Source organism: Corvus moneduloides, chromosome 28 (assembly GCF_009650955.1).
Source record: "Corvus moneduloides isolate bCorMon1 chromosome 28, bCorMon1.pri, whole genome shotgun sequence".
Classification (NCBI taxonomy): Eukaryota; Metazoa; Chordata; class Aves; order Passeriformes; family Corvidae; genus Corvus; species Corvus moneduloides.
In genome coordinates this window covers 5,516,315-5,630,940 of record NC_045503.1, presented here as the reverse complement: position 1 = coordinate 5,630,940, position 114,626 = coordinate 5,516,315, and the positions used below count along the sequence as shown (strand labels likewise).

Sequence of the window (114,626 nt, the reverse complement as noted above, 5' to 3'; positions counted from 1 at the left end):
GGTCTTTGTTAGTGCAGAGGTTCAGTGCTACAGTGTGGGATGGGAGCTATTATGTGCCCAATTGCTTTCATTCTAACAATGGCTAAAAAGGCAATAGCCTCAAAACAAGCTGAATTTATGTTTGTTTTTTTTTTTAATAAAATCTAAAATTCAGGCCATTTCCCCACCAATGTGCCCTAACCCCTGTGCCTGCTCTTGCTGAGTGGTGCCCCTAATACCCCTGAGACGGGCTCAGCCCAGCTTCATGCAGTATTGTGGGGCTGGGACAGCATCCCTGGCACTGACAGGTGCTGGTTTACACAGAAAATGAAAAGCAGCTGTTTCTTTCTTTTCAAGAGTATCAGAAAAACAAGAAGACGGTTCCCTCCCTACGTGGGCCAAAGGCTCCTTCAGCCCTTTCACTTTCAGCCACACTGGTAGCAATAGTTCTGTGCCTTTCTCTGAGGAGCTTTTCCAATGTATTTCACTGTTGCTCTTTCAGGCCCGTGGGAATTAGCTACAACTCTCCTTCCCCTGTTACAGACCAAGATAAAAGCAGTGGCGGAGCCACCCAAAAAACCCAGAGAGGCAAAGAATTGCAGCCCTAGACACCTCAGCACCCTGAGGGTGCTACACACGCTGTGCTTTGCAGCCTCTCGAAGCCCTGCAGAAGGCTTGGTTTGCTCACTCTGGGGAGGATGCCTCACCCTCCTCAAGAGCCAAGTGCAGCTGTACTCACGCCTCCTTCACCACCAGCTCTGACACCTCACTGGTACCTCCAGTTACCAGCAGCCTCTTTTGCCAGGCTCCACAAAGGCATGAATCTTTGCTTGGCAGAGCTCAGTTGTGGCCCATTCCCCAAGCTCCAGCAGGTTTATCCCAAGTCCTTTAAGCTCTGCTTTATAGGACATGGGCTCAGGACAGTGTCCTGCTGTCCAAATACCCTTCTTGAGTACATGGACACTGCCAGGAATAGGATCTTAGAGGAGATTCATTCTGACTGACATTTGTGATTCATCATGACTGACCTGCTAATTCCTTCTGTGCCCTGAGATGGTCCTGAACCCACAATGTGGTATTGAAACCTTTCCTCTGCTGATGGAGCTGTTTAACGGCTCTGAACCAAGGGTTACTGATGATGGGGTCTGGCATGGGGCACCATTAAATGCTGGGCCACAAAACAGTGGGCTGAGAGCCTCCCTTCAGAACTGTGCTATGCATGCAGGGAGAAGCACCTGTAACATTTATTTTCTCTCTCACTCTGTGGGTATGGGGAGAGGAGATGGTCAGAAGCCAGGAGATATAGGGCCAACATCCCCCACACAAGCACCAAGCCAGCAGCTTCTAACCCATATGGCAAAGGACAGGAGAACCAATGGCCTGGAGGGGAAAGGGAAAAAATACCTGGTGCTCAGTCCAAAAAATGAGGCAGCATTTGCAGCTGTGGATGTGGATGGAGGGCAAGGAGCAGAACACTTTTGGTACCAACTGCCCAACAAGGCAGGATGGGAAACACCATGTGCCACTGCACCTTCCCACACCACTGGCTTTCCCCATGCCCTCACACAGCCAGCACTCTCACCCAGGATTCATGCAGGAAACGTGGGTGAGAGGTTCTCCGAGAGCAGAAATAATCCTGCACCCGGCCCAGCCTCCCTCTGTGCTGTGCCTTGACTCAGCGTGTGGGGAGTTGCAGCTGGGGACGTCCCACGGCACCTGCAGGAAACTTGAAGTGAGTGTGGAGGTGGTGTTACTGTGAGGGCAAGAGCTTTGATGAGCTCAGCAGGGGGAAAAGCCTCTAGGAAGGCTGATGTTGAAGGCATCAGCATCATTATGCTGATGTTTTGGAGGTGAGGGACTTCTACAGTCCTTGAGAGCATCACCTGCAGAGCCCACGCCAGCATCTCTGAGGCTACAATTTTTGGAAGAGGTGCATTTTTTGGTGGAGGTTCCCTCCCATCTTCACACAGGACACTGAGCTCTCCCCTGCATCAATTCTATCAGCAAACACATGCTGTGCTGGAAGCAAACTCTTCTTTTCTAACTTGACTTTGCTTCAACTTCCAGGCATTGCAGCTGCTGTTCCTTTTCTATGCTGAATTCACATTCTCACCTCAATAAAAAAGTAATCTTCTGTTTGCTACAAAAAAAATTCACTTCATTAATCTGAACGCCTCTGGCTTTACTGTCACAAAATACTGCTTGGAAAAGAGAAAGCTGCTTCAGTGCTGCTGCCTCAGACAGCTTGGTCACTCCAACACTTCAGTGAGGAAGACCAAAATGTTCCCTCTTTCCCAGCATGTTGCAAGAGTGAGCAAGAGGGAGGAAAAGAGCTCTCAGTGCCCCATCTGTGACTGTGTCACCCCTCCAGAATAACCTGTCATCATCAGTCCCTGATATTTTGGATGTTTGACACAATACAAGGGAGATAAGTTTGGGGACATAATTTTGCACAACAATCCTGAGCCATTCAAGCGCTGCAGCTCCTGGCTGTGGTCTTGCTTGGAGGTATAAGGATGTTTTGAGACAGGGATCAGTGAGGACCAAATGAAGCTTCTGTGACCAACTAAGTGCTCAAATGAGCCTGCAAACTTCTAGTTTGGTGGGGTTTTTTGGTTTTTTTTTTTAGTGTGTACTATATAAAATAAAATTGAAAGAAAACCCCTGACTTTTCTCAGTGTAGAAGCTAGTTTTATTGGTAACAAAATCATCCTTTTGTCCATATTTACCAAAAGAATTGCTATATAAAAAATATCCTTGATCTCTGATGTCAAGACACATTTGAGAAAAATTGTAATAAGAGTGGAAGTTAGAAAATCTGGCTGTGTGAGCTCTCCAAGAGCTCACACAATAGTGCAGTAAGGGTTGTGTAGCACTGATTATTCTGAAGGATCAAAATGACCCTTGAGCTATTAGAATTTTTCATTATGCACTTTTTAGGAAAAATTTGGGCAATCCTCACGCTGGGGGTTTGGATGTAAACAGTGATGACAGCTGTGGAAAAATCCACTCCAGCTTTATCAAATGGGCCGAGTGAGGCTTGCTATAATCAGCGAGTGGTGTAATCCTATACAGAATATTAATTGTAATATTGGCCCCCTTCCAACAGAGCTCTTTACAGATCCATTGAAACACTATTTGCTCTGGTCTAACACTAGTTATAGATGTTCCTGCACTTTTTTTGCCATTGACTGTGTGAGGCAGAAGGGCTGTTCCATTCAACGCATGGATCGTGCAGAATGCTGCTCATTTCAGAGCCCAAATATAACATTTTATCATCGAGTGAATCTGAAATTTGCTTGGATAGAGCTCAATCTTGCACCATAGAAGTCTATGGGTATTTAATGAAATCTAAACATGGCCTGTTCCATATGATTCATGGATTTGTTGTTTATATGTTAAAGGCTTCTTTGCAAGGCTTATATCACCATGTTAATTCCTTTAAGCATGTCCATCTGCACTCAAATAATAAAAACACACATATGGACTGTAATGAAATACCATCCTGAACCATGCAGGGCAAGAAAATTCGTGCTGCAACTATAGCAACTACTAAAATAGCAAAGCACACTGATTTCTGACATGAACCTGTTCCTAATGTCCAAGAGACACTGTGTGCTGCAAGCTTTATATACCAGTTCCCAAAATATCCGAGTCCTGATAGGATGAGAAAATACCGTCATGTTCTTGCACCAGGCCAATTACAAAGCTGTAGTTCCTGTGCTGGTAAAGATGTTTCCTGTTGATAACACAACAGGACAACATAGCACTTAGCTGCTAATGTTATCTGGGACCCTTGTGACCTCTCGGAAACTTTAACAATTGTAGAGTCCACAACACGTAGAAGCCTCTCTTCTTGTGCTTTTGTTCGAATAAATAAGCAAGAAAGAAAATAAACACTCGTTCTGCAGCCATGTGCTCATTATTGCTTGGGGAGTAATTAGAGGTGGCTGAAACATAGAGGAGAGCTCAGCTCAAGAAGCAACAGGTTCCTACCTCTGATGCAGGGCAGTGCTTGACTGATAAGTCCTTTTCTAAACAAATACAGTGCAAAGGTGGAATTCTACACTGGAATATTTTTTGTCCATTTTAAACATACTCCTTTTCAACTTTATAGACTGCCTTTTTGTGTTTGAAGATGAAAAAGCAGATCTCATTTGTTTATAATGTCAGCATTTCTGAACAGTCCTCATTCATTATCCTTTCCCCCAAGCTTTTCCCTCAATTTTTATACAGAAATTTCTTCAAACCCTTCCTGTCTGTGCAGTTTTGTCCCTTTTCCTTGGCCAGACAGCAGCAGTGACAGGTATAGCTTGGAGCAGCATTCCAGGAGTTGTAAGAAAGGACTTCTTGGAAATATAAAACTGCAGCTGAATTTGGGTGTTATATTACCTCTCAATAACTGGCTGTTTCTAACACACCTTTGAGATCTCCCACACCCACCACCCAATGGATATCTGCCAGCTCACAAAGCCCTTATGTAAAACCCCCCTACTACAGGAAACCCAGCGCCGCTGCTCACTCCTGGACCTTGTGGGATACTTGAATTCTTCATTCTCTGCTGGGGAGGAACCAGCAGCTTCTATGACCTCTTTAACTACTTAAAGCGGAAAAACCCAGAGCAAGATTTGCCCTCTTTCATATTTGGAGTAACAGCAGTGCAATCCAGAGTCTGTCCATAAAGAATCACTCTGCAAAGCTTTCCCTGAAATCCAACAGGTACATCAGTGACCTGTAACCCAGCGGCTTGAAGATCCATAAATAACACAGGGATGGATTTACCCTATGTGCCTGATTTCCCTCAATATTCTTCTATCCCTCAAAATCTGTGGTGCAACCACCATGCTGCCTCAGATGGTCTAAGAAATTCTCAGATGAGGTATAGGACATTCCTTGAGAAGGACAGAAAAGTGCTTTTCCTAACTTACTGGGAAAAAAAAAAATAAAGCCTTATAATTGAATGTTTGGGCTTCAGTTCAGTGCTAAGAGTGAGTCCTTTCAATGGTCTTTTGAACACCCCATCGCTCTTCACCTACACCTGCCCAACTGGAATAGCAGAGGTAAACCTAGTCAGCATTCTTCCTTGCTCCATTGTTATTCCTGCTGGAAAGAGGCACAACTTCTTGCACTGGTTGCCTTTGAGTGGTGCTTATTCACAGCAAGTCACAGTGGGAGTGGGTGGGAGGCAGAGTTCATTCATTTTTGTAGCATAACATAGAACAGATTGTGTTTGGATTTCACTAGATATTTGTTGTTCTATGTTTCTTTGCTTTATATTGGACAAGGGCCTGCAACAAAACTTTGATCCAAGGTACAAATCCACGGCCAAGATTTGAACTAAGCCTACAAAACTTTCTCCAGAACAGGCTGTAGCCCAGCATGCTGACTCTGAGAGCCTCCTGTTCTTCACGTTGCTGGTCATTTGATTCAGGCCTGCTTCTGCTTATTTATTTGACCATTAGCCTGCAAATGAACTTGGAGGCTCCACGATCTAGTCCACAACTTTTTGAGAATAACCCAGAGTAATTCCACCTACAGCAAAATGAAGTTTCATTGATGCAATGCTGCAACTGCCAGGGCGGGACATAAGATCAGATGGAGATGAGAAGAGAGGTTATAAACTGGGCATAATTTCTGATGTTAAACTCCAAATTACCCAAATCCTCTGGTTCAATGAGTTTGTCAACAACCACAGAGCAGCAGAACAGCTGAAGTGGGAAAAGTGGCTTTAATCGTCCAGTGTAATGCCATGAATTTTGGAGGGCTATGGAAGGTCTCAGTTTCAGGTGGCTGTTTGCACCTAGTTCTTGGGAACTTAGCCCAGAACAGATCCTGATAAAACAAGTATCCTTCATTTTCAGGAGAAAAAATACAGATCTGAGTTCAGCTATAACTCCTATCTCTTAAAAAAAAAAAAAAATTACATTTTCCTCTTTAAGACCTGGTGTGAAGGAACAGGACCAGATGTGCTGCTGCCCAGAGCAGCGACGACTGTGAAGAGCCCACACCATGATCCCCATGCCACCCCTGCACTGACAAAGCCCAGGAGGTCACAGTTACAACCCAGGACATGTACAAGGACCTACTAGACCAGGTTGCTCCAAGCCCCATCAAACCTGGTCTTGAATATTCCCAGGGATGGGGCAGCCACAGATTCTCTGGGTAACCTGTGCCCAGGGCCTCACCACCCTCAAAGCCAAATTTTTTTTCCTAATATCCAATCTAAACCTTCTCTCTGTCAGTGTGATGCCATTCCTTCCTGTCCTCTCACTCCAGTCTCTTTAACATCTTTCTTGAGTGCTCTCCTCAGGTACTGGAAGGTCACAGTTAGGTCACCCCGAAGATTTTCTTTCCCAGCCTGAACAATCCCAATTCTCTCAGCCTTCCCTCATAGAAAAGCTGCTCCAGCCCTCTGCTCATCTTCATGGCCTCCTCTGGCCTTGCCTGAACAGGTCCATGTCCTTCCTGTGCTGCAGCCCCCAAAGACCCAACGTTTTTCACCAATTCCCTGATGTACAACAGCGCCAAAAGAGAACCTCCTGCATCTGCCTGCAGCGAGCTGTGAGTAACTGTGCTTTCAGAAACGCTGAGTCAAGACAACGTGCTGGAACTACAGGAGAAACAAGTTTTATCTGTGCGTGGGGAGGGCATGACTTAGAGAACACTTTGAATTGCACAAAATTCCACGGAAAAAAGGTTTACAAGTGTTTGTTTACATTTTGACTTCTCCTGTAGCATAAATAGCATTGTTGCATAGTTACCATGGCAAATAAGATTATTCATATTGTCCCTTAACTTTGCTCTCTCATGCTGTTTTCTGCAAGGCCGTCAACCCTCGCCATGCCAGGGCTGCTGAAATTACAAACAGCAGTGGGTGTCAACCACAGAGTGGAAAAAAAAAAATACTGAGCATATTGCAACACTGGAATTGGCACAAGATAAGGACAAAGGTGCCAAGGTTTAGCCTTTTTATTTTCACAGAATAAAGTCAGAAATGAACAGGTGCAATCTCCTAACCAGAGGCAAATCCACTCCAGATAAAGTCTCATAATCTCTCTTTATGTGTAAGGATGTTTTATAGACAAAACCAGCTCAGACTAGAATTTGGAAGCAAATAGAAGCAGTCCAAACAGTATTCAAGCACAAAAAGATGCCAATAAAGAAGAAAGAGTAGGAAAACCCTAAAAGACACACAATGAAAGACTCTCTTCAGCTGGAAGACCAAGGTGGAATGAAGCTTTTCTAAGGTACCCATTTTACTTGATTGGGAAGTAGGTTCTGGCTTGATTTAGCGAGACAAAACCAATTTTCTCTAGAGGTAATCAAGTGTGTGTGAGTGAAAAGGTCCTCCTTCTTCTACATTAGATCACACAGGAGCTTTCCGACCACCAGCTGATGTTTAATTTGTGACCTGGCAATGGTCCAGCACCAATGTCCAACCCCGAGCAGCTGCTCCTGTGGTGATGCAGCTTCCCTTGGCGCTGATCCCTCCACTGCACTTTGCAGGAGTAGCAGTATCAGCCACATGAGAGAAAAACAAAGAAATAATAACGTTAAAACTATCAAGCTAAATTAAGAAGTGGTTCAAGTCCAAAAATCACACTGCATAAGGCTAAAAAAAATTTTTAATTACATGTTTTGGGTGGTTTTTAATGCACTCGGACTCAGTAAAATAGCTGTGCCTTCCAAATCAAGGCACGTCGGGTACACACCGTTCGCGCGACTCTTACTGGTCCCTGCTGGGGAGCCGCGTGCTCCCAGTGCCATCTGCTGGCAGAGCCGCCCAGGGACGGCCGGGCCACACACGCGGCGCTTTGTGGCTCTCGCTCGTTCTAAGCCGAGAGCAGTTACGCACAGGACTACTCCCGGAAGTAAAACTACTCGGACGGGAGCGCCGCTGACGCACCTGGAGAGACAGTTATCAATCAGGGAGCAATTAAGTCGTGCGTAACGAAGTGCCAGGTCTGCGTGCCTGGGGAGGGAGAGGGAATGTTTCCTGCTGCGAGGATCTCAAGCCAGGAGTCTGCCAACACAACTATGAAACCACAGCTAGGTGAAAGCACAGATTAGACACTTGACTTGAAACATGCAAATTGTCTCTTAAAAGTCTTTTGTATTAGGCACTTACCTATAACATGGTGGCAAACCAAGACATTTACATTTTACCACATTAAGCAGAGAATGAAGTTCAATGAGATGAAGATTTAGCAGTTGGTCTAAGAACAAAACTTGTGGGAAAAAAATTACTCATAGGATCACAGACTAGTTTGTGTTGGAAGAGATATGACAGCCCATCTCATTCTAAACAAGAGACCTTCCACTGTCCCAGACTGCTTCAAGCCCTGTCTGACCTGGCCTTGGACCCTTCCAGGGATGGGGCAGCCACAGCTCCTCAGGGCAGCCTGTGCCAGGGCCTCAGCACTCTCACAGGGAAGAGTTTCTTCTCAGCATCCCACCCAAACGTGCCCTCCTTGTATAAGATCAAGTGCTGGAATAACATCCCTTGTTTCTGCCTTTCTGCCCGTGCAGGTGCACAGGCACCCACACTGTAACAATGAATGGATGAAAATGAGGGGGGTCACTTTGCCTTCTGAGCACCAATTTTATGGTGTCTGGGTGGCTTTTGCAGAGAATAGAAAAGCAAAAATTTTTTCAGAATTTGGTAAACAAATCAGGCATATCAATACTTCCAGCATTTATAAAGTTCTGTTCCATTTATCCAGGCCTCACATTAGAAGAGCTGAGCACACTCTGAGATTAGAGGCTACTACCTGGTGTAGATCAAACTGAAAAAGGAGCAGGCAAAGTACAACTGATTCAAAGAGGACTTTCTACCCTTTATTACCTTCTGGACAAGCACGGTGGATGCCCCATCATCCAAACAGTCAAACGGCAATAAAATATGAGAAAACATGGTTCTGGTTCGCAAGATCCAAACTTCAAGAGGAAAACAAAGCTATGGAGAGTCACATTTTACAGGCATAATTAAAGCAAACACTTGGAAAAATAAAGTCAGCGGAAAGTGATTCATCAACCAGTTACAGTTTTAATATAAAAAGTTTTAGTCCAGTCATAAGCTTAATTGTTCAAATGAAAATGAGTAGTGGCACTGAAATCTTGAACAAGATGATTTTGTTTCAACATCAAGCTTGTTGGGTGACAAATACAGTCAGAATACACCTGTCCACACCTGTGGTTGCCTAAAACTGGGTGCCTGGTTGTTTCAAACACCACCAGACATTAGACTTCCTGAGGCATACCTTCTGCGATGCCACAGCAGCTGCAGCCTGGGGGAGTTCAGCTGATTTTTGGCTAATTGTACACACAGGTGTATCTACATACAGTCTACAAGGATTCAGTGAGGACAGTGACTGAAATACCTTCTCACTCTTTGTGGACACTCCTGGACTCTCCCACCAGTGGAGAATCTTGCACTCAGTGTATTATCACATCACATCTGCGGACACAGATATTTAGATTTTGATGGTTTAAGTTTAGCGCCTGTCAGGAGTACGAAATTCAAACCAAAACATCCTAAAAGTTGTATAAAGAAAATACTGATAACCGTCACAATTTTCCTGAAAAAAAACATCACCAAACCCCAAAATACCTATATACACCCATGCCAATCATAGCTTCTCAGAAAAAAAAGGAAATGGCATGTAAGAAAAATAATACCTTTAAGAATAACATTGTGAACTGTTATTCATTCTACCAGGAAGGTACAGTAATAGCTGTTTACAAACAGAAAACACTGAGAAAGAAAACATCTCTCCTTAGGGCAAATGAAGTTAAACAATTCTAGCACACTACAGCAGAAAGGGGAAGTATTTGCCCTAAATTAACACAAAAGGCAAGCTGGAAGAAAGATGGCAACTGTATTTTTGTCGGCCTCTTCCTATACAGTAACTTCCAGGAAGAGGCTGCAGTATATTACTGTTATCTGGAAAAATATTAATAAACTCCCAGTCTTCCTACCAAATTACATCACCTCTAGAAGTGTTTTGGTCTTTTAATACTTAATCTAAGGCTTTATGCCTACATATTACAGTTGGGAACTTGTTTGATGAACATAAATTTAAAAAAGCAAATACTGGTCAGTTGGCAGAGGGTTTCCAGGCCCTGGGGTGTCACAAGGTTGAAACTCTTCCATCTGTATTTTGACTGACTGGAGCCAGCAATCCTTCTTCCAGAGACCCTCCCACAGACATTTACTCCTATCATCTCTCGTTCTCAGTTAACTTAGTATTTAACAAACCCCTATTTTTGTTTCCAAACCTTTCACTTGAAGCTGTTCTCTCAGATTAATTCCTCTAAAACCATGCAAAAAAAGCTAACAGTATTTTCTGACTTCAGATAATTTCAACTCATATTCTGCAATTTTTTATAAGTTAACAGAGCTATGAATGAGTTAAGGCACCCAAATGCCCATCAAAAAAAAAAATAAATACCTTGGGCTAAATACAATGAAGTGTTCAGCAGTCATTTAATTGCACAATCATCTCCCTAATTTGTAGAACAATGCTGCCAATGTCTCTAGGGATCCTAAAATACAAATATTAGAAACTCTGCAACTGTGACGGACAAGGCATCAACAAGACATTCCCAAGGTTCATTCTGGATTCCTGGCTCCTCAATCTAACTGCTACTCCTAATGTAATTAGCATTTAGCAGCAAGATCAGCATGTTCTAGGAACGAAATAAATATTCACACAATCAATACTAATGGTTTAAAAGCTCAAACACATTATTGAAATCAATACGTTTCCAATCTTTCTCCTGTCAATACAAGATTGCAGAAACGAGACCCTTGGCAACAACATTCACAGCTCTCAGGACCACAGAAGCTTCTGCAAATGAATTCTAGGCCTGAAGTTTTGTTGTCTGTGGTGCCTGTGAGGTGTTTTACTGTGTTCGGAGCTGGTAGTCTGTAAAGGGGAAAAAAACAACAAAAACCCAATTTCAGTAATTTGTCTCATTAAAAGGAGTAAAGCAGAGCAGCAAGTTGGGATAAAGTGATAAAATGCATTCTTATATTAATATATATTAATACAAGAATATGCAAATATCAATAAAACACTGAGAGGGGGAATAGCCTTAAACTGAAGGAAGGAAGGGTTAGACTAGATATTAGGAAGAGATTCTTTCCTGTGTGGGTGGTGAAGCCCTGGCACAGTTGCCCAGGGAAGCTGTGGCTGCCCCATCCCTGGAAGTGTCCCAGGCCAGGCTGGATGGGGCTGGGAGCAGCCTGGGACAGTGGAACATGTCACTGCCCACAGCAGGGGGTGGAACTGGATGAGCTTTAAGGTCCCTTCCCACCCAAACCAATCTGGGATTCAACAATTCTATAAAATAAACTCCTATATTTGCTTAGAGTGGCCATGAGAATGAGCTCTAAAGAGATAAAGGCAATTGTGGGCAGTCATGCTTAAATGCCAGAAAAAAAACTAATTAGAAAAACATAAACAAAAAAAAAGTGAAAAACTAACTAAACAAAAAACCCCAAATGACAACAACAATACCACCACCACAACAAAAACACCCAACAAAATCAAACACCCCATTTTTGCTTGCTAAAATCTAGTATCTTTTACTAGAAAGTGTCTTACACATTTTAAAGCTGGCAGAACAATATGTGTGAGCATACTGTTAATGATGTTAATTCCAGATCAATTAGGAAATACTTAAACAGCATTAGCACTCTACCCCACTGGGTCTTTAATTAAGAGACCAAAAAAAGGGGACTAGAAAACAAGCAGCATAGCTTAATCTACTGTGTATCTAAACCAGATAGTTCCATCTCAAAAACAGGAGTTTCAATTTGTAGGTGTATTCTGGAGAAACAAAATATTCCCCTCCTCTCACCTCCATTCTGGGTGATGTACCGGACCCAGGGCAAAGCCTGGTAGCCACTCTTCTCAATTATCTTTAAGTAACGAACCTGGAAAGAAAGGTCTGTAAAATATAAAGTCTCCCACGTTGGCTAAGCAGCATTTAGCAAAAAAGGAAAGCAAAAAACCCAACCCTTTTATGTGTAAAAATCTGTTTTATGGATAAAACTAAACAGGAATCATCGAGATGAGAAACACCTCGTGTGTTAGAGCCCAGCATGTGAATTTATCAGTATTTCTGTTTTCAGTAACTAACCTGGATTCCTGAAGTGGTGAAATATGGAATCTCAAACTTTACACTAATGGGAGGTTTTCCTTCCTTGTCTTCAGCTTCAACACTTGGAAGTCCGAAGTGAGCTCTCATCAGGTATTCTTTTCCACCCTACCCAAAAGGGACAATTTTTTTTTTCTTGAAACAAAAAAATTATAAAAAACTTGCAATGATACAAGTAGTTTTCTTAATGTCAGACTGCTGAAATCCACTATTTATTCCAGCTCTTCTCCAGGGCTTCAAAGTGACGTGTGTTTTTATTTTAAAAATACTTTTTTTTTTAAAAGATGCAGGTTCAGTCTGAGGCATAATTCATTTTCTTCCAGCCTCATACTCAAAAATTCAGATAAAACAGTGACACACAGCTACACTACCACACTATTAGCAGTGGACAGAGCTCATACTCATGGAACCACCCAAGAAGTAGAGCCTGAAAAAACTTAAATGGCTGCTGCTAAAGCCAGGCCAAGGATTACACCATCCAGAGCCATCACTTAAAAATCTGCTCTCTTCCTGCGTTCTGAAAAAATATTCGAATGAAACAAATATAAACAACATCTTATTAGCAAGTTCCAATCTTTCATCCATGGAAAAAGAGGAAACGTCCACTACTACCTGTCTGATACTGAGAGAGTTTGCTTTAGGCAGAGCCTAAATGTCACTGAAATGTTAGTGTTAACTAATTATTACACTCTTGGGTAGTAAGAGTAAAAAATAACACTTACTGGAAAAGATTTAATGGACCAGACAATTTCACTGTTCTCTGGAACCCATTTGACACTTCCAACAGTGGTTTTAAACTTTGGCGAGTCTGCATCGTTTGGAACTGGGATGTGAATCTCCACATTGTTGGCAGTTGATCTACGCTTAAATTGACTCTTCGCCTAAAGAAGAAAAAAAACAGAGCAGAAAAGCAGGGTCTAAGTATTTCCACGATGCTGGCGAGCTCAGAGAGCTGTGAGACACAGCTCCCATCCACCCCAACTTGTATCCTGAGAACCAGAACTGACACTGAGATCATAACTTACAAATGAAGTCTTCAAAGGTATCTAAATCCCACAGAAATACTGAATACTTGTACAAAAATGCATATACTGCTCATCAAGCTTTGAAAACAAACGAAAGAAGACTAAAAATAGCCATGATTGTTTAAGGATGTCTGACCTTGATCATGTACTCGATGCGGCTGTGGGAATGTTTCTCAATCACAGACTCGATCCAGATCAGGGGTTTTACCTGGTGGTGAAAAACCACATCACAGTTCTGGGTTTTACTCTGACAGAGTCACCAAAATGTTGCTTTCCCATAAAACTACACTCAGTATGTGAACCACACAGAAAATGCAGCCTGTGGTGTTCAAAATGACAGAATTGTGGTTTTAGAAGAAATAATTATACAAATGAGCAAGCACTGATATACCAATGAGCAAATGTTACAAGAATTATAGGCTTAAAAACGTACATCTCAGATTAATCCCTAATAACAAACACTTGCACCGGAAAATACTTGATGTTTTAACATACTAGGGACTGAACTATGTCCTCCTTCCTATAGACCTTCTCCAGATTTATTTTTTTTACTTTTCTGAAACGAAGGCCATCTTTATCACCATACTCCAATAAAACTAAGTGACATAAATACTGTTGCTAATAAGCACAATGAATTGTTACATTGACATTATGCAGTTAAAAACATAGCCACAGTATTTCAAAAACATTTTCAATAGTAGTTGAAAATACAGAGACTTATTGCCAAGTTACGTCTAAACTTTATTCTTTCTGCAAAAGGAGCAAGCACCAAGTTTTGCTATTAACAGTTGACTTAAAAACCCATGTGCTGCCTATGTTTTAAGAAAAAAAAAATGAAGGGAAAGCCATTGTGGCTACAATCTAAACCATTCCTATTTAAAAAAGGCAGACATCCAGACTCACGTGGGTATTAAGGCGATATGACATGAGCTCAAACTCTCCGTCAGGTGGAATGAAGGAGATTGTCCTGTCGTTTTCAAAGCGAGAGAGACGAACACACTGGTGAAACTTCACATCTTCCAGTTCTACTGATTTACTTTTCCCACCTAGCAGAAAACACACAGGTCATACAAACTGTGGCCCAAGTCTCACCACAGCACAGCTGCTGCCTGCTAACATTCCTTCCTTTTAGCCGACTTTCTAGGATCAGGACAGCGACCGTCCCCCTGTGCTGGGCACTGCTGAGGTGCCTCAAATCCTGGGATCAGTTTTCGGCCTCTCACAACAAGGGAAACACTGAGGGGCTGGAGTGTGCCCAGAAAAGGAAATGGAGCTGGGGAAGGGACTGGAGCACCAGGAGCAGCTGAGGGAGCTGGGGGGACACACCTGGGGAAAAGGAGGTTCAGGGGGAGCCTTCTTGCTCGCCACAACTCCCTGACAGGAGGGTGAAGCAAGATGTGGGTCAGGCTTTGCTCCCAGGGAACAAGGGAAAGGACAAGAGGAAACAACCAAAAGATGTGCCAGTGGAGATTTAGGTTAGATTTTGGCAAAATTTTTTCACTGAAAGGATGGTCAAGCATTGGCACAGGCTGCCCAGGGCACTGGTGGGGTCACCACCCCTGGGAGTGTTCAAAAGGCCTGTGGATGTGGCACCTGGGGACACGGCTTAGTGGGGAACACAGCAGTGTTGGTTTGGACTTGATCGTTTTAGAGGGCTTTTCCAACCTTAATGATTCTGTCATTACAGTGCTACCCAAGCACCCCAAAATTCAAGATTCTAGATAGCACCTGTCATGATTATTGTGCTACTGCAACACTCACGGCCTGTATTATCAAAGAGAACTTTGTCATTCAATCCAAGGCGCAGCTCTGGCATTCCCGAGAGGAAGACTCTCATTTTAATGGATCCAACTATCTCACTCCGTAACACGTTTCCGTTGGCACTGACCTGAACAAAGATGAAGGGAAAGGTCTGATGTGGTATGTTGTGACATCAAGCAACACTCCCACCCTGTGCCCATGCCCTGGGTTTTCTTGGATGTGTTTCTTATGAGAAATTAATCCAGTAGAGTGAATTACATCAGGGACATGAAGGGGCACAGACAGAGGAGCAAAGGACATATCCAAAAATCAGCAACACACACAATTAAAGCATTACTTGTACTGGATTTCCTTGGGGGTACTTAATGATTTGCATTGCTTTGGGAGTCACAGCACACTATCCACAGTCAGACTTTTTATTGCAGGTTTTCATATAAAAACTTAGAGTACAAGGTACCCACCAGAAGGTTAACAGACTCTATGACATCCAGGAAAACCTCATTTTTCCTGTATTTTATCCCCTCTGATCTCCATGAAACAGCATTTGTAACAGTGGCAGGTGGGCGTGGGGCTCCAGTTTCAAGTTTGTGACCTTCCTGAGTGATGTACCTTCACAACCACAGAATTGGCATTAAAAAAAAAAAAGAAAATTAATATTTTTGATAATTGGAACACACCAAAACATTTCTCTGCCTATGGAAAAAGGCTCAAGACATTCCAAGGGCTTTGTCGCTGTTAAGTGATGCAGAGTGATACTTACTCTTGTAAAATTTTACTATCAGTTGTTTGTGGATAACCAAAATCCATAAGCTCATCTAACAACTCATAAATAATAACAAAATTATCTCTAATGCTCTCTTCTTCCAACTCCTTGAAATATTCAGAAAAAACCTGAAATGACAGGAGGGAGGGGGAGAAGAAGGACATTAACTGAGGAAGCACAGCACATGCAGAAGGTATGCCTGCATCTAAAATAATAATCTTCTAAAGTTCCAACCCAAACCCCATACTTCACAAACAGCATTCTGCTCGGATCAGCCCCAGGAAACCCACCACAATTAAAACAGACACAGAGAATCCTAGAAGAAACTATTATGAAAAATATTTATTCTGGAGAAAATATTTTTCACACCAGGTACAGAAGAACCAAACACAGGATCTGTGTGAGGTGCCACGACACATGCACCAATTCACAGTTCTCCTCCAGGTGCTCAGGTCTTGTGTAACTCCTTACAGCACTGTGCCTCATCCTCTGCCTACTCAGCTACAAAATACCAGTGCCCTTATTAGTGGTTTAAGAAGATAGTTCTACAAAATAACCAAATATAAAGTAAAAATGCTACTATCAAAGTTCTTAGAAAATATGAAAGATCTACGCACTTCTATTTAAACTGAAAAGGACGCAAAGGTTCTGAAATGTACTCACCTGAACTACTTTATATAAAAATGAAAACACCAGTGATACACAAGCATTTTTCTTAGAAGTTGCAACAACTGATAAAGGATGTTCAGGAATGTGCATTTTAAAAAGTTTACTAAGTGCATTTAAAAAAACTTTTAGGCAATTAAGAGTTGGCTAGAAAAATTAAGCATTAACGACTTAACAGCACCTCTGATCTAAGGAAATATGAAGATAAGCATTGATTAAATCATCCATTAGAGCAAAATCAATAAAAACACTTTTCTGAACCTTATGCTGCTGGTGCATATTACACTACATAAAGCATAAAAAAAGCTTATTTAATATAACCAGCTTTACTGAATACAGCCTCCTTACATCACTTCCCCCATTCTCCAACTTGCATTTTGACATTAAAAAAAAAATAACAGCAGCCCTTGGCACGTCAACACGTGTGTAGTACAAAGGATACGATACAGGTTGTTATGTTTAATCCACATGAAACGAACTCCTCCATGTGCTAGGATAGGAGAAAGCGTCCCCTCTTCTTCCTTTTCCATAAGGATCGGCATAAAATGTTCCACCTCTGACATGTCCACATCTCCACGGTAATTCCGACAGATCAGAACCTATAGAGAAAGCAACCAAATCCTTGTTTTTTCTCTTTCATAAGGACGTTATCGTGCAAGACACACAAATGCTTGAAAGGCCCTTTTAAAATCACCCAGCTTCCCTCAAGCCTCTCTGCATTTATAAGTGCAAATCACAATGCCAAAACACTTTGCCGATTAGAACACAAATACCAAGATTTAATTGCAAAGTCACGTATTAGTATTTTCCAGACCTATCCTTCCCCTATTACTGCTCACGGCCTAACAATGATTTTAGGATAGGAAAACACGCAACTCCTCTGAGGCAAAGCAGCTGCAATAACGGCAGAGATTATTCCCCGGGGGATGCCGCGGGCCCTGCCGCCTCATTCAACACCTCCGCCTGCGAGGGGATCCGGGCCACAACTGCCCTGTCCCCGTTCGGCTGATCCCGGGCTGGCAGCGAGGCGGTGCCGGCAAAGGAAACGCGGCCCCCGCAGCCCTAAGAGCGGCGGGGGAAGCCCCAGCTCGGCGCCGGCCCCGCTGAGCCGCCGCGGTCGGGCCTCACCTTCCCCTTCAGGTCCAGCACATAGACGGCGCTGGCCGACATCGCCCCGGCCGCGGCCCGCGCGCCTTCCGCTTCCGCGGGAAGTGACGCCACGAGCCGGAACCGGCGGCTGCGCGCAGCGACGCGCGCGGTGCAGCGGAAGGACACAGCGACCAGGCACCGAGATGTTAAATAGTCCCCGTAGCGCTGGCACAGCCCCCGGGGCGGGGCGAGGCGAGAGTCCCAAGCCCGCCCTGCTTGAGGTGGGAGCCCCGGACACATACCGAGCACCCAGGACTCAACCGAGGCCCGCAGCGGGACCTAATTCGGGTTAAGAACAAGATTGCGATTTAAGCGGCGCGTTAGGGTTTCGAACATCAAGATACACGTCGTCCCTCAGAGGGGGTAAGAATCGTAAAGGCAGGTTCGGCGCTACCAAAACTCCACACACAGACTTTGCTCAGCGCACTGCCCCGATTTTATACGTAAAGCAGCACCAAAAAAGGGATCAAAGAAGCGTTTTAATAAGTTACATCGAAGTTACGAGTTGCAGGAGACCCCTCATCTCTGAAAGAGCTCAGGATAGAAATGATACTCTTTTCCACAAAAATCGGATTCAGTAACCGATGTGCAGCAAGCCAGTAATTACACACTCGAGAGACACACTGATTATTTATTTCAGAGTTGCACAAGCCTGGGTGCTCGGTGGGATGCCAGAAATCCAGCACACCAGCTATCAAAACTTGGACATCACTTAGAGCTTGTTGGCTGCTCTCTATTTCATGCATTAAGCCTCCCTTCTTGCTGATTAGGCTTGAAAGTAATACAAAGATCAAATATCAAAGAACATCCTTTCTTAAGACAACTTTACATATTTCACATTTTGCAACGTGGCCTCTGACAGATCTTGATAGAAAGCAATCATACAATTCACATAACTTAGAAGAGAAACTTGAATGTGAGACTGTCAGACTCTTCACTTCAAAAAGGGAGAACTGTTAGAACCAAACAAATAAAGAAGTATTTTCCATCTGGAAAGCAGAAAATTAGTTTTGGCCTTAATCTCACTATAAACACTAAAAAAACCAGCCCTCTCCATCGACATAAACCAGAGCTCCTCAGCCCAGAGGAGTCACTGTTGGATGTTTGGTTTTAAAAAACAAGACTATAAAATAAAACAGTATAAAGTCATAAAAACTTAGAAGATCTATTAGACAATATGGAGAAAAGACAGATTTACACGGCAACCCTGCTTGATACAAACAAAACACAACTCCAGCTCCAGAGCCGTGAGAAGCAGCCCGGTCATTTGGTCCAGCTGACTTTGGGAATGTCGTAATGCTCAGTCAGAGTATCCAAGTGCCTGTTGAAGTCCTGGGGGAGGGAAAGAGAAAGAAAACGGCTGCTGACATGACCAAGTTGAACCACAAGACCCCTCGCGTCCCTGCTTGTGTTTCACAAGGTGAAACAGGTTCCTTCAACCCAACAATAATAAACACGCTGGCCTGAGGAACTCAGGATGGTTTTGCTCACCTCCACTCGCTGCTTGTGGGTTTTCGACGCTTTCTTTAGGATCCGCTCCATTTGCTGCAGGAGACACACAAGGGCCGCTTACTGCCGGCCCTCGCAGCCCCCTCAGCGGCCGCACCCGAGGGCTGCCGGGGGTTTTTAAAGCCTTACCCGCTTCTCCTGCATCTTCTCGTAGGCCACCTGCGCCGGGGTCCGCTTGTCCAGCCCGCGCTTCTTCTCCTCCTCCTGCTTCTTGCTGCTCACGATCTGATCCAGGATCTGGGCCTTGTCTTTCGCCTTCTTCTTCTTCCTGCGGGGAGGGCCCGGTCAGCGCCCAGCCCCGGGCTGTGTGTCTCCTCCTCGCTCACCGTTCTCCCGGTCCCTCCTCACCATCCCCCCTTCTCCCCCGCTGCCCCTCGCCCCCCGCCCCACCTCTTGCCGGCCCCCAGGGCCCCCCCGCTGCCCTTCAGCCGCAGGGCACCGCGCTGCACCGCCTCGTACTCCGCCATGGCGGAACGGCCGCGCCGCGCCCCCTGCCGGCAGCGCTGCAACGGCGCGGCCGCGCCGCCCCCGGGCTGGGAGCCGCGCTCGAGCCCCGTCCGCCCGCGCCGTGAGGGGAACCGAGCTGAGAATGGGCCCCGTCTGCCCGCGCCGTCAGGGGAACCGAGCTGAGAATGAGCGGCCTTGCACCGCCGTGAAGGGAACCGAGCTGAGAATGGGCCCCGTCTGCCCGCTCCGTGAGGGGAACCGAGCTGAGAATGAGCCCCGTCCGCCCGCGCCGTCAGGGGAACCGAGCTGAGAATGAGCCCCGTCCGCCCGCGCCGTGAGGGGAACCGAGCTGAGAATGAGCCCCGTCCGCCCGCGCCGTCAGGGGAACCGAGCTGAGAATGGGCCCCGTCCGCCCGCGCCGTGAGGGGAACCGAGCTGAGAATGGGCCCCGTCTGCCCGCGCCGTCAGGGGAACCGAGCTGAGAATGGGCCCCGTCCGCCCGCGCCGTGAGGGGAACCGAGCTGAGAATGAGCCCCGTCCGCCCGCGCCGTGAGGGGAACTGAGCTGAGAATGAGCCCCGTCCGCCCGCGCCGTGAGGGGAACCGAGCTGAGAATGAGCGGCCTTGCACCGCCGTGAAGGGAACCGAGCTGAGAATGAGCGGCCTTGCACCTCCGTGAGGGGAACCGAGCTGAGAATGAGCGGCCTTGCACCGCCGTGAAGGGAACCGAGCTGAGAATGAGCCGCCTTGCACCGCCGTGAGGGGAACCGAGCTGAGAATGAGCCGCCTTGCACCTCCGTGAGGGGAACCGAGCTGAGAATGAGCGGCCTTGCACCGCCATGAAGGGAACCGAGCTGAGAATGAGCGGCCTTGCACCTCCGTGAGGGGAACCGAGCTGAGAATGAGCGGCCTTGCACCTCCGTGAAGGGAACCGAGCTGAGAATGAGCGGCCTTGCACCTCCGTGAGGGGAACCGAGCTGAGAATGAGCGGCCTTGCACCGCCGTGAGCAGGACCGGGAACGAGCCCCGTCTGCCCGCTCCGTGAGGGGAAGCGACACTGAGCCCAGTCCGGGGCTATCTCCGTGAGGGGAACCGAAGTGGGACTTGCAAAATGTGGACTACGTCAAGATCATCTTAAATGAGAATGTTTTTTGATGTAAACGCTTTGTACACTTTCAAACCTAGTCAGCAAGAAAGGAGACCTAATGAGTGGGAAGACAGCAGCTAGCAGCCCTTAGTCAAAGACATATGGTAACTAACAAGATTTAGGGGTGCAGTAAATAAAAATGTGTATGTATACATTGATAATTTGGCAAAAGATTCAAGATCTTTATATCCAACAGCTGAACTATCTTCATTATAATACTTAAAATCATGTCTATGGGTCAAAAAGACCCTGACCAGATGCAGACCCTTCCCTGAGCATGTGGAGAAGTTAGCTAGGCATTGGCTAACTTGTATGGAAATTACTAAATAATCGAGGGGCTGACCTTGGAAAAAGACTAACTCTGAACTTCTGTAAATAATGGCATGGAAAGTCCATTGGGGTGTGTTGGATTTGTGCAAACCCACCAAGCATCCAGACTTGTGCAAATAATCAGTGTCTCTCTCAAGGGTGTAATTATTGGTGTGTTGCACCAATAAATCTGATTTTGTGGACAACAGGACAGAGTCACCCTGGGGAGAACACCTGGAGATCCAGGCTACACCCAGAGAAACCAGCCCTATCCTTCCCCACACTTCTTGTTCCACCCCGAACAGAACCATTCCAGATAGTTTTTTCTGTGTGAAGGTGCCCTGATGAGCAAGCCTGCCCTGGGAACAGATCTTCCACCAGCCAGAGGGAACCAGTGACCCAGAAACAGAGACTTTATAGATCCATGAAAAAGCAGCCTGCCACATGCTGTGCAGCCAGTTCTTCCTTTTTTTGCCTGTTATTTCGTCTTTCATACAGCCTGTAGCATCACATTTCTGTTTACATGTATGAACTATACACTCATCTTTTCAGTGTAAAGACCATATCTGTATCAGTATGGATGGATGGCACGCTAACAACCATTAATTAGAAGTAACATACATCAGCAGATGATGCAGAAGAAAAGGAGTGAGCGGACTTTATGGGTACTACCTCCAGTACAAACTACCATTAGCATTAGTGTATTACAACAATGTGCATTAAGGGAAAATACTGGCACAGGCTGCCCAGGACAGTGGTGGTCACCATCCCTGTGAGTGTTCAAAAAATGTGTGGATGTGGCACTTGGGGACATGGTATAATGGTGACCTCGGTAGTGCTGCATTAATGGTTGTACTCCATGATCTAAAAGTGCTCTTCCAACCTTTACAATTCTATGACTCTATAAAAAGTGAGAAGGAGGAGGGGTTACCAAATTTCCATCATTTGCTGTTAAATTTTAAAGATGGAAAATGCTACTAACACTTTTCAGTTAATTCACTGTATCTGAAGGCATGAAAAACCAGGATCCACTGAATCTACCTGCAGCTGAAGGGCACTAATGAGCAGCTATTACTTATTTGGCTAAATCTTGTAACCTGAGTCTTCGTGGTGCACACAGGAGACGGGTGAATGCTGCTGGATAAGAGCCTCAAGCAGCCAGACTAAAGATTTGATGAAATGCTCCTATTATGATACTTTGCAGCCTGTAGCAATTGGTTACCTGATCCTCTGCTGTACCTGAACCTCATTGTTGCAGCTTTTAATAACTGAATATCCAGACGACCTATAAAGGTGCCTTTGAGGAAAGAACTGACAGGAGTCAGTATTCCCAGCTCAACATGGGCAACAAGCAAACCATTTTCACTCAAGAGCAACTGGATGCATATCAGGTATAAAGCAAACTAAAGGGCTGTTTGGACATAACATTGAATAATGGCAAAGGTGTTGTTGGGTTTTTTAAAACAACATCTTTTAAAAATTAATAAGTAGAAGTACTGAATTGCAGCAAAGATTTTAGTAACATAGCTTGATTTCTACATCAAGAGGAAGGGTTATAAAATACTCCTAATTGTATGCCAAAAAGAAATCTTTAATACTTACAGATACACTACAATATAACTCCATTTAAGTCACTGCATGGGAAAAGTTTGGGCCAATGCGTGCTAAAAACTGTCATTACATGTTATACCTTTTCTTACTTCATAGGACTGCACATTCTTCACAAGGAAAGAAATTTTGAGGTGAGTCTTCTGTATGCATGTTGTGAGTAAAGGGCAGAGATCACTGTAAAGTCAGATTACATACGGGGTAAGGTATTTAAAAAATAATTTTCAAATGGATTTACTCAAATTTAGAGTGATACCTTGGGGCAATCTGAGCATTTTTGTTGGCTTTTTTCATTCCCAAACCCTGTCCTAAACTGAGTCAGAATTCTAAATTTTGTATTAATGTACTAGTCCTCTTTATTTATTAGAAATAAATGTAACAAATTACATCTTAGTGGCAGCAACATCCACGTTTCTCTCACATTGTTTTCAGACAGATGCTTCAAAGTATATTGGAGTATATATTTGAATATATATATATTCAAAGTATATATATTCTCTGGAACACTTCACTGGTTTATGAAAACATTAATGATTTTGTCACGTTTTCTTCATGTGTTTTTGTGAATGATTACACTGCTGCTCCAAGATGCATTTTTCCTGAAGCTTTCATACGCCTCATTGAACTCCCTGTTTAATCTCTGGCCAGAGGGTCTGATAAAGGCAGGATCAGATTCTGCTCAGGTGGGACTGAGAGTCCTCACTGAAAACATGAACTTGTTCTCCTCTCATAAGGGCTTGGCTGCATGTCCCGTGTAAGCCTTTTCACCTGACAGTTCTATAGTGAAACTTTGTATTTTTCACCAGTTACAGTTATGTTGCTTGTTTTAATAATGGTTCTTCCAACAAAAACATACTAACTGTTACTTAGTGACTGATCTCCATCTAGTAATGGATGCAAAGTGTGAAAAATGAGATGGAAAAGCAAAAAACACATTGTTCTCAGAAGTCTAGAGAGCTCGTTCAGCCAACAAGCCTTTCTTTCTGTCTCAGGCTGTTTTACAGGTACCGAGATCTGGCCCCGCAGCTCGTTCCCCTTGACTACACTGACAAACCAGCCGTGACACTTCCCTACGAGCTCATTGGCAGCATGCCAGAGCTCAAGGTACTGAGCACACGACTCCAGTGACACATTTCAGTTTCATCTACCCTTTTTAAATAATTCATCCAGGACTAATTGCTGGGAGGCTGACATAGAAATAAATTTGGGCTATCGAAGTCAAAACTCTTTCTGGAAGCTTCTAGTAATTCCCAGAAAACACCCTGAAACAGCACAAAGGCTAAACAGGGTGTGGTTGGGTCTGCCTCTGACACAGCATTAGACAAGAACTTAAAAGGCAGAAAGGGGAGAATTTGCCAAAAAGGTGATTCAACAAAAATAATCTTCCTCCACTTGCCTTACCTGCACTGAAATCAGTGCTAGTAAGGATGACCTTCCCTTGCTCCTGTGCTCTGTTTCCCAGGACAACCCATTTCGCCAGCGGATAGCAGAAGTGTTCTCAGAGCACGGAGATGGCAACATGACTTTAGATGACTTTTTGGACATGTTTTCTGTGCTAAGTGAAATGGCTCCCAGAGACTTGAAAGCTTATTATGCTTTTAAAATTTATGGTGAGTGAGACATGCGTAAGAAGTAAATGGGGAAATCCTGCAGCTTCATGTAGAGCTGCAAAATCCTCGCTGTCACCATAATGATATCTAGTTACCATTTATTTTAATTGCATTTGAATGTTTGTTCTCCCTCTTCTAAAAACTTCTGGTTTTCTTTATCCTTTTGTCTCTGATTTATTTGGGATTAAGATTTACTACAAAATTTACAACTTGAAATTATCGGCAGTTTTCAAGAGCTGATAACATTTAAGAAGTATTTCTGTCTGAGGGGCTGCTTGGAAAAGTACAGCACAGGGGATTTGGCTGCCCATGAATCTGTAGGGTGGATTTGGGAGGGGGGAGGGAGGGAAGCACACTGCAGGCTTTTTTCTCCAAGGACAAATGTAAAGATTTTTTTTTTAAGTACCATTTACAGTTACTTTCTTTATGATCAGCTAAAGAAAAACAATATATCAAACCAACATAATATTGCTGGAATGATTTAATGATGGCTAGGCTATGTTTAGCCATTAAACTACTTACAATTGTTACCCTTCTGTATGGAAAGGAGAAATTAAGATATTTTTATTTTGGAACTGATTTCTTTTACAAGTAGATAGAAGTAACTTCATGTCCGATTTGAGAGTTCTACTGATAAAAATCCATCACAGCCTTGGAACCAAACCCTTCTATTGGGTCTTGGCAAACAACCATGTAAAATGCTGACCTTTGTCACTTTAAATTGTCACCTTTGTCAGATTTCAACAATGATGATTACATATGCAAATCAGATCTAGAGAAAACTGTTAACAAATTAACCCGAAATGAATTGACCCCGGAAGAAGTCAGCCTTGTGTGTGAAAAGGTGATTTACGAGGCCGATGTGGATAATGATGGCAAACTGTCCTTGGAAGACTTTCAGCATATGATCGTACGAGCTCCAGATTTCCTCAGGTAATATTTGCTTTTAATTTCTAACACAAAATTCTCTTAGTTTCTTTGTCAGAAGCCTCTGAAATCTGTGTTTACATCTCTTCAGCCTTTGCAGATCACCACTCTTCCCTGGCAGCTTCTAGTAGTTGCCCACTGCAAACACTGCAAAAATTGTTGCTTGAAAAAGCCTGGAGGCCTCTTGACTTGCTTTTGAACCTCCAAAGTACTTTTTAGATGACAGAAGGTCCTTGTAACTTAAAGAGTTAGTATTAGCACTTAGGCTGCGTTGATAAGTGCATGAGATTTGCTCACTCAATGCTTAACATAGTGTCAAGGTGGTTTCTGATGCACATCTGACACAAAACTGCATTTGAATCTTGCATTTACTTAATGTACCCAGTCTTTGCAAATGCTTTGAAAAATAAAGTTTCCAATTTATAATAGTCCTAGAATTAACTGTAGTAAACCCTTTGAAGAGAATGATACATAAGTGATCATGACCTTTTTTTAACAGCACCTTTCATATTCGAATCTGAATCTAGTCAAACATGGGGACGGGAGCACTTCTGGGACTTTCAACAACTATTACTTCACCTGACATTACCAACCAAGAGAGCACAAGATGAGAGGGGCAAAGAGGACAGCTTCTGGTAACTGAACCAGTCAGAGAACTGTCTTTCGTTTCTCTCTTTAAAAGGAACAATTCATTAAACTCTTCATCAGGATTGTAATTTAGAAAAATGTCTACTCCCCACCCTCAGCTAGAGCAAACCTGGCCTGGACAGTCAAAAGAGAAGTATTTTGTTTTAAAGTTCAGATACCACCAGGTAGTGAAGGAACTTGTACCAAGCTACAACCTCTAAAAATTCACCCCAAAAATGCCTGAACAAGTAAAAAAATCCCTTTAGTTTCAAAACCGTAAGTAACTCCTCTGATTATTTATGGTCTTAATAAATGGTCCAGTGAATCAATTCCTGAAGTGTTCTCCCACAATGCAGATTTACAATTAAAAAGTCAGCATAGTTTAGAGACAAAAGAGTCCAGCCCAGGTCCTGTCCCTCTCCTCCATTTTTGGAAATCCCTTATTTTCCACACCCACCAGGCTCCCTATACACAAATGATGAATAGGACTGACAAACTTTTAAGTTTGTAAAATTCTCTTTTCAAAAGAAGTTTATTTATGCAGTGCTCAGGGTCCTGTACAAGAGAGTAAAAACAGACACTGTAATAAACAACAGTTTTGTTTTAATACAAACAAGAAAATCAATGAGAAGTGTTTAAGAAAGCAGTCGTAATGTGGGAAGGGTGGCAGCCAAAAGTGACCATTCAAAAAATACAATTTACAGTTATTTTTACAAATTTTGGGATGCATTAAATTCCCTTCAAAACGAAGTTGTAAGTCCCAACTCACACTGTGTAGAGCAGACGATTCCTGCAGAAAGGCTGGAGAGACTAGTTAACCAGCCAGTTACCTTTATTAACCACAGAAACTCCTGGGATCAGTGAAGGATGGGTCAGGGAATAAGGCAGCCTTGAACACTCAGACTGCAGTTACCAATCACATTCCTTTGAACAGATCTTTAGTTAAGCTAGATACGAAGACACAAGTCAACCATCATTCTTCCCCAAGCCCTACAACTTCTACAAGTACAAAGGAGTCCATCCTCACACAGCTGTTTGTGCATGCTCCCAGCAAGTCCAAGAGAACAAGAAATCATGGCAGTTTTGAGCATAATCGTCGGCTAAACACACCACCACAATAACCCCTTAGCAACCATCAGGGAGATGATCAGCATCTCACATGAAAGGAGAGACCAAATAATTTTCAGCAGCAGTAAAGAGACTTACAATAATCCATAGGATTTATAAATCTGAGTCTGGAAGTCTGATGTTGGCATAAGGTTCTGATGTCAGGAAACATGAGCTGTGCCTGTCAGCACAGGACACAGACAACACGAGTGTTAAGCAAGTGTTAGAACAGCAGTTCCACCATTTACTGACAGATTGACAGATCTCCACCCCAAGGGGTGACGACTATGCAAAGTACTGCAACCAGCCTCAAAAATAAGGTCAACCACAGAATTCCATGATACTCACTAAAATAAGGAAATTTGAGGACACGCTCAAAAATGGGTTTGTTTCTCTACAAAACAAATGGTAATCAATTACCTGACATTTTAGTGGTATTTAGACACTGAGAATATGTAGTAGGCACAGTCAGTTTTGCAGACCTACTTAAATTCCTCAGTTTTACAGATTTTGGACCCAATTTCAGATTTTTTCCTCCTTAGTTAAAGGAAGCTCAGACACAAGTAGATTGCTGTATGTATTTACGCAGTACCTCTCTGATAATTGCATTTTCCGCTACATTCATACTTAATAAACACAATAATTGAATGATGTGATGGAAACATACTGTACTTCTCCTAGATTTGGTGCCTGTGTTTAGTGACACATAGCTAAAGCCCATGTGCAATGCAGGGTCTTTAACCTTTTCCTCTCTTACACTTGCATTTTAGGTTTCATGTTGCTTACACAGATTTAATGTCTGTGTAGAGCCTTCACACCCAGAAGTACAGTGATGACTGTAGTCACAGTAACTGTACGAGACTTCCTGAAATCAAGCAATAATGTTGTTCGTAACCCCAACCATTTCAAAGGAAATAATGTTATAATTAGGTACATAAACATATGAAACAACCAGCGTAAGTTTAAACAGAAGGTATTCACATACAAAGAATTCTGAATGCAAGAGGAACTTCAGATTTAGAAAATGAGTGAAAAATCACAATACCATCCTTCAAGTTTTACCCACTTGTAAATGAATATTGTTTGCTTTCCTGTCTTGAGATGAGTTATTGATACAGTCCACAGGCAAGAACCAGCATCATGGCAGACCCATGGTTATCATGTTAGATAAACCACCAATTTTTCCAGTCACTCTGAAAAATAAATCTGGCTCAACATCTGGCTGTATAAAGCACAAGACAGATGCAAGACAATCCACAGTTATTACTAAGCCAGAAGCAAACTGTTACACAGATTAGTTATGTAAGAAATTCAGTCTGTCTTACCACCTCCGCAGCTGTGCCTCAATAATTTCTTGAAGCACACACAAACTCTTTAAAAACATCCTTAGCTCAAGACAGAGGTGCTGCTTGTCCAATCTATAGGTCTGTGTTAACTATACTCTGAAGCACATGCTGTCTAGAAGCCTCCTCAGTAACTTAACATGGTTTTATCCTACAAATACATCTGTGTGTAAATCCACTACAGTGCATGTTCATCAAGTCCTCATGCTAAAAAGCCACAAGTAAACAAAAAAACAAACCATCATAAGGTTCTGTTTACAGGAAAGCTTTAATCAGGACACAGATCATCTGAATGCATCTAAAATGCATTTTTATAAACCAGTAACTTACACAGTGAAATCTTTTTCCATTTTAGAACAGGCAGTATTCCTGTTGGGCCCAACTGTGTGCTGCAGATTTACGAAGCTTAATTGTGAATCCAACAGATCTCTTAACTACAGCAACACTTATTAGCACAACTCTGAGGCCCAGAGTTCAATACCACAAACTTGAAGAAAACAAACCAGTGAGTAAATTCAACAACTTCAAAATCAACTTTAATTTTACCCTTAAGTGCAGTTGTCAATGTAAACAAAGCATGTTTCAGTTCCAGCAAGCTGCAGGACACAGCTGGTGTCTTCACTGGAGTCAGATACAGCATCACTGCAATCCCCTGACAGCAGCCTCGGAAGATGATGCTCTTAGTGGCTCCTTTTGTCAGTCTAATCCAGACTCAAGCTTGCAGCCCCTGACCTGTGAGCAACCACCCACTGAGGAGCTGTACTTGGCTCTTGCATTTCACACATCGGAATGTACTGGACTGGGTTTGTGGGAATGAGTAACACAGACTGTTCTCGTGAGGACTGGATGTGCACTGGCACATGCTGTGAACAGGCTGTTGCTGCCTGACAGCTGTGGGGATCAATATCCAGCAGCAAGGCCAGTCTCAGTCTAAAAGAGTCTCTTTTCAGAAAGTGTTCTGATGTGCAATATTTATTTGCATATGTGAGCAAGTGTGCTTGGGAACACACGACCGGGAGCAGTGCAATACATTTCCTTGTCACGATTTAAAACAACATACCATGTCTTGATAGATCTGGAGTCATTCCCAGCTGGAGAGTCGTAAAGCCACCCATTGCAAGGCGACAGATTTTGTGTAAGTGTCCCTGCCTGACCCTGGTTCTCCAAGAACAGATGACAGATCATCTGTACAAGACTCACTGTAGCCATCAGCTCTTGTTAAACACATCTAAATGTCTGGAGTACTTAATTAAGCACAGTCAAGTCTAACATGGATAAATTCCCAATGGTAAGGACCCATTCTATTTACAGCACACATTATTAAAAAAAAAAAAATAGAGATTCCTTTGAGGAGATTTTTTTTAAAACTTCAATTGTACTTGTGGATTGTCTAGAGTAACACAACTGAGTAAAAGGCAGATAAAGGAGTTTCTCTGTAGTAGCAAAGAGGTGGAGCTGCAGAAAGCTCCCTCGTACCTCCCGGGAAGGCATCAGCCTGCACTGCTCACCTCGGTGCATTTCTGGGATGGTCTCATGCCACTGTTCTGTGTGCAGCTACACACTGGGTATGCACGTGTACCATGGATGCACACCTGTACTTCATTAAGAGTGGCATTTAAGTTTCTTATTTTGATCATAACTTCATCTTTCTAAACTGGATACGTGACAGATACGAATGAAGACTGAAGTCTGTCAGCAAAGGTGCTGCATCCCAGGTCACATGTGATCTGTTCTCCCTCTGCTAGACAATACACATGCCCAGTGGCAATCTGACAAAAATAAACTTGTTTCATCTCCAAAATTGAAGAGTCAGACAACTACCAAAATAAACCATTTCTTATTCAGATGGTCACAAAGTGACAAGGTATGTCGGGAGCACTAAGTCCACAGACAGAGGAAACCTCACTTAGCACAGGCACAATCCAGCTCAGATTAAGGCCATGTCCCTCACAGAAGAACACATCGGAAAAAGCTGCTTTTCTTTTGCTGGTCTTGTGTGATTTTGACTCCCTGGTTGCTGCCTTGTGGGCTATTGCCTTCCTGAAGATGTAAAGAATATCCAGTTACTTGCTTATACTTAACAGATTCTTCCACCCATACTTCATCTGGTCATTCTGTTGAACCAAGCCTGACATACACAAAACCCTTTCTTAAAATCAGCAAGAAGCTTCACTCATTTACCCGAGTCTTACATCAGCCACAACAAAAGAGTGGAGAAGTGCATCTGCAGCTTCTGGCTTCAACCAGCTTACACTGTGCCTATGCCTCAGCTTCCAGCAACTCAAAGACAGCCGAGATTAAAAAATAATAAATTACAGGGCACGTCTGGCTCTTGCTGAAAGGCCTAAGAATTGTCAGCAAGACCCAAAATATTCCACTGTATCAGCTCGTGTCTGGTCACATGAAAGTGGAAAGATCAGGAAAAGTAGAAGGAACCTTCATTAGCTTCATTTCACATTCCTTAAGGAACAATCCAACATCACTATGCATTTATTTGTTGTAAGAAGACAACCCAATTGTTGCTCAGGATATTCATGCAAAGGTTATCCAAAACCATTAATTCTTTACCTATTCTTAAACAGTTTGAAGTTTCTACCCTGAAGTATGATGTGTGCCTCCTCTCTAATGTATATGATTTTCAGACTGCAAGAGTGAGAAGTATCATTAAACTGCTCTACCCCCCACCTGACTTTTGGTAAAACAAATAATAGGTAATTTGATTTAGAAAACTTCAACCATTGCAGCTAATTCCTGAAATGCAGAGACAGCCAACGTCAGAGCACAGCTTGATGAACTAAAAATACATTTCTAGAACTTTCAGTGATCCTTCATGCAAGAGACCACGATATATTTTTTATATACTGTGAAACACTTCTTGCAATGTGGCTTTTGGTTTGCTTTTTTCTTTTTCTTTCTCCTATTTAAATTCAGCATGGATGAAATCAAAGTTACTCACCAACTTCTTGTCCATTTTTGCTTTGATATCTCTTGCAAGAGTGAAAAATGCCTGTGACAAGTCAAACAGTTCAGTGTTACAGGGTAAATAAGATGTTTTCTAGCAGTTTTGTTTAGCAATAAGCTGCCTTCCTAAGTTTCTACATACTATACAAGAACATTAAGCTTTCAGTATTTTTTCCTCTGCTCCAGGTTTTAATGCTCCTTCTCTAGCTCCACAACCTTCTTTCTGAGCTCAAAGCCACAACGGCACCCCCAGCCAGGGTCTGTGCAGCAGGAAAGTGCTTAACAACCCATCTGTGGTACCTAACAACAGAATTCTGCATCCCACCAGAACGGGCAACTGTCCACACTGCTGGTTTGCACAAATAGGACAATAAATACAAGAGAAAAGCATCCGTACTTACATTCTCTATGTTTATATTTGCTTTCGCACTGGTCTCCATGAATTTAATCCCAAAACTTGCAGCAAGCTGAACAAAAGCAGACTGCGCATTAGTTGAACAATTGCGGGAACAGCTCCAAACACACCCCTGGGCACAGCCTCGGTCCCTCCTGCCACCAGTCACTGGAGTTGGGGATTTGTTCAGGCAGAACAATTTGCAAAAATTAGGAACTAAATCTCTCTGCAACTGGCATCTCACTGGCTTTGCTCTGCTCTTTTACACTCTGCACACATTTTAACTAGCTCTTTTTTTTTTCCTTTGTTTCTTGCATAGATACCTCATCAGTCTTGTAACAACCACAGTGCAGAAAAAACCTCTGCCTTGACTAAGTAACATCTGACACCAGAAAAGATAATCCCATCCATCTTGTGTCAGTGGCTTTCAGCCAAAAGAGACATCTTCTCCGTGTCCAACTCTAGCATCCTTTCAGAAAAATCCCGCTTGTTGCCTTGCATCTGTTAGATGATTGACAGGAATCCTTAACATGGGTTCAGCTTTTGATCCCGGTGGGGAAGAGCATTGCCATGACAGCTTGGGGAATGTTCAGTCATTCCACTCAGGAACACCACTGGAGTACCATGGCAGCGTGCAGACAATGATCAGGGCAGTTTTTAGACTCTGAAAAGCCTAAGTCAAAATACATCAAAGCCACGACACTTACCTTCTCCCCTTGCTCTCTAGAGACTTGTCTTTTGTCATTTGCATCACATTTGTTCCCCAGGATCATTTTTTCAACATCTGGAGAGGCATGCTGAGACACAGACCAGAGACTCAGGCTTGGCTTTCGTGGATAAACATTATCAGACAGATGAGGCACCCACCCAGTACCCAACACAGAGATGCCAGCCCCGAGAATCTTCACAGATTTCCAGGGTCCCCCAACCCCTCATCCCAGCATGCGACCTGCACCATGGCAGCTCTTGGATCAGTTGTTGGGGAAGGAAACTGTCACATTAGGTACTCTCAAAAGTACAGGGGCTACAGCCCTCACAACAAATCATTATCAGACCAGAAGCTATTACTGATTTCCATCCCACTTATCTTCCAAGTACCCTGCAGCACGTGACAAAATGTAATGCTTCTCAAGCAATTAAGCTTCAATTGCTTTTAGAGGAAGAAAGGGCACCTTTAACAGTCAGCAATAAGTAAAGAGAGAAATTACCTCTTCAATATTCCTCACCCAGTTCCGAATATTTTCAAAAGACTTTTCATTGGTGATGTCATACACTAACATAATGCCCTAAAAGTAAAGAAAGATTGTTTCAGCAGGAGTTAAAGGTTTATCCTTAGCAGAGAGGAGCAACTCAACGGTGGCTATTTTTAACAACTGGTTCACAGTTAATGGCAGTGAGATAAGGTGTGCAGGACATGTATTTATAGAGCAAAACACGGAGGAAGGTGCCTTTCCAAAGCCCCGTATCACCGCAGCACAGCTCCAGCACCCCCTGGAGCAGGAGCACAGCTGTGAGTGCCCAGCCCGGCAGAGCACCACACTGGGAGAGGGCCAGTTGTGAGTGTCCCACGTCAGACCCAGCTGACCTGACCCATCCAGTTGGGTTTATCACAACCCATATCACAGAATCACCCATTTGCTCCTACCATGGCTCCCCTGTAGTAGGCGGTTGTGATGGTCCGGAATCGCTCCTGCCCAGCCGTGTCCCTGGAACAGACAGAACACGGGGCTCACGCAAACCACCACCACCATTAGCTCAAGTTAGTACTACCAAAAGCTTTAAATAAATTTGAACCAGTCTTCAGAGCACTAGAACTACCTTTCAGGTTCTAAGATACCATAAACTACTGAACAGCACAACTGCATAGAAACTTAACGCATCCCCACGCACACCACACAGCCCCAGTATCAAACACCCGCTTCAGCAGAGAAGCCTTACCAGATCTGCAGTTTGATTCTCTTGCCATCGAGCTCTATCGTTCTAATTTTAAAGTCAATACCTGAAAGAAGAAGCAATTACTTTACTCAGAGGGCCGGCCGAGAGGCCAAATCTAACGGCATTCTCTTCCATTACGGTGCTCACTTTCACGTCCTCAGTGCTTCTTCGCCGCTGCTCCCCAGCGCAGGCTGGTCCCCAGGGGCTGAGGAGCCGGACGGAGCAGCCCCTCACGGCCCCCGGACGGAGCCCCCCGCGATGCCAGCGAACCCGCCCCGCCGGTCCCGCGGCCCGAGCCCGGAGCCGCGGCGGCCGCAGCCAAACCCTCAAACGGGACGAGCCGCGGCCGCCGCCCCGGCGGGACCCCCGGGCGGGCCGGTGCGCAGCGCAGCGAGGCGCGGCCCCGGCAGATGCTCACCGATGGTGGAAATGAACGTGGCGTTGAAGGCGTCCTCGGAGAAGCGGAACAGGGCGCAGGTCTTGCCTACGCCCGAGTCGCCGATCAGCAGCAGCTTGAACAGGTAGTCGTAGGTCTTCGCCATGTTTGTGGGCAGCGGCCCCGCCCGCCGCACGCCCATTGGCGAGCCCGGCGGAAGGCGCAGGGAGCCCGCACGCCATTGGCGGGCGGCCGGGACTCGGGTGTACGCGGCGCTGCGATTGGCTGCTGGCCGGTACCGTCACTTCCTGCCGCGGACAGACGGGGCCGGGCGGCGGCATAGTGACGTCACTCCTGTAACCGCCCGCGCCGTGACGTCACGCCCCCCGAGCAGGAGCCGAACAAAAAGCCGCGAGGAGGCCTCAGTACTGTGAGAAAGTGTTTAATATGAAACGGCAGGGACAAGGGCCCGCGGGGGTGGCACCACCGCTCGGGCGCAGCTTCTACCGGGGTTTATATAAAAAGACTAACGAACCGTGAGGAGCAGCCACGGGATGGGACACGCACGGCCCCGGCGCGGCTGGGGCTCCCCGGGATGAGATGGCCCCGAGGGACGCCCAGAGCCTGTCGTGAGGCTGTGCTGGTCATAACTTAATTGGCTGTTCCAGGATACAGAGAGAGAAAGGAGAGAGCGATGCAGCGATGCAGGCACAGGGCTGGTTCCTGTTGGTTGCTGTCAGCTCTGCGCTTCTCATATACAGTTCAGTTCATTTAGCGTCTGGTCCAGTGTCTGGTGCAAGCCCAAGTTCTCCTCTTTGGCTTGAGCAAGTTTTTCTAGTGAGAAAGAAGAAAACCACAAGATTTAAATCACATTATTTTATAGCCTTTTCTCTTTAAATAAAATCAGGGGTAACTTACCATCATATTTAAGACACCTTTATATCTGTATCATCAAAATGGGGCCATTTTTTTAATTGCTGTCCTTTAGGGAGGTTTTTTGGACACGTCTCATGTAATGCGAAAGAGCTGTGTTCTAACGTGTCATTTACAGGACACGTCCTGCTGGGTTTTCCTTGGACTGAGAGGTTTTTAACCAGGCTGGTGGAGCACAAGAAGACGCTGAGTGCACTTAAAGCTTTTTGCCGACACCCGCATCCCTGGGAACACTAAAATTCAAGTGTTTGCCAGAGCCAGGTCCTGGCCCATGCTGACCGTGTCTTGCCCAACCCTACATGAGGAGCTGAATGTGTTTTCAGCATCATCCCCAGTGTATTTGAGGTGATTTTTACAGAAGTAATCCCTGAAAGATGAAGGGTAGAGGTATCGTGTTTTATTGAGCTCAGTTCCCACAGAGGTGGAACGGTTGCTTGTGGAAGTGGCACAGGAGTGACAGGGATTACAGGCAAGAAAAGCTTGAGAAAACACAGTGAGTGGGAGCCCGCTGTGTCTCCACACAGGGGCAGGTCACAAAGAGGTCATGTCGTTGAGGGCATGATCAAGCTCCTCACTGATGGCTTTGTACTTCAGCTTCTGAGCGTAGAGCTCGTCTGTCAGTCACGAGGGCAGCAGGAACAGGCCAGCAAGAAATGCAGGGAAGAGGCCACAGGAAGAGAACGGAGACAGGCAAAAGGCAACAGCAGCCAAAGGAATTGGGGAAGAAAACAAAAGAAGAAAACAGAGGCGTACTTGAGTATCAGAAGGAAAGCAAAACACCCACAAAGCTGCTTGGTGAGAAGTTTCACCTATGTGAACTTTTTGTAATCTCACAATTATTTTCCAGTAAGTAGATTAAGTAGGGTTGGGATCTTGAGCCCTTGAGTCCCTCTATCTGTAAGTTGGCCAGAATCAGGTCATTGTTACCAACTTTATGAAAGAAAACGTTTTTTTAGGAGAACTTCCACCACACATGGCAGGTGCCCCGTGGACACATCACACCCATCTACCAATATGCCTGACCAGTGCTGCTGTTCTTTCCCAATAAAATCCACCACCCACTCCTAGAATTTGTTCTCTGATTTGAAACTGACCACTTTTAAAGAAACTTGAGTCATTCCATACCTTCCAGGTCATCAATAGACTTTTCCAGTTTGGCAACAGTTCTCTCTGCAAATTCTGCACGAGTTTCAGCCTAAAAAAAGTTGAAATAGCATCACTGGATGCTCCTAAAAAAATTATGCCCAAAGACAGTTTGGAGGATGGCCAAACTTACTTCTTTCAGCTTGTCAGAGAGAATCTTGATTTCTTCTTCATATTTATCTTCTTTTTCCGAGTACTGTGAAAACAATGAACACTCTCCAAGGGAAGTTGTAGCAACAATAATAAAAGTTTATGAAACTGTGACCTATTTATAACCACTTTTCCTTTTACAACAGATGTAAACACCATTTCCGTGCTTTTCTCCTCTCCCCCAGACCTTCAGGCTTGTTTGGGCAGAACTGATGGAGTGATACCCCGCAAGCAGGCAGGTAAAACCTCTCATTTGCTTTGTATTTCTGGTTTATGTCTATGAATTCTATTTACAAGGTTTGGCTTTGCCCGTATCCTTTAGTTTACTGAAAGAACCAACCTTTTCAGACTGAGCTTCCAAAGATTTCAGGTTGTTTGTGACGTTCTTTAACTCCTCTTCAAGGTCACTACATTTACTGTAAGGGAAAAATAAAGTATGAATTACTAGTGTGCCTGTTATGATTTGGAGGAGTCTAAGAAATACAAGGGACAAGTGTACAAACAAGCTTTTTTACAAGTACTAACTACATGCCTGCCTAACAGGAGATTTTTCTGATGAAATGTAGTGTTCACCTTTACTGTATTCTAAAAAGTTACTCACACTTCAGACACCTCTGCACGCTCCTCAGCTCTTTCCAGTTCACCCTCCAAAATAACCAGTTTACGGGCAACCTGTAAAAAGACAACAGCTGCATCAAGCCAGTCTGTAGTTCACAGAATCACACCATGGCTTGGGCTGGGAAGGACCTCAAAAATCATCTCGTTCCATCCCCTGCCACAGGCAGGGACACCTTCCTTAGAAATTTTCAAAAAGCACTCGGAAGTACTACGTTCCTGCTTCCTTTGAATAAGGAAATTAGGTTAAAGCATACACCCACAGATGTAACAGCCCTCCCCACTTAGTTAGATTTTGCAGTATTTTTATTTAGCATTAGGTACCTAAGATGCTGCAAATCACTATTAAAATTCCTCCTTGTTGGGACTGTTCCAAGGTTGAAGCATCACCCACTGCCAATTGAACAAAGAGGGACTAAACTGAAGAGTAACGTTATTGTTCATGGCTCTCCTGTAGGTTTAACCCTTCTCCCTTTTACCTCCTCATATTTGCGGTCGGCTTCTTCAGCAATGTGCTTGGCCTCCTTCAACTGCATTTCCTGAATTTCCATTTTCTCTTCATCTTTCATTGCTCTGTTCTCAATAACCTTCATTCCTCTGCAGAAGTCAAAGTATGTTTAATGTAGAAGCATTTTAGCACTTGTAGCTCAACTTCACAAAGTGGAATTCAGTATTTGTAACTGAAAAGTGGCCCATTATGACCACCATGTTCATCAAGGCTAACGGAATTACCCAATCAAGCTTCTAAAAAAGTTCCAAGTCTCTGACCTGCCGTCCACATTAGTATATGCAGATACTAAATTACACAGGAATATTTTATTCATATACATTCATTTTTTAACCAACAGAAAATAAAAAAGGAACATACCTCTCACTCTCATCTGCTGCTTTCTCAGCCTCCTCCAGTTTCTGCAGGGCTGTGGCCAGTCGTTCCTGGGCACGATCCAATTCCTCTTCCACAAGCTGGATGCGTCTGTTCAGAGCTGCCACCTCACCTTCAGCCTGTGTGAAACAACCGCCCAGAACCGGGGTTACACAGGCCACTTGCTGCTGGCAAATGTTCCCAGCTAATCAGTTTCCTTAAAACTGCAACAGCATCTCCCTGGGACATGCAGGGGAGCTCAGGGGCCCTTCTGCCTCTGATTTTTTTGTTTGCTTAAACTGTGGCATCTCAGGAATGTCAAGGTATGGAGTGTGTGCTTGTCCTTTCCTTTTTTAATGGTATTTATCATTCCTGCCACACAAAAAAGGACTACAGGATTGCGAATGGATCGGGGTATTTTTGGAGCACTTCACAGGGCTGCATCTATCCAAAGTTAAAAAATGAACTGTTTCCACGATGGCTTAGTTCCAAAACCTTCACCATTGATTTCTCTGCCCTTGGTTTCATCCAGTGACACCCTGTCACAGCTCACTGTGAAGTCTGAGCCAGTTCCTGATCCATCCTGGCTCCCGAGCCTGCAAACACTGTAGAATCTACGTGGTCAGCTGGGCACAGACAGTGGCCTCGGCATGGCAGAGTCAGGCCTTTTTTGGGACAAAATTAGGTATGTTCTTAAAATAAGTTCACTTTGCTTCCTGCGGTACTTAAGGAATTAGGCAGGATGCATTTATTAATAATAAGATCTGTGTGTGTATTATTGAATAAACTGCACAGTAATTGGAACACTATTAACATATAAAAAACCAGACTAGCTAATAAATGGAAGAGACTGCTAGGAGAAATGCTCCATACAGACAACATGGACAAATTGGTGTCCATAAATATGTTTATTATATTTATTATATTATTTAATGTGTTTATTATATTTATTATATTATTTAATTGCTTGTTTTTGAAGGAAAATAAAGCCCCACTTAATTAACTGCCAGGTTTGTGCACTTTATTGTCCCCACATCCGAGGAGGATTGCCATATACAAGATTAACTTTTTTTCTTTCCAAACGCTTTTACGGGATATAGACCCTGGAAGGGCAACTGTTTTATGCTTTATGTTAGAACACTTGGAAGAAAATAAGTGTTTTGCTGCAGTTTAGCAGATTTGGTCACTGACCACTCCTAAGCTAGACAAAGTGGTTTCCATTTGCATCTGAGCCATCTTGGAAAGGAGTTCAGTGGCTACTCCAAATGGAAGCTGACGCAGGATTCCTCTAGTCATAAATTATCCAACATTTCATCTGTTTTTACCCAGTGCTGTGTTTAACTTCCCGATTTATACACAAGGCATCGATCATGTAAAAAACTGGCATCTGTTCTGTGGCAGCAACTCCTTCCACTAGACAGGGTACTTTTAAGTCACATTTTAATTCAGCAGGATTCCAAAGCTATGAAGCCGGGGCCACTGGGAATCTGGGGTGAGCCTGGCTCCACCTCTCCCAGCAGCAGCCCGCAGTCCTTATACGGTAAAACTAACTCGCTGACATGTGATAAAATAGCAGGAAGATGCCGGGAAGGCTGATCGCACACAAATCTAAGTGAAACCAGCTGTCCAACCCCGGGAGAGCCGCACGCTAGCGGAGAATTCGCATTTCTCTGTGAAAACCAGGAGGTTAAAGTTATTTTTCAGCAGTTCAGACATTTCCCAGCTGTGCCGAAACCAGCGGTGCGGCGCCGAGAGGCGGGAACTCCCCGCTCCGTGTCATGCGGCGCTTTTCCCTAATTAAACAGCCATTTCCTACTAAACCCGCTCCCCAGTGCCGATCGGTGCTCGAGCGCCTTTTCCGCAGGGATGGGCCCCAAAGCGCGATAAGCAGAGGGCGCCGGGGCCGAGCCGCCGCCGCGCCCGGTTCCCCCGCGGGACGGGACGGACGGGACGGAGCGGGCGCTGCGGCAGCGCCGGCGGCTCCCGCGGAGTGCAGCGGAGCAGCGCGGGGACAGCCGAGGGATGGAGGCAGCCGGCGGCCAAGCCATCATCCCGCAGCAGGGAAAGCCGGGCACGCCCCAGCGAGAGAGAGCCAGAGACAGGAAGGAAGGAGCAGCCCGGGAGAGAGCGACCGAGAGAGGCGAGCAGGCAGCCCGGGCGGTCTCACTTTCTCCCGCAGGTCCCGTTCCAGGTCCAGCTCCCGCTGGAGGACCTGGGCGCGATCCTCCGCCTCATCCGCCTGTTGCTGCAGGCACTGGATCTTCCTCTTCACGGCTTCCAGGGAGCTCGGCGCGGCCATGGGCGCGGCGCGGACGGCGGGCTGCGCGCGGCGCTGCTGCACGTGGCGGGCCCGCGCCTTTCAATGGCCCGATGACGTCACGCGGCTGGAGGTGGTGACGCAGCGCTGAGGAGGCGGCGCGGGCAGGGCGGGACAGGCGCGCCCGGGGCCGGCCCGCGTCCGCCCCGAGGGATGCAGCCCCCGGCAGCCGCGCCCCGGGGCCGTCCCGCCCGTCCCCCGTCCGCCCCGAGGGATGCAGCCCCCGGCAGCCGCGCCCCGGGGCCGTCCCGCCCGTCCCCCGTCCGCCCCGAGGGATGCAGCCCCCGGCAGCCGCGCCCCGGGGCCGTCCCGCCCGTCCCCCGTCCGCCCCGAGGGATGCAGCCCCCGGCAGCCGCGCCCCGGGGCCGTCCCGCCCGTCCCCCGTCCGCCCCGAGGGATGCAGCCCCCGGCAGCCGCGCCCCGGGGCCGGCCCGCCCGTCCCCCGTCCGCCCCGAGGGATGCAGCCCCCGGCAGCCGCGCCCCGGGGCCGTCCCGCGTCCGCCCGTCCCCCGTCCGCCCCGAGGGATGCAGCCCCCGGCAGCCGCGCTCCGCGGGCCCCCCGGCCGTCAAAAGGCGAGGTTTTCACGCTGCTACTGGGCCCTGCCCGCGCTTCGTCACTGCCACAACGGAGCGGGGTGTGGTGGGGAGCCTGGACTGGTCTTTAACCCTGCCGTGGGGATGAAGGGAAAGGGCATCCTTATGCCTCGGCATAGTTCTGCTGCCGTCCCATTTTCCTTCAAAAGTCACCATTTTGTTTACTTCTATTAAAGGAGGTTTCTCCTTTCCTAAAGAATTTCCATCCGTTTGGGGGGAGGGGGAAGGCCCCCCAGGGTCCCTTCAGGGGGTCCCACCAGGTACCCATCGAGCCTCAAGTGGTGCCGGCTCCCGGGGGCAGCTGCATGTGCCATGGTCTCGGTGCAGAATAGCCCCGCTCCCTTTAGCAGAGGGGAGAGGAGATTAAAACCCTGCACCGTAACCCTGCCTTTCTATCCCCGGCAAAATGCATGTGATCAGTGAAGTGCATACAAAATACACAGGGCAGAGTTACAGGCAAGTGTTAGCCATGGATACGTACATCAGTGGCCTTCTTCTCAGCCTGCTCCAGTTTCTCCTGGGCATCTTTGAGAGCCTCTGAGTACTTATCCAGCTCATCTTCAGTTCCTTTCAACTTCTTCTGCAGAGCTACCAGCTCATCCTCTACCTTTCAAGAGAAAGAAATCCCAAAGTGAGCATACTGTTGTAGTATCAGTTACAGTTGAATATGATAAAACCACTCTTTACTATTAGTTTTAACCCAATATAGCACACAAAAAGTCACAAAAGACCAGATCAAAGTTCTGCTGGTGAGAGTAGTCTGAGAATGACTGGTAGCAGTTGCCAGGGAAAGATCATTAAAAACGTGTCATCCTTGAACAACATTCCCTGCCAGCACACACACAGGATCTGGTTTAATACAGAACTTGGTATAAGCCCTTTTTCACCTCATTCTTATTTTGGACTCCCTGCAGCAGTTTTGCAGTGTAATTATAGATGTTTTTAAATTATGTCCTTGTGTTTCTTCTAACTCTATTACCTGGTGATTTTTCAGGAAACTATTCAACTCCTGTACAGCTGGGAAAAAAATTAGTGGTCCTTCCTTAAGGATCTTTGTGCGTGGTTCAGGACACTTCAACCCAAATGAGATACTCTGGATGTGGGAGGGAACAGGGCTGGCCTTGCTATAGGTGGGACTCGGGGACCTCGGGAGGTCCCTCCCAGCCTGGACTATTCTCTAACTGTGGCCCAACACGATATGCTTCATTACGCCATGAGGCTCAGACTCCTCCATACCATATAAATCCATATTGTTCACTAGAATGGTGCTATTTATAACCTGCTGGGAGACTGTTTAATCACAAACTGTCTCATGCTCCCTGAAGAATTCACGTTATCAAAGGCTTGCTGCTGATAAGGGTGGGCCTGCAAACCCATCTGCTCCATTCTTCCATTTGCAACACAAAACAGCTCAGTCTGTTGAGACACTGATTTATCCATTTAGCTCCAGCTTCACAGAAATTTACTCTATCAAAATAGTTTGTGTTTTGGTGTACTTCCTTAATTTTAGTTTCACTGATAGTTTTAAAGACATTTTTGGTAGTGCTATTCTGGAATGTTGTTATATTGCAGAGAGTAACCAGACAGTGTGAGAGAACTGCAAACCTTGCTTGGATGTTCTAACAGAGGGACAGTGAGCAGCATGAAGCTGATGCTGGCTTTGTGTATGAATATTAAAATAACTATTTGAGTGCTGTGCCCACATTAAAAAAAAAAGCTGAAAATTTTGAGACAATTCAGAAAAGAGGAGTAAGATCAAAGATTTATTTTTCTAAAGAAGAAGAAATATTAGGCCAGATGAATGCTTGTAACATATTAGAGCAGTGTGGAAGATGTAGAAGCAGCCAAATTTAGAGAACATAAAAAGGAAAGATGTGGTACTTTTACAAGAAGTTCTGTAAAAACTTGAGTGTAGTCAGCTAACATTTCAAGATCATTCTGGAAATACTAAAGCCCAAATAGGAGACAGACACCCAGAATAAAAACAGTGGAAAGCAAAAGAATATGAAAATGTTATCACTAGAATTCAGTTAAAAGAAAAGCATTCAAATTAAGGTATTTTTCATTATTCTTGGCAAAAAAAAAAAAATAAGAGAACATATCTTCTGTTGAGTCTGGGCTGACACCTCTAAGGGGCACTCTCTGCACCAAGAACTTGAAGTGAACTTTATTAATTCGCTTCAAGGAGAGGCTTAATTAATGTTTAGACACAGCCGACTCTATTAGGACTAGTCCTACAGGTGTCAAGGTTTACAGCTTTGATTTTAAGTATGTGAAGGCCTTTTTACATGGAATCAAAGCATAAGAAAATTAGGACAATTATGTAAGATTCAAGAAAACTTAGACAAAGTACTGTTAATAATCTGTGGATGGTATTAATTTTGGAAAGAGTGAGATGGCTGAGAAGTTACAGCCTAGTCCTGGCTGTACAAGCATAACAAAAAGGCAAAAAACTTCAAAAGAAGATTAACAGAAAACTGACTTCAAATTATTTTGCTTTCTGAATCAGAACATTGCCACACAGTATTTTGTTACATTTATTTCCACAACACACACACCACCACTGATTTTATTTCCACTTACCTGCTTGCATTTGTCCTCAGCTGCCTTCTTATCCGTCTCAGCCTGTTCTGCTCTGTCAATGGCATTCTCCTTGTCTAACTTCAACATCTGCATCTTTTTCTTGATAGCTTCCATTCTTGCTCAAGGATAGGCTTGATCTGTCACGCAACTAAAAGAATCTGATGAGTAAAATTTTAGATTTTTAACAGCTTGGACAAAGAAAGAAGTTGTACTCAAGCAAGTCACAGGGAAAATGAGCTACAAGTGGTTGTAGAGAGCTTTAAACCCAGAGCCCCCTGGACAAAACCCAGATCTACTGGCCTCTTCTCCGGTGTTCCATGCACAGTCTTTCTAAGGAATGAGCTGGAACAGATTCACTGGAGGAATCTTCACCACTCCATCTCCTTATTTGGGTCCTGTTTTCTTAAAGAGAAAACTGTTTCCATTTTTAAGCTTCTGACAGAAGCAAAAGTGTTGACATATGAACACATGCTTGAAGAAAAGCTGATTAGCTCCCCTTTGTGTGTGCAGAGCAGTTAACAAACCCAGCAGATCTGTGGGGATGGCCTGCCTTCCTGGAATAATGGCATAAGGCTAATGAAGGGAAGGATCTCTTTAGATCATTCCAAAATAAATCCATACATAAAATAAATAAATAATTATAAAAAAAATCTATGCTTAAGAGGTAGCTAAATTTAAGTTATAAAAAGATGCAGGATATGAGACAGCAGAGGTTTTTGCTGTAAAAATAAGCACTGGTGTTAAGGAACTAGCTATAATGTGTGATAGTATAACACATAACAGAGCTCAAATTTAGATGCTAAGTTCAGGCTCAAGGCAAACTCAATGAGTTTGAATGCCTGTCCTTGATATTTCCCTCACTAAATACTTGGGGAACTGAACAACACCTGAAGTTGCTGTCTGATGAGCACTGTAAATTATTCTTTCTGCTATGTGAGGGAGTCACCTTCACTCTGTCAGGGAAAAGCAGGCTCAGGAGTAGCTCCACTGACAGAGGACACCAAGCAGAGCATCCAACAGCCCCAGAACAAGCTCTGCTTCCTTTTGCAGCTCTATTAAACACATCCCCAAAATCATTCCACCCCTTCACATGCTCTTGCTGAGCCTCACAGCCCAACACTGCCTTGTCCTGACTGCTCTGATGTACAGCACCTTCCAGGGCAGCCTGACAGCACTTTCTGACTTTGCTATCCTGGGACCTGCACAGAGCCATGGAATATCCTGAGATGGGTCCCGCAGGAATCATCGTGTCCAACCCCTGGCCCTGCACAGACACCCCAGCAATCCCACCCTGTGGGAGTTGCCTGAGAGTGTTGCCCAAACACTCCTGGAGCTCTGCAGCCTTGAGACGTGACTGTTCCCTGGGGAATATATCTGGTGCCCAACCACTCTCTGGGGGAAGAACCTTTTCTTGATATCCAGCCTTCACATTTCCCCAGTTCTTTCCCCAGTCCAGGTGCTGTTTACCACACGATGCCCCTTCCCTCCTCAGCTCTGCCGTGCTCTGCTCTCTGCAGCCCTGTGCTCCTTCCTGGGTCACTCACAGTCTGAACTCCCTGCACAACCCTTCAGTCCCTCCCTCGCAACTCCTTATAGCATTCCCAGCCGTGAGGGCACCGGGACGCTCGGCACAAGACCCAGAACTTCCCCATCCTCTGGGGTTGAGCTGGAACGGCACTGAAGGGCCTCTGGGAGAGACTTTTAAGGAAAAATCTGCCCTTTTTTGAGCTAAACGTGATGGTAAAGCAGATACAAAGCCAACACCGCCCAATGCCTGTGGCTGGGGTAGAGTTAATTTCCTTCCCAGTGGCGGGTACAGGGCTGTGTTTTGGATTTGTTCTGAACTCAGAGGTGAGAATACGGTGGTGTTTTTGTTATTGCTGAGCTTGCACAGAGCCAAGGCCTTTCCTGCCACTTATTTGCCGTGCTGGGGAGGGGGCTGGGGGTCCCTGAGAGGCTGGGAAGGGACAGAGCCAGGATATTCCAGACCATTTGACATCACACTCAGGATATAAATGGGGAGGAGGAGAAGGAAATGGGGGACTTTTGGGAGTGATGGCATTTGTCTTCCCATGTCACCACTCCATGGGATAGGGCCCTGTTCTCCTGGAGGTGCAGAACACCTGCCCACAGGAAGCAGTGAATTAATCCCCTGTTTTCCTTTGCTTGTGTGCACAGCTTTTGCTTTCCCGATTAAACCGTCTTTCTTCCATCCCACGAATTCTCCAGCTTCTACCCTTCTGATTCTCCCTGATCCCACTTGTGGGTGAGCAAGTGTGTGGCTACATGGTGCTGGGGTTTAAACACGACAATGATTTACTGTTGTTTAAATCAAAACGAATCACTTTTAATAAAACCCAGCCTTCTTCCCACCGCCTGATGCCTGCCCACCGCCCCCCACCCAAGATGGCTGCCGCGAGCCCCCCCTGGGCTGTGCTGAGGCGGCGCCAAGATGGCGGCGCCAAGATGGCGGCGCCCGGGGACTGCGGCTCCCGGCGGGCTGTGGGCGATCGTCCCGCCCAGGCCCGGCCCCGGGCACGGCCCGCACCACCCGCCTTCGCCAGCGGCGGCTGGTGCCCGCTGGAGCCGCAGCTCGGGTCTGCTTTTTTGCTTTTTTTTTTTTTTTTTTTTTTTTTGGGGGGGGGGGGGGGGGGCGGGAGTGGTGTTTTACCTTTTTGTTTGTTTGTTTTCATATAAAGACAATAGTCGGAATTTTTATCAGTTGTAAGTTCAGTGTTTGCTTGGAAAACAGCGCTGGCTCTTGCCACTTTGTGTGCGTCTGTGCCCCTCTGCACGCCTCACGTAATTAAATGTGCTTTTTCTGGGTACCTCCGCGGCAAGGTGGCCCCCGGGCACTTTTTTAGTCCAATTCCAATGATTTTTAAGCTGTTCTGTGATTTGAACAGTGGAAGGTAAAATCACATAAGTCCTCAGCTTGGAACGTGTTTGGGGCATAGGGGTGAAGCACTGTGTTATCAGCGTTTCCAAACATTCAGAGATGTCATTAAAACCCAATAAACCACGTTAATCACGATCACTTGCACCTCTCGTCCTCCTGCCCTGGGAGTTTGCTGGTCGAGGGCAAGTAGGTACTGCAGGGGTTTGGGGGTGAAACCCTAAGGACCACAGGGTGATCCCAGGACACACGTGGGGTCATGGCAGCCACGACCGTGCTGCAGCTGCCTCTTCAGCACAGCCGTGGTGATCCCCACCAGCTTTCTTTGGGACAGATTATTAAAGATACACCTTTAATAAATTTCCTCAGCTGGCTGCAGCCCAGTGGTCCAGCTCACACTGGTCCTGTCTGTTCAAACCAGCTGGCTGTGTTTTGTGGCTCCTTCGGGGCTTCCTTCCCTCAATCATGCCATCCTGCCTTCAGACCTGTTTCACCTCGTGGTCCTGCATGCTGCAAGGTTGGATGTGCCACAGGCTCTCTGTCTCAAGAGGAGCACGTTTTGGGGTGTAGTTTGAAGACACAAGGGGAGGCAACAGAGGGGGGACTGTGTTAGCCCTGTTTGACCCAACACATGTAGGAACTTGTGGGCTGGAGGCTGATGCGAGGCTGTGCACGCTGCTCCTGGGGACTACAGCTGCTTGTTCCCTTAGGTGTGCATTTTGAGCTGTTCCTGTGGCTGCTCTCACAGCTGCTTTATAATTTCTATGATTGAGAGAAGCACAAGTGGTTTTCCAGTCAGCTCACCAGCCCCCTTCCTGTCACAGGCTCGGGGAGGCTTGGAATCAGGGCTGGGGAAGCAAATACCGAACAAGATTCTTTTTCCTTTCTATTTCAACTGCGGGAAGATAATTTTTCTAATCAACTCCGTTGCATGACTCAGAGCCACATTTAGAAAGGAACATCAAGGAACATGTCACCCTCCATAGCCCTTCAATGAAGTGCATTCCCTTCTTCCCTTCCCTGCTTCAGGAACTGGAGAGAAAGACCTGAAGAATTCACTCAGTGATGATAATCCCGTCAGTCCCACAGCCTCTGGTTTTCATTAGCTTGGGAAACAGTGAACAACCAAGAGAGAAAGAAGAGCACTCTAAACCATTTCTCTTTTTTCGTTTGTTTCAGGCAGGCAAGAAGGTGCTTTACAGGCTGTAAGGGTTCCTTTATTTTTCCTTTTCTCTCTGAGGGATTGTTTGGGCTGAGCAAAGCTTGGCAAGGTTGGTGTGTAAATATGAGAGGATACCAGCAGGAAATGAAGTTGGATTGTTGGAGAGTGTGCTCATTCCTTTGGCAGCAGGCTGCATGGGAAGCTTGTCACAGCAGGCATCTGAACAGACTGGGAGTGGTCGGACCTGTGGCCTGAAGTCTGGCAGGTCTCAACATTTTCTATGCCGTCAATCCCTGCTCCTTTTTTGTGGCCCAGCAGTCCACTGAGACCCACAACATGGCCCATTTCACTAGCTGGGAAAAACAGACACTTTCTATCCCCCAGTTTCTCCTGCAGCTCCTGCTCTGCTCTAAACTTCGGTCATAAAAGATCTCCTTCCTCTTTCACACTGACTGAGCTCCTACTCCTCATATACAAAGCTGCATGTGTCAAGGCTAGAAGCAGTTCAAAGCAGAAGAAAGAAGCTGTTGACAATCCTTTACCAAAGTCCTTCATTTTACTAACGTAAGTATCTCCTAACAATCCACTCTCTTGTAAATTTTCTGTTGTAGAAACTATATGATATGGTGTATCAGTAGAAAAGGTGGCACTAGACTGAAGAGGAAACTTGTCTCTTCCGGGCATTTCCTTTCAAATGACAAGATCTGCAAACCCTCACACCTCAGTGATTTTTTTTGCTTTGTGGGCTCTCCCTGCAGGGCGCTCTCCTTCTTACCCTTCTCAGTGTGAAGGGTACGCCAGTACCAACTTGTAGTACTCTCTCTCTGATACGTTCTCATTAACTATCCATTACTGACCACGGATGATCACAAGATACTGGGCTAAGTGTGATGAAAGCGGTAGATCTGCTTTTCCTGTGCCTAGATCCAAGGGAAATTTACCTCTTTTCTTTAATAATCCCAGTTACCTGCATTTCCCAGCAGGATCTTTGGACACCTGAGATAATGAATTTTACACTCTTTTGAATAGGATGGCAGAATTCACTCGATGCCTGAAATACACACCTGCTTGGGAAGCCTGTCTCACTGCCAGCATCGGGTACAGCAGAAGAAAGCAAATCCCATCCTGAATGCATGTTAATGTTTCTGGCTAATACAGAATGGAGAGGATCCTAGAAAAGAAGGAATCGGCAGCCCCTACTGGAAGATTTTGACTGCCCTTCTTTTCTCTGGACTTCATCGGTGAGACCTTTCAGCTGCAGAGGCGGGATTTGCATTTAGAGCAAAGGACTATCCCTGCGGGCCATCTCCTCCTTTTTTTTACTCTTCCAGCCCATTGCTGGGCCACAGCCAATGCTTCAACCTCTCCCTTGCCATTAGATGGCAATGCAGGTCCATAGATTCTCTCTCTTCCTTGAGCCCCTGGGAAATGATGGTGCTGCAGCTGGAATGACTCATAGAGCCTCAAGTCTTCTATTTCCACCCATCTCACTTTTGAAGACTGAGGCACCTGAATTTGTTTCACCTGAACGAAATGGAGCTCTCTGCCTGGGATGGCAGCTCCTCTGAGTCCTCAGTAGCACAAGCATTTGCTCTCTCTCCATCCAAGCCCTCCTTTGTGCGCAGAGGTTTGAGGTTATTTCTTCCATCACTTAATTCATTTGTCTTTTGTATTGCTGTTTCCACCACCATTTTGTTGTCTTGCTTATTTCTCAGCTTATAGCCAACCCTCTCAGGCAAGTGAGTCATGGGCTGCCTCAGGCCAAACCCCGAGGATACAGACTTCTTCCAAGGGTCATGAATCTCCCATGTGGGAAGTTATAAAGAACTGCAGTGAGAAATAGCTACCACCACAAAATGCTTTCCTCCATATCCATTTTTCAGCTTTTCCATTGTCTGCACTTGACTGGTTCATTTAACATGTGCATTACCAGGGTTTTTTTCCTTCACATTGCCTTTTCCACCAGAAAATGTCACCAACTCACATCCAACTTTTGCTCAGAAAACTTGCAGGTTCATTTGTGTTCCAAAACCAGGCAGGTTTGCTCCTTCAAAACTGAATATAAATGCCTTTTTTTTTTTTTTTTTTTTCCCCTGGAGCCCCTTTGAAGTTCAATTCCATGCCAAACAGTCCACCAACTCACAGTAGTGCAGTATTTTTGCTGGGCAGCTGGCCAGGGCAGTTGTAAGGCTTTTTGGAATCTGATTTGGATACTTGCAGCAGGATCTGCTTTACTTGGTGACTTCAGCTGTGTTAGTGGCAGAAATCCTCATTTGTAGCAGAAAGAATGAAAGTACTGTCTTTTTAAAAAAAATCTATTATACTGCTGGAGCAGATGGAGAGCTCCTGCCTGTGGCTTAGAACAGGCCAGGAAGATGTTGACACCTTCCCCCATGCCAGGCAAGGATGGGAGGTTGGGTCACACCTTGACACTCGTACCTCCCATATACATTAAAGTAAGCACCTTCCAGCTTTTCTGGATTTAAAATGTCTAAACAAGGAGGATTTTGTCTTAATCCCCAGGAGAAGTGCTCCTCTATCACAGAAAGGCTCTTTTTTCCTGGTGCATAAGAAGTTAATAGTGTTCCTAAGCCCTCTTGCAGATGTGAGCAGTGTGCTGTAGATAAGTTATATCAGGAGAAGGCGGTATCACTTGGGCTTACATATTTTGTGCTTATCTGTTGCACTCTAAAAAGCTGTTGCATTTAATTACTCATTTCTCAAAGCATTTATTAATCATTTATTAGCTCTTTGTTCATTTGCTGTAGATGTAACTTACATATAAAGTGAGCCCAGTCATTTCATAACCAAGCACATCTCAGGAGGAGTAAAGCACTGAGTGATAGGAAAAGCCTTACTCATCTTGGCATGTGGTGGTACAGCTCTAGTTGGGGCCTCTGGTACTTTAGAAATATAAATACCAGTGACTTAGGCTGCCCCATCACCTGAGATATCTGGGGCACTGATGAATTAGGTGACAGCTGCATATTGGACTGGAGATTTATAACCTTGTTTTGTCACTGTGCAGCCTGCACAGCTGTTCACTCTCTATGAATGAGCCTTTCCCAGCCTCCTGCTCCCCAGCACCTAGTGTGGGTGTCAGAGTTCACAATGCTGCAGCCTTTCCTCTGCACCTTCAGTTAATGGAGCAGGAGAACAGTGTTTGGGTTGAGAATGTGCCCACCAGCTGAATTGAGTATTTAGGGGAGTCTGACAAAAAGCCCCTCTTTAGTACCCAGTGTTATAGAACTGCAAGTGTAAAGTCTGGTTGACCTGACCAGGGTAGTCACCTCTCATGCTTCATCCCTTGCTCTCTCTCTGCTCCCAAACAAAAAGTCACCCCAAAGAAACATCAGAGGGAAGTCCTTAATGTTCAGTACTACTGACCACAAGTCCTGGGATCAGAGAGCTTCAGGGAACAGCAAAGGGTCTGCCTTGGTAGAATGACAGCACTGGCTGAGTGGTTTCCTCAAAGACTTACAGGCTCTGCCAGGGGAATCAGGGTCAGATTTCTCCCAGATGTTTCAGTTTCCCTATGGTTGACACCAGCAGATAAAGAAACCTCTATTTCCTGGTAGCAAGAAACCTGTATTTCCATATCGAAACCTTTATTTTCTAATTGAGCAGCATCCCACTTCTCTGTTGCCCTTTTCAAGGAGAGCAGCACAGCAAACAGCAAAACAGCCACTGTCAAACAAACAACTGCACCAAAAACCCACCCACCTAAGAAATGAGTGTCTCTATTCTGTCATTATGAGAAGAAATGACAAGGTCCAAGATCATCTCAACCAGCTTGAGACATCTTAACAAAGCACCTGATTTAGGCAGGTGTTTCTCTTTTGCTGTAGTCAATGGAGTAAGGAAGCTCTGAGAGCAGAGGAGGAGACATTTTATAAATGCTGTTGCTTTATTTCTTCTGTCCATAAAAAAATCACAGCCCACCTGAGTTTTAAATTGCTTTTCAGCTTTCCTAATGAATGTCTCTGAATATTTGCATGTCTTTTGTTTGCCCTCTATATGGGGAAAAGCTTAAGTCAACAAATTTTTATTTGATTTGTAAATAATGCCAGAGTGACACTTTATTACAGATTCCCAGAACTCCCACTCCATGTCTTATCCTCCAGATATGATGTGCCAGCGACATCACCAGAGACAAGCTGTCAGGTGCAGGGTAGGGGACAGAAATTAAAATAATTTTGAGGAAAGACCATCTAGAACTTTACCCTGTACCTCTGTTTAGCCCACAAAGCGTCAGGAGCTGGTGAAATAATTGCTCTGGACAGATAATAAAACATCCTCCAGCAAAACTAAGGTATTTAATATACTGCTCAAGTCAATTTCCCTTATTTCTGCTGTCCTCTTGCTTTTAATAGTGGTTTAATGAAAAATTCAGAATTAATTGAAACTGGCATTAGACATTCACGTGTTCCAGTGAGGATTTCATTGCTTCAATATTTCATAAGCTGACTTCACTGCTATGCTTCTCCTTATCCTGCTTTCATAGGCTAGGATATCATCCCTTTTCATAAAATGAAGGGTCCCAATGTGGGAAGGTGGGAGTACACGAGGAAAGTTTGCAACCACATAGGCAAAGAAATAAAAATAATAGCTGTTTTCTTCCTGCCACCATCCCCCCATTCTGTATAATGATTTGCATCTGAGCCTTGATGGGAAAGAGCTGTCCTAAAAATAAACAGGATCTGTCTGAAAGGTGTCTGAGGGAGGTATTTGGCAACTGTCAGGCTGTCACGTATGCTTGAAGGATGGAGCTGATGGACTCACTGACACCAGACAGGCTCTGCTGAAATGAGAATGCCTTATGCTCCCCTTGGCACTCACTGGGTAAATTCTGTTGGCCAGAGCCATCAGACCACGGTGTGTCTGGGGCCTGTTCCAGGTCTGGCTGCCGTCAATGAGAGTCTGCCCTTGGATGGCTCTGGGAACTGGATCAGACCCTTGCTTTACCCCTGAGATTCTGGCTTTACACCCGGGATGAAGTTTGACTCCCTAAGTGAATGTCACCCCAATGGAGAAGGAGTCACCAGGCCCTGGGCTTGAGGGTTTTTGCAGGTCTCTGAAAATGAGACCCTTCGCTGAGGTACCTGGATATGGGGACCAGAGCCTGACCTTTTTCCTTTTCTTGGTTGTAACGGCTTTATCCCTCAGTTTCTCCATCTCTAATAGGGGTGGTGTTTTTCTGTCTTCAAGACTATTGGCATATTTGTAGATCCAGGCATTCTTAAAACCATGACTGTGCTAAAAGCAGTTCCTGTTTCCCACAAGGTGCTTAATGACCATGTGTTACACCATACTGCAGTCATAAGGTGAGTAAACAGAAACACGAAGGCATGACATGACTCATCTCAACTCAGTGGCAGAGCAAGGACCCAAGAATCCCAGACCCCACCAAAACAATCATACCCAAGCTGAAAAGAAAATGTTACAAGTGGAAGCCTCGGTTCTTCTCAATTGCACAGGGAAATCTCCACTGCCTGTGGTGTAACTGCAGATATTTGCTGCTGTTCTTGGCAGAGACATAATGTGCTGGGGAGGGAAAAGGGAGGTGTGGAAGAAAGGTGGAAACCTCCTTGTTCCCCATGGGAGAGTGGACACTTCTCTTATTCTCAATGGGAGCCGACTGCTGCCATATCTGAAAAACAGACTGTTTTGTTATCTTCTAGGCAAGAGCAGCTCCTTTTCAGTGAAGAGCAGACCCTGAACTCAACTGTCTTGCAGTACTTTGGTCTGAAAATACTGGTCTATGTTGAGAAGAATGGACGAGGGAATTAATGCCTGTAATATGGGCTGCAGAGAAGTTACCTATAAGGTAAGAGGGTGACTTGATCTCTTTGAGAAAAAGAGGAAAAAAGGCTTCCTTATCTTCATGGTGTTTGCTCTGAAGTATCATCTTGTGACTGCCAGTCTGCCTTGCAGGATTGGTCAGTTCCAGCCTGTGGCTGGTATCAGTTCCTTCCTTTCAGAGGTGGCATTGTATTTCCCAAAGTATGGCTGGTTCCTCTTGGCACTTGGAGGCCTCTGTGCCACCTCTTTGCCTGCTGTGCCTGCAGCCCCGTGGTGCTGATCCCACTCACGTGTTGAGCAGGATACGATCGGCCCTGCAATTAGACAGCAACCTGAAAGGAAGAGGAAATCAAGACGATGCACCAGCGAGGAGCACGTGTGAGTCAATATCAGGTATCTGAGGGTATGATGAGGAGTGAGTGAGTCCTACCCCTTCTAGAGGGTCCCACATCGTTTGTGAACAGTAACTGTGCAGATCTCCTGGGGGAATCTGCATTGCAATGATGAGGGGTGTTCACACAGCCAGGCTCTATCTCTTCAGAGTGCTCTGGCTCTCCTCTGTGAGGAATTTGTCACTATGCAGCTGTACTTTTCTTCATTAAAGCAGCCATGTTAAGTAGCTGTGAGGTCGCTAAATGCCTACTTTGCTAACTGATCTTCTCCCCAGCTGGCAGGTTTTTAGAGCAGGAGACATGAGGTTGCTAAACCCATTCATTTCTCACATGCACTCATGTTTCTAATGTCTGTGGAGATCCGGCTTTAAAAGTCCTCTGCGAGCTATTGGAATGAAGAGCACTTCATGAAGACATTGTAATTATTATGGGATTCAGGGGTGTGTGGAAATGATTCATGGAGATGTTTCCCAGCCAGCAGGCTCATGGAGCCAGGTGAGCTCTTCCCTGGAATGTGAAGCATGCAGCGTGGCAACTGGGAGAAACAGGTTTGGCCGGACATTTTAAGTTGTTCGCAGCAGACAGCCTCTTCAGAGCCACATCCCTGCTTTGCTGATCTCCCAGCTGGATGCTCCGCTCTGCCACACTGGCCCTGCTGAGCTGGAGAGGATGGACACGCTGCGCAGGAGCCTTTCTCGATGGAAGAGGTACCACATTAAGGTGCACCTGGCTGACGAGGACCTGATGATGCCCCTGACGGTCAGGCCCAGGGACACAGTGATGGACCTACGGGCTCTCTTGGTACGGGAGGGCATCACTTCCTGGAAGAAGACATTTTATTACAACTCCAGGCAGCTCGAGGAGCACGAGACTCTCAAAGAAGCCAATATCCAGAACGGTTCTGTCCTCCTTCTTGTCAGCAATAAAAGGTAGGCAAGGAGCTCATCTGCCATGGAGGCAGTGCAAAGGAAGGGGAGCGCTCTGGGTGTCTCAGCCCCTTGGGACACTTTCTTGTTGGGGTTTGAAGAATGCAGACCGGGAACTCAAATCCTGCCATTTCCAGCAGGATTGAGATTCCAGGCTCTTCATATCCAGACATGCTGTGCTGTGAAATAAGCAGGTCAGAGGAGGAAATCTGGTTGCTGCTGCCTGTCCTGTCTCTGGTCAGGTCTCGTTTTCCTGGATATGTGGCCACACACAGAGGGAGGACATGACAAGAAAAAGGGCAGGGAAGATTGTGCGACATAGGAGAGTGTTCTGGGAACCTCTCACTTGTCCTATTCTGTCATGCCTGTGTCTCCCCACTCCTTTGTAGGAAATACTTCCTGCAGGTTTTTGGGGGTGGCACAGTCTTACTGTGACAAAGAAGAGCTGTGAGCCGCCAGCTTACTGCAAAGCACGAGGAGTGCTGGACAGGGATGGCAAGAGGTTGCAGCTGCCCAAAATGTGTCTGAATCACAGCAGAAAGTGCAGTGAGACTAGAGACTCCCGGGACAGCCAGTGCATGGGAGATCAATCACGGCAAGCACTATGTTCCAGTGGGGATGAAAACTGAGATAATGGACCTGGGACTCACTGGCCCACAGAACAGTTTCGATTCAGTGTGGTGAATTTATGCCCACCTGCACTGTCTTTCCTAATGCCTGGTTGTTACTGCCAGCATGATTCATTCTGTGAAGCATTTTGGGGATACTGGGTAGAGGAGGTATGTCGCGGGTACGTTGTGTCTAATTCATCTTCCTAAATCCTGAGCCCTCTGAGTTTGTGTCTATGCTGATCAGCGTTTCCTCTGCAGAAAAACCTGCACTAAAGACTTCAGTTCCTGATTATATCCCACATACTGGAATGGTCCTATTTTCCAGTCCAGAGGCAGCTTGAAATCTCACACAAAGAAGATTTAATAAAGCATTTCCTTTCAGAGCTCAGCCAGACACAAGAGATTTCACATCACTCAACTAACTGCAAACCCCAAGTCACCCACGTCCCCTTTCTCCAACATCTCATTTCAGTTCTCTGATTAACTTGGCTCAGCTCCTCCTTTTCACCTTGTTTTTAATGGCAGAAGCACTTCTATTTGTTGTTGTTTCCAGTGTTTATTTTCCTAATTTTTACAGTCTGAGTTTTTGAGAGTAAAAAAGGATTTGGAGGGTCTGAGTTGATGGAGTGCACATACTGATGCTTGTTTGGTAGATGCCTGGTTTCCATAGTGTGCTGTGCACCTTCCCACATGCTGCAAAAGCAAGGTGTAACTGCAGCAATGCAAAACTCACCAGGAGATCCTGCCCTGGTGGGCGAGTGAGTTCAGAGGGCCCAGCTGAAGTCACTGGCCATTTTTGAAAATCTAGAGCCTCTTGCTCAAAGTCACAGTTCAATTTTTGTGAGTACATCCAAAAGGGAATGGGATTTCTAATACATTTTTCCTTGGATTTCCTGGAAACCTTTCTGGTTCCTAAACAAGCACCTTTGGCCAATCTCCTATTGCTTTTGCCAGGGCTGGGTGCAGTGTGGGGAGTGTCCTGTCTCTACCTGAAGTCACATCTCCTTGATTTTTTTGACAGAAAGGATTATTGTGCCAACCTCAGCCACTCCCAGAGGGTTTTCTGTGGCATGTAAATGCCCAGATATTGGCAACACATTTCTCTAACGGCTCATGGGGTGACTGAGCTATGGTAGGAGAGTTCCCTTAGATATTTCTGAGATGTGCTCGTGTGTGGCTAGGCAGTCACCGCCCTGCGTGGGACAGTCCTGGGCTGAGGGCAGGTTGTGACTCAGCACCTTGCCTGGTCTTCAGCACAGAGAGGTTTTAGAGGATTTTAGATGCCTGTCTCTCACTGCCACTGGGACTTGGGAAATACAGAGTGGGAGAAGGCTGTATTGTAACTGAGATTACAGTACCAATTTGAGTATTGAGATTACTCAAGTAGATCTTTAGGTATTACAAATCCATATTGCACCAACAGTGTCTTTGGAAATACACTGGTTTGTATCAGCTGGGCAACAGTGAATAACCACGGGGACTATAACAATAGTAGCCCATGCAGTGTTGGGACTGTCTAGGGGCCACAGGAGCAGAGGGGGTAGAGAAAACAGTGCTGCATTTGGACAGCAGTCCTGAGGATTTAAGAGTTGGTTTTAATGTTTCACCAACTCAGTGAAGTATGGACCCTCCCGATCAAAGGCAAGCATCTACTTCTTCAGTTCTCCCTGAAAATCTTGGTGTCTCCTACTTACTCTTTTGTACTGAGGTACCAGCCAAAGAGAGCAATATTAGCTCCAGAAGTGGAGTTGCTGTGATTGCCAAGGTCTGCAGCTCCGTGTCGTGCCTATAAATATTAATGGTTACTCTGCATGCTGTGTGTTCCTACAATGGGCTCACGGTACAGTTTGCTTTGAACCAGAGAAAACATGAAAATGACCCTATTTTTCATCCTCCCCTCCCCGCTTAATGCCTTTGTAGATAATTGGCATTTAGCAAAGGCCAAGTCAGCATTTCCACTTCTTGCTGGTATTTTCTGGGGTTTGTAACTTAGTCATAAAAATTCACTTAAGGCGGCAGCTTGGCAGGAAAGGGATCAGCATACCAGCTAATGCTGAAAATTTATTTAGATGTTAATGTTTAAAAGTTCGAGCAAGCCATTTTGGAAATCAGTCAACATGACCTCTCTCCCTGGGAAAGCGCATGGGCTGGCCAGAACTGTGAATATCACACCCACCTAGGATGCAATTCCCCTTTGTGCAGAGCCTGTTAATCACATTAGTGCTGTGCTGACTGAAATTGCAATCCTGTTGCAGTAGAGGCTGAGCAAAGAACTTGCTGAAAAACAGTTTCTGCCCTAGAGAGTGACATATTACAATAACATTGTTTACCAGTGGGTAAAACAAGCAAAGCAAGAGTTGAAATGGAAATGAAACAGAGAAATGCCCCAGCTCAGTGGCCGTGGGCCAGCATGTGGTGTTCAGGCCACTACTGCCCAGCAGGAGACCACCCACCAGTGGGTCTTGGCATGAGCAGAACAGCCACCCAGCACAGATGCAAAAGCATCCACGGGCATGCAATAGGCTGTCCCAAACGCCCAAGGCGTGATCAGTCCTGGCACTGTGGGCCACGCCACGGCAGAACCCGTTTGGCTCGCTCTGGAGGCAGCGCAGGGCCCCAGAGCCAGGGAGCTGCTCAGCTGGTCTGGCGGTGATGTGGGAGTTCCTGAAACTGGCACCACTCTTGCCGTATTTTGACTGCCACAGCGAGCTGCCCGGAAGCTCTTTGCTGGCTGCGTGCTGTGGAGCACTGATCAACAAGGCCACCCGTGGGGCAGTGAGCAGCAGTGCTGGATCGTGGGCATATGGAGTTAGCTGCTCCTCGCTGACGTTTCTTGGCTGCGTTTTGATGTTCAGTGGGAGATGGAGGAATATTGCCTTGAACTGGTGAATCCACTACTTAACCCATGGGCTATTTCAAACAGAGGATGTCACTGGGTGATCCACAGCGATACCCAGACATGCCCAGTTTGCCTGTCACTGCCCGTTCCTAGGGATGTGCAGTTCCAGCTGGATCTGTGTGTGGTAAAAGTACAAACACATTGACAGAGCCTTTGCTCTTGGTTCCTCTCCTGCACAGTCTCCTCCAGCAGTCACCCAGGCAAGGTCTGTGCTAATAAATCAAGCAGTGCCTGGACTTCTCTGTGTTACAGTGCTGGAGTATTGCCCTGTAATTTTTGTCTCAGTCCAGGCACATTTCAGGAGCCAGCATGGGCCAGGGACTGCTCCTTATGGGATGCCTGGATGTGCCCACGCAGGTTTGGAGAGTAAGGATTTAATAGGAAAACGTTGGCCATTCTGTGCCACCTGTCCTCTACATGTAGGAGAAAGTCCCAGGCACATTTGATTTACTGGCACAGACTTGGCCACAGGGCATGGGTCCCCTCAGCCTTTTGGAAGCTGAGGTTCATTGAGGCCAGGCAGCTTTTGTCATCATATATGCCTTGCCTGGAGAATGGAGTTCAGGAAGTCATTGGTGAATAGGTTAAATAAAGTAGATGCCAGCACTGAGTTCAGCAGAAGTCTATTATCTGGAATCTATTGGTGTTGATTTTCTGGCCTGGAGCCACCTGAAAGCATCTATCTCAGGACATTAGCTCAGTTACCATAACAACTCATCTAGGAACAACTCCAGGAGCAGACCAAGGTCCCACGTGGTATCGTAGCCACTCTTAGGTCAAAATAAGCATGTCCAGGTTTCTCCCTCTCCTGCAATGCAGCCTCAATGTCCCTTGTGAGTGCCAGTCCTTATAGAAGCTTTGACTTTCTTGGGAACCTGTTTTATTCTTCAGAGGCTGTTCAGTGTAGTTTTCCAAAGGTCCATCCGCTCAAGAATGGTTATTTTACCTCCTGCCATAATAACAAACCCATCCATCCTCAGGGAGCCTGTTGCATTCCCTTACTGACATTCAGTTTACAGTCTGATTTTTTGGAATCGTAAACGAAAACTATGACTGAGCCACTTGCACAAGGTCCAGTTTAGCTGATGCTAAACTCCTGCCTACGTTTGACTCCATGATGGCATAAGGACCAATGACAGACACTCAGCAGTGGCTCTCTCTACACTTACATCACTATTCTATCACCCCTGCTCACTGTCCCCAGAGCTGCCTGGGAAGCACAGAAGGTGATGTTGGACCTCTAGAAACCAGAAAAAAGTAATGGGATCTACACATTTTGACCCTGAAAGCTCAGACCTGAAATAAGTTCTTTACTCTGAGTTTCAGTGTGGTTTTGTGAGGCCTGCTCTTTGCACTGACCCTCCCGCTCCTGGGGTTGCTCAGCAATTACTCCTCAGCATGGAGGGGAGACTTTTCACCCCCATCCAATTTCTACAGCCTTGCCCTGTTAAGCTGAGGCCTAGCAGCAGGCTCCAAGGCATCTCGCAGTAGAATAACGATCCTTTAAATAGCACTGGGAGTCTCTCTTCTCAGGGAGAACTAATTAAGTTCTTCAGTACATGCTTAGACATATGCTGACCTGGTATGGCCTTAACAGGCCCGCTTCCACCTACCGGATAAATAATACTGGCTTAAAAATATCCTCCTAGAGATGTGTTACTGAGGCAACAGCCAGGTGGGGGGCTGACTACATCGCAGTGGCTGAAGGTAGTATTTATGTGTATTACTCATGGGCCAAGCTCTCTGCTGGTGTACTCAGTTAAGTGATTTTTAAGTTCCGAAAGCACTGGTGCAGTTACCTCTGCTGACACCTCACAGCGTACAGGCCAAACAGTGACACCTGTATTTAGCTCATTTACTTACTGCTCAGCCCAAGAAGCTCATTTAACAAAAACACAGGGTTGCATCAATAGAGAACGTGGTCCATATGATCTGAATTCCTCCCTGTGCAGTTGCATGGGATTGCAGTAGATGAAATGGAGATAATATGTCTCCCGGGGGTCTGTCTTGGCTCTAGGCAAGAATTAATGAATGGGAAGTACATCCTAAACTAGGTTTCTTTCTGGTGTGATATGGCCCAGCTTCTTGGACTTCTCTGTAGTTGTGCTGATTTATATCAGGTGAAGATTTTGCCCAGTTATCCCAGAGAGGGATAAATCCCCTCTCCTGTGTCATGGTGTTTTGTGGGACAGATGTGCTGCAGGGGGGGCTCACAGCAAACCCTTGGCTATCAAAGTCCACTGAAATTTCAAGTGAAGACGGAAGTGCTGAAATATGAATCCTGTCCTGGGTTTTACAGAAAACCCAATCCGTGACTGATATCAGCCTCACTAGACTGATCCTTTTGTAGAACACAACAAAACTTCCCACCCCACAGACTTTGAAATTCTCTAAGACCTGGTGAAATATTTGCAGCACAGGCTCAGTTTCTTGTCATAAATTGCAAACATAATTGCAAACAGCAATTCACAGGACTCAAAAGACTCAGCCCTGCTCTTACTGGCTCACCTGGATAGGGTGGCTGCCTGGTAGAGCTGCTGTGGGCCATGAGAACCTTAGTTGCAGTCCAAGGTGGGATGATGAGCTCTCCAAGCAAATTCCAGCCCTGAAGAGGTACCCCTACAAACTTGGCAGAGCTTTAGGCACTGTTCTGGAGACCCCAGGGGGTAGCCCTGGGTGATTCCTAAGGGTTTTCAGAAGAGTAACTTAGAAAATAATTCTACTTTTGCTAAGTTTAGGCCTTCTATGGAGGGTCTGTACCCCTGTCAGAAAATGTTGATGGACCCACAACCCCAGAAAGCCACCATGTAGTGCTGATGCCCGTGGGTGAATGTGTTGAGAGCAATTCAAGCTCTGTCTTACTGCAAACAGTCTCAAAGTGCTCCTAAAGCTACAGACTGCCCTTGTTCTAAGATGAAAAATGGATTTCCAGGAGCAGGCACTAAAGAGGAAGAGCCTTGCTTATGAGAAAAAGGCTTCCAGACAGTTGTGGATTATCTGAAGGAGGATGAAGGCATCTTCTGTGGAAGGATAAACAGGTTTGAAACCCTGCAAGTGGCTTATCCTGAGTTGTATAGTGTGACCAAAGAACAAAACCAGTCAGAGGATGAGGTTTGCATTCTCCACATGTCAGGGTCAGTGCCTGCTTGGTCAAATGCTATTTTTGATTGCATCTCTATAGTGCTCCAATTATTTGCCTCTTTCTTATTCAGATAATGTCAAAGAGCACAGCCAAAGCCATGAGAGATGCGGAGTGTGACAAGGGCTGAAGGGAAGCAGATGGAAGAGAGCTTGCCCATGGAAAGGCAGCCTGGCCACCGGTGTTGGTAAGTCCCTCCCTGCACGCCAGCTCAAGGACTGTTCAGAAAGCAACTCCAAGTGTTTTCAGCCTGGTGCCCATGAATAATTAAGCCAAACAAAACAACGAATAGTGTTTCCTCTTCAGCATGCCATGTGGTCCCAGCTGCCAATGGAGGAGCGTGGTAAGACTGACTCAGCTCCTGGGAGTAATGAACCAGTGAAACACCAGGACAGGGGATTTCTGCCTGGGCGATGGAGCGAGAAGGAGCTGAGGTGGACTTTGCTTAGGGCCCTAGATGGGGACATGGGACATCTGAGCCTCCTTCTGACTCGTTTTCAGGATTCTGCAGTATGTTGCTGGTCTTGGCTTTTGTTTTCCTACACATAAGTGCAAGACAGTTATTTTTCCCTTTCACCCTGTCCATCCAGCTGTAAATGACTCAGGTTAGGGACTGTCTGGGCTCCAGAACACTTTCTATACAGTGGAGCCCCATTTCCAGGTTACAGGCTCTGTACAGCAAATAAGTGATAAGTGCACTAGAGACAGTCCTGGAGCTTGGCAGCTTCTGTATATCCGAAAGACTGGGACTGGTTGGTCTCTGTGACAGCAACCACCTCACCTGATCTCAGGGACCCATAGTTACACCAAAACTGCCTCATTTTTGAGCCAGGGTTTATAAGGCAATGAGCCTCCTTGTGTTCTTCTTCCATCTGGGCTGGTCCCCCACTTTGCCCTGCTCCAATAACTTCTGAACCAGCTGACCTGATTCAACCCAATTTGATGGAAAGAGAGAGGTGTCACAGACCCAATATCTCTGCAAGTTTCATGAACAAACAGCAGCTCGATAGAAGAGAGACGTTTAAGTTAATATCCTACTGAAGGAAAGGTAATTACACCTCTTTGTCCCTGTCTCTTTTGGAATGCAGCAGCCAGGTGACCAGCTGGCATTTAGATATGACTGGTCAATCAGTTCCTGCCCAGCTTCAAGCCAGGCCCTGCACTTGCTACCCCTTCCCTGTGACGCAAGAAGCTGCTGTAACAGCCAAGGATTTTGCTGGGAAGGTCTGGAGGGCATCAGGTGCCCTGAGGATATTGCAGTAAGCTGGGAGCACCAAGAAAGGAAGAAATAAAAAGCAGTTGTAATACACAAATCAGAGAAGGAACGGGTTTCACCAGTTCCTTACTCACAGAACGACTTGATTTTTAGGTTCAAACTTCTTTTCAAGAGAAAAAATGGATGTTTCACTAATCTCTACGGTACTTTCCCCAGAAAATTCCAATGACTGGCAACTGTCTTACCAAACACCCCAAGTCTGCATTTTCTGTTTTTTTGGCCATGAGAAAACAGTTGATTCTTTTTTTCCAACACAAGCATTTGACAAAATGTCATGGAAAATAGAATTTTTCATTTTCTTTTTCCCAAAGAACAAAAATATTCCCCCAAGTACATACTTGGACTTTGCACAGAAAGAGATTCCAAGACAAAAATGTGAACATAGTCACAGCTGAACATCCTTCAGTCCAAGCAACTGGGATGGACAAAGAGTGGGATGGGACTAAGTGTGGGAAGAAGGAATGTGACTTTTCCAAGGTCAACCAACAAGGCAGGTGCTTGTGGAGAGCTGGTGCTGTTGGGTCAGCAGTTCTGCCACTTGACCGTGTGGCGCCTCTGCGTGTCTGTCTATCCTGAAATAATGAATTTCTTGGACCAGAGCCAGTACTTTCCTGAGTGCTTGGAAAGTGCCTCACACAGCCTTGGGTGTAGTCATAAATAATAATTAAAATGATAATAATAATATTAAAGTGGATGTGTGCCACTGGAGATGGGACACACTGAGCAACAGAGTCCTAAATCTATGGCCCTTGTCTAGTAAAAGGTACGGTTTGCTTCACAGAGCCTGGGAGACAGGATTTGCTTCCCTGAACTTGATAATCACAGTCTTTTGCTCTGCAAAAGGCAAACTGACCTGAGCTGAATTAGGTCCAGTATCTACTCTAACACCTCCTGCCTGTAGCTTGGAGCTCTGGTCAACTCTGGAAGGCTTTTTGTGGCTCAGGGGGATATCTGGAAAGACTAAATTAACCGTGATGGTGCGGGGAGCTGCCTGGACTAATGTTTTTTTCAGAGATAGGCTTTGATTGACATGTCAAATCTGGCTGACAATCTTTTATTCTAAGCGCAGTTGCTGCCTCTCTTCAGAGCAGGAAGAGCTGGTTTGGTTGCTGTCCTTCAAATGATGCATCTTATCACATGGGAAAAAGTAGGATAAAACCCACAAACCACCTAGAAAGAGCCACAGGACCAGCATTAAAGAGGTAAAACTAACTGGATCTATTTGAGATATTTCTGCTTTTTTCCTCTATGCCACAATCCAATGCAAGACACTTGAGAACAGGGGCTGTGCTCTGAGGAACAAGAGCTGTCTGGTTTTTTTCTTTGTTTGCTTTTTTATTATATTGTTGTTTCCTGCAAGAGATTTGTTTAATGCTTTGCTAATAGAACTGTGCAACTCTCTAGTGATGAGAGAATCATGGAATACCCTGAGTTGGAAGGGACTCCTTCAGTTCAGCTCCTGGCCCTGCACAGACACCCCAACAATCCCAGCCTGTGCATCCCTGAGAGCATTGTCCAAATGCTCCCAGATCTCTGGCAGCCTTGGGGCCATGACCATTCCCCGGAGAGCCTGTTCAGTGCCCCGCCATCCTCTGGGGGAAGAACCTTTCCCCAACATCCAATCTAAACCCCCCTGACACAGCTCCAGCTGTTCCCTACCATTTCCAGTCCAGTACTGGGAAGACAGAGGGATAACCTCTTTTACTCACTTGTTTTACACTGCCTCTTCTACTCATCCTCCCCGCGCTGCCTATTACTCCTAGTTACAGGTATCCTTAGTGCTTGCTAAATGGTGGGATCACACCACTCAGCTGCTCTCAGAATAGGTGGAAGCCACTTTTTATAGTGTAATTTAGACATTTGGGGTTTACCTGAGTCTGGCCAAGAAGGTCAGATCACCAAATGGGCAGAGGGATGCTCCGAATCCCCTTCTGGACATGCCTTGGTGGAAAAATAAGTCTTTTATTTGAGATGTCCTGTCTCTCCTTGCTTTTCTAGGTCCTTCAAAACCATCCAGGCTCTTCAGGGTTTTGCCTTTCTGCAAAAGGCAAACTGACCTGAGCTGGATTAGGTCCAGTATCTACTCTAACACCTCCTGCCTGTAGCTGGCAGCTCTGGTCAGCTCTGGCAGGCTTTTTGTGGCCCAGGGGGATATCTGGAAAGACTAAATTAACTATGGTGGTGTGGGGAGTTGCCTGGATGCCAGAAAAGATGCTGACAGTAAGAACTACTGTGAAATGGATGTTTCCCTTGTTCTCTGTAAACACAGGTGTGGACAAGAGCAAGGACCAGCATTGGAAGGTGTATTAGGTCCTGAGTGTATTGCAAGATGGAGAAGTTTGCAACTCCACAATGCTGCTCTGTGGATGGGGCTGCTTCTTGTTGGGACTGTTACCTTTGGGATCCTGCTATTGACGGAGCATCGCAGACGGGATTATCCAAAGCACTGCTGTTTACCTCCACCTTGGAGCTGCAGCCAGGCCTTTCCAGTAGCTCCTTCTCTTGAGCTTCACGAGCAGAAGACAAGCCTGGGCAGGTCATCTCCACCAGCTGCTGTGTTCTAGTCAGGCAGCTCAGGCTGGGGTACGTTCCAGTGGCTCTTCTGTGCTTCTCCTGTACCTGAGACACGCATGCATCAAATGTTTCAGTTTACAGGGTCATCAGCCTGGCAGCTTTCCTCAGCACTAAATTTACTTTTTAAAGAAGTTACACCAGTGTTGTATCCAGAGGGAATGGAGGAACAGATGCAGCTTGTGAAGTCTGGCTTTAATTCACCTGCCTCGTTTAATTTCCTGCCCTGCCTACTAATCAATGAGTCTGCACTAGCAGCTCTGGGAATACCAAGGTTTTTCCGTATCTGGGAGAATTCAACGCAGTGGCTGAGCTCCTGAGGTCTCAAGCAGGCCATGTCACATCTCCTTTGAGGCTGTTTCATTATGGATTTCCCTCCTCCAGAAGCACTTGCAAACACTCTCCAGCCCATGGCAGCTGCACCTCATTTCCTTGCAGGGCCCGCTGGCACAGGGCAGCTGTGTCACATTATCCCCTCTTAGCCTATGTGGCATTTCCTCCTGGAAGTGCTCTCCTTGAAGATTTTCAGCTCCAGGCCTTGCTTTTCAGGGCCACACGCTTCTTTCTGGGGCTCTGTGCCCATCTGCCATGCTATGTCAGACACGCTGCTGGGGCCATTTGGGTCTTGTCACCTCCCAGGGCTTCCAGTGGGACCAGCAGAGCCTGGCAGGGGCTCCTTTCTCCCTCACAGGGCCCTGAGTGTGTCACTTCCAAGTGTCCCTTCTTCAAGGACAGTAGCACCATCTCAGCTCAATGGTGCTGTCAGGCACTGCCTCAGACATTCAGGGCTGTCAGGAAGCACCAGTGAAAGGGTTTCTGGCACTTTTGCTTTGTTTAAGCAGAATTCCACTGTCCTGGGTTTTTTTGGACTCCTGTTAATTCCAGGCAGTGCTGCTCTGTTGCTTAATCAGCCGGTGTCAAAGCCCTGGGAGACAGGAAGGCTGCCTTTGCCTGGTAGTACCTATTTTGTGACACTGCTGCTTTACCTCACTTATTATGATCTGTACCAGATTGCTCTTTGCCTGCTAAAATGGACAATTAGGATCCAGTTGTAATGCAAATCACACGGTGGAATAAAAACAGTGGGGAACAAAATCCCAAATAAGTAGTCATGTCAGCCTTTGTTATGGCATGATAGCTTCAACTCTGCTCCTGCTCTGTGAAGGATCAGGAGGAGAGAGCCTGTTGTGCCTTTGTGTTTTATAGGCACAAGCTCGATGTAAGGCTGCCTTTAGGCACTGGCGGACCTGATAATGTGTGTGTGCAAACCTAACAGACAGATTCCGCCTACGCTGGAAATTTGATGATTGTCTTGTTTTTTCAAGGCTCTGTTTTATATACCACAGGCCAAACCCATGGGGTAATTGCCGTCTCTGCGCAGGGCTGAGATCACGTGGTGAGAGAGAAGCATAGAGATGCTGAAATTTCAATCTACCACATAATGTGCCCCTAATCCTGATGGCCTCGTAATTGTGATGCTGTCACTGGTGTCATTGCGGTTGTTCTTGTCACTGTTTTCCCATGTTTAGTGCTAAATGTTGTAAATGAAGAGAAATATTTAAATTTGTAAAGGAATCTAAATTTACTGTGGAATTAAACACACAGGAGCCTGAAAAGTCAAATGGAAGAGGTATGTCTTCATTTCAAATGGCAAGTCATAGTGATGTAAAGCGATATTTTGTTGATACAGCTGCTTTTACTGCAGATCTGCTTTGCATTTCCCCAGGCCATGGGTAACAAAGAATGAGACTGAATGTCTTCTCATCTTTGAGGACTGAGTGTTAGGAATATCCGTGTTCATGAAGTGTTAGAGCTGGCAATCAGGAGGTCAGTGTTGTAAGGGATACCTGAACTTGTGTACTACTTGTGAGATCCAGAGTGAGAACAATGCCTATCCATATCTCATGGAAATCGTGGCTTCCAGAGGACAGCAAGGAACAAGTGTGAGAGGTGGTGAAGCCAGATGGATGAGCTCAGTTCAAAGTCCTCCTAGAAGCTATGGCAACATAACTTGTATATCTACTCAGAAAAGCCTTTGCAACTACCGTAAATGACTTTAAATGGCCTTATTTTCCTGCTAGCAGTGAAATAAGCAGCTTCAATGGGGAGGAGTAAATCCACTTGATTACACATGTTGCTGGGAATAACACTCTTATTGGTTATTACTAATAACCCAATTTATTACTGGTAGCGCGGCTGCTGAAACAGGCAGCCTTATCTGCCAGGGGATAACTGTACTGCTCCTAAATTTCCAATTACAATGGAACAAGGGGAGTCAGAAGGGCCTCAAGGAAGGAAACTCAGTAGGAAGCAAAGTCAACATGGAGCACTTTGGTTATAAACAATGTGTGATAAATGAAATGTATCGGGGACAATCTATCTTTGGAGGAGGATTTCTGCCAGGCAAGGCTGAGCTCTTTCCATCCTGATGCTTTCCTAAGGCCAGCCATGGTGTTTGTGTGTCAGGTCATGGAGGTGTTGGCTTGCTGGCTAATCTTCTGGAGGAAAGAGGGGCTTCTAGACCTTCGATGTGCAAAGTGGCTCAAGCTCAGGGCTTCAGTCCAGGATTTGGATGAAATTTCTCCATTGAAACCAATGGCAAAGTACCTGATCACCACAGCAGGAGTGTTCTCACACAGCAACGCCCTGGGAAATTCTCTCTTGGAATAGATCAGATTCTCCTCTTATTTATGCAATTATAAATTCAGTGTAGCTTCATTTGAAACAACTGTTTTCATCCAATGCAAATAAGATCAAGATCTGGCCCAGGCTGCTTTTGTACACAACGGGAACTGACTGAATTACGGAAAACAGGAAACAAATCTAATGTAAATCTGAATGGAAATATCATGCTCTCTGTTACATCAGAATAAATTGGAAGGAAGTCTGTTGATGCTAGTGGAATTCATCTGGATTTACACCAGACTGTGGCTCAGCATTTGTCAGTTGGCTGCACACCGACATCAAAACTCAAACCATGCCACCTCATCTGAATAGCTTTGAACATTTCTCCCTTTTCCTTTATATTTAAGCAGTTGCCTCTGCATTCCGATGGCTGATTAGCCTTTTCAAACAAATAAACCCCTACAAACAGGCATCAACAAATAAGCCTTGCTCTCACTACCATTTGCAGAATCTTGATGATGAATATGAAGCACTGAGCTTGGGTTTAGAGTCACTTAAACTTGCCCCTGCTCTTCTGTGTTCCCACTTTAGAACAGCAGGATTGAGCTCATGAGGGGACAGATCTTGACAAAATCACTCTGATTTCCCCAAAGGAGGGAAATCCCAAAGGCAAATTCATCGCCTGCCCACCAGCACTGGGAAGGGCCAGCAGTTTCCTAGGATGCACAGGATTTACCCTTCAGTATATCAGCAAAATACTGTCGTTCTTTCACTCTTGCTGTCTTCAGGCAGATGGTCAGAATGGAGCCCAAACCCTCCCTAATGGATCTAATGGGGAATCTGATGCATTTAATAGGGAATCATGTCATGCTCTGTTTCCACAGGCAAGTTCCTGTGCAGGGGAGCATGGGAACCGGTAGGTGCTTTTCATGGGAAAGCAAGAGGGTTAATTAATGCCTGAGCAACAAATTTGACTCCCTGAGTGAAAGTCACTGGAAAAACACAATGTCTGAGCAGGAGCATAGCCACATCAGCCCTTCCCTTGAATCTTGTATACCCCAGCTTCTTACTTAATTCAGTTTTTAATCTGTGCTCATGTTTCTCTTCAGATAATTAGTAAAATGCATCTTAATTAAAACAAGAGGAGGAGAAGAAGACACATAAACAAATGAAAGCCCTAAGTCAATGGGATTCAGGGAGGGGCAAATCCAGTATTCAAATACAAATCTTGAGGCAAACATGATAGTAACAGTTATGGAGTTATCAAAGGTAAAGACTTTTCTGAAAGTTGGATAACTGTTTGCCGGTACACCCTTCGGAAAAAAAGGGACTGGCTAGAGCCTGATGTCTGAGTACCACAGAGCCTGACCTGAAATCAGTCTCCTGGGGAAAAGAGCTGGGGGAGCTGTGTGGTCAGCAGTCTTTGTTTTTCTATTTCTCTGTCACTGATTTTCCATGTCATCCTCACAAAATTAACTGGGCAAGATTTTCACAAGTGGCCCCTGTCTGTGGTTGCTATAATGTGTAGATGTTCAACCTGAGATGTACCTGATCACCCTTTGCTGCACCATTAGCAACAGAGCACATGTGGATCTCAGCCACAGGATCTGAATGTGCCAGGCACTACCTCTCAGAGTCCTTATGTTCCCATCTGTAAATTGATATAATAAATACTTTCCTGATTTTATAAAGCTATTAAAGCTATTAAATGAAACAGAGGCTTTGAAAGACCTGTGATTACTATGGCTTACTTTTGCTTGGGCTTATTTCTAAGCCTGTGCTCAAGGCCAGGTTGGATGGGGCCCTGAGCAGCCTGGTCTAGTGAGTGACATTCCTGCCCATGGCAGGTGGTTGGAACTGAATGATCTTTAACGTCTCTTCAAACCCAAACCATTCAGTGACTCTATGATTCCTGCAGGTGAGCTCTGCCTAATCTGTGAGAGCTTTCTCACTACTGCAGACCCTGTGTTGAATGCAATGTTTTTGCTATCTTGTTTCTGTCCTTCACAGTATCACCTGAAATAAATGCCCACAGCTAGGATGCACCTGACTGTGGTGTTGTTGATACACAAACAGAAGCTCCAGCTTACTCATTATCACAGCCTCTCTAACTCTGTTTGCCATGTACCCCAGGCTTATTCCATCCATGCCAGTGAAGTTGGCATGTGCGAACTTGGAAGCAAAGAGAGAGCATTAATGAGAAGGAGCTGAGTCTCAGCCCAGTCCCAGCTCTCTGAAGGACTGCACCAAATGCAGTCATAGAATCACAGAATCATGGAATGTCCTGAGCTGGGAGGGACACACAGGGGTCACTGAGTCCAGCCCCTGGCCCTGCACAGACATCCCAACAACCCCACCCTGGGCATCCCTGGCAGCGCTGTCCAAACGCTCCTGCAGCTCTGGCAGCCTCGGGGCCGGGCCCATTCCCTGGGGAGCCTGGGCAGTGCCCAGCAGCCGCGGGGGGAAGAACCTTTCCCTGAGATCCATCCCAACCCCCTGACACAGCTCCAGCCTTTCCCTCAGTCCTGTTCCTGGTCCCAGAGCAGAGCTCAGCATCTGCCCCTCTGTCTCCACCTGGAAGGAAGGTGCAGCCCCCCAAGGAGTCTCCCGTCAGTCTTCTCTGCTCCAGAGGGCTTGCACAGGGCTGCAAATATCCGTAATCCTAGGGAACCAGCTAAAGTCAATTTTCCAGCCTCCTTGAAGAGTCTCAGCTGCATCACTAGTCTTTACTCACTGCCTGTAAATGATCCACGTGCACATGGGAATAAAGCTGGTATTGAAGTGGATGTAATGGGGCCACCAAATAGAGTCAAGAGAGAGTCACAATTGCAGAGACATTTTCTGCTCCAGCAATACAAGAAGATGGGGGGCAGCTATTTGCGTTTATAGGAGTAAAACTCTTTAGGCAAGGACCTTAAAAGTGGGAATAATTATAATTTACTGTCGGCACCATGCAGTGGGGGATCAGGCCCAAGCTTGTAGCTACAAGCTTTAGCTATAAATGCTGTGGACTGACTGTGCTGTGCAGAGTTTTACTGAGTCACATTGGTTTCAGAACTGCTTACCCCAGGGAATGGCACTGTTTTATTCCAGTATGGATGTGAGACCCTACACTTGATTCTGATCTTATATTCTGAAAAATCGAGTGATTTTTGGTGGGTATATGCCTGACTTACTTACGTATGTATGTAACGTGCTTTCAAGAGTTGATACAACTTTGATAGGATTCTTATTTATTCTTCTAATTAAACCCTATTACATTGGGCAGAATCCTGTCCATTTCCTCACAGAGACTCTGTGAACACTGAGCTGGGTCTTATGGCAGAAATCAGGTTTGCCTGTGATGGCAATAGAACAGGTTAGCCTGTAAGCCCAGAGTAAACTTACACTCCGTTTGTTAGAAAGAAATGCATTAACGGATTCTGTGACTGATCTCCTGAAATGTCATTTGAATAGTTTTGACTGTGCATTTGTTTTGTTCCTGGGAAATTTCACAGTACAAAAAGACTTTTATTTTCCCTTCTTCATTTGCCAAGAATCTCTTTGAAAGTTGTTTGTAATATAGACTGAGGTTTGGGCCAGATCTTTAGCTCGCATAAGCAGATGCATCTCTATTGACTTCTGTAAAAAGATTCTGATATACCTGAGCTGAGGATCAAAGACAAGAAAATGAAAGCAAGAAACTGCGAGGAATGAAGCTTTTTGACCAGGGGAGTAGTTACTGCAGGAAGTACGTTATTTCCTAAAAAAAAAAAAAAAAAAAATAAAAAATTTGACTTTTCTAAAATCACAAGCTTATTCTTTGGGATATGAATGTCTAGATCAAGTCTTCCTGGCCCAGTGCCGTTCTTCCATCACTCCCTTTTTATGCTGTTAATTTGAGGCCTTTCCCACTCCTGCTCTGCCTCCCAGGGCATGCGCAGGAAATGCTGGGTGGTTTGAATTAAAATATTCCACAGTGAAAAAAGGAAAAAAAAATTAAATATAAAGTCTTTGCTGATAGTGAAGTGGAGAATGTGGTGCCATGGAAGAGTCTGGATTATTTTAGATGATTTTAGTGCTTCTGAAAGCAAATGCTCAAAAGCCAAATGCTGAGAATGAAACAGATAGTGTTTGTGGGTTGATCTGTACAGATGTGCTCGGATGAAGAAGAGACAGGGACCCAAGGTAGATGTGGGAGTGAGGAGAACCACCCATAGACTAATGAGGCACTAACATGGAGAATAAAAGGAGAAAAAAAGCAAAAATGAGTTAACTGAAGCCTTGGTCTAGCCGTGAGCTCATTACCAAGTGCTCAGAGAGGTGTTCGGACTCCGGACATAAAGTCATGAGGTGAGGCTGTATGACAATGAAGGGCAGAGAAAGCACAGCTCGGGGTTAAGCCAGGGTTTAAGCTCCTGATACATTTGGCTAGATCTGCTCAGTTCTGGCTGCTTACAACTTCCTCTGAAGCTTTTAGTACAGTAAAAGGATGCTGGAAGAGAGGAGTCTCCTGCTGCCAAGCCACCACCACCACTGGGGAGGTGACTCTTTTGTAGTTTAATAGTGGGTTGTCAGTTTTCAGGCCTGTCAGTGCAGTGCCTTTCTCCCACAGCCAGGAGCTCATTTCAGCAAGGAGTTATTCCTGGTGTATATGAAAGAGGACAGAGCTGCTTTTTCTCTTAAAAGGAGAGAAGAAATACTCTTCCTGGCAGAATCCCAGCGAAGGCACTGGACTATCAAACGCTGGGAAAATTCCCTAAAAACATTAGTTGTGATAATGCCAAAAGCAACACAAGGTACACTGAGAGGTGACGTAGGAAGGGTGTCCTTGGCAAGGTGTAGGGCCAGGCCATCAAACAGCTGCAGGTGCTTGAGGAAGGAACACGAGATCAGGAGATGCTGGGAAGTGGCCTTTCCTATTCCAGCTTCTGGAAGCTCATGCCCTTCCCAGCAATTCTTCTCTTTCCTGTTGCTCTTGACTGAATTATTGTTTCTATTTTCTGTCACTTTGATCAAGGGGAAAGGAGAGGAAGCAGGTCTACAAAGCAATTTCCAATGTGCTTCCCTGTCTGTCTGTCTGCTCCCTACAAATAGTTGTTTTTCTTAGGGATAAAGGCAGAAGATAATTCCTTTAAGTGGCAGTTAAGCTCCAGGTAGCTGCAGAAAGCTGCAGCTTTCTCCAGTTCCTGCAGAGACACAGCTTGAGTCGCAGGTTTCCCTACTTCCCTGAACCATGAGATTTTTTTCCTGGCTTTGTTTTGTGTTTGGTGGTGATTATACTTCTCCAGGGTAGACCAAAGTGATTGGAGCAGCAGGGAAAATGACAAACTGAGGATGCTCCATAAACTGGTTGTGCCCTTCTTCTGAAATGCTCTAATTTCATAGAGTAGGGAACAGTTTCGTCTCAATGCTGATTTGAACTCCTCACGTTATACCTGCAAAACCTCTGTTTCCGAGCAAGCAGTGAGCCCAGTCCAATTTCCTTTTACCCCTGCTGTGCTGGCAAGCCTTAGGAAGAGACTTTTGATCGTGTTGGATGGAATACTGAGGGCTGGTGGAGCAATACTTGTGTTCTAAGACTCCAAGTGAGCCTCATCAACAGATTTGCGTGATGGCTTTGGCTCATTAGCTAGTGAGGTTAATGAGAGCACCTGTATGAGCCATCTGATAGGAAGGGGCTGTATCTAGCCGTGGTGATTGCTCAAGATGACACAGCAAGTCACTGGCAGAGCTGGCAGCCAGCAGAGCATAGCAGGGCAGGGTTCCATCTCCAGGTCTGAAGCCATCTCATCCACCCTTTGGAGCAAGTGATGGACATGGACATGGGCACGAGCTTGAGGAGATGGGTCACATTCAGCCTGGTGCTGGGCTTGTGCAGGGGGTTGGAAATGTTCTCCACTATCAGTGAGGCTTGTGAACCTTGAGAGCTTCAGAGCCAACCCACACCTCCACCTGCAAAGAAATGTGAGCCACTAACTCTGAGAACCTTGATTTCTCGGACAGGCTTATTATCAATGCATCAAATAGTGGAATGTTACCATTTCTACCTGGTTTTACTGATTTATCACCCCTGAATTATGCACCATCAGTGACAGTAATGTTCTCTGATGTGGACAGGTGGATGGAATTACATGTCTCTCTGTTTGGTGTGCTAACAGAATCAGAATTAATATTTTGTCTTGCCTGGCTTATCTTAGCTAGACAGTAGCTATTATTTCACCTACTCTGTTTCTCTTCCCCCTCTCTGTTACAACTGAAATAATTTGAATTTGAGCTATACTTGAAGCAGGACTCACCTCAAAGCAGATTTCCAATTCCTTGACCGCAGTCCGATCCCAACGCTATCAATCTCCACTGAGTCTGGGCACAGTCAGTCATGTAATTGGATGGATCAAGCAGGGAGAACACATTTGGTGGGTGACTGCAGACACTTGCATGCAAACACATTTGACTTTGACATGCTAGTCAGCATGGGGAAGAGTAAGTGAGAACCCGCTCCACAGCAGCCAGCACAACACCCTCTGCTGTGCCCCACGCCCCAGGACACGAATCCCTCGTGGGGATCGTGGAGACACCCCTGAAATGTGTGTGCACACACAGAGGGTCTCGTGCAGTCCTGCTGCATGGCTTGGAGTGTGTCTGGGCACACCTGTGGGTGAAAGCAAAGAGGATTTGATTACTCACAATGTGCTTTTTCTCTGCCCTTTCTTTTTCTGTGCTGTTCCCACTCGTGCTGAATTACAGTCATCATGACCAGTCCCTGCCTCCCAGTGTGGGATGCTATGTTGGGTTAGATTCCATACATATTGCATTGTTTGCCTTCTTTATCTCCCTTTCTCCTCCCTGCTCATGGTTGGTTGTTTTCTCTTCATGTGTGGCATCAAAAGGCTGTTTGAAGAGAAACTACCCAATCCAAATGAAAGGGAATATTGCTTTTGGAAGATCCAGCTGAAGCCTGAGCAGAACTGACAGGAAATTATGAATTAGGTGAGGATTTTTATCACTTCTTTTCTTTCTCTTTACTTTTTCTTTTCTTTTTTCCCCCACTCCCTGTGTATTTTCTTAACCCTAATTAAAATGTGCTGGGCGGAAAAGTGCAACGAAGGGCTGGACTCATTACTTTTGTTTATGGCAAAATCCAAGTGGAACAGAACTCTAAATGGGCTCTGGTTGAGTCCCATCTCCCTCCATAAAGAGTGTAATAAATATCAGCCACATTGATTTTCCTTCCCCTGAACCCTTTCCTATTTGCTCTGGTCTAAGTGCACTGTGTTTTCCTCTGAGGTTCTTTTGCTCTAACTGTTCTATTATCTGTTGTTGTTGTTAATTTGTGTTGAGTGTGTAATTGAGAACCTAAGAGGGAGGTTAAGAGAAACCCCCTCAGGAAGACATCTGACCTACATGAAGAAAGAGAAAAAATAAATAACCCAAGCCATTGAGGCCAACAGTTCCATTTACCTGGTTGAGCCATTTCCTTCAGCAAGGACTTTTATCCACTCCAGGCTTAGCTCTTTTTCTGTAATTAGTTCTGTGTACGTGTTTTTAACTTCTACTTGATTTTTGCATTGATTTCTTTGCCTTGGGGGGACATTTACCTCTTCATTCCTTGCATCTGATTTTCCTGCTACCTGCAGTTATCTGCTGAACTGGTGTTACAGGCAGAGGTAGGATGTGGCCCCTTTTCTCTTCCCTTTTCCTGCTGTGACTTAACCTGGCCCCAGTGACACAGGCACGTGTTGGGGGTGATGTGGAAGATGTCTCAAAGCACAAATGGCAGCTACTTAATTCCCCTTGGGTTTCCCAGGGAATGAGGCGTGAGCACAACTGAAAGCTTCCCAAGAGACTGAGAAACCATGTTCACCCAACTTCAGACATTGCTTTCCATCCTTCTCCAGCCTCCTGATCTGGGCAGTCTCTGTCCTGAGCACTTGAACTTCCTGTCCCCCTTGTTCGGCCACTGCCTCAGGGATGTATTGCAAATACATGGAATCCATTATTGCCTGCTTGCTGTACCAGTTCCCAAATCTCAGCAGATAAAGAGTTCTTAGTGTTTTCTTAATGTCTCTTTGAGGTTTATTAAAGGCCTAGGAGGCATGAGGGGGAAATGAGAATGTGACTCAGAAATCCCTGTTCTCAGCCACATGCTTCCTTCACAATCTCATTTGTAACCAGACTATTAAAAGTGAATTATCTGAGCCAAGTGGCAACACTGAAAAAGAAGGGCTGGGGGGAGGGAAGCAACACTTCCCTCTGGTCCCTCTAGATGTGAGCAGCTTAATTCAGCCACTTTTGTCTGCCCCTTTCTGCCCATATTGGATTTTTGCCGTTATTACAGGAGGATTGTTGGCATTGACAGTTGCAGACATGGCTGGCTTGTTTTTCCCTCCAGACTTGATGAAAAAGTGTCCCTCTTGGCTGCAACGTGGGGATGTTTTCACACACTTGACATGGAGCCGGGAAGAGGAGAGGGAAGTGCCTGTATGGTGCCAGCTCTGCTGTCCCTGGAGAACCCCTTGACAGAGAGGCCCCGAGCTGACAGCTCGACTTGCCATCATGTTTCCATGGCATCACGCCTGCTTCCAGGGATGCCTAATAAACTGGAGCAAATTGGGATGAGGGATTATCAAGCGTTAAGTGGTGCTGCTGAGCCAAACCTCCCACTCCATTCATTATGAGGAATTTCTGTTTTCTCACGGGGACCGCCGTGATCCAAATGGAGCAGGGTGAGGAGGTGGCAGCTGCTGTGTCTGGGCCTGTGTGAAGCAGTTGAGGCTCCTCCAGATCCTGGCTTGTCTCTCAGTGAAGGTCAGCTCCTGCTTCTAGTGAAGCAATTTCCCATCTCTCAGTAGGGCTGAATCAAGCCTTCAAGGAATTAGATTCTGTTTCAGTTCACAGCTCAACCTCTCAAAAATTCCCTTTCCATCTCTCCTATTCTGTTCAGGAATTGCTCTGAGTGTATCTATTGACTTTCCATGGAAAGTGGACATGGCCAAGTAAAAAACCTTGCTGAAGATTTTACAGGAGTAATATTGACCTTCCCATAGATGCTGAAGAGGATAGAAAGTCCTGATTCTCTGTAAAACTAAACTAAAATTGTATTTGATGAGTTCTATAAAATGCTTATAGATTTTTATATTTTTCCTACTTTGACTGAAACATCTTTCTTTTTTTCACAAAGGCCAGATGCAGAATATTTACAGAGAAGGGGGGAAACCTTTTTCTTTGAAAAATATTTGTACTGGCAAATCACTGCAAATTGGTGAACTCCCAGATGCACCTAAATAAATAATAGCAGAACTCTGGCTGCATTTGCAAAAAGCCCCCAAACTTTGGACTTACGGGCTTGTTTCAGGTATAACTGGGATATAAATTAGGCTTACTGAGTATTTACAGATTTTATGTGGTTTCCAATGGAAGCAGTACCTTTGCAATCTTTTGGGAAGTAAATCCAAGTCACACCCACTCCAAAACCAGCTCAACTCCTGTTTTTCTTGGCAAGACTCTGGTTGCTGCAGTTGTGCCCTGCTGTGGCCACAGGCTCACAGATCCTCCCAGGGATGTCACAGATTTTCCTGTGGTGACATCAGTTCCTTCCTTGGGTGAAAAGGTGAGTTTCTGCACACTGGGAGACAACAAATAGTTCAGGGTTAGATTGGATTTAGAGGAGTATGAGCCCCCAGGGGATATTCATTGGCCAAACTTCACCTGGTCCTGGGCTGGGCAGAGAAAGAGCCGTCCTGTTTCTGGTGCCCAGAGGGATCCCATGGCCTCTTATGCACTTACGAAAAGGTGCAGAAAAATGGTAATTCTTCCTAAGAGTGGCTCAAATCTCCTGTTCTTGCTGCTCCTTGTCTCCTGTGGCTCATATCCTGACAAGAACTTATCAGCAGTGCTTCCTCCGAACCCCGTGGCCATCGATCAAACCTCTTCCCTCTCTAGCGCAGGAGCATCTCCAGCAATCACAGAACATCTTAAAACAAGAACCAAGTCTTTATTTGCTTTTTGGCTCTCATCTTCATATTTTCCAGGTTTTGTGCTGTGGACAGAGTACAGAAATATCCCTGTCATTTTTGAAGAAAACTGAGATAATCTGTGCACAGGAGACAGAGCACTGCTAAAGATTTCCAAAGAATTTAAAGAGCTCCCACCCAAGATACTGTGGCCACAAGCAAACCTGTTGTCTGACATAGCCTAAACCCACCGATTATTACGATGTACTTAAATAACCATTAATTAAAAATGTATCAGCTCTTTCTGTGTGTAAGCTTCACAAAGCACATGATCCCTGCTTTCCTCTGAAACCTCCTTCTTCCCACTGAGTCTTTTATTTCCCTATCAGCTCTGTAAGTCTTCTTTCTCTCTCTTTTCTCAGCCTCTGATGGCTTTGCTCAGTTCATCCTCTGTCATTTGTGCCTGGATCTGGAAACATTTCTCAGGATGTTTGACTCATCCATCATTTAGATAATCACAAGGAAAAAAACCCCAGTTTCCAGCTATGAACATCCACAAAAAGCACAAAGGAAAAAAAAAAAACCACCAAACCCTCACCTTGAACTTCCCTTCCTGCTTTTCTTTTCATTTAGTTTGAGAATCTGACTTGACAGTCTTTGCTCTGGCAAAAGTCCCACTGAAGTTATTAAGGGCAAGAGCTTGTCAGGATTAAGAGGAAGGATTTGAAATATCTGTGAGTGATAGCAATATCCCCAGTTCTATTAGGCCAGATAAGTATTCACAAAGGACATTAACCCTGGAGCCTTGAGCCAGCTGCTGACTGCCCTGGGGCGAAAGGAGATGAGGTTTCCAAAGGGGAAAACTGCTTCACAGCTGCTGTAATAAGGTTTTGCATCCCTTCCCTTGCAGAGCTGAACTCAGATCAGTTCCTCTCGAAGTATCCATTTGACTATCAGATACAGGGCCCTGGGAGAAGTGAATGGGCAGTGAGGAGCCTAAACGGGAATTAAGACTTTCAAGTTGGTGCTGGCACTGAGCCTGGGTGTGCTGGTGTCCATCAGAGGTGATGAGGCAGCAGTGCAGCCCCGACAGGCAGCTTTGAGGGCTGGGTTTGGAAAGGCTACCTGAACTGCACTGCAGCCTGTGGGTGCAGGTGTTTGGGAACGGGAGGGAGCAGAGGCACCACAGGTGGCTGTAAACTGGGGCAATGTTTGATATCTTCCAGTAGCTTAACACCCCTTTCTACGGATGGAAACTTCTGCTGCTTCTCTGTTCCCATTTCCCAGGGAGTGATTGTTACACAGATCAAATGCTCATTTGGCCATTTGAAGAGCAAATATGGCTTCGAAGGCAAAGAATCACAGAATGGTTGGAGTCAGAAGGGACCTTAAAACTCATCCCTTTCCACCTCCTGCCATGGGCAGACACCTTCCACTGGACCAGGTTGCTCCAAGCCCCATCCAACCCAGCCTTGGATGCTTCCAGGGATGGGGCAGCCACAGCTTCTCTGGGCAACCTGTGCCAGGCCCTCACCACCCTCACAGCCAAGAATTTCTTCCTAATATCTAATCTAACCCTGTTCTCTGGCAGTTTAAAGCCATTAGGACAAAGGGACAAAGGTGAGTGGATCAGGAAAGGAGACATCAGGATGGGGTCAGTTAAAAAAGCTTTTCTTACACCTTTTGATGCTTTCTTGAGCCTGCAATACCAGATGGATTCAGGGATTACGTGTGTTCCCAGCTGGGCACAGTGGAGGACAGTTTACACAAGCAAGCAACCTCTGCCCTGTGCAGTGAATTGAAGAGCTGATCCCACTTTTGCCACCTTCTCTGCTGTAATTCCTGCCCTGACACACATGACATCTATATGTGCACATGGTTCTCCACCCCTCTAGTCGGGGGAGATCACATTAATGCCAATGTTAAAACCAAATAAACACTGAAATAAATTTAAAACAAAAATAGCATTTCCAAGGCTGTTCCATCCCCACCACCCACCACCATTTATAACTAATTGGGGCTTTGTTATATTCCCTCACCCAGTGACAGATAAATACTAAACTCCACTGGTTAACAATAATCACCCTAATTATGCCAAGATGACATTTACAATACAGGCAATTGCTAATCCATTACCTCACTCTGCTGAATACTAGAACACTCAAATTAAAAGTTATTCACCCACAAAGAACAATGTTTTAGTAGCTGACACAGCTTAGTAAAGGAATTTATTAAGGTAATTTGCAGTTTTCCCATAAATAAAACATTCTGGTGTTCCCCTGTCCTTCCCTCTCCCTTCCCCAAAGTAATCTTTTGTGATAAATATCTTTTTTTTTCTCTCTTGTAGCACACTTAAAAAAATAATAATTGAAACTGTCAGGCAGACTTACATATTTAAATTTGCTCACCTGAAAGACAGCAGAGAGCTGCTCATCCATCTCTTCACGTTCTTTTTGGAGAACGGGGGTGATAGTTTGGGGTTTGTGATGTTGTAGGAGGTCACTGTGATAAAACCTTCACCAGTGTGGAGTTTCAGTGAGACCTAATGATGGCTCTGAATGTGTCAGGGAGTTGTGCAGTGTGTTCTGGTTGACAGTCTGCTGTGCCAAACCAGGACTCTCTGGCCCTCATCAGGGAGATGCTGAGGAGGAAGAAAAAGGGCTGTGAGTCTCCTCAGGCACAGGCTGGAACTCACAGGGCTAAGTGCTGCAGCTTTGCTTATGTGCCATCCCAAACCAAAGCCAGTCAAGAAGCCAAAGGAAGCTGCCAGCCCTGCAGCAAGCAGCATCAGCGTGGGGAGAAGGGAGGCACCTGCAGCTTTATACCAGTACCTGGAGGCCTTTTTCCTTCAGTGATCTCTTCCTGACTTGTCTCCCATCATTAAAACACAAAAAAGGAAAATCCCCCTCAGTTTGATTACCTGGGAAGGGAGGAAATCCTGCTGACAAATATGAATAGAGGGAGTAAAGGGTGAAACAGACACAAAAAATCAAAGCTGGGTTTCATTGCACCCCGTGAGCAGCTCCTTGCACTTGGTGCTGGCAAAGCCCCTGCCAGTAGCACATCCAGCTAAAGGATGGAGTGGGAAGGCATTTTTGGGGATTTGGTTTTTGCTGTTATCACAGCAGCTCTGCCCAAAGCTATTTGCAATAAATCAGTGAGTCACAGCCAGCCAAGAGTGCCTGACCACATCCCTACTATGTGCTGACATGCAGCAGCCAAGCCAGCATCCCTCTGGTGCCAGCGCCAGCCGAAGGGACCCATGGGGGTCCCAGGCCCACCTGGAGTGAGCAGCTTGCGGGAGAAGCCGGGTGTTGAGGGCAGGATCTGCCAGATTCATCCCTGCCTGCACAGGAGGCGGCCAGAGGACTTGGAGCAGAGCTGCCATACATCTGTGGCTCCTCACAGATCCTCTCTTTGTGCCCGGGCACTCCATCCCAATGTAAAAAAAGACATGAGCCATTTGCCTGGAATGTTAAAGCTTCAGCAGCTGGGCTGGAGCAGTAGCTCAGGGTGGAGAGCAGATGTCCAGAGACCTGGTCAAATGGCACCCGTGCCCGTGCAGCTGAGCACAGACCCTTGGGCTCTCCCGCGTCTCAGATTTACTCATTGTCATTGTGGCAAACGGGCTGTGACTCTGCAGTGTTCTGCCCCATCCCTGCACAGCACAGTGTATAGGACCATTGTCTGACCAGCATTTTGGACACAAGAGAGAGCCTTGCTTTGATCTGTGCTATCCCACGGTCATCCTGCCCCTGGCTGCAGCAGTGGGGGAACCTGCCAGAGAGGAAAAGCCCTGGCACTCTGCTCTTTGGACCAGGAGTGCTTGGAGCATTTGAGAGCAGCTCTGGAGCAGCAGCTAGACAGCCTTGCAGCCCACATGCTCTGCAAACAGCCGCTCTGCCTCAGCTCCTCTCGGCATGGCGCTTGCCCAAGGGCTCCGTGGCTGCTTCTGTGCGACAGGACGGATCGCAGGATCACAGCTCTCCTAAACAAAGATCTGCAAGCCCTGTAATCACCAGTGCTCCTTCTTCTCCCCAGCTCAATTAAGAGAGTGTTTTCCTGCTCGCCCCTCTGCTGTTATTTGCTACGTCTCATGCTCCTGTGGAGTTTTTCCTGCTCTTCCTTCTGCTTAGTGGACTGGGCTCCACTCCAGCCCTGAGCTCCCGGCCCTGTGCAGACACCCAGGGCAGGAATGAGACAACTTCCAGAACTGCTCCTGGGAAAATGTGAGGTTTTTTTCAAGGAAAGGCCTCACTGTAAAGGAAATCGAGTGAGGAAAAGGGGTGCCATGAAAGGCAAGGCTTTAAAACACACACTGAACTTCACGTGGGGGTGCTCCTATTTGGATATAAAGTGGTGTTAATTTGAATGAACTTTATTCCTTCCCGAGGAGAGTAAGTGCAGCCTGATTAAAGCCACTTGAATTCTGAATCAGAGAGTCTGCCTGGGGAGTTAATGGCCAGTAACAGGCAGCAAACAAAGCCGGGTAGTGCTTGTCACAGCAGGGTTCCAACTTCAGCACATAACTTCTTATGACCTGAGAACTATATTTCATCTCAACATATAAACTGACAACCCCAATTTGTACAGGCATATCAAGACAGTAGTATATGCCATTCTACTTGCTCCCGTTCAAGGGCATACAGGAGTACACAAGTGTGGGGCAATCACAGATCAGAGGAGATTAATTTCTACCCTTGGAGGGATGCAGCGACACCATCGCCTCAGCCCTGCTGCTCACCCAACCCTGAACCACGTCATACTGCAACTATTAAAGTCCATGCAGAAGTTTGCTGAGCTCACTCATGCCAGTTAATGACTGCTGTCTCAATTATTACTGTAATTGCCCATCCACTTTCTTTTTATTTTCCAACTTGTTGCCATTAATCTGGTTTTTCATTTTCCCTTCTACCAAATTCCTGCCCAATTGAACCCAGTAACTCTGACTCATCTATTTCTCTTCTGACGGAAGCTCAGCCACTACTTCAGTGGCTGTTCAGCTCTGCTTCTCATCATCCTGGCTGTGCAAGATCCCCAGTTTAGGCCTTTGGATCCGAATGCAGTCATGGATGCTTCAGCACTGGAACTGAAGGTACAATTTTACACAAACTGGAGCAGAGGGAGGCAATGCACTAACTGGAGAGAGCTGAAGAGTTTGTCCTAGAATCCAGCATCTATTTATAAGGAAAGGAGAAGACTCCACAAGCTTGGAATATTTACTTACTTTCTCTGACTGCAAATCTGAATTTGGGTGGTGAGATGCACCCACGACTCTGGGTGTTTCACCCCCACTCACCCTCTGCCATTAGCAATGCAGAAAATTCACCATCCCACCAAACTTGGGAAAATTGTAATTGCGTCTTCTGGTTGGGGAACTGTGAGGAGCAACAGGGGATTTCTTGCTCTCTGTTCTTAAAGTAATGGAAAGATGGATCTCCCTTGTTCCTCACCAACCACAATTATTTCCTGTCTTTTCCATTTCTGAGCTACATATTTCTTCCATGCCAAGCTCCCACATCCATCGGACAATGCCTGGTCCTTACACTGAGAGTGCACAGAAGTGATGGAAAATAAAGAAGGAATGAAAGAAAGAGGGAGGGAGAGAGGGAGGGAAGGGGACTAACATTAAAATCAACAATTTCTCTTCCTCTCATTTTAGGTCAGAAAAAGTCTTCCCAACTTTATGAAAGGCATATTGAAAAAAAATCAGTAAATTCATGAACATGCAGTTATTACTTAGGAGACAAATTGCATTTCTTCCAAAATGTTCCAAAATGCATTCATTTTCAGAGTACATTACTTTCATAATACTGTGTGGAACATTAAATGAGAATTTCCCTGACTTGGCTACAGAACACATTTTTGTATTTCAGTGTCTGACACAGAGCCCAGGGTAACTAATGAAAATCTTTTCGAAAAGTGACAATCTTGTCTAGCAGCCTTGCCTGTTGAAGAGATTGCAACATAAAACAGATGAGTGCCCTGCTTGACAGCTAATTGTGTCGGGCTTAATTACAACAAGCAGAATTTAATCGGCTGTGCAGTGCAGTTTTTTAGGATGGGGGAACCATCTGGAATATACCTTGTTCCTGGGCTGATGGAGGGGCGGGCATCGCTGGATTTCAAAGACACTGGAGCAACTGTGTACAAATTTAAATGCAGAAGTGGTTCCTTCCTTAGTGTATTTCATTTGAGCTGTTTGATGAATTTTAGAGATATTTATGCAAACCTGCATGCTATTGCTTCATGAAGACAAGGTTTTGGAAACCTTCCCAGTTTCAATTTGATGAGGCTCGTTCCCCTCTGTGGCCCCATGCTGTGGCCAGAGCTCGACATAGAGCTGTCAGGCTTCACATGTTGAGTCACTCCTGGTCCTTCACCTCTCAGCTCCTTCTGACTCCCACCTCTACCTGCCCCGTGATCCTCTGGATGGCTCTGTCAGGTGTGGCCAGTCCAGGTGTGGGACAGAGCTCTGGCACAGCCAGGGGAAAGTGCTGCAAACCCCGCTTTCTCAGGGACAGCTTGGTGTCACTGGCCTGTCTGCTCTGCAGCCTGACACGAGGGTCCTGCACACAGCAGCACCAGGAGCTGCAGAGCTCTGTTTATATTCGCATGGAAGTATTTGAAAGGGAAGGACCATAAGTCTCAGAATCATGGAATCATGGAATATTCTGAGTTGGAAAGGACCCACAGAGATCATTGAGTCCAACTCCTGCCCTGCACAGACACCCCAACAATCCCAGCCTGTGCATCCCTGAGAGCATTGTCCAAATGCTCCTGGATCTCTGGCAGCCTTGGAGCTGTGCCCATTCCCCGGGGAACCTGGGCAGTGCCCAGCACCCTCTGGGGGAAGAACCTTTCCCCAACATCCAATCTAAACACCCCTGGCACAGCTCCAGCCATTCCCTAACATTTCCCTAACGTTGCCAGTCCCAGTACTGGGAAGACAGATGGACAACCTCTTTTACTCATTCATTTTACACTGTCTCTTCTACCTGTCCTCCCACTCAGTAGGTATCCATGGCTGTTGCCATGCTGAACGAGGCCTCTCCAGAGGGAGCTCCATCAGGAGCACGCAGGATCCAACACGCCACAGCACATCCTCTCCCAAGCCTGTTTAACCCACTGCCCTCCTCAGCATCCCTTGCTGGGTCCGTGCCTTTGTGCTGCCCACCTGCTTCTCCACTCCAGCTGCTTCTTTTGCCGTGGCTCTGTGGGAAGTTCCTTCACCTCATGCAGGGTTTTCTCAGTGTAATTGACTTGAGGTGTCTTCCTCCTTTTTTCTCTTGCCCTGTCCATTTTACCCAGTCTTCTGCAGTTTGATCTTGGAGAGGCTGCTGTGATTTCCCTGCTGGGCTGACACTGCTCCCACAGCTCCCATCTCCTCCAGTGCCAGTGGAGTCATGGACAATCACAGTGTGGTGTCAGAGAGGTGTTTGTGCCTCCCTGCCCTGATGCTGCCTTTTGGCTCAGCGGCATGGCCAGGAAATGGCTCCTCGGCAGAGAACACAAAGGAGACTCCAGGACACCTTGAGCAGCGTGGGAGTTCTGCGAGTTGTGGGACCAATTCAGGTGAGTCCCCTTCATTTTTAGTCCACCCAAAGCCAAGCATAGAGATGAAAAGTGAGGTGCTAGGACAGGCCCACAGTCATGGAAGCAGGGAAACTTCTCTAAAGGTGACGTGTGCCATGGAATGGAGAACCCAGCTGAGAGTGACCTGTGCAGCCTCATTCCGGGCGAGGACTGAGTCCAGCAACCCCATTCTGGTGGTCTGAGTAACCAACAACAGCAAAGCTCTGGGCTTTGGGCTTGGCAGTGTCTCCTCCACACACTCATGGCAGATCCAGATGGGCTTCAGGCTGATTTTTATGCCTGGGTTTTTTGAGAGAGTCCTTAGGAAGGTGGAGGGAGCGTACTGCTGAGCCTGAGAAGTTACACAGTAGCTCCAAGCTCCTGTCATTTTCCCACACCCACCCCAGCAAGTCTGCACCTTTCTCCCAAGGCTGCTTTGGGTTTACATGGAAGGAAACCGAGAGCAGAATTTAGCCCAGGCTCTCCATTCCTTGGCCTTATATGGGATGTCCAGAAACAGAGCAACTGCGCAGTGATTTCTCCCCTTCCAGTGCTGCTCTGGATGTGCTGATGTGATTCCGGCTCTGTCCAATGCATCCCAGATGGGGAGGGTTTGCATGTGATGACAGCCTTTACAGCCTGTCTGTGAACAGGCAGCACAGCCCAGGGCTGCAGGCAGCACCTGCAACATTTGGGTTCATTCCAGACTTCTCACATGACCTTGAGCAAATTGCTTGACCTTTTATTTTTTGCCCCTTAGTTCAAACGAGAGGAATGAGACCATATGTAGGAAAGAGCTCTGGGATCTCTAGAGAAGCAGTTCCTGCATCCCACACTCATTGCAAAACCTTCCTTCTGTTTCTTTTCCACTCTTCTCTGTAATTTTCAAGCCAATAATCATTAGCCATCTCCTAACGAGTTCCCTACCCTGGTAATTAGTATCTTTTATGCCCATTTTACAACTGCAAAAACCAAGAGGCAAGGTCAGCCACTGGCAGACTGGAAGTTAGAGGCAGGAGGAGTGTGAGAACAGCCCATTTTCTGTACCAGCATCCCTGCTTTGACCACTAGACCTTGCTACACTCAGAAACCATATCAGAGAAAGCCAGACGACGAGCATTGTCCACAGTGCTAATCTTCAGAGGACCATATTAGTGCAATTTGATGTCAAGACACCTTATCTATCACCAAGCAAAGAGTAAGATTAAAGGACTGGAGTTACAAGTGCCTTTTTGTTTGCACTAACTGGCTGAGTGTCTGTCTGGAAAACAGAGGCTTTCAATCTAAATTGCTGTCACGTTTTCCATACAGGAGTAGATTGGTCTCAGCACCCTTATTAAAAATACTACTGGCACTCTACAGCAGCTGCTCCAAATGCTGCAGCTTTCAGTAACGAGTTGCGAAGTGGATGTTGAACACCGCGTACTGATCGCTGCTTTCCTGGTGTAAATCTGAAGCAGCTTTCCCGACGTCAGTGGAATAACTCCTGGATTTACACCAGAACCCTGCGCCGGGGACCTGCTTGTGCTTCCCACCCTCTTTGCACCAACTCAGCTGCAGTGTCCTCTGCTCTCCCAGAGCTGCTGTGGACTTGGATACAGCTGCACGGATTTGCACTGGGTGATGCTGCCTCTAGTTTGTCACACTAAAAGCAATATCCCCACTGGTGTAAGAACAGTCAGAATCAGTCCTTTCCACTGTATTGTATCTTGGTGAGGTGTTACTCCCCAGCATCCACTAAATTACTGGGAAGAAAAATAAGGAAGGTTGAAAAAGAGTAGATTAATTTAAAAAAAAAAAAAAAAAAAAAGAGAAAGAGAGAGAGAAGAGGGCAAAAAAGGAAAGAGGATGGGGCAGGAGAAATGCAAAAAGGAAAGACAAGGAGGAGCACAGGGCAGAGTGTTATCAAAGGCTTTCGTTGTGTGCTAACGATGCTTTAATCCCCTAATGACATGGAGGCGCACGAACATGAATATGGAAGGCAGGTACACCCAGGATCAAACACGCTCAGGGGTTTTTTGTGTTTTCACCTGAAATGCATCCAAAGCACACTGTCAAACAGCATTTGCTGCACTTGTCTCTTGCTGCTGCTACTCTGCCTGGCAGCTCCACTGACACTGCTCCAGCAACAGGGCAAGGGAGAGAAAAGGGACTGCAAACTTCCTTGGGGAAGAGGATAAAAACCGTAACGCAGCTCAGCATCCTCCCGAGACTGCCGGGCTCTGCTGCTGGCACCAACAGCCCCGCAGATGGCAGTGGCAGGTTAAAATCCAGCTCAGCTCAGAGCTGCGCTGCGACTGCAGCCTGCAGATCTCAGCACATGCAGCTCTTCCCATACCCACCAAACCAACAACTTTTACCTGGCCCATGCTGGTTATCATCCTTCTTCAAGGGAAAGGCTTCCTTTCAGTTTTCTCTTCCTCCCTGGACTGTAGAGGAGCTGAGGCCGTTCTCAGAATAGTGCTGGGAGAAGCAGGGTGGCGACGGAAGATGGGGACACAGGACAGTGACAAGTGGAAAACTGGAGACACAAAGGCAAAACTGTGGCAGCAGGGAGGAGCAGTGTGAGGTAGAGAGGGGGGAAGATGGATAACGAAGCTGCACAGGTTTCTCAGAGAAGCTGTGGCTGCTCCATCTCTGGAAGTGTCCAGGGCCAGGTTGGATGGGGCTTGGAGCACCCTGGTCTAGTGGAAGGTGTCCCTGCCATGGCAGAAGTTGGGGCCACTTTAAGATCCCACCAAGCCAAACTATTCTGTGATTCTACACCTTTTCCTTGGCACTCCTGCAAGCTCTGGGGTGAACCCCAGGTTCCCTGTCCCCGGGAGCAGTGTGGATGAGAGATGTTTGCTCATTACCATGTATTTATTTGCATAGTGCCATGAGAGCACAGGGGACTTCATAAGAGCAAGAAAATGGAGACCTTGCCTTTAAGCACTTTGCAACTCAGCAAGGAGAGAGAAGATTAATATGAGCTGGTGCTTTGGAGGGCAGAAGGGAGACAAAGTGCAGGAAGGGGACTTATATCATCAAGGTGTGGAACCAGGAGGTGAGCACAGGGAACTTAGTGGGGCAGGAACTACATATCCTGGTGTTAAGCAGCTGAATGTTGCATTGCAATATCCTTTCCACCTGCTCTTTCCATCACAAAAAAAGAATATTCCTGAATCTAACTCCTGCACGTTCAGTGGGAGGGGCAGAAATACATTCTTTTATTTGAATAATTTAATTATGAGCTCACCAAGACACTGAGAAGTGGTTTATCCTCTCCAGAGCTCTTAGTTCACAGCAAAAGAAAAGGGATTCTGTGGCACCGTGGGTTTCCTTGCCCTATACCCTCCAGGACAAGTGGTGACACCAAGTAATTCAAGAGCTGAGTGCAGATCCCTGCCCTAAGTTCAAGCCATCAAACATATTTCCTCCCAAATGAAACCTCTGGGTATTAAATATCTGAGTTCCTCTCTGGAACTGATTCTAAGGCACCCCAGTCTTTAAACACCTAAATTTCTCTGTTGCTTTTGTTCTGCCTCTCACCAATCCATGCTCTCTGCCCATGAAGGGTTTACATCCCAGTGATAAGACAAGAGCCAATAGTTTGATGCCAACAGATGGAAGCAATAAGCAAGTTCAAGATGTGTAGGGATGTGTATACCAAGGGATATAGCTCACAGCAAGCTGCAGCTCTCCCCCAGCTGCTTGTGCTGGACTCCAGAATCCAGAATAGAAAACTTCTCCAGTTTGTTATGAAGCTGCCACCAAGGACACAACACCCAGAAATGCTCCAGCCTCACCTGGAGCCAAGGGCACATTTCACTGCTGGCTCTCTGCAAGAGCAGCAGAGATATACAGAGCCCAATCCCTTCCCTATCCCGTGTCTTGTGCCCGTGGTCAGTTTTCCCCCACTGCATGTTACAGCTTCTTTTGTGACTGCTTGGACAAGAACAACCTACTGCCTTCCTCACAAAGCCAGTTAACCAGGAGATGTAAACTCTGCCTGACTTTAATCAGGTGGATTGCCTCGATGTCCTCATGGGCTCCCTGTGGAGGGGAAGTGGCTTCCAAGTGGGCATGCCTGGATTCCTCCCGTTCCCATCTACAGTATCAGGACACGAGCTGTTGTCCAGCAGCTCAGCCATTTCCTCACAGAGCAGCTCTTTGACCTTTGGGTGTGCTCTGCATACACAACACCCTAGGTTTAAATGAGGTAAGAGCCTGAGGATGTAAAGTGTGAGCTGACTCCAGGCTGCCCGAGCTGGGAAGGGAGCAAGCAGTTATTAACGTTAATCCATCACCCGTTGCTTTATTGTCAAAGTTGAGCAAAATTACTCCAGTGAGTTGGCTGCTACAGGAGAGCCAAGCAAGTGCTGGGGAATCCTGAGCACTGGTGGTACCTTCAGCACTCCCCCTGCTCCCAGCCTTGAAGCAGCAGATCAAGATGGCACCTCTGAAAGGCCTCCTTACTCACGCTTTTTTGTCACGTACTTCTCTCTCATCCTCTCCCTCTTGCCAACGAACGATGGATCTGTCGTCTTCATGTTTCCAGGGTAACGAAAAGAAGTTTCCCTCCAGCCCAGAGGCAGAACAAACCCATTCTGCTGGAAAATTCAAAGTGAGGATTAAAATTTGTAAAACAGCACACAACCTAGTGCAGCATCTCCCATTCCTGCCAAGTTTTCCAAACCACTGTGGATAAATGGCAGTGCTCGTGCCACCTGCATGGGATAATCTGGAGGATTCCTTGGGGCAGTGGAGGGACAGTGCTTGTCTGCATGGGTAGAGAGTTTTGTTTGTGGAGTCTTATAGCCACCAGTGGGTCTCACGGCTCCCTCAAAATCAGCCGCTGTTTCTTTCACTGGATGCAGACACGGCCTGGAGAGTGGCTTTATTTTTCACAGTGATCCTGGATCTCCCAGTTGACCTGCTTGATCCTGTCCTGTCTAATCTAGCAACATTAAGGACAGCAAGGCAGAATTAGCAGAACAACTTATGCCCAAGTAGGAGTTTACGTGGTCTTTAAGCAGGAGTTGGTCTGGGTTGATCGGTTCCCCGAGAACCCCGAGCAACAAAGGCAATGATGTCCCAAGGCACCAGCTGAAGAGACGATGGCCTGCAGCAGATGACTTCACAAGACTTAAGAGGTAACAATTTATGCATTTAATATTTCAGGCCATCAAACATATTTCCTCCCAAATGAAACCTCTGGGTATTAAGTATCTGAGTTCCTCTCTGGAACTGATTCTAAGGCACCCCAGTCTTTAAACACCTAAATTTCTCCGTCGCTTTTGTTCTGCCTCTCACCAATCCATGCTCTCTGCCCGTGAAGGGTTTACATCCCAGTGATAAGACAAGAGCCAATAGTTTGATGCCAACAGATGGAAGCAATAAGCAAGAACAGTGACTGTAACAGAAATAATAAACAACCACACGTAGAACATTTTCTCCTACGCTAGCCAAGGAAAGTCCATTAATTCTCATCTGGAAATCCCTGTAACATTTGCAGCGAGGATCTGCCATGGCTGTTCATGCTGCTGCCCCGCAGCACTCATTTGCCTTGGTAATGTGAGCCATCACCCAGTAAATTCTGCACTTTTCTCCTACTAGCTCCTTTCCCAGTACGCAGGGAAGAAGAATATGCTGCCTGGTAAGATCTGAGCAAGATATGGCTGAGGGCTAGGTAGGATGGGATGGAAGGAGCCTCCTACCTTGCAGAGGCATCTTACCCTGTGAACTGAGCTGGTCAAACACAGAGGGGAGGTGTCATGTTTACAACACATTTACGAGGAATCACATTTGAGATGATCCCAAAGCATAATTATTAAAAATTATTAGTAAGTGTTCAATTGATAGCTTGTGAATATGTTGGTAAGTTCATTAAAATGATCCATGAACACATGAATATTCCAGAGCAGGCAGGAGTCTGGGAAGTGACTGCTGGAAAGTGTATTAACAAGGTGATTCCATGGTTTATGTGTGGCGTCTGCAAGCAAGCGCTCAGCTCACTCCTGCCAGATGAACAGTTCCTGGCCCACTTGAAGGGTCTCATTGCCACCTCCTCTCTGCAAATCTCTCTTTAATATAAAGAAAAGGATAGTGTTTTCCAGTAATAGCATGAACCAAAGCAAGTGAGTTAATTGCCTAAGAAGATTTAAGTGCATTTCCATCCACTGGAATTATTGCTTCTAGAAAAACAAACATTAAAAATCTCCAGCCACAGTAAGCAAGATACCCAAAGGGTCAACTCCAACAACTGCTGGTGTGTAGAAGATACATAAAACCCCAAGCACTGAGTGATCTTGTCTCTCTGGACTCGTTCCCTCTTTTTTAGCTCCAGAAAACTAAAGCTGAACTCACAGGTGGTTGCTCATTGCACCCCAACTCTAGAAAACCCCTTGCTGACTGCTACACTCACCTTTCCTTCCTCTGTGTTCTTTATCCATCTCAGAACAGACAGGCAGGCTGGGGTGAAGACAGGGTTCTGGAAAAATTCAAATGCCGGTGGATTTTGAATCCTGGAGGAAGCATGTTTTGATTTTTGGCATTGTTGCACAAGCCGCTTTTGGCTGTGAGACTGAACAGGAAAGCCAGAGTAGCAGAAGAGCTGTTCTATCTAATCTCATCTTCTTCAACTAATAATCTCCCTAGCTGTTCATGCTTTTAGATCCGTTCTATATTCTAACTAATCTATTTTACTGATGCCTCATCCATTCTGGATCTCTCCTCATCTGTTCTAATGATTTATAATCCATGTTGGATTCTGAGAACAAGTTTTAAAGACTCTTGCAAGGAGACTAAGCTTTGCTGTAAGTTTCAGTCTGGGTTAGGTGCCTAAATACAAGCCAAAAACATTGCAGCTACTCCAAAAGTGCTTGGGAAATTTCACTTTTTGATTACTGCACTCCAAACCTGAGTCCATTCTTGCTAGGTTTAGGTAACTTTTCGTCCACGTGTCACCTGATAGCCTTGCCTGGAGTGGCAGCAGCAGGGAACCAGGACACAGCATCGTTACCAGTGTAGGAGAGATGAAATACAGTATTTATGGCACTTGCAAATACTATAGTTGTGACTTTTTCATCCTTCCACAGTATAAATAAAAGAGGGAAGCACAAATATGTCTCTCTTTGCAGGTGCTAAAAGCATGACCCTGCCCAAGAGGTATTTCCAAACTGCCCATGAGTGGAAGAGAGCAACCCACAGTCTTCTCCACATCATGTGCTGCTGACTATTGTCGGTGCCTCACCCAGGGCTTTCAAGAGTCACCGTGGAGTGAAGGATAAGAAAAAGACACACAGCCTGTACCCAAGACAGCTCCAATTATTTGGGGCAGTAAGCTACCTGGTCTAGTGGAAGGTGTCCCTGCCTATGGCAGGGGGCTCGGAAAAAGATAAGCTTTAAGATCCCTTCAAACACAAACCAGCCTGTGATTCTATGATTCTTTCTAACAACCAAGTCTTGAAAAATTCCACTCACATTACCCAGGACAGTGAGCTGGTGATGTTCTGCTCCTGTGAGCGCCCCAAGATGCCTGGACGTGATGTGGGGTCTCCCCCAGCTGTGTGACAGGTCTGGGGATGCCCAAGCCACCTGCTCAGTGCCAGACTCATGTCCCACCCAGAATGGCAGGAGCACCCACTGACCATCTCAGAGGACTCCATGGCTTTCAGCAGGGCTGGAAGCACAGCTTCCCAAACCACAGCCGGTCTCCTTAATGCAGCTTTATAGCTGCTATCCGAAACTGGCTGTGATCATAACCTCCCAGTACCTGACTTAATGGCCCTGCCCAGTAAAACTCTATTTTTCACAGTGATTCTGGATCTCCCAGTTGACCTGCTTGATCCTGTTCCTCTCTACCCTGTTTGCACTGACCCTTTGATCTGGCAGCATTAAAGACGGCAAGACAGAATTAGCAGAACAAATTGGGCCCAAGAAAGAGTTTAAGTAGTCTTGAAGCAGAATGTGGTCTGAGTCAATCAGTTACCGATGCTCTCACATCACCAACACACCCAGCAGCTTAATTCTCACTTTTACTATGTGCCACCTTTCATGTGTTTTGAATATGAAAAGCATCTCAGCACTAAACACTTCTCCTCTTTATGTGACACATCTCATCCTGCAAAGAGTGCTTTGGTTCATGTTTTGTGCAGCCATGGGGGAAAAAAGTCAGTCTCATTGTCAAATAAATAAAACTGGTGATTAACTTGGGAAAAACCTCTAGTGAGGTCATAAGGGGTGAAATGCCACCGCTTTAACTGGTGACCTTTTCTCATCTTCGAAACAACATTTACTAGATACAGACATATACCACTGGTTGCTTATAAAGTGATCGAGGATTTTTGCTGACAGAGAGATCTGAGTTTCTGACTTTTGCTACTGCTCACAACCTTGTTCCAACAGTGACTTGCAGATAATGACTCACAGCCTTGTAAGGAGTTTCACTGAAAGTTTCTGAGCATGGACAAGTCTCTTCTGAAGCCAGAGAACAGGACAGGAGGTTGGAAACGTTTTATTTTCTAGCATCGATCAGCAAGAAAGAAGGGTTTGCGGCTTGGTAAACAAGCAGTATAAAACCCAAGGCCAAACCTGCTTTGCCCCAAGAAAAGGAAGAGAGGCAGCAGGTGAAATATTGCTGAGGAGCAGCTCCAGACAGTGAGGACCAAATGGCCCAACACCTCTTCCCACGCCAGCTCCAGCCCCAGCCCCAGCATGTGTCCAGCCTCACTGGGCACTGCAACCACGGATTGTGGCCTGCTTGCTCTGAGGGATGGGCAGACACATCGGCCTAACTGGTGAGTCAGTGCCAGCACTAAGAACCACCAAGCCCAAACAACAGACTTGCCTCAACAGCTCTGAACATCTTCCTCTAAGAGCTACCGCTCCTAAACTTGTACTCCTTTCCTGGGGACTGATCTTCCCCTCCCTTACCTTCCCCAGTCCTGAGCGTCAGCTCCCTGGGTTGCTGCAGTGGGGTGACTGTGATGGTCTCGTACCTGTCCCCTCATGCACCCACACCCACTCTCAGCAGCTCTTTGCCTCTCACCTTGGTCACACTGTAAATGAGAAGGAGGTTGATGCATTAGTCATCAGTGAAACAGCAACTTCTTTCTCCTTGACATTCAGGTGGTAGAAAAGCTCTTTGTAGGGTCAAGTACAGTGGCTTTTAAATAATGCATCATATTTGTTAGTGTGTTGGCATTTAAATGCTGTCTGAGAGGAAGAAAGCAACTGGGGTTCCAGTGCTCTGTGTTCTTTCTAATGGGGCCATTGGAAGCCCTTATGCAGACACAACACTCACACACTCACCCGGCCCTCCACTCACCTGCTTCCTCTCCACATTCCACCTCCCACATGTGTTCTGGCTCCTCATGCATGGTCAGGGACATGCTTCCACCCTCACTTGCACATCCCATCCTTCTCCACATCCCCATAACCTCACTCAGAGCTCGTGCTGCTGGGCTGGCAGGAAGATAAATACACCTGGTCCTAAAATGTACCTGTGTCCCTCCTGGCACACAGCATGAACCCAATGCCTGTGATTACCTGGGTGTCTCTCATTGCTCTGGAGATGGGGAGGAAGAGATGGGTTTATGCACCACATCTAGGCTATGACATAGGCTCTTTCGGAGGAACAGCCCAAAGCTGCCTCCGGAGCCTGCTGTGTTAGACAGACCTTCTTCCCAACTCCACAGCCATGGCCATGTTCCCTACTAGAGCAAGAGAATTCAGAGGGTTTTGTGGTCCATCCTCCTCCATCATTGTGTTGAGGATGAGAAGAGAGGGGCAGCAGCGAGAATTCCCCTTTCTAACACTCAGCTGAACATTTTGGAGGACCTGGGTTGAATTTTAAGGCTTGTGATGTGTTGTTGCCAAGAGCTGTCACTTCTACTTGGATCAGTCATCTTGAGCAGTGTGTTAGCAGGTGGTGTCACACCTCTGCCTGGGATCACTGAGTAGAGATGGGGAAAGGAGCTGGAAACACTTGTGACCCTCTGCCAGTGCCTCTCCCGCTGCTGTTTGTCACTGTGGAGCATTATAGAAGTCACTCTCCACTGCCATGTTTTAAAGCTGCTGGCAGGCAAAGGCGAGATGGGATGGAGTAACACCCACCACCCTGCTCTGGGGCCAGTGTGTCTGCTGCCTTCCTGGGGTCCAGCAGCCTGGGGATACTGTACCAGGACTGTGACCTTGCCCATTTTCCCAGCACTTTCTGAGGTCCATGGTCAAATGCCTTTGATATTGCTGCAAAATGTGTCTGTGGGAGGTCTGTGCTCTTTGAGAGCAGGTGGGTTTTCCCAAGGGTGTGCGGTCACATGTGACAGCAGAGAGAGAGCCTGGGCATCACGTCTCCTGCTCGATTCTGCCGACCAGCAGTTTATCCCTTACCAGCCCAGGAAGAGAGTCCTTGCTCCCCCAGACTAAACCTCTTTCCACCCTTGAGATCACTCTCAGCTTTTTCAGCCCTGTTTGCATTGACCCAACCCTTCACTTAAGTGCAGCGACATCAAAGGACTGAATAGCACAACTCAGAGGAGCAGGGAGAAAAGCAAAATGCCAAAAAACAAGAGGAAAAAACATGGAGATGATTTTTCATCGTCCTGACACAACTGGACTGAAAACCATGTGGCACCTTCAGGCAGCCCAGTGCCCCTTGGGCTGTGCCATCTCCCTTCCAATGGAGAGAAACACCACTGATCCTGTGATGCGCCTCTGGAATTAGAGTGTGCAGCAATAAAGAGAGGCTGTATTTTGAGGAAACTGCTGGTCTGCAACACATACCTTTGCCTGCAATACCATCCTCAGCGTGCTTGGAAGGGCCTTGTCATATACAACAGATAACCATGCAAACATCAGAGGATCTGCTCCAGATTTACACCATGGCAAGAAGAGAATTTTTGCCCAAATAATTTGTGAGGGGGTTTTCTTTTCTTTCCTTTCCCCCCTCCCCCATGCCCCCCCTGCAATCAATTAACCTTGGTGGTTTACAGCAAATTGCCTTCCAGCAAAAATCAGGCCTCACTGTGATAGCAGTCCTAATTGCCATGTCAGATATTTCCTAGCCCTATTCATTCCCCAGCACCATCAGCTATTTTATAAATTAATAAAGCCTGGACACATACCGTATTTAAGGATGAAAGCACAGAGAGAGAGAGTGTGATGGAGCATTAAAGAGAGAGGACATCTGAAGGCTCCTGACAGGACCCCAAGACTGATCTCCTTCCCTGCTTTCCAAAAACAACAACAAAATACGGGACTGGAGGTATTTCTAAATGCAGCTCCCTAAAAACTCATCCATCTGCCTAAAAACGCATCCATTCAGAATTGCAGTGTATTTTTAGACTGTAAAAGAGAGCAGATATAAATATGTCTTCATTCCTGCTGCAATGCCATTGGCTTAATCAATTACATCACTGAGAGGTTTGATTCATGATATCCAAACAGAGATTCTATTACAGAGTGATCATGCAGAGCATATACATGTGTGTGTCTGGCAGATATATCTGGTTTTATATATTTGTACATGGTATATATATTTATGTACAGGCATGGACACATGTACCATTCCCTTTTCTATTCAGAAAACCCCAAAAAGCTGCTTGAATCATTTTCACAAATAAGACAAACCCCATATTTTGCTGGCAAAACGATTACGGCTGTCAGGTCTGATGGACGCAGTGCCTGCCATGAATTATTCATAGAGGCTAATTATAAGCTGGCAGATTTCTGGCACAAATGTGCTGGAGATCCCAGTTATCTGTGAGTGATCTGCTCCTCCCAAGTTCCTGAGGCACCAGAGGAGAGGGACAAATGGGTCCAAACTGACTCACTCCATATGCGATGAGTTAGGTGGGGACTCAGCTCCTCTCCTTGGAAGCTCTGTGAGGTCCAGCATGACTCCAAAAGTGACCCCCTAAGCACAAAGGTTGTGTGCTTCAAACTGCCATTCCAGTCTCTAAGGATTTGGTGAGGGTAATTGCTGTGTGAAACGGCTGTGCTGCTGCTCCAGGAATCTACTGCCATATGTCCAGCTGTGAGACACAGATGATGTCCAAGGAAAGGCACAAAATGGTGATAATGGTTCAAAGGCAGAGCCTCTTCTAATCAGCACTACTTCCTTCATCCCTTGTGCCTTTCCCTTTTATCATTTCCAATAGAAGAAATAATGTGTCTCCTCCCTCTTCCTCAGCTGATTCCAACACAGCCCTGGCAGCTGGTGGTGAAGAGTCTCTAACGGAAAGCAGTGAAAAGTGGATTTTTCAGACCGGCAGTGGATGAGCTTGGAGGGTTTGAGAGGCCCTGACCCAGCCCTGGCTAATCCACTGCTGTTTGGGAAGTCTCTGAGGCACATTCCAAGCCTCTGCCAAAGCCCCCACAAACCACAGCTCTCCTGCAAACCCTGCGCTGGACCAGTCCTGAGGTGTGAGGGTGAAGAAGAAGAGGGCTGCAGGGATGGGTGATGCAGTGCCCAGTCACTCTGGCCTGACTGAGAAGCAGAGGCACTGCACCAGTCTGGACCGAGCAGTGTGGCCAGAGTGGATGTGGCAGACAGACAGGTGCCTGCTTCCAGGCAGCGTCTCAGGTGTCCCTCCCTCCCTCCCTCCCGGCTCTCCTCAGCACTTTCCCGAAAGCCCGCTGTGAGTCTGTAGCTCTGCTTTAAAGTTCCTTGCTTTCTTTGAGGCTTTGGGCACTGTCCAGGGCTTTTGTTCACCCATCAGTCACTGGAGAACAAAGCTTCAGAGGCACAACCAAAGGTCAGAAGAAGTTCTCTGTTCAAAGTCTTCTCCTCAGCAGGAGTTAAATACAGCATCAAACTCCACTGGAAAGATGATGCCTCTCCAAAGCTCTGTTTCCATGGCCGGAGCTCACCTCTGAGCAAACCAGAGGCCAAAACCCCCAAGCTTTGACTGAAGGTTTAAGAAAAAGTACCAGGTTCTGCCCCACACCAGGAAACCTGGGCTAAGCACAGCAGAAAACAAAGATCAGAAAATCCATGACCACAAATTTCATGTCTGAGAGAAAGAGGCAAGGCAGTTTTCTGGAGGCTTCTCCAACCCATTAGTCTTCTGCCCAGTAATATAAGGCTTAATTCTGTTAGCAGTGAACACCTTAATGGGGAAATTCAGGGCTTCTTGGTTCAAACAGTCCAACTAGTTTCCAACCTCAGTGGATATTTCATTACTGCCCAATGGGGCCAGTTACTAACTGTGTCTTTAGGACACACCTAAAGAAAATGAACCCCATGTATGAGCCCTTCCTTGCCCTGGCTCCCTGGCAGCCAAAGTTCCCACTGAAATCAATACTTCTCTGGGGGACTGTCAGTATCTGAAACACAGCTTTGATTTCCCACTGGCTGTGGGGTCACACACAGCTATTCTGGCTCTGTGTGCAGCCACCAGCCCTGTGCACCAAGAGCAGATCCCCAAATCCCGAGTGGGCTGAGAACACCTGAGGCAGAGTAAATAATCTCACCACACATCTGTCCATGTCCTTGCTCCTTTCAAAATAAAAGGGCAGGTTATGAGCAAGAGAATGAATGTCCCTAATAAAGCCAGGGCTGGTAAATAACATTATGCCTTCATTTGCTCTGAACCATTCATATTCTTCCAAGCAGAAAGGTAGCAGGACTGTGCAGATCGTCAGCTGTTGGGAGCCTTCAAACTTTGTTTCTTCTCTCAATGCATGCTATAAAAATTACCCCTCAGAGACTTTTCTTCCTCTTTCCTTTTCCTCTTGACATACTGTAGATAGAAACTCTCTCCCTGCAAGGAAATTTCTTCTTCCATGCATTCCAAGCTCAGTGACATTCTTCACAGTGCCCCAGAGCACTGGGCCTCTGTGTGCATCTGTCTCCTTGGTGTGAACTTAAAGATCAGGAGTCATTCATTTACAAAAATAGCGAGGACACTTTTTTCTTCTTGCCCAAGTCTCTTCCTAAATCTAAAGAAAGAAGGAGCTTCCCAGATGCTGAGGAAGCAGCAGGCCCGCCTGGGTACAGTGGGCACGTCAGGATAATTGGGATGCAGAGAAGACAGACCCAGCTGATGATGTGCATAAACCTCCCTTGTCTGTATGCTGCCTTCCCCACCCTACGCTTCCTCTGCAGTTTTAATGTTTTGTTTCAACCTTTGGATTGTATTAAAATATTAATGCTAATGTTTTATTATAATTTTATATTCCACAGTTAATATTTTAATACAATAAAAGCCCAAATGAAATCTTTCAATGTTATTGGGCGAAATGATTATGCACAAGTGAAACAAAACAATCCACTAGCGCCAGGAAAATGTTTACTTGGAGTTTTTTTTTCCTGAGTGTTAACCAAATGCCTTTCTTTTGTTCTGATGGAAGGACAGCCCTCCCTGCTTTCAAAATATTAGGGATTCAATTAAATTGCGTATTCAAGTGCCTCAAATTGAATCAAACACCCCTAACGTGGCTCAAGATTTACCTCTTGTTATGAGATACGATGCAGCTCTGAGGTCTGAGAAGAAAGGGTCTGTCCCAGAAAGGGACTAAGTGATGAGGTGAGACATGAGGATGCTCAGCCCTGCAGCCTCCTGCCATGTGCCCTCCTGGCACACTGTCCCGTGCTGCTGAGTTTGCTTTTCTGCTCCACAAAGGGCCACAGTGACACAGTGAAGACCGCCTTGCTCTGCTACAACAGTGAAGGTGAGCAGGTGAACCCCTGGGAAATGTGAACCTCAGCTGTTCTGTGCCGAGACCCCTCTGGTCTCAACACTTTGGGTGCCACATGCCTGTGATACCCCCCCATTTTATGGCACAAGACAACTGTTAACACTTCCAAACAATTTTTCAATTTAAGGCAGATTAAGAGCAAAACTCTAGTGGGACTAATAGTGTGTAATCTTCTTTCCATTCCTACTCCTGCATTACGAAGAAGAGTTCTCTGCAATGGCGTATTTCACACTCCGATGCTGATATTTCAATTTCCTGCTTAAGTTACAATAAAAACTGCCCACCCTGCTGATGCTCCCAGGAAGAATAACTTATGTTGATTGACATTCTTTAATTCCCCTTGGATGCAGCTAATGATTAAGAGATGCCAGGAAATTTGAAAGCATGTCCTACCTGTGGACTCCTCTAAGCTCCTTTGGAAGGCTTTGAAAAGCTTCCAATTTCAAGCACAAACTACAGCTGGTCTTTAAGCACCTTCCTTGTCTTCCCTTTATTCCTCCTCTGTTTTTTGTCCACCCCACAGGAAGACAGAATTAAATTCCTGATCTCAATCAAAGCAAAAGGAATGGAATTCATGGCAACAGGGCAATGATGGGAGGACACTCACCATCCCAAAGCTCAGGGCAGGGCAACTGGTTGCAGGACACACTGCCTGCATTCCCAAACAGACCTTTAGGACAGCCAACAGTTTGATGAAGCTGAAAAACCCATGACTGGTGTTTGAATAGATTATGAGGTCCACGGGGATAGGTTTCAAGACCCTGATGGGCAACGGCATCTTTGTGTATTGGACAAGTGACACAAGTCAGGTGTTGGCAGAAGGGAGCAGAAGCACCGAGCCTCAGGTGGCAGCAGTTCAAAGATATGTCCTGGAGTCGTCCCCATTCCCCCTTTCGGCCAGACAACCTCAGCTACTGGGGGAAACTGCTGCAGAGGAAACGCTACAGAATCAGGCATCTGTCTGTGAAATCAGGCTACAATCAGGCTGAAACTTGCTCCAAAGCCAGTCCCTGAACAGACACTCTCAAGTCAGCTTTGCTGGGATCCTCATGTTGATCAGACCTGAGAAAACACGACCGTCTTTCCCTCCCTGCACCGCCCCCCCAGCTTCCCCAGCACCCTGTCTGCCTCCACACACCTTTGCCCCTGCAATGAAGGAAACATTTATATTATGTCCTTTTGCCAAGATAATGAAGGTTTTCCTTGTATTTGGCAAAGCACCTTTCTTCCTATCTTCTGTGGTAAAGGAAATGTCTCTCCATGAGGATTTGCCTGTATGTCAAGGATTTACTATTCCAATCGAAATTCAGCCCTACAGGCCACTAATCCAGCATATCTACAGCAGAATAATCCATCCGGTACAACCACATGAGGGAATTTCCCTGGGTGGACAAAATAGTGTAGGCCCTTTGCAGACTGTGAAGCGAAGAAGAAAAGGGAATTGGTCACTGGAGCTCCCCAGATTTAATTAGATTCCCTCAGGAGCTGCTACGGGGCTGCTGAACCTCAGAGAGTTAAAAAACAACCCCAAGCAAGGGAAGACTGAACATCGTTTCAAAATGCTGAGGAATCTTCTCATCAAAATAATGTCAGAGCCTGTCACGGCGGAGGGAAAACAAACGTGCGGAACACGATGGTTCTGCATGAAATGTAAAATGCTGTTTAGTTAAAACAAAGCTCTTTCAAAGCACTCAATGGGGAAGCAGAGGGAGGGAAGAGTAAAGGCAAAAAGCACTTCGTTTTGTAAGTTTAAAAGATATTTAAACAGAGAAACCTGTTGAGTCATGCAGAGCCCTGCCTGTGCTTCCAGCATGCACTGCTTGACACAGCAAGTAGCAATTACTGTCACTCAAGGAGATGGGAGCCCCTTCCCCTAGAGTTCATTGGGCTCCTGCCCACTTCAGAACACCCCCTTCCTCTGCTGTAGTCACCACGGGATGATGGGAGTGGAGGGAAGAAACCTCTTTTAAATAACCAGAAGAAAGCAAGAGGAGGCAGTGCCAATTGGAACCTTGAGGAACAGTTGCCAAGAGGTGTTGGATCCCTGCAAATTTAGTTCCTGCACAAAGATATTTCACTCCTTCCCAGGGCCTTGTTTCCCATGACAGGAAGCAAAATGCTGTTTACAGGGATGCACTGACATTGCTGCAGAAAGCCAAGGTTTGGAGCATGGATTTCAGTGTGCCGATGTACTGCCGTACCCCCGACACAACACTGCTCTGGCTATGCTCCCTCCTCTCCAGAAATCTTTTGGTAGAACTGGCTCTGAGGCCCAAGAGGATTCCACAGGATGAGATGCAGGCAATGGGATTGCAGTCAGTAGAAAGGGTGTTGCAAACTTTGGGGCTCCATCTACTCCTCCATTTTGTTGCTGTGAAGGAGAACTGGAGTCTTGCATGTGCCTGTTACCCTACCTATAGAGACAAATGAATTTAATCTCCCCCTTCCCTGCCCATCTATGAAACAGATCCTTTTAACATGTACTAGTTAATAATAACAGCCCCAAAGGATACCACTCAGACGACAATGACAGAAATCACAGGAAAGGAAAGAAAAAAGATCCATTCAGAATTGTGGAAGATCAGCATACCTGAGGAAAGAGACTTTCATGGACGTGTCTTTAATCTTTCCTGCTTTCAGCCCTTAATAGTAGAACCTGATTCGAAGACTTGGTGATTGATTTCCAGCCCAGACGCAAAGTGACAGACTCATTTTCAAGTATTGCACAGCTATAATTCCGTGTTTTATTTCTTATTATTGTAACCTGCTGATGGAGTGGGGCTGTATTCAAGGTAGCGGGTAACAATTCTGGCTCGAGGCATTATTTAGAGTTGGGTGTTTAATGCCAGAGCCTCATGCCTCTTGATATTTATGAAGAAGATGTGCCTGTAGCTCCAGTGCTCATATCTTATTTGTTTGTTGTTCAAACACAGGATCAGGAAATTGGATGCTGTTTCTGGCGAGTGATATCATCTCAACGGTTAAGGGAAGGCCACTGGTCTTTACACGTTTCTCCAGCACAGCAATGAGGAGAGCTGCCTCCAATCCAAGGTGAATGAGTCACCTTGGAAAGTGCTTTGTCTCTGTAAACAGAGCTCTGTAAAAGGCTCTGCTCCATAAACCCACAGGAGAGAACAGCCTCTCAGCTAGGGCTGAGCAGCACCCCCAAGGTTGTGGGGCTTAGTCCCGCTGCCTATCACTGAAATTTCTCTTCTGATTTGCCAGAGTTTTCCCCATTTCTTGCCATAATTTCTCCCTCTTCTAAATAAAGATCAAATCAAGAAATCTTGCCTTGGAGAACAGCACATGGCATTCTTCTCACTGAGAATAAGGTTCTTGGAAGAAAAACCTTCCAGCCAGATTCAGTGAGAGCATTCATCCCACTGGAGACCAGTATGGAAAATCCTGCTGGTGTTGTGAGAGCTTTTGTGGGATTAGGGCATGTTTATGTAGCCAGAGCAAAGGGTCATGCTGGGTCCCCTCTTTCCTAGGCCCGAAGAGTGTCTTAGCCCTGATCTGGCAGCTTGGAAGCTGCCCCCGGTTTAAACCTCAGCGAACTCCCCTTGCCTTGCAGCACAGCTGTGCAAAGGAGATGGTGCACAACTTGCTGCACTCCATGAACTTCCCTGTGAGCTCCTAAATAACTCTGGCAGCTTGGAAAAGCTCATGCAGCCTGAGAAACTGAGCCTGCTGCAGCAGCAAAAGCCAAGGAAGGGACTTCATGCTCAAGCTCTAAAGTTTAACCTCTGCCATGCTTCCGTGCAGCACCGATGAGTGGCATTTGTGCTCACAACAGAAAACTGTAAGCAGTGATTTCTGGATGCTGCCTAGATACTCCTGAGATAGGCAGAAAACAGGATTTCTTCACAGGCTGAGAGTTTATGCTGAGATGTTGAATGTCTCTATGAAGTCCTTGGTATTGCTATTCCAGTTTCTTCTTAATTGTGCAGAAGACGAAACACTGCCTTCTCTCAAAAGGCTACAAGCTCTGTAGGACTCTGCAGAGAACAAACAGATATCAGCCCAGTGCATGAAGTGAAGGCAATTTGAAGGTGATCCAGTTTTACCTCTTTCTTAAAAACCTCTCATTTTCTAGGTTTTCTCACTACACCTTAATCAGCAGGGCACGTTTGTTCAAAAAACGAGTTGCTGTAGCACTTTCTGATACCGTTAGTGGGCATAGTGAGATTAGGTCAAAGCTTGGACTTGACGGTCTTGGAGGTCTCTTCCAACCTTAATGATTCTATGATTCTGAGTGTCTGTCCTGCCAGCAGTCCACATGGAATGTGATACAAAGACCCTGAGCCCTGTCTCTGTGCCAGCTGTTGATTCAATGGACATGCAGAGCGTGGGACCACAGCCCGGTGGTGTGCCAGGCACCCTGGTGTGACCCATGGCACCCACAGTGAGTGACAGGCAATCACTCTGCACCTGCCAGTTTGCCAATCCAAAAATGAGAGGGGACAGATTAAATATATATCCCACCCAAGCTGTTACCAGTTGTATTTTGCCAGGGTGTTATTCATGAAAACAATCTCTGGTGCCAGCTCTGGTTCCCAACCAGGGCTGCAAACTAATGAAATTGCCTTTTATACTGAGCATGCGAACAAACCTCCTCTGCCTGCAGGAGTGGGCCATACTCCTCCCTGGCAGCCTTCTGGGGGTGGTGGCAGTCAGGTCCTTATGGACTTGTCAGCAAATGGGACACTGAAATGAGGGCAGAGCTAAAATTGCTGGAGAAGCTCTGAAACATTCCCAAAGAGGAGACTGCAACAGGGAGGGTGGTGAGGGAGCTAGCATCCCCCTGGATGTCCTGCAGCCATTCAGCTGGCCTGGAGGGGTGGAAGGACAGGGGAGAAGCAGGGAATTAGCTGAGGGCTTAGAAGAGGCGTTTTTAGGAAAAAGACAGCTGTCCTTGGAGACCTATGCCATTGCTCAAAGGGATTCTGTTCTGGTTTATTGTCAGAGGGTTTTCTCCAGCTCTCAGCCTCACTCCTCAGCAGCACCACATGATGCAGAGACATCTTACATTAACACAAGTGTTGAGTAGGTATAGGGTAAAGCTCTACTACCTCCTGTGATATCCTTTCCTACTAGCATGTACAGCAAGCAGGGAGCTCTCCAGAAGGCACATGGAATCAGATTTAACAAACCCAACAGTTCACAGAAGTCACAGTTGTATGCAGTGGCCTCCTCCCCTGGGAGCAGCAGACAGAGATTTAACAAGGGGAGAGGAGAGGGCGACTGGGCCACCCGGGGCTGGTGCTCTCTGGTGTCACTGCTGCGGAGTTACTCACGGGGTGGAGCACTGGCTGCCCAGCTGCCTGTGGCTGCAGCTGGCCCTGCTTGCAGAGCCCATCTGCCACCTTTCCAACCTGCTCAACACCCCTGGATGTACCAGCCATATCCCTGATCCCTCATGGCTGTCCCCAGCATGAAGAAAATGCAGGCACCTACATAAAGCAGAGATCTTCCTGGAACAGAGAGGAAAATCTCCCCATGGCACACCCATGAGACCCAAGGCAACTCAGTCCTGTTGTAGGTCGCTATCCACAAGCTGCTTAAAAGCAGCGTGCTAAGGCTAATTTTTTGTTCTGTGGTGGATTGAAACTGCAACTTGCCTATGCTTCAGTTTCCCACTGTAGAAAAAGGGAATGACAGTCCTGAGTGCAGGGAGGACAGGTTTGTTAAATCGAAAATGTATTCATCTGCCTCAGTGGTGGGACTGACAGAGGGGCAGAACAGCAGAAGGGAAGCAGGGGCTGATGCTGTTGTGCCTGGGATGCAGCTAATCATCAGTCAGGCACTGCATCCTACCCCAGCCCGACCATCTCGGAGCCACATGCACTTAAGCTCAATGTTTCTTCCAGTCAGTTTCCCTCTCTTCCCTTCCCAAAGCTGCTGGCAGCCTTTTATTTCCCACCAAACGTGGCCCTCTTGTGTTCACAAGTGAAATACAGAGAAATCAGTAACACTCTCATGAATATGAGAGGATTATCAGGAAAGTGGCTTTCTCACACATTAAACTCTGTTTAGATGGCTCATGGAGCCACAAGCAGCATCCTACAGGTTTCTGCCCAAATCCCACAAGAGCGAGCTGAACATCAACTCAAGCGTCACAAAGATTTCTACCTTCTCTCTCACTCCCACCTCCCTCCAGTTTGGAAACAAAAATTCCTTAGAGGTTTGCAGATCTAAATATGCAGTGCTTGGAAGAAATAAACCCCAAGTGCTGTTATCTGAAGGGTGGAGAGGAAGACCAGCAGGAAAGAATGCAGATCAGTGTGGGGTGGGTGCGTACACATGTAAGTGTGGCCACACACACAGGGAGGCTGCAACACAGCTCAGACGTTCTGAAATGAAATGAGCAGTCGTTTATATCAGGGTTTCCATAGAGACCAAGTTTTGAAAGACTTAAGGTGGAATGATTATGTATGTTCTGAAGGGCTTGAGATAAAAATAACCTTGCTAAGTATTTCATGGACTAATTAGATGATGATCCTTGACTTCGAGCTCTCCTTGGTGATTGCAGCCACTGGGCCCCTGGGCTTGCCCACATGTTCCCTGCTAGTGTGCAATGGAGAATGCAGCACCTCAAGCAACAGCAGGGATCCCTGTTGCCTGTTTCCCTGGAAGGCTGTTATGCTTTTCAAAGGCTTGTCTCTCACTACCACTCTGCCAGCTCAAGCAGAAACAACGTCTGCTCCAACCCTTCTGCTGACAGACCTGCTGTCACCAACACCTAGGAGACACCCCTGGGGTCACGCAGTGGCTTTTGACATCAACAGCAATGAGCACTGATGGATTTCCCCCTGCCATGGCAAGGAAAGTCTGCCCCAGAAGTGACAAATTCACTGAAATAGCCCAAAAGCATCTCTTTGATGGCAGCCCTCCAGCCTCAGGCAAGGGCATCCAACCTCCTGGGATTTACAGGAACTCCAGGGAGCCCCAGGGAGCATCACATCCAGGGCAGGGGGAGGGATGGTGGAGACATGGTTAGTTTGCTCCTTAACTGTATGAAACGCCCTGACATTGCTGTGTCTGACACTGCTTCCACACCCAGGTACAAACAAGCAAACAAAATACAAAAGGGAAGACCCTCAGCCAAAGAAATGGGAAGTTCTCTGACAGCATCTCCCACCCGCTGTTTTGATGGAACAATTGCTCAGTCTTGGCCAAACCTTTAATCCCTCAGAGACCGGCTAGGGTTTTTTCCCCACTTACTTAAAAAAAAATGTACTTTGGGTTGCAGGTCAGCAAGAACTGCTCATGCACTTAGGTCAAAATGGCAATGTGGGAAAATTCCTCTTTTGAAGCAGCAAAATCTTCTCAATACTTTGCTTTGAAAAAAAGGGCATTTTGTGCGGAACTGCAATAACAGGGTAAATGCATCCAAGAAAGCAACAGAATCTTTTGTTTTGATGGGGAACAAGCACAACTTTTGGAGGCCAATTATTTTTACTTGGGCAAGGGATAATGGAAAAAAACTTTGTTTCAGGTGGTCTCCCCCCATACCCATCACTCTCCAGTTTCCTCCAGTCAAAGCCATGAAACAAATTAGAGATTTCTCACTCAGCTGCGGTCCTTAGCCAGAAGAGCAATTTCCATGCTGCCCTCAGCCCAGCTGTCTCACAGTCTGGCTATCTAACAAGCCACACTGACTCTCAGTATATTTTTCCTAAAGCAAATTCCTAATGATGGTTATGAAAACCTCCTTATGGTTTCCCAGCTGATGCAAAAGCAACATACAGTCAGAGGCCCTGATTCACACATGAACATTCCTAAAAGCAGCTTCTGATTTTTGGGGCTGTGTGTGGGTCACAGAATCATAGAATGTCCTGAGCTGGGAGGGACACACAGGGGTCATTGAGTCCAGCTCCCAGCCCTGCACAGACACCCCAACAACCCCAGCCTGGGCATCCCTGGCAGCGCTGTCCAAACGCTCCTGCAGCTCTGGCAGCCTCGGGGCCGGGCCCATTCCCTGGGGAGCCTGGGCAGTGCCCAGCAGCCTCGGGGGGAAGAACCTTTCCCTGAGCTCCATGCCCAGCCCTGACCCAGCTCCAGCCGTTCCCTGGGCTCCTGTCCCTGTCCCAGAGCAGAGCTCAGCCCCTGCCCCTCCGCCTCCCCTCGGGAGGAGCTGCAGCCCCCAGGAGCCTCCCCTCAGTCTCCTCTGCTGCAGCTGAACGAGCCAAGTGCCCTCAGCCGCTCCTCAGACCCTTCCCCAGCTCCGTGTCCCTCCTTTGGACACTCTCCAACAGCTTTGGACCCTTCTGATCTTGTGGTGCCCAAAGTGCCCCCAGCACTGGAGGTGAGGCCGCCCCAGTGCAGAGCAGGGCGGGACAATCTCTCCCTCGCTTGTGACCTCAGGTGCTCTTTAGGGACTAAGAATGCAACACCTTCACCACCAAATCCTGCTTCACACCTGACCAAGCTTACACGCGCTCACCAAGCAAATGTTGACAACTTTTGTGTCACCAGCTCTGCCTCGTTTGCTTTCTGATGGCTCTCACCCAAAGACTGAGGGAGGGAAAATAAAATCTCTTTTGTCTTCCACTTCTGAAGCCTGGCAGAAAGTGGCAAGTGATAGTAGAGCTGAAGGGATCCAGATCTGCTGTAGTTTAGAAAAAGAGTAACAAAGACCGTTTTTGATTCACAGGATTGCTCCTCCAGGAGCTCTTCAGGCACGATGAAGATTTCTGTCCCTGCATCCAGTAAGTAATTAGGGGGACCTTTTCCCCCTTGCACAGAATAGTCCCCTGCAACCTCTCCTCTCTCTGCTGAAAGACTGCAGCGTCTCCTTCAGAAGTGTCTTTAACAGAGGCAGTTCCTGGCCATGGCAATGTCAGCTTGATGTAGCACCGCTGATTTCTGAGTGTGGCTTGTGCTTTCCTCAGGTTCAAATGGCAAGAGACTCCAGCATCTATTTCTGCTTCCCATGGTACCCCCTATAAAGATCAATCCTGCCTGAGCACAGCAGAGAACTGCTTGAATTAATTGAGGCAGACAGCATGTTCCTCTCTGTAAACAGTGCCACAGCTCTGGCATCTGCAAAGGTTCCATGTGACGCAGGAAACCTGAGTCAGGCCCACAAAGACATGATCAGTGAGGGCAGGGATCAGGAGCAGGACATGTCTGCAGACAGCACATCCCCGGAGTGTCCTGTGCTGTTCTCATGCCAGCACGAGAAGGAGGGAATGTGATACGGTTTGACATGAGCAGCAACAATGCAACTTTCCTCCTTCCTAAATCAGCAAGTTTGCAACTCATCACCTGGTCTCAACAGAGCCAGCAAATTGCCAAATAGATTTAATGTCAGCCTGGTCTCCTGTCAAACCAGGTTTAAGTGATCAGTGTGTGTGCACACTCGTGTGTGCATTTATATCCTTTCCCTTTTTCCTTATCCCCCATACTTTTGAACTCACTGGCCAATTCAACTGTAATCTGATAGAGGCAGAGGTTTCAAAAAGGCTACATCCCAAGAGAAATGGCAAAAATACATATTTGATCAGGGTTGGCAGACACTGTAATGAAGAGAATATCTGAAATGTTATCTCAAACCTTACTGCACACCACCCCAGAAGGGACTGAGCCAGAGAGATCCTAGCAGTAGCCTTTCCCTGAGCCACAGGTGGACAGGATGCTTCAAGTTTTGCTTGGATTTCCCTCTCAAGTTGCCTCTCTCCCAGCACCCAGAGTGTCTCCAGAGCTGCCAGGGAAAACTGCTCATCAGGTGAGGTGATTGTGGTCCCCCTGGTCCCAAAAAGCCATCTTTAACCTTGAAAGAAACACAGATTTTGCCACTGTCTCCTTCGAAGAACCAGTGCCTCCTAACATGAATGTGCCCATTTATTAACACACATAAATTTGGCTTGACTTTTATCAATACCTGAGCCTCAAATCATAAATCTGCAGTAAAACTATTACTGAGTTTCTAGTTGCTCTCAGCCTCACCTCATCATCATCTTTGGCTTCCTATGGTGCCCCTGGCCCATGGGCAGAGGCAGCCCCCCTGTGCCAGGCACTGTAGAGACACAACCATCACAGGCTGCCTTGACTCGCTCAACGTCAACTCTGACAAGAACTTCAGCAGGAATTTTCCTGGCCCTCCCCACTGTGCCAGGACTTGGCCTTTCCCCAGCAATTATCTCCTGCCCAGGGAAAAGCAGCTCAGTGTTCAGCTGTCAATGCAGTGAAGGTGCCTTGAACCCCCTGTTTTCCTTCCCACTCCAGGAAGATCAGTACCAGCTGCTGCAGATTCTACCAGGGCTCCAGGGCAAAGAGAACAACAAAAATCCTCTGCTGGAGGTCACCAGCCACAAAGTACCACAAAAGAGAGCAGGCAGAGCACACCAAAGATTAATGGCACTTCAAGGTTTAGAGCTGTCGGTGCTGGGAGGGTCTGTGGAGACAGCCAATAAAGGCTAATATGATTTTACATACAAATGAATCATTTCAAGGAACGAAATGCCCTGAACAAGCCTGTACGTGGCCACGCTTCTGAGGAGCAGGGGCAGGTATTCCCCCCTGATCTGCGGAGAGCATAATTAAAGAAGAGAAATCCTGGATTTTGCAGGCTGAACCTGTGGGTTCAGCAGTCTTTTGCTCAGGCAATAAGGCCACTGTCAAGAACGTGACTGGGGCAGCCTGGCCCCGGGCGCTGTGCAAGGCTGGGTACCCTGGGCTCTCACCCTTGCTCTGACACTGGAGGCTGTGTGGCCTTGGAGAATTTATGCTTCCTCTCAGCACCCCTCTTAAAACAAGGATCCTGACACTGTCTTCCTTTGTAAAACACCCTCAGAGCTCACAAAGAGGAGCACTGCAGCACAGAGAGTTATTGCTCCATCTGATCCTTTTCTTGCCCTCCTCAAGTGAATATCTGAGCATCTCCCAGACCTGCACTCAGCAATATGACTCACATCTGTCATATGCAACTCCTCTATGATCCCCAAAGGGAAAATAAGGTATGTGGTGGCGTGTTTTGTCTTGGCAGGGTTGTTTCATGTCTGGGCTCTGTTTCTAGGAGAAGGGCTCCCTGTGTGTATTGGTTTTTTTAGCCACCTACAGTGTCTGTCTGTGTGCAAGGGGAGGGAGAGAAGCTGCTTGGAAACTAGGCAACAGGCAGCCATTTACAGTGTGGGGCCATCCAGACCTGGCATTTAGAAGCAGAATATGCTTGGAGGAGGAAGTTTTCTGATGTCAAGGGCACCAGGCTTGGGAAAGCTTGGTTAGGGCTGAGCCTTGGTCCAGTAAAATCCACTGGGACTCTTTATTTTCCCACCTTATGTCTTAACTCCTGTCCCCCTCCTGACATTTGGGAGAGAGAGGGAATTAAAAATCATTGAAAGCTTTCCTTTCCTCTGCTCCCACTGCCCTCTTTCCCCTGGGAAACAGTGGTGTTCTGGTAGGTGAGGACAGGTAACAACCCAGGGAGTCACCTCCTGCTGAAGGTTTCATCTGTGGTGCACTGGGCTGGAGATCATACGTGATTCCTGCTGCTCACACAGCAGGAGCCGTGCTGAGCATCAGGGACTTTGATCTCTATGAAGCTCCAAGGTAGGAGAAGGTGGGCATGGCCTTCCCCCTCACCACCTCATGCATCTGCTTTCTTTCAGATCCAGCTGTGGGAGGAAGCTCAGAGGTGGATTTGAAGGTGTCTGGAGCGTGGTCAGCCCTGTGCCTCCCATGGTCTCTGTTAGCAGAGGTGCAGAGAAAAGGAGAACATGGAACATTCTCCTCAAAAAATCTCTGGGACTTCTAAATAGTTTTTCCAAAGAAATAATTTCTTTATTTTCTTTGCAAAAAGGTCCCATGAAAGGACAAGTTTTTTATTTCAAGAACATTTTACTTTAGGATCTTTCTGAAAGCCCCAAACAAAAGTTGAGGGGGTACTCTGGACACTACTTTTCAATCCTTTGAAATGAGAATTTCCACCGTCCTTCATTCCCCTTGTCATAAAAGATCTATTTCATGGTCCATTTGGAAAGTACTGCTTTTCCGTTCTGTTCTTTTTTCTTTCAGACTCAGAACAAACCCCACCTTTCCACAACCTCAGGATTCCCTCTTCTGTGCTGAGACCTCCTTGTCTCCCTGTGAGGCACCTTCTTGCCAGCATCAGGCATGGATGGAGCCTGCAGTGCAACAGTTAACGTGGTAATTCTCCAAGGATTTTGTTTAGAGTTTTATAGCATTACACACCAGCCTTATTGGATTTAAATGGCTTAAATTAACTGGGTTATTTAATGGATTGTCCAGATTAGGGAGGAATCTGCAAAGGCTGTTACTTCAAGAAGAGCAGCTGCATGGGGAGAAAAGATCTCCAAGTAACATTAATATCCTGGAGGCTCCCAAGTCCTGACAGGCCACTCCTGTCCTTTATTGACATTCTCTCATACGCATTTAGCCAGGTTTGTGTTTAGTTTAATAATCTCCTGAAAGTTTAATTGTTGCTTTATTCATCCATGACCTTTCCTTCTCATCTGGAGACATATTATTGCTAATCTACAAATTTCAAGAACCAGATTTATTTGCAAAACCAATTATTCTGCTATGCAAATCTCTTCTCTTCCTGCAGCCTGCCTGAGCAGGGCTTTTTTACAGCCACCATAATTTATAGACACTATTCAAATATTTAAATGTAAAATTTATCTATATTTCTTTTCAAGCATGCCCAGGTTCTATGTGGTGCAAAGTTAATTAAAATCTTTAGAATCAAAAGCAGGTCTCCTGACCTTGATCCATACCTGACAGACTTTAGCCTCCAAAGTCCTCACTTAACCACAGGGGACCAGGAACTACCAGCAAAGTGGAAATCACTTCACAGTCAGGAAAGTTCTAATGGAGAAACACATCCTCTCCATTAGTGTCAGACATGACAACACCAGTGCAGACCCAAAGATACACACAGCTCTCCTGAGCAGGCTGCAGAGGCCTGACCTGAAGGAGAGGCAGAAAAATCTTCAGAACAGGAGTCTTTGCTAAAGATCTTTACCCCAAAACATTCTCAGTGGCACCTTCCCCATGTGATGCCTCCCCTCAGCCTCAGGATTTCTAATCCTGCTGGCACAGTGTGGGACACAGGACACTTAACAGAATAACGCAATGGCCTGGGTTGGAAGGGACTTTAAATATCATCTTGTTCCACCCCTTGCCATGGGCAGGGACACCTTCCACTAGACCAGGTTGCTCAGAGTCACATCCAACTTCGCCTTGAACATTTCCAGGGATGGGGATGTGGTGGGGCTTCTCTGGGCCCCTGCAGATCCAGGGACTTGATCTCTCTTCCCAAATAATCAGTGACTACAATACTTAACATTAGTCATTAATTTCAAAGTATTGAAAAGTAGTGTCCAGAACACTCAACTTTTGTTTGGGACTTTCAGAAAGATCCTAAAGTAAAATGTTCTTGAAATAAAATCTTGTCCTTTCATGGGACCTTTTTGCAAAGAAAATAAAGAAATTATTTCTTTGGAAAAACAATTTAGAAATCCCAGAGATTTTTTGAGGAGAATGTTCCATGTTCTCCTTTTCTCCTCCATTCTGCTAACAGAGAATCAACTTCAGCTGTCCCCTGCCTCAATTTCCCCGCCTTTATCACTGACAGGAGCACTGCCTGTTTCTCTTCGCTCAGGATTTGAAGTGTGGAGTGTCACCTCCTATAATCCTCCTGCCCGAAGTCACAGTCATTGTCATATGGCTATGGAGCATCACTACCACAGCTACAGGCAACCAAGAAATCAACATTTTAGCCTTATGTCAGTGAATGGCATTATCAGGGAAGCTCACACAATTAAACCGTAATTCAGTGGAGCGATGTCAAGGACTTTACTGATGAGCAAATTAAGGAAGCGTTAGCCACAGGATTCGAGGCAGAGGCAATGTGGATGCCAGCCAGAGAGCAGAGACCTTGTGCTTGTGCTCCCAGCACCTACCCTGGAGCTGTGCTGGCTCACCCAACATCCACCTCCTGGATGCAGGGGGCTCTGGAGCTGCCAGGGCATCCAGAGCTGACAGCTCAGCTTCACCAGGTGGCTGCAGAGAATCCTGCATCCACTGGTGCTCTTCTGGATAACTCTGAAGAGAAGGAAGCAGAAATTAAAAGGGGGAGATTTTGAGTCAGAGGCACTGTAAATAATGCAGGGTTATATTTGCTGAGAAAGGCAGTTGTTATTCTTGCCCCAACATGTGAAATGTTTGCAGTCCTAGGTCTGGAAAAAACAGCATGGGCTACAGATGAATCCCATGGGGACAGCAAAGCACCCCAGATTGCCAGGAGAGGCCATGGCTCCCTCAGCTATGAATCCGCTCAGACCTGACTGAGAAACAGCAGCTCCTGAGCGTTTTGCTCCAAGTAGATAAGACAGAAATAGTTCCGTATCTCACCAATAAATCACCACTATCAGGCTGATGGACAGGGAACAACTCCAGCAGCCTTTCACTGAAACAGAATTACTTGTGCACATAAAAACAAGATTGGGGATATTTGTTGTTGGAACACCCACCTCCTTGTCCCACGTGCTGAAGCAGGGAAGGAAGGAGGATGAAGATAGTTTGTTCCTTGGAATGTAATGGATTCCTTGGAATGTAGTAGAGCTCTGCTCTAGACATGCAACCACAGATGGATCTTAGACAGTTGTGTCTGGAGCAGCCCCTTTTCCCTGGGTACCTGCAGACCTCAGGGGTGGGAACCGGTCATCTTCATGCAGCCAAACCCACTGCAGCCAAGAGAGCCACTGGCTTCAGTAAGCACTGGCTGAAGCTTTCTATATTTCAGATATGAGTGGCTTTAAGCTGTTTTTCACAGTCTGCGGATTGTTTCTCTTGCTCAAATAATTTAGCTTTAACCTGAGGCTGTGGGCTCAATCCTTGCTGTCAAAACCCAGTGTGTAGCTTTGCATGCAGCTCCTGAGGGTATGGGGGGATACAACATGAATCTCCCCGGCTCCTTCAAAGTCTTGCAGAGCTGCTTTATGTGTGTAGAAATCGACATAAATAAAAATAAATCTGACAGGCTTTAGTCCATGTTTCTCCAGTATATCCTTGTCTGCACTGGATTTACCCGAGTTGGTTTATGTCTAACAGCATCAATAGGGGGATGTTTACGGTGAGACAGGCTCCAGTAAATACTAGCAGGG

General features: G+C 46.3%; 5 protein-coding genes and 2 long non-coding RNA genes across 19 annotated transcripts; 2 read left to right on the top strand and 5 right to left on the bottom strand.

Moving 5' to 3' along the window:
* Window positions 1–8,795: 8,795 nt before the first annotated feature.
* On the bottom strand, window positions 8,796–17,592 carry AP1M1 (adaptor related protein complex 1 subunit mu 1). The gene is made up of 12 exons (XM_032092740.1): window positions 17,488–17,592; window positions 16,802–16,958; window positions 16,357–16,424; window positions 15,691–15,821; window positions 15,392–15,539; window positions 14,931–15,057; window positions 14,073–14,215; window positions 13,306–13,377; window positions 12,867–13,025; window positions 12,127–12,252; window positions 11,845–11,920; window positions 8,796–10,907 (listed from the first exon to the last, which is right to left on the bottom strand). The coding sequence occupies exons 1-12, from the start codon at window positions 17,527–17,529 to the stop codon at window positions 10,885–10,887; spliced, it is 1,272 nt and encodes a 423-aa protein (XP_031948631.1). The 5' UTR covers window positions 17,530–17,592; the 3' UTR covers window positions 8,796–10,884.
* A 376-nt stretch (window positions 17,593–17,968) lies between these two features.
* Window positions 17,969–19,524, bottom strand: FAM32A (family with sequence similarity 32 member A). Its single transcript, XM_032092741.1, has 4 exons — window positions 19,408–19,524; window positions 19,147–19,285; window positions 19,000–19,053; window positions 17,969–18,840 (listed from the first exon to the last, which is right to left on the bottom strand). The coding sequence occupies exons 1-4, from the start codon at window positions 19,482–19,484 to the stop codon at window positions 18,772–18,774; spliced, it is 339 nt and encodes a 112-aa protein (XP_031948632.1). The 5' UTR covers window positions 19,485–19,524; the 3' UTR covers window positions 17,969–18,771.
* Window positions 19,525–21,285: 1,761 nt separating this feature from the next.
* CIB3 (calcium and integrin binding family member 3) lies at window positions 21,286–26,726 on the top strand. Its single transcript, XM_032092332.1, has 6 exons — window positions 21,286–22,310; window positions 22,627–22,661; window positions 23,520–23,631; window positions 23,990–24,137; window positions 24,875–25,070; window positions 25,564–26,726. The coding sequence occupies exons 1-6, from the start codon at window positions 22,260–22,262 to the stop codon at window positions 25,583–25,585; spliced, it is 564 nt and encodes a 187-aa protein (XP_031948223.1). The 5' UTR covers window positions 21,286–22,259; the 3' UTR covers window positions 25,586–26,726.
* Window positions 26,280–34,143, bottom strand: RAB8A (RAB8A, member RAS oncogene family). Its single transcript, XM_032092331.1, has 8 exons — window positions 33,850–34,143; window positions 33,435–33,495; window positions 33,142–33,202; window positions 32,705–32,782; window positions 32,204–32,293; window positions 31,504–31,569; window positions 31,098–31,148; window positions 26,280–30,181 (listed from the first exon to the last, which is right to left on the bottom strand). Exons 1-8 carry the CDS (start codon window positions 34,007–34,009, stop codon window positions 30,089–30,091), a joined length of 660 nt encoding a protein of 219 aa, XP_031948222.1. The 5' UTR covers window positions 34,010–34,143; the 3' UTR covers window positions 26,280–30,088.
* A 90-nt stretch (window positions 34,144–34,233) lies between these two features.
* Window positions 34,234–43,318, bottom strand: TPM4 (tropomyosin 4). Of its 4 annotated transcripts, none has more exons than XM_032092326.1 (9): window positions 43,005–43,318; window positions 40,903–41,028; window positions 37,517–37,650; window positions 37,128–37,245; window positions 36,635–36,705; window positions 36,374–36,449; window positions 36,017–36,079; window positions 35,866–35,935; window positions 34,234–34,641 (listed from the first exon to the last, which is right to left on the bottom strand). In XM_032092326.1, exons 1-9 carry the CDS (start codon window positions 43,116–43,118, stop codon window positions 34,559–34,561), a joined length of 855 nt encoding a protein of 284 aa, XP_031948217.1. In that variant the 5' UTR covers window positions 43,119–43,318; the 3' UTR covers window positions 34,234–34,558. The 4 variants fall into 4 exon arrangements, with proteins under 4 accessions (XP_031948217.1, XP_031948220.1, XP_031948218.1 ...); XM_032092327.1 differs by lacking the exon at window positions 34,234–34,641 and adding an exon at window positions 35,123–35,354; XM_032092329.1 differs by lacking the exons at window positions 40,903–41,028; window positions 43,005–43,318 and adding an exon at window positions 39,678–39,859.
* A 3,583-nt stretch (window positions 43,319–46,901) lies between these two features.
* LOC116435765 lies at window positions 46,902–69,017 on the top strand. Of its 6 annotated transcripts, none has more exons than XR_004236851.1 (5): window positions 46,902–47,626; window positions 52,744–53,242; window positions 53,539–54,185; window positions 60,905–63,309; window positions 64,377–69,017. It is a non-coding gene; the product is annotated as an uncharacterized LOC116435765 (long non-coding RNA). The 6 variants fall into 6 exon arrangements; XR_004236853.1 differs by having other exon boundaries at window positions 46,905–47,626; window positions 52,744–54,185; window positions 60,905–61,018; window positions 63,177–63,309; XR_004236852.1 differs by having other exon boundaries at window positions 46,905–47,626; window positions 52,744–54,185; window positions 60,905–61,018; window positions 63,172–63,309.
* A 777-nt stretch (window positions 69,018–69,794) lies between these two features.
* Window positions 69,795–97,323, bottom strand: LOC116435766. 5 transcript variants are annotated; one of them, XR_004236858.1, is made up of 7 exons: window positions 95,919–97,323; window positions 93,727–93,851; window positions 89,273–89,402; window positions 79,644–79,876; window positions 76,709–77,321; window positions 73,582–73,934; window positions 69,795–73,237 (listed from the first exon to the last, which is right to left on the bottom strand). It is a non-coding gene; the product is annotated as an uncharacterized LOC116435766 (long non-coding RNA). The 5 variants fall into 5 exon arrangements; XR_004236856.1 differs by having other exon boundaries at window positions 69,795–73,934; window positions 76,709–76,907; window positions 76,991–77,321; XR_004236855.1 differs by having other exon boundaries at window positions 69,795–73,934.
* Window positions 97,324–114,626: the final 17,303 nt, after the last annotated feature.

What these genes read in the sequence shown, in the direction of transcription:
- RAB8A (XM_032092331.1), bottom strand. Translation starts at nt 34,009, where the DNA reads ATGGGCGTGCGGCGGGCGGGGCCGCTGCCCACAAACATGGCGAAGACC. An exon ending in AGAATCAAACTGCAGATCTG is followed by an intron (nt 33,203 to 33,434) that starts GTAAGGCTTCTC and finishes TGTCTGTTCCAG; the next exon opens with GGACACGGCTGGGCAGGAGC. An exon ending in CTAGAGAGCAAGGGGAGAAG is followed by an intron (nt 31,570 to 32,203) that starts GTAAGTGTCGTG and finishes GCTTTTGTTCAG; the next exon opens with CTTGCTGCAAGTTTTGGGAT.
- CIB3 (XM_032092332.1), top strand. Translation starts at nt 22,260, where the DNA reads ATGGGCAACAAGCAAACCATTTTCACTCAAGAGCAACTGGATGCATAT. An exon ending in ACAAGGAAAGAAATTTTGAG is followed by an intron (nt 22,662 to 23,519) that starts GTGAGTCTTCTG and finishes TTTCTGTCTCAG; the next exon opens with GCTGTTTTACAGGTACCGAG. An exon ending in GCAGCATGCCAGAGCTCAAG is followed by an intron (nt 23,632 to 23,989) that starts GTACTGAGCACA and finishes TCTGTTTCCCAG; the next exon opens with GACAACCCATTTCGCCAGCG.
- TPM4 (XM_032092326.1), bottom strand. Translation starts at nt 43,118, where the DNA reads ATGGAAGCTATCAAGAAAAAGATGCAGATGTTGAAGTTAGACAAGGAG. An exon ending in CTGAGGACAAATGCAAGCAG is followed by an intron (nt 41,029 to 43,004) that starts GTAAGTGGAAAT and finishes TTCTCTTGAAAG; the next exon opens with GTAGAGGATGAGCTGGTAGC. An exon ending in GTCTATTGATGACCTGGAAG is followed by an intron (nt 34,642 to 35,865) that starts GTATGGAATGAC and finishes CTTTCTCACTAG; the next exon opens with AAAAACTTGCTCAAGCCAAA.
- FAM32A (XM_032092741.1), bottom strand. Translation starts at nt 19,484, where the DNA reads ATGGCGGAGTACGAGGCGGTGCAGCGCGGTGCCCTGCGGCTGAAGGGC. An exon ending in AGAAGATGCAGGAGAAGCGG is followed by an intron (nt 19,054 to 19,146) that starts GTAAGGCTTTAA and finishes TGTCTCCTGCAG; the next exon opens with CAAATGGAGCGGATCCTAAA. An exon ending in CCCACAAGCAGCGAGTGGAG is followed by an intron (nt 18,841 to 18,999) that starts GTGAGCAAAACC and finishes TCCCTCCCCCAG; the next exon opens with GACTTCAACAGGCACTTGGA.
- AP1M1 (XM_032092740.1), bottom strand. Translation starts at nt 17,529, where the DNA reads ATGTCGGCCAGCGCCGTCTATGTGCTGGACCTGAAGGGGAAG. An exon ending in TGCTGGACCTGAAGGGGAAG is followed by an intron (nt 16,959 to 17,487) that starts GTGAGGCCCGAC and finishes CTTTCTCTATAG; the next exon opens with GTTCTGATCTGTCGGAATTA. An exon ending in CATATCGCCTTAATACCCAC is followed by an intron (nt 13,378 to 14,072) that starts GTGAGTCTGGAT and finishes TTTCACCACCAG; the next exon opens with GTAAAACCCCTGATCTGGAT.